Source organism: Mustela putorius, unplaced genomic scaffold (assembly GCF_011764305.1).
Source record: "Mustela putorius furo isolate JIRA1106 unplaced genomic scaffold, ASM1176430v1.1 tig00001033_pilon_pilon_pilon, whole genome shotgun sequence".
NCBI lineage: Eukaryota > Metazoa > Chordata > Mammalia > Carnivora > Mustelidae > Mustela > Mustela putorius.
This window is the reverse complement of record NW_025421540.1, coordinates 1,767,273-1,911,451: the sequence shown is the minus strand read 5'-3', so window position 1 is coordinate 1,911,451 and position 144,179 is coordinate 1,767,273. Positions and strand designations below refer to the sequence as shown.

The following is a 144,179-nucleotide window of genomic DNA, read 5'->3' as shown; positions in this document are numbered from 1 at the left end:
AGGAGCCGGTTCTTTGAAAGAATTAATAAAATTGATAAACCCCTGGCCCGACTTATCAAAAAGAAAAGAGAAAGGACCCAAATAAATAAAATCATGAATGAAAGAGGAGAGATCACAACTAACACCAAAGAAATACAAACTATTATAAGAACATACTATGAGCAACTCTACGGCAATAAATTTGACAATCTGGAAGAAATGGATGCATTCCTAGAAACATATAAACTACCACAACTGAACCAGGAAGAAATAGAAAGCCTGAACAGACCCATAACCAGTAAGGAGATTGAAACAGTCATTAAAAATCTCCAAACAAACAAAAGCCCAGGGCCAGATGGCTTCCCGGGGGAATTTTACCAAACATTTAAAGAAGAACTAATTCCTATTCTCCTGAAACTGTTCCAAAAAATAGAAATGGAAGGAAAACTTCCTAACTCATTTTATGAGGCCAGCATCACCTTGATCCCAAAACCAGACAAGGATCCCACCAAAAAAGAGAGCTATAGACCAATATCCTTGATGAACACAGATGCGAAAATACTCAACAAAATACTAGCCAATAGGATTCAACAGCACATTAAAAACATTATTCACCATGACCAAGTGGGATTTATTCCAGGGCTGCAAGGTTGGTTCAACATCCGCAAATCAGTCAATGTGATACAACACATCAATAAAAGAAAGAACAAGAACCATATGATACTCTCAATAGATGCTGAAAAAGCATTTGACAAAGTACAGCATCCCTTCCTGATCAAAGCTCTTCAAAGTGTAGGGATAGAGGGCACATACCTCAATATCATCAAAGCCATCTATGAAAAACCCACCGCAAATATCATTCTCAATGGAGAAAAACTGAAAGCTTTTCCGCTAAGGTCAGGAACACGGCAGGGATGTCCATTATCACCACTGCTATTCAACATAGTACTAGAGGTCCTAGCCTCAGCAATCAGACAACAAGAGGAAATTAAAGGCATCCAAATCGGCAAAGAAGAAGTCAAATTATCACTCTTTGCAGATGATATGATACTATATGTGGAAAACCAAAAGACTCCACTCCAAAACTGCTAGAACTTATACAGGAATTCAGTAAAGTGTCAGGATATAAAATCCATGCACAGAAATCAGTTGCATTTCTCTACACCAACAGCAAGACAGAAGAAAGAGAAATTAAGGAGTCAATCCCATTTACAATTGCACCCAAAACCATAAGATACCTAGGAATAAACCTAACCAAAGAGACACAGAATCTATACTCAGAAAACTATAAAGTACTCATGAAAGAAATTGAGGAAGACACAAAGAAATGGAAAAATGTTCCATGCTCCTGGATTGGAAGAATAAATATTGTGAAAATGTCTGTGCTACCTAAAGCAATCTACACATTTAATGCAATTCCTATCAAAGTACCATCCATCTTTTTCAAAGAAATGGAACAAATAATGCTAAAATTTATATGGAACCAGAAAAGACCTCGAATAGCCAAAGGGATATTGAAAAAGAAAGCCAACGTTGGTGGCATCACAATTCCGGACTTCAAGCTCTATTACAAAGCTGTCATCATCAAGACAGCATGGTACTGGCACAAAAACAGACACATAGATCAATGGAACAGAATAGAGAGCCCAGAAATAGACCCTCAACTCTATGGCCAACTAATCTTCGACAAAGCAGGAAAGAATATCCAATGGAAAAAAAGACAGCCTCTTCAATAAATGGTGCTGGGAAAATTGGACAGCCACATGCAGAAAAATGAAATTGAACCATTTCCTTACACCACACACGAAAATAGACTCAAAATGGATGAAGGACCTCAATGTGAGAAAGGAATCCATAAAAATCCTTGAGGAGAACACAAGCAGCAACCTCTTCGACCTCAGCTGCAGCAACATCTTCCTAGGAACATCGCCAAAGGCAAGGGAAGCAAGGGCAAAAATGAACTATTGGGATTTCATCAAGATCAAAAGCTTTTGCACAACAAAGGAAACAGTTAACAAAATCAAAAGACAACTGACAGAATGCGAGAAGATATTTGCAAACGACATATCAGATAAAGGACTAGTGTCCAAAATCTATAAAGAACTTAGCAAACTCAACACCCAAAGAACAAATAATCCAATCAAGAAATGGGCAGAGGACATGAACAGACATTTCTGCAAAGAAGACATCCAGATGGCCAACAGACACATGAAAAAGTGCTCCATATCACTTGGCATCAGGGAAATACAAATCAAAACCACAATGAGATATCACCTCACACCAGTCAGAATGGCTAAAATCAACAAGTCAGGAAATGACAGATGCTGGCAAGGATGCGGAGAAAGGGGAACCCTCCTACACTGTTGGTGGGAATGCAAGCTGGTGCAGCCACTCTGGAAAACAGCATGGAGGTTCCTCAAAATGTTGAAAATAGAACTGCCCTATGACCCAGCAATTGCACTACTGGGTATTTACCCTAAAGATACAAACGTAATGATCCAAAGGGGCACGTGCACCCGAATGTTTATAGCAGCAATGTCCACAATAGACAAACTATGGAAAGAACCTAGATGTCCATCAACAGATGAATAGATCAAGAAGATGTGGTATATATACACAATGGAATACTATGCAGCCATCAAAAGACATGAAATCTTGCCATTTGCGACAACATGGATGGAACTAGAGCATATCATGCTTAGCGAAATAAGTCAAGCGGAGAAAGACAACTATCATATGATCTCCCTGATATGAGGAAGTGGTGATGCAACATGGGGGCTTAAGTGGGTAGGAGAAGAATCAATGAAACAAGATGGAATTGGGAGGGAAACAAACCATAAGTGACTCTTAATCTCACAAAACAAACTGAGGGTTGCTGGGGGGAGGGGGGTTGGGAGAAGGGGGTGGGATTATGGACACTGGGGAGGGTATGTGCTTTGGTGAGTGCTGTGAAGTGTGTAAACCTGGTGATTCACAGACCTGTACCCCAGGGATAAAAATATATGTTTATAAAAAATTTAAAAATCTAAAAAATAAATAAATAAATAAATACTCTAATCTCATAAAAAAATATATTTATTGAAGAAACAGGGCCTCGAATGTCTTATAAAGTTTTCCAGTTTAGGTTTTGTTGATCTTATCTCTGTGGTAACACTGAGCATGTTCCTCCATCCACTGTATCTGCTATAAATCAGTAATACGGTCTACAGTCTTAATCAGATTTCAGTTCATTTTTTCCTTTCTTGCCAGAATTACTTCTTCAGGAGACACATGATTCTTATGGTTTCCTCCTCTGCGATGTGACCAGCTACTGACAGTCATTGCCTGATGATATCTGAAGTTTGCTATTTCTTCTTCATTTATCAGTTAAACTCCTTTAAATAGAAATTTTCCTTTGTCTACTATTTGGTTATTCTGAAATGAAGATCATACAAGAACCCTGAACTAGATCTCTGATGCTTTCCTTTTATTGACTTGTTTTCAAGATAATAAAATGGTTCCCTGAAACCTTCCAAAGATATCCAGTGAGGGTTTCTTCCTTATTGATGTCATTATGAACCTATAGATATAAACACTGCAGCTACTACCCTTATTGATGCTGAAATTGTCCCATCTTTGATCAATGAAACTTGTTCAAGTTAGGTCTTCAGTTTTTGGACATTATTCTAGTATTATTTCATGGCATCTTTTCCTTCTGGTGTGACAAAATTTCTAGGCTTATTTGCACCCCAGACCTGGAGGCAATAAAATGATTGCTCTTCTCCAAAGAGTCCTGCTTCCTTCTAGTGGTTAGTGACCTTTAGAGAACATCATCTAGATTGTAAGGGACTTATTGCTACTGGGTTGGTCTTTGTGTCTAGGGTTTTGGATGGATAAAGCTAAAAAATACATTTTCCTTTGTTGAGGATAAAATACATTATGAGTTCATACTGATATTTCTGACTCAAATTTAGGGCTACAGGGCTTTTATATAACCTCATCAATTTTATATTTGTTTTTCTTTTCAACTATGCCAAAAAAATTTCAATTCTCACCACCACTGGCATAATTACTTTTCCTATAATAAAACACACAAAAGTCTCCAAATAATAATATCAACCTTACCATCAACAATATGATTACTGAAAACACCTTAATATCATAGGGGTTTTCTTATTTGGTTGAGTGCATTGGTTTGGTCTATATCCTTATGGCATATCCCCAGAAGGGATACACAGTTAAATCATTCTGTTTTAAAGTTAATTTGAATAGTTTATTTTCAGAAGTATGTCCACCTAGGAACAGGTTAATTTGTTTTGTTTTACTTTCAGTTTTCAGTGATTCTTTTTTTTTTTTTCATTTATTTAGCTTTGTTTTAGAATTCTTTATATTATTTACAGGATTCCCAAGTTAAATATACAAAATTAGTTATATTCAAAAGAGTTTAATTTCTATGATCTTTCACTATTGCCTCCCTCCCTTACAGATAACCATTTTGAATGCTTTATCCTTCTACCTTTTTCTTTAAAATATTTTATTTATTTATTGGAGAGAGAGAGAGCGCACATGCCCACAGGAGTGGAGGGAGGAGCAGAGGGAAAGGGACCAGCAGATTCCTTGCTGAGCATGGAACCTGATGTGGGGCTTGATCTCACAACCCTGAGACCATGACCTGAGAAGAAATCAAGAGTCTGTTACTTAATGGACTGAGCCACCGAGATGCTCCTTCTTCCATTTTTTATAAATATAAGCAAACATGTATATTTTTTGTATTTCTTCTTTTCTTGTTTGAATTGCCTTCTGCATACATCTACAAGGAGGATATAGTAGGGAGTGTTCCCCCAAAATCTGATCATGAAACTTTTTCCAAAACGAGCATCCCAAAGGGTAAATATTGGACAAAACCCATTTGGGAAATGCTGCAACAATTCATAGAGCAAAGAAAAATAACCTACAGATGCTCAACAAGTATACATCACCGGAAAGAGTTTTTCTTCTCCACAAAGTAAAGGGGTCTCTTTGTTTTGCACTTAATAAAGTCTCCTCCTCAATTCACAATCCTCTTCAAGAATAAGATTTCCATGACTATTCTTCTAAGAATACCCTGTCGTGGAACTGTGATTGATAGTTTGTAACTGTGATTATAAAGTCCTACAACATTGCAATTTCTTGACTCCTTGTACAGCAGGTTGGGTCTCCAACGACATTTTTTTCCTTCAGTGCCAGTCCCCTCTGAACAGGATTACTTTCTGGCATTGAGAGCTGTCCTCAATCACAGACAATCACAAAATAACCCAGGAAGACATTTTCCCGGTGTTTTACCTCTATTCTCATCTTCTATAGTGTCATTAAGTAACATGAACGTCCAATGTTCTCTCCTTGCTCACAGGTCCAAGTGCACTTCCTGCTCTGAAGAAACCCTACGGTAGGCCTGTTTGTCAGAGTACCTATTCTTTGTCCCCAAGGACTCCTCTTTTGAAGTTCCTTTATCTGTAGTTAAAAGAATTCTGTCCTTGCTCCATGCACCAGTGGTGGTTAGTGTTTGGACAGAAAATAGGAAGATTTGACTCTTCACTGGTGATACATCAAGAGGAAATTAATAAAGGATTCTGAACAGCACTCGGTCGACCTGAATTCTTGAATTCTTGCTGAGACAGGGCTTTTAGGAACCCTGATGAAGAGATCAACCCTGCTCTATGTTTCTACTGAGCTCTTCAATACAGCACTAAGGCCAGTTGGCTAATATAACAACCCAGTGTGAATGACTACAAAGCTAAAATCGTGTCCCTAGAGAGCTCACTGAGATGGAGACGAGTATTTCATGAAAAAAGCCAGTTCACTGCAGAGGCAAAAGGTTCATCTAAATCAGTGTTTGTAGTTGCTGGTATGTCAGCCAGGAAAGTGAGGTTTTCATTTGGCTTTGACTCTAGCTATTTTCCTTCAGGGCTGCTCTTGTTCCTATGTCTGAATGTCTCCCTGCTGGAGGCCTTCAGCACCTAATCCTGAGGTATACTTTCTACACACAGTCTAGGCAGCTTGCCAAGAGAAAGTAATTCTCGTACCCACTACCCTATTACCTCCTCCTGACACTCTCATTCTTTTACCTCCGTCAGGTCCTGAAGGACAATGGCTTTCTCCTTGGCCCTGCCCATGTGCTTGAGATGGAATTATAGAGGTTCACATCAGGATACACCAGCTAGGATCCTTGGCGGGTATTTTTCCAAGAATAGTCCATGCAACCCCTATATTAGAATCACCTTAGGGTGTCTATGAAAATACAAATTATGAGACATTCTGAGTCAAGATCTCTTATAGCAGACCAAGAATAGGCCCTTTTAACAAACACTGAAACACTTCTCTTCACATTAGAAGTTAAGAACCACTGATCCAGCCCTTCCTATTTGTAGATCTGGCTGCTGGGAATCACCTCAGCTAATCTCTGTTTCTCTAGAAATCCTTTTCTATATGCACAGTTTAAGTAGCCCCAACTGCCCCACACCTACAGGCTCGTACTATTAAATACATAGCTGTAAATTTCCTTTACCCCAAACACTCCCAAACCGTCCCATCAACTTAACATATCATATCTCTATAGTCTTTTTTAGTTCTCATCAAAAGAGACGTCCACTTATAAAAATAAGAAAACAGTCCAAAATTGCCTTCTCCCATTTAAAAAAGAAAAGAAAACTGAAAAAACTGATTTAAAACCTTGGAAATGGCACTAAATTAACTCTAGGATAAAAACTCTAGACCACTCTAAAAGAGCTTAAAAGCAAGCTTTGAAAGGGCCAAACTGATGGCAAGTATTTGACTGCCTATCAAATCAATCTCCAGCACACTTTGAAGCAATAAAATAATATAATAATAAATAATAATAATAAATAATAATAAATAAATAATAAAATAATATTCAGCATTCAACAATGAAAAAAATTGCAATGTCCTACATCTAATAAAAAATTACTAGATTTCTAAGAAACAGAAAAAATGTGATAATCAGTAGAAAAATCAGTCAATACAAAAAGATCCAGAAATAATAGGGAAAATGGAATAATCAAACAAAAACATTAAAGCAGACACTATAAACGTGCGACAGTTCAAAGACCTAAAGGAAAAATGATCATAATGAAGTAAGAAGTGAGACGTATAAAAGAGAAGCAAATGAGAACTATTACATCCAAAATGAAAATTTTACTAAGTAGAATTTACAAATTAGACATCCTAGGGGGAAAAAAAAACAGCAAGGAGCTTGAATTCAAAATGAAGCACAAGAAGAAAAAAAAGATTTAAAAAATGAAAAGAATCTCAGTGATCTGTAGAACATTATCAAGTAGTATAGCATAAATATAATTAGAATATAAATATAATTAGAATCCAAAACAGAAGAAGGAGGATTGAAAAAAAAAATTTTTGAAGAAATAATTCTTGAGGGAGATTTCTGGGAACATGTCAAAGTAGGAGAATCCTAAATTCATCTTGCCCCACAAACAAACCTAGATAACAGCTACATCAGTGAAACTAACCCAGAAAATGACCAGAAGACTGGCAGAACACTTTCCACGGTTAATTGGAGAGAGGAAGCCACATCAAAAAAGGTAGGAGGGGCAGAGACATGGTCAGGCACTAAACTCCTGGTGAGACTAACCACAAATGGGCAGGACACCACAAGCACACAGAAGAGAAGTAGACCCCACACCAGGCACCCCAGACACAGGGGATTTGCACTGGGAACACGAATCTCCATAACACTTGGCTTTGAGAGCTTAACTTTGCAAGTTTTTCAATCAGCAGGGCTTAACTCTGGGTACTTTAAGAATCAGCAGGCCGGAGGGCAACAGGAAACTGAGTTCTTGCCCTTACAGACAGCACAACAAATAACTCCAAGGAGATACAACATAGGAACAGTGGTGTGAAAAGTACCTGGGGTATACATGAAGAAGATTTATTTATTAACCTCAGAATGTGTGCTAAAGAGACAAAGAGCTTTAGGAGACTTCTTCAAGAACAGAAGAGCTGGCAGGTGCCGTCTCTTTTCCCTCTCCCAGCCTAGCCAGCCAGACACTTGCAGGAATAAGCACAAGCACCTTACACCTACCTTGCTAACACCACACACCCTGCCCCATGTTCTCCTATGTATCTGCCCATCCAGTCTACCTCACTCAGCAGACACCCTTCCAAAGTGGCTCCTGCCATGTCATATCCAGAAAGCAGCCCTAGCTGGGACCTGAGTCATTCCAAAGTGACTTCATAAGTAGTGACCTTATGAAGAAGAAGTTCTGTGCTGGTGCCCTGTAGTGCAATGTCCCCTGCTTACCAGAACCAGGAACTTTAGGAGTATTTCCTGTATAGCTTGTGTGCACCCTAGTATTGTGGCTGAGCTGCATTTGCCTTCAGTTCAGTTGGTTGTAATGGCCCACTTTGTTTGTCGTGGGTAGGGTTTGGTCCCTGTTCTCTTAAGGGACCAGTCTGAAGTTGCCGTGGGTTTATAGTTGGGCAGCATCAGTACCCAGACCAGATGCCTGCTCTCCACCCATTTGCAGGGGCTGTAGTCACACGAAATTGCAGGGGTCTCTCTCTCTGTGTTGCCCCCTGAGAGCTTTTTGTTGGTGGGCAGGGCCAGCAGTCAGATTAGTTGTCTACCGGGGTTGCAGTTGAACTGGTACATGTGTGTGGTTATATTTCCCCTCTTCCTCCACATCCTTGCCAACATATGTTGTTTCCTGCCTTGTTAATTTTTGCCATTCTGACTGGTGGAAAGTGATATCTCATGGGGTAAGTGGGTGGTGGGTATTAAGGAAGAAATGTTGTGATGAGCACTGGGTGTTATATGCAACTAATGAATTGTTGATACTACATCAAAAACTAATGGTGTACTATATGTTGGCTAACTAAACATAATAAAAACAAAAAATAAAAATGCAAAAAAAAAGAACCAGTCAGAAATAAAGAACTCAATAACTGAAATTAAAAATACATTAGAGGAAATCAATGGCAGATTAGAGGAGGAAGAAGATGGGCCAGTTACCTGGAAGACCAGAGTAATGGAAAGCAATTAGCAGAAAATCAAAAACTAAAATAAACAAAACAAAACAAAAACAAAATAAGAAAAATCTGCAACCAAGAATACTCTACCCAGCAAGGTTGTCTTTCACAATAGAAGAATAAAGAGTTTCCCAAACAAAGTTAAAGAGTTCATCACCACTACACCAGCCTTACAAGAAATGTTAAAGGGAATTCTTTGAGTGAAAAAAAAAAAAAAAGCCATAATCAGGAGTAAGAAAATTATGAATGGAAAAAATTTCACAGGTAAATACAAACATGATAAAAGCAATAGATTAATCACTTATAAAAACCAATGCAGGGTTAAAGCATAAAGCAATAAGATCAATTATATCTATAAAAATCAGTCCGTGGGGGCACCTGGGTGGCTCAGTCAGTCCGTGGGGGCACCTGGGCGGCTCAGTCAGTTGAACCTCCGACCCTTCATTTTGGCTCAGGTCATGATCTTGGACTCATTAGATTGAGCTCTGCATTGGGCTGTGCACTCAGTGTGGAATCTACTCTCTCCCCCTCTCTCTGCCCCTCCCCCCCCGCCTTTTGTCTGTCTGTCTCTCTCTCTCTCAAATAAATAAATGAATCTTTAAAAAACTCGGTTAAGGGATCCACAAAATAAAAGATGTGTAGTATGTTATCATGTATATAAAACATGTCAGTGAACTAAAAAAAAAAAAAAATGAGTACTTTTCAAATGGGTTCAATGTAGACTGCTATATGCACAAGGTGTTATATGAACCTAATGGTAACCACAAATTTAAAAAACTTGTAATAAATAGATATGCAAAAAATAGAATGGAATACAAGCATATCACTAAAGAAGAAGGAAAGAGAACAAGAGGAGAAAGGAACAGAGCAGAACTACAAAAACAACTACAAAACAAGTAACAAAATGGCAATATCTACATGTCTATCAATAATTACTTTGAATGGGAATGGACTTAAATGCTCCAATTAAAAGACATAGGGTGACTGAATGGACAAAAAAGCAAGACTCATCTATATGTGGCCTACAAGAGGCTCACTTCAGACCAAAGACACAAGCAGACTGAAAGTGAAGGGACTAAAAAACATTTACCATCCAAATGGAAACCAAAAGAAAGCTTGAGTAGCAATACTTATATTGAACAAAATAGATTTTTAAAACAGACTGTAACAAGAGACAAAAAGGGACACGACATAGTGATAATGGGACAATCCAACAAGGATACAAAACACTTGTAAATATTTATGCACCCAGCATAGGAGCACCTAATACATAGAATAACTATTACAGACATAAAGGAAGAAATTGACAATAATACAGTAATAGTAGGAATGTTAACACCTCACTTACATCAGTGGACAGTTAGAACAGAAAATCAACAAGGAAACAGTGGCTTTGAGCGACACACTGGACCAGATGGATCTAACAATATATTCAGAACACTCCAACCAAAAACAACCAAATACACATTTTTTTTAAAGCGCTCATGCAACATCATCTAAAATAGATCACATTAGGCCACAAGACAAATCTCAATACATTCAAAAAGACTGAAATCATATTATGCATCTTTTCTGACCACGTGTTATGAAACGAGAACTCAAACACAAGAAAAAGTCTGGAAATAACACAAATACATGGAGGCGAAATAACATGTTACTAAACAATGAACGGGCCAACCAAGAAATCAAAGAGGAAATGAAAAATACATGAAAACAAATGTAAATTAAAACACAATGATCCAAAATCTTTGGGATGCAGCAAAAGCTGTTCTAAGAGGAAAGATTATAGGTATAGACCTACCTCATGAAATAAGAAAAAACTCAAATATCCTACCCTACCCCTCAAGGAGCTGGATAAAGAGAACAAACAAAGCCTGAGGCCAGTAGAAGGAAGGAAATAATAAAGAAGGAAATAATAAAGGAAGGAAATAAATGAAATTAAAAAATAATAGAATAGACCAATGAACCTAAGAGCTGTTTCTTTCAAAAGATCAACAAAATTGATAGAAAAGAAAAGAAAACTCAAATAAAGACATAAATGAAGGAGGAGAAATAATAATACAGAAATAAAAGGAATTATTGAGAACATTATGAAAAATTATATGCCAACCAATTAGACAACCTAGAAGACATGGATAAATTCCTAGAAACATATAATGTTCCAAAACTGGAACAGGAAGAAATAGAAAATTTGAACAGACCAATTACTAGAAATGAAAATAAACCAGTTATCCAAAAATTCCTAACAAGCCAAAGTTGAGGAGGAAATGGCTTCACAGGTGAATTCTACCGAACATTTAAAGAAGAGTTAATACTTATTCTTCTCAATTCCAAAACATAGGAGAGAAAGGAGAGCTTCCAAATTCATTCTATGAGGCTGTTATATCATCCTGATGCCAAAACCAGATAAAGACACTACACAAAAGGAAAAGTACAGGCTAATATCTCTGATGAACATAGATACAAAATACTAGCAAACTGAATCCAACAAATCAGTCATTCGCCCCAATGAAATGGGATTTATTCCAGGGATTCAAGGATGGTTTAACATTCACCCATCAATCAACATGATATATTACATTGATAAGAGAAAGGATAAAAACCATAGGATCATCTCAATAGACACAGAAAAAGCATTTCACAAAGTACAACATCCATTCATGATAAAACTCCCAACAAAGTAGATTTAGAAGGAACATCAGCATAATAAAGGCCATATAAAAAAACCCACAGCTAACATCACACTCCATGGTGAGAAACCAAGAGCTTTCCCTCTAAGATTAAGAACAAGACAGGGATGTCCACTCTCACTACTTTTATTCAACATAGGACTGGAAGTCCTAGCCGGAGCAATCAGACAAAAGAAGAATGGAAGGAAGGAAGCAAGGAAGGAAGGAAGGAAAGAAGGCGAAAAAGAGGGAAGAAAGGATGGAAGGGAGGAAGGGCAAATTGCTAGTTGCAGAGGGGAGGTGATGGAGGACGGCTGAAATAGATAAAAAGGATTAAGTGTGCACTTGTCATGATAAGCACTGAGAAATGTATAGAATCACTGAATCATTTATTGTACATTTGGAACTAATGTAACACTATACGTTCATTATACTTGGATTAAAAGAAAAGAATGCCTGAAATTTTGCAAAAACTCATGAAAACTTTAAACCCACAGATCCAAGAAGCCTAACAAACCCCAATCAGCACAATAATCAACTATATATAGGAACACTATAATCAAATTGAGAAACTGTGATAGAAACTGTGATAAAGATAAAAATCATAAAAGTAACCAGAGAAAAAAGGCATGTTACAAACGAAGGAATAAAGATATTCATTACTACAAGCTTCTTGCCAGAAATTACGGAAGCCTGGAGAGAATCGAGTAATATATTTTAAGTGCTGAAAGGAATCAAGGAAAACTATTAAGTAGAATTTTATGCTCGATGCAAAAAGAAAGGTGAAATGAAGACTTTCACATGAGCAAAAGCTGACAGAATTTTTCACAGGCAGAGACACTACAAGAAAGCTAATTCTTCATGAAATTCTTCAGGCAGAAGGAAACCAGTGGAACTTGGATATACATAAAACAATGAAAAATACCAGAAATTGTAATATATAGGCACACATAAGGCATTTTTCTTACTTTTAATGTTCTTAAAAAAGAATTGACCATTTAAATTAAAATAGCAATAATAAATTATGAAATCAACCTATGTAACAGTAAAATCCATTAAACCAGTAGCATAAAGGATAGAAGAGGGAAATGGGAGTATACTATTGTTAGTTTCTTACACTGTACTTAAAGTAGTTTAACATCATTTGTAAATAAACTTTGATATGTTAAAAATGTTTATTTTATACTTGAGCCACAATTAAAAATAAAACAGAGAAATATCTAACAAGCAATAGTGGAGTGACATGAAATCCTAGAAATATAACCAATTAATCCAAAGAAAGCAGGGAAAGTGGTAAAAAAAAATATATGGGATAAAAAAAATAAATAGGGGGCGCCTGGGTGGCTCAGTGGGTTAAGCCGCTGCCTTCGGCTCGGGTCGTGATCTCAGGGTCCTGGGATCGAGTCCTGCATCGGGCTCTCTGCTCAGCAGGGAGCCTGCTTCCTCCTCTCTCTCTGCCTACTTGTGATCTCTCTAAAAAAAAATAAATAAATAAAAATTAAAAAAAAAATAAATAGGAACATAGTATACTTAATTCCAACAATATCAATAATTATGTTACATAATCTAAGCAGTACTATCAAAAGGCAGTTACTGCCAGACTAGATTTTTTTAAAAACTCATAATTTAAGTACATGCAGTCTATAAGATATTTATATTAAAATATAAAGACACAAGTAGGTCAGAAGTAAAAGAATGGGAAAATATAAACCATACAAACAACCCCCTCGCCTCCCACAAAAAAGCTGGTGAGCTAAAGTGACTATATTAACATCAGAAAAATAGATCTCAGAACAATAAAGACACCAGGAAGTGGCTCCTGGGGTGCACACTTAGTTGGTTTCTGCTCAGGTCGTGACCTCAGGGTTGTGGGATCGAGCCTCACGTCAGGCTTTATGCTCAGCAAGGAGTTTGCTTGTCCCTCTCCCTCTGTTCCTCTCTCTCTCTCTTTTTCTCTCTCTCAAATATATAAATAGAATATTTTAAAAATACATACATACATACATTCATATGTATGTATTATTAATAATTATATTATTATAGAATATATTATATTAATTATTATGGTTGTATTATTATTAATTATAATAATGCATACCTATGTGTGCATTATTAGAATTATTAACAAAATATTATACATGCATACATATGTACATACACCAGGAATTAAGATATTGATGGAAGTGATCAATTCATCAGGAATGGATAACAAGCACCTAAAAACAAAGCTGCAAAAAACAAAAAAGGACAACTGATAGAATTTAAATGAGAAATAGACAAACCCACAATTATAACTGGAAATTGCTTCACTCCTCTCTCAGTAAATGACAGAACAAGTAAACAGAGAATTAGTAGAGATATATGACACTTGAGTAATACATAAAATAAGATACTCACTAGGACTGTTGCTCTGGAACTGCCACTAGGATCTATACCTGAAAACTATGGGCTCTGAGTATCTCGTATTCTAAAGAAGTCTGCAAAAAATTGGAGCCAATACTGCCTTATTAAAAAACAAAACAAACAAACAAACAGAAAACAAGTTAGCCTTCCTCCTTCCTACCATTATGCTAACTACCATCCACAGCCCATATGGGAGAACAGTTGTCAAGGGGGAAAATGAAAGTTGTCTGTCTCCAGTAGGAGTAGTAGTAGGAGTCTGAGGTTCAAACTTAAGAAGCTTCCCCTAGAACAAAGCCCAGTTTTTGGAGGGGGCCCTAAGAAAATCCCTTGGAGAGTCTGAGAAAGAAAGACTACCATCTCTCCCCTACCTGGAAATTTGCTGGGCCATAAACCAGCAGGCCTACCTGATGCAGCCACCAGAATGGAGAATAATGAGAGAATTATTGAGAGCGCTGATCTTGCTCTGTGGGAGTTGTGTGGCACTCATGAGTTTGATAGAGGCACTTTGTTCTCTAGAAATTTCTGGAGGCACAAAGATTTGGGAGTATCTTAAGGCAGAGGGAGAAGAAAAATCTGTGACAGGGGTCAAGACGGGGAGTCTCAGCATCTTGAGGCAACTGAGAGTAAGAAGAGAGAAACCCAGTCCCCATGGCCCCAAAGGTAAAGAGCCCAGAGGAGAGAAGAGACAAGGATATGGATGCCAAGGTGATGTCCATGTGCCAAGGAAGGCCTCTCTCAAGTCAGGATCATGAGGTCTCTGCCTCTTTTTCTCTTCCAGTCCCAATACCGCAGGAACGGGGAACTGAGAATGGGTAGGACTCCAGAGACTGATGATTCTAAAAACAGACCTCCAAATGAACCTTCCATCTCAGATGTTGCAGTGCGGGCACGGCAGGGTCAGCCCACATCCTCACCCTCGTAAGTGGGGCTTCTGGGCTCTGATGGGGCTGGGGGAAAGAGAGTTCAATTTCAGATTGAAATCAGATCTAAGCCTGGAGTTTCAATAACTGAAAGTCACTGGAAACCTGTGGGGTTGGCCAAAAATGTTGCTAATGTAAAAAAAAGGGGGGAGGGACTTGACAGAGCACAGTGACTGGAAAAACATTAAACTATTTCACATTAATATCCCACTGAGTTCCTACTGCTGAACAAAACCAGATTGAGAATTATTGTGTATCTAAATAGTGCACATATTTGTCAATTTTAATGGTTTTTCATCATATTGGTATGTATTACATTATATTTATAGGCAATGATGTGCTTAATAATGTACCTATTATTGAACACTTGGGTTATTTCTATTTTTTTTTTCCTTTTAGGAAAAAGGTTGCTATAAACATCTTGGTATAAATTGCTCTATTTTACTTCTTAGCTATTTCCTTAGGTATATGTCCCAGGACTCCCTTCCTATGCAATTCCCAGGCTCACTTCTTTCCCTGTTACTCTATTGTGACAACCCACTAGTACATCAAATTGTAAGAATTGACTTTCCTTCTGTTGTAGGTGACAGCTTGCAATTCAGACTGGCTGTACACAAAACAGAACTTACTGGCTTATGCAACTCAAAGTCCAAGGATAGAGCTGGCAACAGGCCCCTTGATCCAAAGGCTCAGAGGATGGCCATCCAGGCGCTTCTCTAACTGCTTTGCTCTGTCTTCCTCTAGGAGTCCATTTCATGCTCCAGCCAACATGCCCCAGGGAACCATGATGGGGGCAGCCGCTCTCAGCCTCATACCTTCACAATCCTGCGGAAGGAATCCTATCTTTCTCAGAAGCCCCAGCAAACATCTTAATTCATCTCATTGGCTCCACATGAGTTATGCGCCATCTCTGAACCAATCCCAGTGGGCAGGCAGGTAAAATACAACAACAGACTTAAAGCAGGTATGGCTGGGCGAGAGGTCAATTCACTCACATGGTAGAAATGAGGAAAAGATGTTTCCTAAGGAAGATCGGGACTATTGTTACCAGAAAATGGAAGTATGGATTCTGGGTACCAAGCAATGTATGTCCACTATAGCCATGAATGTGTTTCTCTCTCCCCCTAGAACTGTAAACGCTGAGGGTAGGGATTGCATGAACATCACCGTGGCATTCACCACACCCAGAACGGGGCCATTCATCAGAGAAGGTAAATGTTTAGTGAGCATTCATTGCGTAAACAAATTCCCCAAAGTATAATACCCAGGTTAGAGGAAACAAACTTTTTTAAAAAATATTTTATTCATTTATTTGACAGAGAGAGAGAGCAAGGGGAGGAGGCAGCAGCTGGTAGAGGGAGAAGCAGCTCCCTGCTGAGCAGAAAGCCCAAAGCGGGGCTCCATCCCAGGACCCTGGGATCATGACCTGAGCTGATGGCAGATGCTTAATCGACTGAGCCACCCAGGGACCTCGGAAACAAACTTTTTAAAAGAGCTTATTACATGTTGCCAGATTTTCTCCAGAAGAAAAAAAGTATCAATGTGTAATAAAATCACAATAAAAGAATAGTATAATGGTAATGTGTATTAGGATAGCGATTTCCCCAAAATATTGCCAACATCGAGTTCTGTCATTTTGATTCATTCCTGGTAATACAATAAGTCTCCGGCAGATTTTTAAGCTGCTTTATTTTAGATGAATTCAGTCGTTAACAAAGAAGATCATTTGCCCAGCACTAAAATATATCAATTTGGTCCATACATTTTTAAAACACACGCAGTAAGATTTTTTTTTTAAGATTTCTTTCTTTATTTGAGAAAGAGAGAGTGTGCACGCATGCTTGTGGGGGGGAGGGGCAGAGGGCAAGGAAAGAACCCTGGAGCAGACCCCCTGCAGAGCGTGGAGCCCAGCATGTTGCTTGACATCCTAGGACACCGAGATCATGACTTGAGCAAGGATCAAGAGTCAGACACTTAACTGACTGAGCCATCCAGGCACCCCACAGTAAGGGTTTTTTGTTGTTGTTGTTTTTCTAAGATTGTATTTATTTATTTGACAGGAAGAGATCACAAGTAGGCAGAGAGGCAGGCAGAGAGAGAGGAGGAAGCAGGCTCCCCGCCGAGCAGAGAGCCCGATGTGGGGCTCGATCCCAGGACCCTGGGATCATGACCTGAGCCAAAGGCAGAGGCTTTTAACCCACTGAGCCACCCAGGCACCACCCTCGGTAAGTTTTTATAAATCCTTTTTCCCATGTTATATCTTCTGGTATATTTTCACAGTAATTGGTCTATGAGGATTTTTTTTAATTGTAGTAAAATACACACAATATACAATTTACCATCTGAACTATTTTCAAGCGTTATTCACTTATTCAGTAGTGTTAAGTACATTCACATTGTTCTGAAGACAGTCTCCAGAATGCTTTTCAACTTGCAAAACTGAAATTTTACACCCATGAAACTACTCTCTAGTCCTCCTTCCACCCGGCATCCAGCAACCACTACTCAGCTTTCTATCCCTAGGAACCTGACTACCTGAGGTACCTCAGATCAGTGGGGCCATACTGCGTTTGTCTTTTGTGACCGGCTTATTTCACTCTGCATAATGTCCTCGAGGTTCATCCGTGTTGTAGCCTGGGTCAGCATTTCCTTCCCTTTGTAGGCTGAATAATTTCCACTGTATGTGTACATCACATTTTGTTTATTTATCCATCAAGGGACACTTGGATCCCTTTTACCTTTTGGCTATTGTAAATAATGCTGCTGAGTACAAGCATCTATACCTTGTTTGCCACAGCGGCTACACCGTTTCACATTCCCACCAACATTGCCTAAGGGTCCCAATTTCTCCATATCCTCTCCTACAGTTGTTGTTTTCTGGGTTTATTTGTACTGTAGCCATCCTGCTGGGGATGACCTGAGTATTTGATATCCCATAAGGAAGATGTGGAACACGAGGTGGGTAGCCATGTATTAAAGGTGTCAAGAGGAATTTCAGTCTCTCCTTGGCATCCAGTTTGGTCCCTCTCCTACGTCTACATGGGAATTTTCAAAAAAGAAACATTTCAGTTCTTCTCAAGAACTAAAAAATTCTGAAGGATGGGTTGTTTCCTATTGGAATTATATTCCTGGTGTCGTTGCTAGGAAGCCAGACATCTTCGGAAGATAAGAAAGAATACTACCACTTAACATACGTGAGATTGGAAAGAGAGAATAATGGGGAAAAGAAAATAAGCTAGAGGACAAATGATAGCATATATCCTGCATTTTAAGGGATTCATTGATTAGGAGAAAGGAGGAGGGAAAGTAAAGAAACCCAGCTTTCTATAAACAGCTGGCTGCAAGTTCTTTGCAGGCCACCAGCAATAAGGACAGCAGAAATATCTTGAGAAGAGAAAACAGAGAACTATGGATTTATGCATTTATTTATTGAGCTTGCCCTAGATGTCAGGCATTGTTCAAGACACTGAAGACTACCAATGAATAAAACAGACAAATTAGTCCTTCACGGAGCTTTCATTGTGATGGCAGGAGACTGATAATTAGGTAAATATACAGCATTACAGATGGTGAGCTCTATGGAGAATGATACAGGGCAAGGATAAAAGGGGATGGCATATGTTCCTATTTTATACAGAAAGATGAGGAAAGTACCCTCTATTACAGTGACATTTGAACATAGATCTGAAGGAAGAGAGAGAATGAGAGGGAGTGAGACATGCAGATATCTGCGGGGAAGAAATCCAGGCAGAAGAAAGAGAATGTGCAAAAGCCCTGGGGCAGAAATGAGCTGAAGCATGTTTGAGGGACACAAAGGAGACCAGTGTGGCTTAGAGGGATGGATGAAGGGAAAGTGTTAGGAAGTGGCGTCAGTGAGTAGGAGGGTGCCAAATCAGGTTAGGGACTTGGGCTCTTGTTCTGACTGAGCTGGCAAGACGTTAGGGAGTTGGAATGGAGAAGAGGTGCAACCTGATTTATGTTTTTAAAATATCACTTAGAGTATTGGGGCAAGAAGGGAAGACTGTCTGAGGCGGAATTAGAAGCAGGAAAACCAGTTAGGAGGTGACTGCCATAATCCAGGACAGATGGTAATAGCTGGGACAAGGGTGCATGTGATGGCGGCAGAAGGAAGCTGTCTGAGCTCAGGTACCTTTTGAAGGTTGAACTGTCAACACTGGGTGCTGGTTTGGATGTGCACTGTGAGAGAAAGGGAGGGATCAAGGGTGAGTCTGGACTTCTGCCTGAGCAACTGTAGGGTTGGATTACCATTTACTGAGAAGATGTGGGGAGGAACAGATATGGTGAGAGAAACCAGGAACTGGCTAGAGGTACAAGGTCAGGGCTAGAAAGGCAGCCCAAGATACAGCCACAGCCACCTCTGACCTCTGACTGAACTGTTGCCAGCCACCTACATGAGAATATTGGAAACTACAGCATAAATCACATCCCTCGTAGTTATAGGCTAGAAGGTATCTATAACATAGGCTTGCATAGGTTCAAAACTTAGAACTTGGTAAAAATTATATGTATGTTTACATATAATGTAACAACATATTTTCAAGTAATAGCTTTCTGTAAAGATTAGATCTTCTGTGTGATCTACATTTTGCCTACATCTCCATCCTTTTCTCCTTATTCTCCGTTCATACTGTCTTCCTGTTGGCCCCTCAAGTCTTCCATGCTTCCTCTCACCACAGGGACTTTGCACAGGCTTTACCCTCCATCCAGAGCCTTGTACCCTTATTTACTCCCCAGGAAACTCCTCCAGCTCATCTTTCAGATCTCAGTTCCTATATCTCTTCCTTGGGAAACCTTACCCACAGCTTCAGCCTAAGCCAGGTCCCTATACTCTAGGCCATCCCAGAAGCACCAATCCCTCTTTCCAGTGGTAGTTTTATATTTATTTTAATAATTACTTGATTAATATCCCTCTCACTCATTAGAATATAAGCATAATATAGGATTTTATTCAGAAAACTTTCTCCAGGAAATTGTCTGTATCGGGCACAGAGATACCCAATTATTGTTGAATCACTGAATAAATAGGAAGAAATTCAGATGTAAGATTTCCCCTTAATTGATTGAGAAATACAAAGGATGAACGTGGTTGCTAAGGTCTAAGTCCTTTACTTTAATACTAATAATACCTGAAAAACTATGCTAAAGTAAAATATATGAAAACTTTTTAATGCCTTTATGTGTTCTAAGAGGATTATATTTCCAAAGAGATTAAAAAAATTGTAAAATTGCTCCTTATGCCAGCCTTTTTGACTTGATATTTGATGACATTTTCAGCATTCCATACATAGTTTTAAATTCTGTCCTTTTTCGTTCACAGTTGAATACATTCTCAACCAGCCTGACTCCAAGGAAGATCCCACTGAGACTGGAGTTTCCCTGTGAGCATACCTAATGATCTGCATCATTGTTGCAATCAAGCAAAGTTTGTTAGATCTGTACTCCTCTTTGTATTTAAGCATCTGTTTGAACAAAGTGGCGGTTGCTGAAGGGGAGGGGGATGAGGGAATGGGCGATACAGACAAAGGGGACTAAGAGGTACAAACTGCCATTTATGAAATAAGTAAGTCACAGAGATGAAAATACAGCCTATGGAGTAGAGTCAGTAATACTGTGATCACGTTGTGTGGTGACAGAGAATGACTACATGTAAGGTGAGCACTACGTTAAATCACCTGAAGCTAATATAACATTGTACATCAGCTATACGTCAATAATACGTTTTTTTTACATAGGCCTATTCTCTTTATCACTATTATTGACTTTCAGTTTCCTTTCATTTTTTATAAAATAATGAGGGCAAATGCAATAAATTATTTAAATACATACACTATTATGTAGACCTTAATGATGACACTGTCCAAGCACTGGACTTCCAGGCCAGTTCCCACTGAGCTGCAGATCAAAATGCTCACCTATCAGGGAGCCTCAACGCAAGAGGAAAAGATAGAAGTGTTTCTTAAAGATTGTATCCTTTAAAGGTTGCAAATATTTTCATTACATAGCAATTCCTTAATTTATGTGACTATTTCCTTAAAAAACTTTTTTTACTATAGTTGACACACAATATTACATTAATTTCAGGGGTACAGTATAGTAATTCAACATCTGTATATATTATGCAATGCTTATTGCACGTACAGCTACCGTCTGTGACCATACAACACCATTACAATACCATTTAATATATTCCCATGATTTATTCATTCCATAACTGGAAGTCTGTACATCCCACTCCCCTTCACCCATTTTTCCCAGTAACCCTCTCCCTCTGGCAACCATCAGTTTGTTCCCTGTATTTATAGGTCTGACTCTGACTAAGAAACAAACAAACAAACAAACACTACTTGTTAAGAACAAGAGGATTAAATACATGTAAGTTGGATAAAAGTTAATAAGTAATAAAAAAGGTACTTATTAATAATCTGGCAGTGGAGAAAGAAGTATAAATTTGAAACAATAAGACCACAATAAAGTGCTATGGTGTGAGATCCCCAACAGTGATTTGGGGAAAGCGATTCTAAGCTGATTGATCATCAAAAAGCCGGATTATGTGGAATTCTTTTTTAAAGATTTTATTTATTTATCTGCCAGAAACAGAAAGAGAGAGTGCAAGCAGGGAGAGTGGAAAAGGAGAAGCAGGCTTCTTGCTGAGCAGGGAGCCCAATGCGGGACTCAAACCCAGGACCCCAGGATTATGACCAGAGCCGAAGGCAGATGCTTAACCAAATTAGCTACCCAGGCATTCCAATTATGTGGAATTTAAACAAGATCATGGAAGAAAGTTCACAAGGCAATAGCAGAAAGAGACGAACCCAGGAGGGACATCTTGGAAGAAAGGAGAATAGGGAACTCTAGAAACCCATCCTTCCACCTCTACAGCTATTAAACTGACTGGGACTGTCTGAAGTAGCTACTCAGAAACTCTGTATCCAGTCAAACACTTGCAGCACTCAGGGAAGATCTTGATGGAGAGGCCAGAGAATTTCAGTGAATTTCAGCCTCTGTGCACAGTAGAGATTACAAACTACTATGGCAAGCCTTTGTGCCGATGGCTGGCCTGCATTTCTTGGGTGGCTTTTTGGAACTAGGGTGAGCAATAGCACCTTGTCCTCCAGATATCAGGGCTGTGTGTTCTGATCATTGATTGCTGCTTTTGAGAACTCTGGGTCTGGTGGCCACTGTTTCAATCCTCATTGGCTGGACTGGTTTCCAAGGAACTTAAAGACATTCCTCAGTTGGTACAGAAAAAGCATCTGGCAAACTTCAACACACTTTCATGATAAAATAACACTCAACAAACCAGTAAAAGAAGGAAACTTCTCCAGCATAGTAAAAGCTACATATGAAAAACTCTCACCTAACATAATATTCAATCAATTTCTGTCTAAGACTGAAAGCTTCTCCCCTAAGATCAGGAACAAGACAAGGATGCCCACTTCACAACTAACATTCAGCATATTACAGAAAGTTCTAGCCAGAGAAAATAGGCAAGAAAAATAAATTAAAAGCATCTAAATTGGAAAGGAAGAAGTAAAATTATCTCTATTCACAGATGACATGATCTCACATGTAGAAAGCCCTAAAGACTCCACCAAAAAAAAAAAAAAAAAATTGTTAGAGCCAATAAATGAATGCAGCAAATTTTCAGTATGCAAAATCAACACTCAAAAATTAATTGCATTTCTATAAGTAGAAATGAACAACTCAAAAAAAAGAAATGAAGAAACAACCCCATTTATAATATCATCAAAAAGAATTAAATACTTGGGAATAAATTTAAGCAAGAAGGCAAAAGACTTGCACATTGAAAACTTCAAAACATTGCCAAGAGGAATTTTTAAAGACTTAAATAGATGGAAAGGTGTCCCGTGGTCATAGAGCAGAAGACTTAATTGTTAATACAACAATACTAGTGATCTACATCCTCAGTACAATCTCTATCAAAATTCCAATAATGTTTTTTGCAGAAATAGAAAAATCCATCCCCAAATTATTATGTAATCTCAAACAACACTGAATAGCCAAATCAATCTTTAAAAAGAAGAACAAGTCAGAGAACTTTCACTTCTTGATTTCAAAATGCAGTACAAAACAACACTAATCAAAACAGAATAGTATTGGTATAAGGGTAGACATACAGACCAACTGACTAGAATAAAGAGCCCAGAAGTAAACTCTCACATATATATATAGTCAACCAATTACTGACAAGATTGCCAAGACCACTACTGGATATTTAACCCAAAGAAAATAAAAACACAACTTGAAAAGATAATATGTCCCCTATATTTATTGCAGCATTACTTATAAAAGCTAAAGGAAGCAACCTAAGTGTATGTATATACACACACAAAGGAGTATCAATCAGCCATAAAAGGAACGAGATCCTGCCATCTGAAACAACATGGATGGACCTGTGGTATATGCTGAGTCAAATAAGTCTGAGAAAGACAAATACTACGTCACTTCACTTACATGTGGAATCTAAAAGCCGAAAGAAATGAACAAACAAACAGAGCAGAAACAGACCCTCTAAATACAGAGAACAAACTGGTGGTTGCCAGAGGGAAGGGGGATAGAGGGATGGACAGAATGAGTGAAGAGGAGTGGGAGGTACTGTGGGAGCTACAAGAGATGAAAGACACAGCACCGAGAATACAGTCAATGGTATTATAATAGTGTTGTCCGGTGACAGATGGTAGTTGTATTTGTGGGGAACACAGCATACATAGTTGTCAAACCACCGTGTTGTACACCCGAGAGTAATGTAACAATGTATCTAACTATACTTCAATTTAAAAAAAATAGTAAAATTTTTCATAAAACTTTTTTTGAAAATATTGCCAAGACTATTCAATAGGGAAAAGATAGTCTTTTCAAAAAATGGAGCTGGGAAAATAGGATATCCACGTGCAAAACAATGTTGTTGGACTCATACCCCATAGTATACAAAAACTAACTCAAAATGAATCGAAGACCTAAATTTATAAAAGCTAAATCTATCAAACTCTTAGAGGAACACATGGAAGAAAAGCTTCATGACATTGGATTTGGTAATGATTTCTTGGATATGACACCACAAGTTCTGGCAACAAAAGAAAAAAATGGATAAATTAGACTTCCTCAAAATTTTAAAACTTTGTGAATCAAAGAATGCTCTCCACGGAGTGACAGGACAATGCACAGAATAGAAGAAAATATTTCAAATCACGTATCTGATAAGTGGTTAGTATGTAGAATATATAAAGATCTTCTAAAACTCAACTACTACAACAACAAACCGAACTCAAAATGACCAAAGGGATTTGGAAAAACATTTCTCCAAAAAAGACACATATGGCCAATAAGCACATAAAAAGATGTCAACATCTGGGCGCCTGGGGGGCTCAGTTAAGCATCTGCCTTTCTGGCTCAGGCATGATCTCAGGGTCCTGAGATTGAGCCCCACAATGGGCTCTCTGCTTAGTGGGGAGTTTGCTTCTCACTCTCCCTCTCCCTTTGTGCTCTCCTCTCTCTCTCTCTTTCTCTCTCTCTCTCTCAAATAAATAAAATCTTAAAAAAAGGAAAGATGTCAGCATCCTTAATCATGAGAGAAATGCAAATCCAAACCACAGTAAGATACCATTTCACATCCATTAGGATGGCTATTAAGGAATAACAGAAAAGAACAATGGTAATATCTAACCATAAAAAGAAATAAAATTCTGATTCATGCTACAACATGGATAAACCCTGAAAATGTTATGCTAGACAAAATCAGCAAGACATAAAACAACAAATATAGTAGGGTTCCACTGGTACAAGGTACCTAGAATAGGCAAGTAAAGTAGGATGGAAGTAACCCAGGGTGGCCAGGAATGGGAATGGAGAGTTACTGTTTAACAGATACAGTGTTTCGACTTGGGATGATGAAAATTTCTGGAAATGACTCATCGTGGTGGTTACAAAAACATTGTGAATGTACTTAGTGCCATTGCACTGTTCCATCAAAATAGTTACAATGTAAACATTACATTTTGTATTGTACCGCCATATGTAAACAAACAATATAAAATAAGGGGGATCTACCCAGGCAGGAGGCTGAAGGGTGATGCTTCTTGCCAGCACTGTGAAGATCACCTAAGTTTGGATGTCTCCTGAGTGCCAGGAGCAGTGCCCTGCTTAGCAGAGAGAGAGGAGCTGAAAGGGGCCTGTGGAGGCAGCCTGCTGGCTGGACCTCCAACCAGGAGCCTGCCTAGAGCCTGCCTAGAGCACCAGGACCACACAGGGCATCAGGCACGTCTCATCTAGAATGACAGACACCCTCTCTGAGTTCATTGTTTTATCACTAGCTTCTGACACAAAATGGACACTCAATAGGTATTTATTGAATGAATGAATCAGTCAATCAGTTGTGAAACCATTCGCAAACAATATAATAATGTCTGGTATCAGAATGCATCTGCATGTATCAGAAGCCCTGGAGGGCTTGTCAAAACACAGGTTGCGGGGCCCAGAGCTCCCGATTCAACAGACTGGGGATGTAGCCTGAGAATTTGCATTTCTTACAAGTTCCCAGGTTATTGCTGATGCTGCTGGTCTGGGACCACACACTGAGAGCCACTGATTTAGAAGAAACAGTTTCCATAATTGGAAGACCAGCTCCTTGCTCAAATTTCTGTGTAAATACAATAACCCTCAGGTTATTACAAAACAACAACAACAACAAACCAGGCTGAGGAGTCCAAAACAGAATTAAGACTGAATTTCTTGCTACTCTCAGTGGGGATGTTGAAAGCCAAATTTAATTAGACTTAGGAGAAAGAAATTTTTTTTTCTTGTGTGCAATTGTGCTCAGTAAAACGGGTAAAAAAACCAATTCATGAAGAAAGCAAATCTTCAATGAGACCCCAGATAGTCAAAAAGAAAAGGAGATTGAAATTCTGAGTGTTCTGCACACTAGCTGTGTGACTTTGGTGAAATATCTAACCTTTCTGGATTTCAGATACTGTATCTATAAAACAGAGGTGATTGCAGCAAACTCATGGGCTTATCATAAAGGTTAGGTGAGATGGAGTAAGTAAAATAAAGGAGAAACTGTCTTACTCAATTTCTACTTCAACAACCTGCCAGATTAACCATCTCTCTTCCCGACCTAAGCCTACTGGCCAAGGCCAGCAACAGGCTCACAGCCCACATGTCCTTCCCTGTCCTGCACAGTCCTTCTACCTCTACCAATGGAACGACAGACATATCATTGTCAGGTGCATCGGCTATCAAACCTGTTTGCTAGTTGCATTTCATAATGTAACTATGTAATTTAACTAAATATTACTTAAATCCATGAAATATGAGTGTAAAATGTAATTTAACTAAATATTACTTAAATCCATGAAATATGAATGTAAAAAGAAAGACCACTTTTGTTTCTGTGAAAAATAACTTGTCTGCTTTGGGAAGTCTCCATAAAGGCAAGTTGTTAAAATAAACTACTGTCAGATCACATGCACACGAGCCATCTTGTAGAAGAGTTGGTGGGAAGAGTCAAAATCTAGAAAGATTCTGCCCTATTCCTACAACTTACCTTTCAGCGTTTGCTCCACTTTACAGAACCCTAAGCTAGAAATCTTAGATAATGGATCACAGATGCGATTTGTGCAAGAACAAGGATCTGGAATGCAGTCAGGCATCGTCCTCAAAGAAAGGATCTCAGCCACAAATCAATAGTTTGGCAAAGAAATGTACAGATTTATGCTTTTAGTTAAAGTAGAAGGTCTGAGTACATCACTTTGTATGACTCCCTGCTTCCAGTGACCTTTTTTAACAGACCAAAATACCAGTCCTAGTCACATCCAAGAAGACGTGCTCACAGCGCCTGGCACTCGCTAAATGTTCCTTCTCCCACTACCACCCGCTGCCACCTTGAAAGGTCGGTCTGGTTTCACACCCAGCTGCCATTCCTGTTCTTTAACATTTCATCTGTAAATGTACCCTACTTAAGTGTCTTCACGTTGCACCAAACCAGTACTATTTGCAGAGGACATTTTTAAGGCCCAAGACATTTCAATTTGACACATTCCCAAAGCCTTACCCCCTATCACTCGGCAGAATCCGAGAAGGCCTGGGGACGGCGCTGGTGAGGAGAACAGTCGTGAACGGCCATGCAACTTTTAATAAAAATAACACCACCTAGCCTTTACGCAGCACCCTGATGAGGATGAGCCCTTCGAAGGTGTAGGTTAATCTTCTGGCACCCCTCTGAGCTGGGTCGGTATTATTCTTTTCCACTTAGAAGGTTAGGAAGTAGAACACAGGAAGGTTCGTGGACTTGCTTAAGTCGGCGCTGCAAGGCAATAGCAGAGATGCAGTGAGACCTCAGGCCGCCCAGGTTGTCTGCTGTCCTCCCTGGTCTTGGGTTTTTTGGTTTGGTTCCTTTCCCAAAAGCTTCTGCATTGGGACCTCAGTAACACATCTGTATGAAATATGTGTGTGCGCGTGCATATGCGTCTATGTTGTGCGTGTCTTTCCTGCCTCGTGAGATAAAGCCTGGAGAGGAAACGGTCTGGGTGATGTTTCCTCAAGCTTCATTTTCTTCAGTCCCTCCGTGGTCTGCAAAGAGCTCGACCTGCCCCGGCCATTCTGCGTTCACTGACAGTTTGTGTCTCAGAGAAAGAAGCAGAGGCCAGGGCCACCGCAGACACCTTCCCGTGCCACCCGCAGCAATGAGAAAAGCCTGGAGGAATGGCCCAGTCCGGCGGGAAGGACGGCGGCCTACAGACAAACTCCCCAGGCCAGCCTGGCTTCCCTCCGGCAGTTCCTGGAACTTGGAACAGTCAGGCCTACCTATATTTAAAGCATCCTGTTGTGTGAAAAGAGGACTCCTTGGTGCCTGTGAACATCCCTACCGGCTCTGGCCCTGCCACCGTCCTGATGCTCAGAGAGGCCGCTGGTCAGCTGTGGCGTTGCCCTGTCAGTCACCTGCATGGTCTGAGGGCCTTCTTTGGAGGAAGTCATGCAAACTTCAACTCAGCTCGAGGAACAACAGGTTGGCCACAGACAGTACAATCAGGGAAGACTGATAATCCTATTGTTTCTTCCAGGGCCAACCCCATGAGCCTCTGGGAACTACATTCATTCACCCACAAGTGTCTATCAAGCAACTAGCACTGATGTGGCCTTTGGCACTCAGGAAAACCCCTGTTAACCAGGAGAAGTCGCAATAGGAATAGACTAGCAACAGCATGGAGAGGAGATGGACGGTGACCCACGGACTGGGTACAGTTAGTTTCTGGGCTGCCCGGCACTGACTGGCAGTCACTCAGGCAGGTAAGGCCCTGAGCGCCATCACAGGAATCTACCCAAGGCCCAGCACCACTTCCTCTAGCTCCCGTGTTTCCTGCTCCCAACCTTTAGATGGCCCTGCCCCACAAGGATGTGAGGGCCCTGTGTCATATGGAACCAGCAGGAACTTAACAAAATTCCTCCTTTGGTCTTGGGAGAATAGGAAATTGGGAAGGAACTTCAACTATTCATTTTCTCAATTAACTCGGATTTTCTAGGCCGCATGTGGGATCACCCACACATCAGGTGATCTCCACTAGCTGCCTGAGATGGATTTCAATACGCCGTATCACTACAGCAAAACGAAAAGAGAAAACGGACCCCTTGCGCACTGTCTGTGGGAATACAAATGGGTGCAAACTGGTGGACGTTCCTCAAAAAAATAAAAATACAACTACCCTATGATACGGCAATTGGTATTGATCCAAAGGAAACGACATCTTGAAGGCGCAGCTGCACCCACATACACTGCTGAATTTTTCATAACAGGCAAGACATGGAAACAACCTAAATGGATAAAGAAAACATGATTTTAAAGATTTTCTTTCTTTCTTTCTTTGAAAGAGCATGTGTGTGAGCGGGGTTGGGGGGGCAGAGGGAGATGGAAAGGGATGAACAGACTCTGTGCTGAGCGTGGAGCCCCACCTGGGGCTTAATCCCAGGACCCTGAGACCATGATCTGAGTCAAAATCAAGAGTCAGATGCTTACCCAACTGAGCCACCCCGGCACCCCCAAAATATGATTTTATATATATATATATATATATATGATTTTTTATAAATCTATATACATACACATAAAGTATGGTTTTTATATATGTGTGTATATGTATACATACACATAACACACAAATACATGTATGGACACACGCAACCATAATAAAGAATGCAAATCTGCCATTCGCAACGACATGCATGGACCTTGAGGGCATTGGGTTAAGTGAAATAAATCAGGCCAAGAAAGACAAATACTGTCTGATCTCACTTCCATGTGGAATCTAAAAAAGCTGAACTGAGAAACAGAGAGTAGATCGGTGGTTGCCAGGGGCTATGGGCTGAGGGAAATAGGGAGGTGGTGCCAAAGGGTACAGGCTTCCAGTTCTGAGATGGACACGTTCCGGAGATCCAGTGTATGGCACGGGGACTGTAGTGAACAGTATTGTATACATGAAAGTTGTTAAGAGAGTAGATCTTAAATGTTCTCAACACACACACACACACACACACACACACACACACACGAGGTAGACATGTGAGCCACCCCATTTCACATTTCCATAATGTGAAATGACTAACATTATGGAAATAACTTCACAATATATACATGTGTCAAATCATCACATTTTACATCTTAAAATTACACAATGTTATATGTCAATTACATCTCAATAAAGCTAGAAAAAACGAGTTTGCCATGTCACAGGAATGCTAACATTTACAAATATGTCCTCCCTTAGCTCTTTAAAAATACCATATTTTGAAGGCAGCATTGAGAAGCAGAGGAAATGCTGGCAGCTCTTAGATTTAAGGGGACCTGGATGCCCAGCTCTGTGTATGAACCAGTTCGGGGCGAGTCGCTTCATGACGCACAGGGGCCTCGGTTTATTCATTTTACCCCCCTGCTTCAGATGTGCATTTCCCAAGGTATGTTGAGCCCATCGATTTCTGGGTCCCTGCTTGTCAGGAAAACTAAGGGTAGTTCCTTCATTCCCTACCTCTATAAAAACAATAACCATTAGAATCTCTCCATACATTTCAGTATGTTGCCAGACCCGTTTTCTACACTCTGCTCCGGACAGAAAGCTGGCAGTCGGTGAGGCTGCAGGTAAACACTTCCAGTCATCCTGTCTCGTTCATTTAAGGGAGGCCACAGCCCTGTGATGGAGTCCATGGTGCCCCCCAGGCCCGCGTGCAGCACCCAGGCTTCAGGAGGCTGGCTGCGGGCCCCAGCTGAGCTCCTCTTTGAGAACTGCCCTTGCCTGAAGGAAGTGCTAAGGTGCCCAGGTTACATGTCTCCCCTTGAGGACAGCCCCGTTAGGTGGTTGGACAATGGCCCAGTCCCCTGGCCTCATTTTAGGACAATTCAGAGGACCATCCGAGTTGCAGAGTCCCTGTGAGATGTACCAAGGCCTTTGGCTGAACCACATCAAAGTCCAGCTCCCCTTCCTGGTCCCCTTATCCCCTCATAGGTGCTGTTCCCCTAAAGGACTCCCCCAGCTGGCCGCTGCACTCGGCCTCCATCTCAGAGTCTGCCTCTCTCAGCAAAGAACCCAAGACAGCTACCCACCCATGCCTGACATAGGCCTGCCTTAAGCAAGGCTTGGTTCAAACATTTCGGAGTGACAGGCAACAGGCACACTTCCCCACCCACACCTTTCAATGAAAGGATGACTGACTACTTTCTATGCTCAGGTTGGGGTGTGTGTGTGTGTGTGTGTGTGTGTGTGTGTGAATCCATTCCGGAAGAACGGAAAACAAACCAGGTGATGTCCTATATGTAATTGACTATGAGATTAGGTCAGGTTGGCTAATTAAGACTCACTCACTGCCATCTCCTGAGATGAAAGCTACTCTGGGGCTGGCATAGGAAACAATTAGCCCTAGTTGAGTTCAAACAGATTATGTGAGCTGAGAGAGCCCATTTCCCCTTCTGGAGCCATTAATTAATGAGTCCACTGCTCTCCCCCATCCCTCATTCCTGTCATAACTTCTTTCACTAGTGGCATCAATTTGTCATTCCGTGCAATTCCCTGACTGACAGCACAAATGCAAATTTGGAGAGACTATCACAGGAAGAGGGCACACTGTGCCTGGGGATGTTAACATCTGTTTCTGTGGAGATGCTCCTTTTGCTTGGAAGCATATCACAGCCTAGCTAATGTGAGGAGCCATGGTCTTGAAGGGTGCCAGCAAGAAACCCAGAGGCACTGAGAATCCTCACTACTATAAATGAGCGTGGCTTACATTTGGCAGGGGTAGGGAAACTGTGTTTTTAAATGAGAAGACCTGAAGCATTGAAGGTGAAAAGAGAGGCCTCCCTTCACAGGTATGTATGTGTACTACTCAGACCCTGGTGATGAGTGCTAGAGGCTTGTAATTACCCACATCAACAGCGTTTTTGAATTGACCTGGTTATTTGCAAACAAGGTTACTGACTGTCACTTTCATTTGCACTATTGCCAAAAGAGATGCACTGCTTTCTACTAGTGCCTTTTTTTCTTTATGCCTATGGTTGGGATGTTAGGTTTCTCCTAAGCTGTAATACAGAATGAAGAGAGAAGTTGGAAAGCAGTTCAGCTGGAGATTTCTAGAGATTCTGCAGATATCAGACCAGTTGGGGGGAAGAAATCACACCAGCCAAAGCCATGGGAACACTGAGTTGTAAAGGAGCCCATGGATGTACAGCTAGGGAGTGAGAGAGTGAGGTGGGAGGAGGGAGATAAACATTTGTACACACAGAAGCATTCAGAAGAAGCATGACACTTCCTCTCTAAGCGAGTTATATGAAATAGTAATTGGAAGATTAAGCAGAGAATCAGAGCAAAGGGAGTTTTGTAGGTTATTTTCGTCAGCCTAGGGAAGACCATGAATAAGGATCTCAATGCTCCCCTAGAGTTTACTCTGTTGTAACTATAATTTTAATCTCTTCTAGCTTTAGAGTCCCTTTCTGTCCCCATTAGATAGTGTTAAACACAAACACTTTGTTTCTGAACTTTCTTTTTCCTATGCGCCATATAAACTACCACCCTAGAGTTGACATTTACCATAAAAGTGTTGCAATTACTAAGATTAATCTTTATCATATAGAGTTGATCTTTGAATAACATGGATTTGAACTGCGTGGGTCCACTTACTCATGGATTTTTTTCAGTAAATACTGTACATTACTGTAGATGTATTTTCTCTTTCTTATGATTTTCTTAATAAAATTTTCCTTTCTCTATTTTACTTTATAATAAGAATATAGTATATAAAATATGAAACACAGAAAATATGTGTTAGTCAACTGTTTATGTTATCATTTAGTCCTCCAGCCAACAGTAGGCTATTGGTAGTTGAGTTTTTGGGGAGTCAAAAGTTGCACATGGATTTGCAACTGCACAGAGCGTTGATGCCCCAACCCTGCATTGTTCAAGGATCAGTTAATACACTGACTTTGAATGATGACAATATCTGTCCTTTTTCTTCAGTTATAAGGGTTCACCTGTGTGATATTGGTACTCACGTACCAATACACCCGGATTCTCTTTCTAAACTGTAACATTGGAACACTTTTGGTAGTCTTTAGAATTACAAAGTACATTAGAACTACGAGAACATAGAAAGGGACAGCATAGTTAACAATAAAAAAGAATGGTGGAGGAAGGAAGAATGGACAGATCAGTGGATATATTGTTAAGAAAAAGAGCCAGGATTTACCTTCATGTGAAAGGAATTCAGAAGATAGAATGAAGAGTGAAGAAATCCTTGGTGTAGGGCAAAGGTGACCAAACTGGTACTTGCAATTATTAAGTGCAAGTCCTCCTAGCCCAGAATGCCACCAATCATCACAGTAGATTCCCAAAAGTTTTTTAGAATACAGTTAGACCCATGCACATTTTAGCCCCTAATCTCCATCTTATTTCCTATACTAGAAAACTGGACTGTGAAAAACTCCTGTAGCCTCTCCAGATTAAGAGCCAATTACTGGCTCCACATTTCCTTTCTCCAGGAAAGAGTCCTTGTTTCCACATGGCGTTCTAAGATGATGAGAATAGTGGAAGTACTTCTGGAATGACAGAATAAAGACTCCAAAATTCTGCCCCTTTATAAAACAACTAGAACACTGGCAAAATAAAACACAGCACAACAACAACAACAAAACAGATCGATGCTTTAGAACTGAAAAATGAAGACTTGAAATAGTCCAGTGAGTGTTTATTCAAGAAAAACAGCTAAATATCAGTAAGAAGAACAAGATTTGTAGCACTTTAACGTATCCTAATTCCACTACCATCTTTCCAGCTCCACAATAGCCTTGAACACCAACAGCCTAACAATACCATAGCTGTAGAAAATCAGCAGCTGAACAGCCATTTGAGAGGGAGAATGGGTTTGGTGCACTCTCAAAGGCTTATCCCCAGAGAATTATCACTATGTGAACACTCAGACAGCTCAAAAGCCCCATTCTCAGGACTTAATTTTATTTAGACCAACTCAGAGCTCATTCAGTACAGGCAGTCCTATTGCCAAGGTATTTGTCAAAAACAATCAGCAACAATTGCTTAACATCTCAGGTGCCTGAGTCGGCATTACCAGTGGAAAAGATAAGAGGCAGGCCAAAACACTTCAAAGGAAAAACTGGAGCATAAAATATTTGTAGGGGGCATTGAAAATTTCTAATACAATGCTGGGAATCTAGAAGGCCACACACATGTGCCGGGCTGTATGCATGCCCAGGAAGTACTGAGAAAGCCCTAATTTCTTCCCTCTGGTTAATTTCAGACTTAGCACAAGCAAGAAATAAACACAAAGAAAGAGTTGTAAACTACCTCCTAGTACCATTGATGGCATACCTCAACATACACACACACACACATACACACACACACACACACAATCATTGGCAAAGGCTGGGAGTCATACTAGTTCAAAGCATTTAAAGAAATCTGTCCAATAATTAGCTGACCACTAAGTGTTTGGTTACACAAAATTCAACAGCTTCACATAACAAAGAATACAAATTTTATAGATTTAGTCCAGGAAATTTTCCAAATAAATAGCAATAACTACAAACAGAAACAACAAACCTAGGGGAATAGGAGGAATCTTATTTCCAGAGTTACTACATTATACTGTTTAATGTCCAGTTTCAAAGAAAAAAATTACAAGTCATGTAAAGAAACAGGACAGTATGGCCCATATATGGTTAAAATGAGCAATCTCTACAAACAGTCATTGAAAAACCCCAAATATTGGACTTACTAGGAAAAGATCTTAGATACTATAAATATGTTCAAAGAACAAAAGGAAACCACATCTAAAAAATTTTTTTTAATCCTGAGAATGATGTTTCACCAAATACAGCTTCTGTATAAATGGATAGAAATTATTTCTTAAATTAAAAATAGAGCTTCCCTATGACCCTGCAATTGCACCACGGGGTGCAGTGAAAAGAAGGACCATCTGTACCCCAATGTTTATAGCAACAATGGCCATGGTCACCAAACTGTGGAAAGAACCAGGATGCCCTTCAACGGATGAATGGATAAGGAAGATGTGGTCCCTATACACTATGGAGTATTATGCCTCCATCAGAAAGGATGAATACCCAACTTTTGTAGCTACATGGACAGGACTGGAAGAGATTATGCTGAGTGAAATAAGTCAAGCAGAGAAAGTCAATTATCATTCAATTATCATATGGTTTCACTTATTTGTGGAGCATAACAAATAGCATGGAGGACAAGGGGAGATGGAGAGGAGAAGGGAGTTGAGGGAAATTGGAAGGGGAGGTGAACCATGAGAGACTATGGACTCTGAAAAACAATCTGAGGGTTTTGAAGGGGTGGGGGGTGGGAGGTTGGGGGATCCAGGTGGTGGGTACTGGAGAGGGCAAGGATTGCATGGAGCACTGGGTGTGGTGCAAAAATAATGAATACCGTTATGCTGAAAAAATAAAAAATTTAAAAATAAATAAATAAATACAAAAACTTTCAGTTTGTAAAAAAAAGAAAAAAGGGAAAAAAAGAAATTATTTCTTAAAGGACCAAATTCTTGAGTTGAAAAGCACGAAATTTGAAATAAAAATTCACTAGAGAGGTTTAACAGAAGGGTCAAACTGGCAGAATAAAGAATCAGTGAACTTGAAGTCGGGCCAGTTGAGATCATCTAGTGTGGAAGAGAAAGAATGAAGAAAAATGAATAGAGCCTGTGAAGTATACTAGCATACAAATGAAAGAGAAGAGAGAAAAGAATAGAAAAGGCATTTGAAGAAATGGCCAAATACTCAGAATTGATTAAAACTATTAATTTGTGTATCTGAAAAACTCAATAAACTCTATGTAGGATACATCAAAGAGATTGACACTGAGACACACTATAGTCAAACTGTCAAAAGACAAGATGAAGACAGAATCTTAAAACAGCAAGAGAAACATCTCATCACATACAGGGAATCTCCAATAAGATTAACATCTGAATTCTCATCAAGAAACATGGTGGCCAGAAGCTAATAGGATGACATAGTCAAAGTGCTGAAATAAAAGGACAACTTTTGAAAAACAAAGAAGGAATTAAGATATTTCTAAGGAAACAAAAGCAGAGCATTCATCACTAGTAGACTGGCCCTATAAGAAATACTAAAGGGAATACTTTAGGATGAAATGAAAGGACACTGGAAAATAACCCGAATTCACATGAAAAAATAAAGGGTACCAATAACAATAACTACACAGGTAAATATTACAATATGAATGTATTTTGTTAGTCTTCTCCTATCTGATTTAAGAGGCAGCTGCATAAAGCCATAATTATAAAACCATATTGGCAGGCTAATAATGTAAAAGGATATAATTTGTTTTATAGTAACAGTACAGAGGAGTGGGGGACATGGACCTATAGTGGAACATTTTTTGTATATTATGAAATCGAGCTAGTTTTAATTTGAACCATATTGGTTTTTTAATTTAATTTAATTTTTTTTCAGTGTTCCAAAATTCATTGTTTATGCACCACATCCACAGTGTTTTAAATTAAGATGTTAATTGTAATCCTCAGAGGCACCACTAAAAGATAGCTTTAAAAAATTAGCACAAGAACAAGGAAATAGGAGTAATATATTAGAAAATCTCTAACTAGGGCACCTGGGTGGCTCAGTGGGTTAACCTGCTGCCTTCGGCTCAGGTCATGATCTCAGAGTCCTGGGATCGAGTACCACATCAGGCTCTCTGCTCAGCAGGGAGCCTGCTTCCCTCTCTCTCTCTCTCTCTCGATGCCTGCCTCTCTGTCTACTTGTGATCTCTCTCTGTCAAATAAAGAAATAAAATCTTAAAAAAAAAAAAAAAGAAAAGAAAATCTCTAACTAAAAAGAAGACAGTAATGAAGAGATAGAAGAATGAAAAATACATAAGACATACCAAAAACAAATAACAAAATGGCAGATGTCAACCTACCTCATCAATAATTTCATTAAATGTAAATGGACTAAAGAATCAAAAACAGGGATGACTGGCAGCATGGTTTAATTAAAAAACAAAACTATATATGCTGTGTACAAGAGACACACTTTAGATTCAAGACACAATAAGATGAAACTAAATGAATGGAAAAAGATATACCATACAAAGAGTACCCAAAAGACAACTGGAATGCCTACATAGACAAAATGGTCTAAGACAAAAGTTGTTACTAGAACTACATTACTACATTTTATAACCACAAAAGGAATAATCCAGCAGGAAAACATAACGATTATAAACCTATATGCTCCTAACAAGGAAGCCCTAAATACATAAAGGAAAACTGATAGAATTGAAAGGAAAATAAAAAAATTCAACAATAATAGTTGAAGACTTTAACACATTACATTCAGTAATGGATAGAACAACTTCTAGCAAAATGTCAACAAATAGAGGATTAGCTACTTCTTCTCTAGCTGGAAGACATTCTTATTATACCTTATCATCCATGTCCCATGAAAGGGAAGATAAAGAGTGGTGCAAAGCAAAAAAGGTATATATAGCACAGAAGGGAAATGTTCCCAAAAGAGTGCCTCTCTTTGAAATAAAGAAAGCTTTTAATCTTTTAGTTTCTCTTGGAAAATTCTTCCTCCCCCCAGCAAGTTCCCAGATGCTGGTCCTTGATCCATATCAACACTTCTCATTAGAGGGAGGAGAAATCTGGGTTAGAAGTGGGACCTTGACTTTTTGTTAAAAATCAGAGGTAGCCTGTCCTATCTTTCTATGCAAGACTGACTACCTGTTATTTAGAGAGATCAAGGCACTAGAGAATGGCATCAGCCTCCCAGAATTCCTGAAAATGTTACGGCAACATCATTTACCTAGACAGGCAGGAAATACCTGGAAGTGATCATAAGGCTACTGCCTTCAATTTAGAGTCCTAGTATGATTGAGATAGATGATAGATAGGTAGATAGATAGATAGATAGATAGATATGGAAAATATGTGAAAAAAGGAAAGTATGCAAAATTTAACCAGACACAAATAGAATAATTTAAAAATTAATTATAACAAATATTTTCTTTTATTAATTAATTCAAATTAAAGAATCTTTCCCTCATTTGAAGGGGCCTATTTTTTTCTACCCATAAATGCCTGAAAAAGAGCTGCTGCTTTTTCTCCCCTCATAGATTACAAACATTTTGCTATGTCACTGGGCAAGCAATGATGGATTGATATAAGTTCAACACTCCACTAGGGAAAGCATTGCTGCGTAAATTAAAGCTAAGCTTCTCTTACCTTGTAATTTATTGACCATTTCCTTCAGTCAGGTCCATTTAAGGGCTTTAGATGGTTTCCAATGTAGTTTAAGGACTTTCTGTGCTACCTCCTAGAATAGTACTTTTTAGCATTCTTTAAACACCTTTATAATCTTCAATTAGTTCATCTTCACAACACCCAATGAGGTTATATGAGGATTATTCCATTTTTACAGAAGATCCAATGGAGTGCTTCTTGTAAAAGAGTACACATCATAATCATCAAGGTTACTTACTAAAAGAGAAGATTCATGGGCTCCATCCCCCAAAAAACTTTGATTCAATAGGTCTGAGACTTTCTACCCTATATTTTAAATAACCAGTCCTGAAGAGGATAGCAGAGAACCACATTTTGAAAAACACTATCTTTATCCACAAATGTCTAGAGAGAGAAATCTTTTGTTTTTAAAAATACAGCAGACTAACTACCTTGGCTCCCACCCTACAAGATTACTTTCATGTTACACTGTAAAGTATCTTCAGTGCTGGATAATACATAAGACAACTTTTAGACACAATCAGTCTGGGGAGAAATTAAGGAATGCCTAATGGATGACAGCTCAAGGAAGTAAGAACTGAAGAGGTAGGTGAGGAATTGAAGCCAACTTTCACCTTGAAGGCATTTGCTAGATCAGTGAATTTTATTGTCAGTTTTTATGCCCTCAAAGAACAAGACACAAGAGAAAAAGACCAGGGCCTGCCCAAGGTGGTAAATTTATTAGGAGACACCCCCATTATGCTAGGATCCTAAAGAGCTATACTCTCAATACAAGGGTGAATCAGAAGTAAGTATGTCCTCATCCATAGCAGACTATAATAGCAAAACTGCTGACTCACATTGACCCTTGATGGACAAGAGGGGGAAAGCTACTTCCTACATAGATGCAGCCCAAATTTCATACCACCTGCAAAGTTTGAAAAACCTCAAGATAAATCTTTTTAAAAACCAGGTCCTGGAGGAACCTGGGTGGCTCAGAGGGTTAAAGCTTCTGCCTTCAGCTTAGGTCATGATCCTAGGGTCCTGGGATTAAGCCCCACATTGGGTTCTCTGCTCAGCGAGGAGCCTGCTTCCTCCTCTCTCTCCCTCTGCCTACCTCTCTGCCTACTTGTGATCTCTGTCTGTCAAATAAATAAATAAAATCTTAAAAAAAAAAAAAAGGTCCTGGGGTCAACCCAACAAGAGGATATAACACTTTTAAGTATGTATGCAACCAATATACAAAGCAAATATTAACAGACCTAAGGAAAGAAATAGACAGAGGTGCCTGAGTGGCTCAGTGGGTTAAATCCTCTGCCTTCAGCTCAGGTCATGATCTCAGGGTCCTGGGATGGAGCCCCACATTGGGCTCTCTGCTCGACAGGGAACCTGCTTCTCCCTCTCTCTCTGCCTGCCTCTCTGCCTACTTGTGATCTCTGTCTGTCAAGCAAATAAATAAAATCTTTTTTAAAAAAAGAAATAGGTAGTATACAATAATAATAGGGGACTTTAATATTTCACTTTCAACAATGGATCAATCTGAAAACAAATCAACAAGAAAACATAGGCCTTAACACATTTGACTTAACATATGACTTAATAGACATATATAGAATATTCAATCCAAAATCAACATAATATGCATTTTTCTCAAGTACACTGGAACATTCTCTAGGACAGATCATATGTTAGGTCACAAAATACGTCTTAATAAATTTAAGAAGATTTAAATCATATCAAGTCTCTTTTCAAATTACATTGGTATGAAACTAGAAATCAACTACAAGAAAAAAACTGGAAAATTTGCAAATATGTGGAGATGTGGCAACATTCTATTAAACAAACAAAGGATCAAAGAAAAGATCAAAAGAGAGATCAAAAAATACCCTGAGACAAATGAAAATGGAAACATAACAACTAAAACTTACTGAATGCAAGTCCGGGACCAGAGAGATTCACAGGTGAAACTACCAAACATTTAAAGAGTTATTGTCTATTCTTCTTAAACTATTCCAAAAAATAAAAGAGAGAGTAAAGCTTACAAATACCTTCCATGAACATTACCCCGATACCAAAACCAAAGACACCACAGAAGAGGAAAACTATAGGCCCAAATCCCCGATGAACACAGACACAAATATCCTCAACAAAATATTAGCAAACCACATTCAACAATACATTAAAGGGCGCATTCGCCTGATCAAGAGGGATTTATTCTGGATGTTTCAAAATTCAATCAATCAAGGAATCAATTTCAATCAATCAAGGAATAACACCACATTAACAAAACAAAGGATAAAAATCATATGATTATCTCAGTAGATGCAGAAAAAGCATTTGACAAAATTTAACAACCATTCATGACAAAAACTTTCAGCGAAGTGGGTTTAGAGGGAATATACCTCAACACAATAAAGGCCACATATAAAGACCCACAGCTAATACCAATTCCGTTCACAATTATACCAAAAATAATCAGATACCTAGACATAAACTTAACCAGGGAGATGAAAGCTCTGTACTCTAAAAACTATACACATTGATAAAAGAAACTGAAGACAACACAAATGAAAACCATTTCATGCTCATGGACTGGAAAAACCAATACTGTTAAAAATCCCGAAACTACTCAAAGCAGTCTACAAACCCATTGCAACCATATCAAAATGTTAGTAGAATTTTCACACAACTAGAACAAATAATCCTAAAATTTGTATGGAACCACCCAAGACCCCAAACAGCTAAAGCAATTTTAAGAAAGAAGAACTAAACTGGATGTATCATAATTCCAGATTTCAAGGTATACTACAAAGCTATAATAATCAAAACACTATAGGACTACCACTATAGGACACACAGATCAATGGGACAGAATAGAGAGCCCAGAAACAAACCTACACTTCTATGGTCAATTAATCTATGACACAGCAGGCAAGAATATACAATGGAGAAAAGGTCGCCTTTTCAATAAATAGCGCCCCATTCTTCCATGGATGGACATCTGGGCTCTTTCCAGTTTGGCTATTGTGGACTTTGCTGCTATAAACGTCAGAGTGTATGTGCCCCCTTGGATCACTAGGTTTAAATGGAATCTTACCGAAAAGGCGATAAATAACAAGTGTTGTTCGGGATGTAGAGGAAAGGGAACCATCATGCACTGTTGGTAGGAATGACTGGTGCAGGCATTACGGAAAATAGTTATGGAGGTTCCTCAAAAAAATAAAAATTAAAAATAAAACTACCATAAGAGTCAGTCGTCCTTTTCTGGGTATTTATCTGAAGGAAATGAAAACTCTAGCTTGAAAAGATATATGCATTCCTATGTTCACTGCAGCATGATTTATAACAGCCCAAATATGCAACCTAAATGTCCATCAAAGGATGAATGAATAAAAAAGATGTGGTATATGCCACACCACACAACGGAATATTATTACACACAATAGGGTGTTATTCATCCATTGAAAAGAAGGAAAGCTTGCCATTTGCAAAATATAGATGACCTTGAAGGCATTATGATAAATGAAGGAAGTCAGACGGAGAAGGACAAACACCATATGATTTCTCTTACATATGGAATCTAAAAAAACAAACCAAAAAAAACCCCACAAAAACCAAAGGTGAAACACAACACCATCAAATTCACAGATTCAGAGAACAGATTGGTCGCTGCCAGAGGTGTGGGGTGGCGGGATGGATGAAGTGGTGAAGGGTGTCAAAAGCTACAAACTTCAACTTCCAGTTATAAAATATATAAATCTTGGACATGTAACGTACAGCGTGGTGACTATAGTTAATAATACTGTATTGTATATTTGAAAGTTGTTAAAAGACTGTGTAACTGTGTGTGGTGATGTATGTTAACTAAACTAGAATTACTAAAACAAAATAAAATTGGGGCACCTGGGTGGCTCAGTCGTTAAGTGTCTGCCTTAGGCTCAGGTCATGATCTCAGGGTCCTGGGATCGAGCCCTGCGTCAGGCTCCCTGCTCAGCGGGGAGCCTGCTTCTCCCTCTCCCACTCCCCCTGCTTGTGTTCCCTCTCTGGCTGTCTCTCTCTTTGTAAATAAATAAAATCTATAAATAAATTAATTAATTAATTAATAAGTAAAACAAAACAAGACTGACTGTTGTAATGATTTTGCAATATATACAAATATGAAATTATTATGTTGTATACCCAATTCAAATAATATAATGTTAATGTCAAGAAGTAATAATGTCAATTATATGTCAATATATCGATTCTGTCTCAAACAAAAAAAAAAAAAACAGGTTCTGAATTAATAGTGCCCCAGGCAACTGACACATACAAACCTTTCCTCAAGAAAACCACTTTCAGTGGAGAACTCAAAGAATTTCCACACATAAAATCCCAACAATCATGAGCTCACAAATAAAAATATCATTTAATACCAAGGAAACAAAAGTGTCCATGAGTTAGAGCCAGAACAAAAAACAAACAACAGAATCAGATCCATAAAGAATTCTAACACTGAAGGGGCATCTTGGCTCTTCCCACAGTTTGGCGATTTTAGCCATTGCTGCTATGAAAATTGGGGTATATATGGCCCTTCTTTTCGCTGCATCTGAACCAAGATGTCCTTCAACAGATGAATGGATAAAGGAGATATGGCTCATATATACAATGGAGTATTACACGGCCATCAGAAAGGATGAATACCTAACTTTTGCATCAACATGGACAGGACTGGAGGAGATGATGCTTCGTGAAATAAGTCAAGCAGAGAAAGTCAATTATCATACGGTTTCACTTACTTGTGGAGCATAAGGAATAACATGCAGAACATTAGGAGAAGGAAAGGAAATGTGAAGGAGGGAAAATTGGAGGGGGAGAGGAACCATGAGAGACTATGGACTCTGAGAAACAAACCGAGGGTTTTGGAGGGGAGGGGGATGGGGGAAAGGTTGAGCCTGGTGATGGGTGTCAAGGAGGGTGTGTATTGCATGGAGCACTGGGTGTGGTGCATGAACAATGAATCTTAGAACACTGAAAAAATTTAATTTAATTTAAAAAAAAAGAATTCTATGGACACTTGGGTGGCTCAGTGGGTTAAGCCTCTCCCTTTGGCTCAGGTCGTGATTTCAGGGTCCTGGGATCGAGCATTGGGCTCTCTGCTCAGCAAGGCTCCTACTTCCCCCTCTTTCTCTGCCTGCTGCTCTGCCTGCTTGTGATCTCTCTCTCTCTCTCTCTGTCAAAACAATAAATAAAAATATTTTAAATAATAAAAACAAATTAAAAAGAATTCTAAAATTGGAATTATTAGACTTATATAAAAGCATATATGTAAAATATTTAAAGAACAAAACTTTTAGATGAACAAGGTTTGAAAACTTCAAAATATAATAATTGAAATTTAAAGATTTATGTTGGGTTTAACAGCAGATGAAATACATTAAAAAATTAGAGAATGAAAAATAAATGTGAAAAAATTATGCAGAATGAGGTGTAAAGAACAAGAAAAAATTTGAAAGATAACAAAAAATAAGGTTTAGCAAATGTCTAATTGGGATTTCAAAAGAAGAAAAAGAGGGGTGCCAGGGTGGCTCAGTGGGTTAAGCCTCTGCCTTTGGCTCGGGTCATAATCTTGGGGTCCCAGGATCAAGCCCCACATTGGGCTCTCTGCTCAGCAGGGAGCCTGTTTCCCCCATCCCCCGCCTGCCTCTCTGCCTACTTGCGATCTCTGTCTGTCAAATAAATAAATAAAATCTTTTAAAAAAAGAAGAAGAAGAAGAAAAAGAAAGAGTCAGATGCAGGATTTAAAATGATAGTAGATAAAATTTTTCTAAAAATCATAAGATAAAAATCCTCAGATTTAAGGATGCCAAAGATTCCCAAGCAGAATAAAAACTTTTTGTTTACATCATGGTAAAATTGCAAAATACCATAGACCAAGGGTACACAAACTATTTCTGAATAGAGTTAGTTGGTACAAATTTTAGTTTTTGCAGGCCATCCCCTTGGCGTTACCACTACTCAACTCTGCTGTTGCAGGGTGACAAGAGTTGCAATGTGTGAATAAACAATCAAGGCTGTATTCTAATAAAATTGTATTTACTAAAACCATAGGTGGGTCAAATTTGGTATGTGGACTAGTTTGTTGACTCCTGACATAGGCAAAATAAATTAAAAGCAACTACAGAGGAAAGACAGATTACTTATAAATAAATAACACTTAAATTGGTATTTGACTTCTCAATAGCAACAATTAAGACAGCAGAATTGTCCTCAATGTGCTCACAGAGAAAAATCACCAACCTAAAGTTCTATCAGTCAAAATAACTTCAACAGACGGGAAGAAGAAAAAAAGTAACTTCCTAAAAACAAAAATTGAAGTTAGCCACAAACACGTCCTTTCTTCAGAAACGAATTCTGAAGAATATATTTTAAGTACCAGGAAAGTGATCCCAGATGAAAGGTCTTTAAAAAGGGAAAAAGAAACAGTGAGAATTAAATATAAGTAAATGATTAGAAATAGGACAAGATTTGTCTTATGGCCCAGAATATAAGTTATCTTAATGAAATTTCTTTGGGCAATGGAAAAGGTTATGTACTGTGCTCTCGTTCGGTGGAGTATTCCGTAAGTGCCAGTTAGGTCAAATCTTTGGTCTTTGTAAGACCTATTGCTGCATGACAAATTACCCCCAAACAATAAACATTTATTATTTCACAAAGTTTCTGGAGGAATCTGAAAGTGGTTTAGCTAGGTGGTTCTGGCTCAGTGTCTCTTTCGGGGTTGTCTCTCAAGTTGTTGCCCAGAGCTTACAGTCTCTGAAGACTTGACTGGAGCTGAACGGTCCATTTCCAAGCTCTGTCACATGACTATTGGCAGGAAGCCTTAGTTCCTTAGTTCCTGGCCTCTGCTACACAGGGCTATTCACATGATGGCTTCCCCCACAGTGAGTAATCCAAGAGAGAGAACATGAACGTGTAGGATGGAAACCACAGTCTTTAATAACCTAAACTTAAACGTGACATACCATCACCTCTGCTATATGATATAGGGCTCTCAGATCAACACTGGTATGATATGACTACACATAAGTGGGGATACCAGAAGGTGGGAAAAAGCCCCACAACTGTGTTGTTCTAGTTTCTATATCCTTACTGATTTTGTTGGGTCTGTTTGTTCTACCAATCACTGAAAGAGGAATGTTGACATTTCCAATTATAACTGTGATTATGTCTGTTTCTCCTCTCAGTTCTATATTTTTTGCTTTATGTATTTTGGAACTGTGTTTTTAGATGCATACACATTTAGGACTGTTACCTCTTCTTCAGCTACTCTACCCTTTATGATTACAGGAAGTCCTTCCTTATCCCTGGCTTGGAAATTGACTTTGATACTAATATAACCACCCCTGACTTCTTTTTTGGTTGTTTTTACCCAATTTCTTTGATCTTATATATGTCTTGATATTTATAGGAGGTGGGGGGGGGTCTCACATTCTTGGGCTTTTGATCCCCTCCTCCATTTTCAAAGCCAGCAATGGTGGGCAGAGTCTCTCATGCTGGCATTTTTCTAGTTCTCTGCAGCCAGAAAAGGTTCTCCACAGTTATGGACTCACGTGTTTACATTAGGCCTGTCTGGGTGATCCAGAAAAAATCTCCCCATCTCAAGGATCTTACCCTGGAGGACCTTCCTCTCTTCAAAGAGCTTTTTGTGTGACCGCTACTCCCACCTTTTGACCACTCTGGGGTATTAACAAGAGGTTGTACAGACACACCCTCAGTCTACCTGCAGCTGGAAAGCAACAAAGAATTTTATGAAGCCTTTAAAAAGTTACATTGTTGCAGGTTATCTGGACTCTTCTCATCAAGAGCAACATACTCTTGCAGCTTTCTACATCCTAACCAATGGTGGAGGCTCTAGTTAATATTTAATAATAACATTTTTTAAAAGAAACAGGGGAGAAATGACACTGTTGATTGTGAGGTGAGCCAGGGAGGCACTAATCACATAACTGAGAAGTTGGTTACAAGACATTCAAATACATTTAATTTAAAAAAAAAAAAAAAAGCCTGTGGTAGACAGTTTACTTTTGATAAATTTTTTTTAAAAAGCTAAATACAAAGATATGATTCCTGGTTCAACCATCCCCAAGCCCTCAGAGATCGGCATATCTGACCCCATCTGGTAAGCAAGATAAATGGTCTCTGGAGTCCCCTTAGCTCCACTGACCTTCATTACCAGAATTAGCACAATATGTTCATGGATTAACACACAACACATCCTTCTACCTCCCCCCGTTATGAACACCATCCCCATCCCAAGGCTGGGGACAAGGTGACTCCAGCATTTACAATATAGGACAATATATATGACAGCTAGCAAAATCTATCCTAAAATCTGGGGACCAAAGATGGTATCTTCTCTGAAGCCTAATTTTGTCCCTCAAAGGAGACAAAACACAACATTCTAATCTAGTACTCTAAAGGGCAGGTATTTGTTTCTGTCACAGAAATAAAGTTAGAAGGAACCCCAAATGTACTTCCTTGCCCCAAGCAAAGCCAATATAAATTGGTTTGCAGAGTATCTATCAAGACTGGAAACAGGGCTTTCCATACATATATAAATAGCAAATTTGTTCCTCCTATGGGCTGAGTCTATGTGTAAGAAGAACCATTCATTTTTATGGCATCTTTTTCTGTTATTTTTCCCAAGTATTTAATGGAAATAACTAAAATTTATGTAAACTCTAATCAGTTATTACATGACCTCAAGTCATTGCTACATGGTGGGGACTTTCTTCCTCTTAAAATTTCTGAGACACTGTTGGGGTCAAGGCAAGGAAGAAGGAAACAACATAAAAAATTAAAGAAGGAGTTTAATCTCTGCCAAACACACTCCTACAAGCCACAATCAGGGGCCCCAGCTGGCCTGAAATCAATGACTGGTTCTCTCTCATTGGTATGGAAATTTCTTGTTTTCTCAGCATTTATGCTCCTGGGGAAGCTATCTAGCACAGTCCTCTGAGAAGTCCCAGGGGACACATGGTCTTGTGCAGAGTGTGTTCATGAAATTGAGGCCAGCCAAGGATGAGGGTGTTTGAGGTCACTTGTTTGAGGTCACAGCAATCATTTGAAAGATGTGTCTTCGGTTCCATAGCTGTGCCTCTGTAAGTCTGGCCTTGTGTGGAGTCCCAGAGGAGAAAAATGTTTAAAAGGGGGAGAAAGAAGATACAAAAAAGAACATCTCATCCCTGTGCTACCATGACAGGTTTGCCAGCTATTGTCCTGAGTATGCTGGTTTGGTTTCTCGACTCTCTATCATAAACGTGTGGTCCCCTTCTGGGAAAAGGATATATCCCATGTAGATGAGTAAACATTGGGTGCCAGCCCTGGCTGCTCTGTGTCAGGTACTGTGTCAATGTCTAGATGTATATGAACTCACTATCTGACACTATCAGACCATCAGACTCACATTGTAGCCCAATGCAGAAACCAGCTCATATAGGCTAAGTCACTTGTACAGGTAAGACAGCTAGTAAGTGGCAAAATAGGGATTTAACCCTTGCCCTCTTTGAGGGCACCAACTACCTCTGTCCTAAAGAAGTACATTTCCACTCTCACCCCCAGGAAGCAGCTCTACCTGACAGGGAGAAAAGCAGCATATAATTCTGCATCAGCCTCACTGGGCAGGTCTGATTTGCCGGGGTTATTTTGGGGATCTCCAATGATGTGGTCTTCACCTGTCCTGTTTGAGACACTCTGTCAAAGTTGATGTTTCTTCAGAAAATGTAAAATGCTGAGTTTTTTCCAAACCCTCAGTTAAGAAATGAAGCTTTAAAACTTTGGCCAAGGTCACCCTGCTTTTAGCGAGAGACACCCTCCTGAGACCCAAGGCTCCCAAGCTCTCCAGGGTAGCTCTTTCAGTATGTACACAGCCTGGTCTGGGGAAGCTTCACTCAGTCAGAAGCCTCAAGCTTTGGACTGACTTCTGCAGGATGTCAGATGTCAGTACCAGACTGAAGAGGGAAAACATGTCCCTTCCAACGAGAGATGTTGCATGAAGTTCTAGTTCAAAAGTTCCTTGCTATAGCATACCATCTAGGAGCCTTGAAGAGAGCAAACGCCTGCTAAAACAGAATCCTGAATTCTTCTTTCAGTAAAGACAATGGCACCCACCTTCACAGCATGGACCAAAACTCCAGTGGTAATTTGAGGAATGCCCCTTCCAGCTTCTCCTACCTGAATCCTACCCTTCCCTCAAGACCTAAGTCAAGCCTTGCCCCTTCCTGATGTCTTTCCTGACTAGCTAGACTTTCCTAGTGATTCCTCCCTCCTCTGAAATGGACACACCTTTATTGTAGCTGCCATCCCTTTGGCAATGCATCGGGCCGCTGCACTATTACGATGGCTCTCATTTTGTTGCCCAAAGCTCTTATTTGCTTATGCACAGTATTCTCCGAGTGCAGGTCATGACTTACACACATTGGGTGTCTATAGTTCCTAACACACAGCTCCCACCCACAGAGGCTTGTTCGTTCGGTCCTCACTGTTTTGTTGGGGCACCTAATCCAATTCGGTAACTCACAAGGGTCGAGTGTAAGAGGGCCAGACAGGATAGTGAGGCTTTGGTGTGGCCATCCATGGAGAATGTTATGTCCTTAGAGCTGGTGGCGGGGGAAGGATCCGGCAGCTCTGCAGCATGGGGAGGGGTACAGGTGAAGACACTCCCCGCTGTCTGGGGGCTCGTTGCTCTCCCTGCTCTACCTCTTTCCAATTACACAGCTTTGGGCAATGCCTCACTTTTTGCTTCCTCATGTCTAGACTGTCAATACCAACAGGACCCCCCTAATTGGCCCTTTGGGAGGGCTTAGGGACATAATGCATGGAAGTGATCTATGTAGAGCAGAGCTCAAGAAATGTTAGCTATTTTGATTCTCCTCTCTCGTGCTTAATATCCTTTGCTGTTGCATATTCATTTGTGTGGCTATTTGACTAACAACTGTCTTTTCCACTAAAAGACACGCTTGGTGAAGCCAGAAGCTGTTTTGCTCATCTCTGTACTTCAGTAACTCCCAGCATACTACCCAGCACACGGCAGATAACTGGTAAATATTTGGTGAATATATGAATGTATGAGTGAGCTGAAGACACTTAATAACTGTTTGCTAGATGATTCCAGGAGTGTTGCTAATGTTGTTTCCCAACCTAGGTGCTGGTTACATCCAGAAGGCAATACCCATATGTTTTAAAATGTACATATTATTATTATTATTATTCAAGAGTGGCAAGTCCAGCAGATCAAAAAGGTAGTCTACTATAGTCCCCAAAAAGAGGGGACTTGCCCTGGGGCAGGGGAGCACATGGCTGACCTTTGAGCACAGCAAGCACAGGACTTTCTTTGATGGAAATCAACCCAGTGAACTGTACCAAATGGTAGAGGAAAGACCTACAAAGTTTCTAGGAAATATGATTCCTAACCCGAGTTTCGAAGAAAGTACAAGAGCTGTCTGGGCAAGGGGCTAGTGATTTGGGCAAAGAAAAAAAAAAGTACCCAGAATGGACGTGCATGGCAGGTCGGTGCCTGAAAGGCCCCCACCATGTCTATGAGATGTCAGCGGTGGTGCCGGAGAGGTGGAAAGGACCAGGCCATTCTCCAACGGACTCTAGAAGAGTCCAGAAGGCATTCTCCGTGGTCATATTCTGTTATTTGGTACACCCTGGCCATTTGAAAGAGCCAAATTCCAACCACAAACACATGAGATAACTTGCCAGCTCCTGTATTTTGGGGTGCCAGGGGTTAAATCTTGAAATTAAAAGCTTGCCTTTGGCTTTGATGGAAAAACCTGAAGTGCTCTCTGTCTCTGTAGGACCAGATGTTCATCAAATCCAACTGTCTCTCGCAGCTACACTGCTCACCCAGAGACAGGGTTCTGCTGTGGACAAAAGAAGGCAGAGGGTAAAGCCTGCCCTGACCCCTTCCCACTACGAATGAACCCTGGCAAACACACACCAACACACCAGCTGGCAATGGCCGCTCCAACAGCTATGGACCGTTAGTCCTGATGGCATCGTCTCTCCTCCTGGTTCCCATCAGTGTGACCTGCAAAGGGGAGGGTGAGCGTGTTTCTGTGCGTAGGCCAGTACTGTGGCTTTGCTGCCTCTTCATTCAGCTCTGACTTCCCTGTCTACCTGGAGCTCATAGAGGCCTGCCTCCCAGAGTTCTGCCCCCAACCAAGACAGGATAGAGAACCCCAGGCTCCCACCATGGCCCGGGGAGCTTCTGATTCCGACAGACTGGAGAAGCAGAGGCCCTCTGGGTCCTCAAAGCACTGCGGTGAGTTGAAGCCGTGCCAGGACTAAGATCTGCAGCTTCATCCGTCTCTGTCCTCTCCTCCAGCTGTCCTGCCAGTGGGCCTTTGACAGGACAAATGGGAAAGCAGCTGGCCCGTTCCCGTTCCCACTAGCCAAATACCATTCTCCACATGGCTCAGGATAGCACACTCTACACTTTTTCAAAGCACTTTCATATACTTGTCCCATTTCATCCTGTGCGTCAAAGCCCCATGCTGTGCTTAAAGCCCCTGGTGCCTCAAATCAGTAAGCAATTAAAGGTAGACTTGGAACCCGGCATCTTGTCTCCCTGGTTCCTGGTCTGGTACATTTCCTACCCTGTCACAGAGCCATGCGTCGATCTTATTAGCGTGGCTGTGCTTTCAAATAATGACGGTCTCTGTGGAGAAAGCAAGCCGATGGCTGGTCCACAGGTCACGTGGAACTGTCCCCAAGTGGCCCTCATCAATCACAGAGGCTTCTCCACCTCCAGGGTAAAATCGGGGTCACCGCCTCCAAGCCCGGGTCAATGCCAGACGCCTTCACGACAGCCGGGAAAAGGAAGTCACCCGACAGACAGAACGTCCTGCACTCTGAGGGAAGACAGCAGCAGAGGGGCCTGAAGAAAAACCACTGTGAGACAGACGAAATCAGGAGCAGCTTTGGTTCAGGCATCAGAAGCCAGCTGATGAGGATGTTTATGGTACAGAGCAATGTCTCAGAGCCCAGCCAGACCCAAGGGGTGCAGCAGGGTCCCAAGAAAAACTGCAGAATAAATGGCATACCTCCTCTCTCTCTCTCTCTCTCGCTCTCGCTCTCTCCCCACCACCCCCACATGTCATCTCTCATCTCAGGCTCTCTGCAGGCCTGGTCCCTTGTCTTCCCTGTGTCATGGTTTCTCTGCTCGGCGCTTCTACTTCCTTATCCTTTCACTGTGTTTTTTGCTTTGTCTCATGTGCCTCAGCATGAACTTTGGCTCCGTCTGCACCTGGACCCTACAGCTACCAAATGAGTCCCTGGAATTGGACATGCCCCAACTCCAGGGGCTGAGAAAGCAGATTTCGTGGTTCAGCTAGGCTGGCAGGGCCCGTCCCCGATCCACCCAGGGACTCCAGGGGACTGGGACACAGGAAACACCACCAGACCCACCCTTCTGTGGACACCAGTTCCTTCGAACAGAGCCTAGACAAGCACTCCTGTGCAACATCTCAGAAAGAAAGGCCTTACTTCTAGAGGCCACTAAATAAACAGTCTGTCAAGCAGTGTTGGAATATGGGTTAGAACGATGGATAATGGGGCACCTGGGTGACTCAGTTGGTGAAGCAGCCAACCCTTGATTTTGGCTCATGATCTCATAATCTCATGATCTCAGGGGCATGAGGTCGAGCCCCCCATACAGCTCCACGCTCAGCAGGGAATCCGCATGAGATTCTCTCTCCCTTTCCCTCTGCCTCTGCCCCTCCCCTTCACATGCTCTCTCTCCCTCTCTCTAAAATAAATAAATAAAGCTTTAAAAAAAAAAAGAACAATGGATAGTAACACGAACACTAGGACACAGAATCTGTTAGATTACATCCTCTCTGAGGAAGTGGTTATCTAGACCAGTGATTATAAATCGCTTTTAATAAATGAAATTATTCAAACAGAGCAAAATGCCTCATTTCTCAACATACCTTACTAGGAAAAAAAAAAAAAAAAGCCCCACCAGATTCAATAAGAAGATGGGCCTACTTTAGATGAGACTCTAAAACTTGGGTAAGCGTGAAAAATCCTGCACTGGGACTCAGGACACCTGGGTATTAATTCAGGTTATGTGATGAAATTTCCATCTGGGAGTCCCTCCCTCTTCGTCTTGTGAACTCCCAACCAATTTTATTTCCAAGACTCCAGGAAGCTTCAGCTTTGTACTCCTATGGGACCCCCTACATAACCCCATAATGGCAACTTCACATTGTCCTGAAATGTTTGCTCACCACCTATCTCTCTCACTAGAAGTTCCTTTAGCATGGAACCTCTATCTTTATCCACAGTTACATCCCAGTGCCTTCCAAGGGGTACTTGACAAACAGCAGGCACTCAATAAATGTTTTTCAACTGAACTGATTTTACTTGCTTATCTGCGCCACAAATAAAGGCACACATGCTGCTGTCTGGATGAAAACATTGAGACTTCTTGTGATAAAAGGAGGATCACCATTGCATGGACATTGCAGAGGCCACGAGACAGCCAGTACTCTAGAGCACAGTCAGCCCTTCCTGGGACACTGATTTCTCCACCTGCAATATTAGGAAGAAATTGCATATTCCTAAACTGAAAATCAATATGTCCATACCACCACAGGTTCTTTCCAAGGCACATTTTATTACAAAAGGAAAATCTGCATGTAAAAACAAATAGCAGAGTGATATCAAAAAAATGACAGACTAGGAAGCCCTAAGCTCTCATCTCTCCCACAGAAACATTAAAAAACAAGCAGAAACTGTCAGAAAAAAATTTGTAAGAACTCTGGAAAACAGTCAAAAGTTTACAACAACCAAGTGAAAGCTAGATTGAGAAAAAGTCACTTCAAAATTCTACAAGGCTTTTCTACCTATTTTATATGCACCCCCCCCCCACCATGTGATAGCAGTCTTAAAGTGGCAACAGTCTTAAAGCAGCAATGGTCTTAGTGACAAAAAGCTTAAAGAGGCAACAGGCTGCGTTCCCAGTATGGGACAATTTCTCTGGTTCTTGAGGGAGCAGAGCACACTTTATTTGCAAATTCTTGTGTATATCACATATATCTGAGCCACATGTCCCTTCTAACCTGTTGAGACTACCTGAAGGACTGATACAAAGTGCTTCTCTCTGTTTCGCCTACCTCAGAACACAGACTGAAAAAGCTCAAAAACACTGGAAGCTGAATTAACATTTAGATGCCTGGAAAAACTATTACAGTTCAACATACAATACACAGCCTAACGCAAAGCTGTAGAGCGTTCCTCTAGAAATCAGGACATTCAAAACCAATCAGGGAATCTAGACAGACATGAAGATTCCTAAGGCAAGACCTGAGAAGAACCTAAGCTTTCACCTTGAACTGAGATCCTTAGGCACAGTGCAGGCCTGCCTGAAAGTCAAAGGAGAAACCAGACACAGAACCAATTTGCAAAGAGTCAGAGAGCTCCTGGCTTTTAAAGAATTCCCAGTCAAACCATCAGCTGAATAAAGGCTAAGGAACGGAGATGTTGGTGGCCACATCAAAAGGAACACAGTCTTTGAAATAATACTTTGGGAATGTCACGAAACAAATAGACTACTACAACCTCCAACAACTAAAAAAGCCAGCAAATCCTTGGGAAAGGGAAGGATTTGGCTTCCAGAGTTACCACTTAATAATAGTCAAGTGTACAATTTTCAGTGAAAAATCTTAAGGCAGGAGCTCCTGGGTGGCTCAGTGGGTTAAGCCTCTGCCCTCAGCTCAGGTCATGATCTCAGGGTCCTGGAATCGAGCCCCGCATTGGGCTCTCTGCTCAGCAGGGAGCCTGCTTCCTCCTCTCTCTCTGCCTGCCTCTCTGCCTACCTGTGACCTTTGTCTGTCAAATAAATAAATAAAATCTTAAGGCACACAAAGAAACATGAAATTGTGGCTCAGCCAGGGTAATAAAATTAACTGAAACTGTCCCTGAGGAAGGCCAGAAACTCAGAGTTACTAGACAAAGATTTTTTAAATTGTACAGAATATGATCAAACCACCAGAAGAAAACATGAACAAAGAATAAAAGAAAATCAGGAAAATGATGTATGAACAGATTGACAATATCAATAAAGAGGTATAAATTATTTTTAAAAAACTGAAATTCTAGAGTAGAAAGTACAATAACTGAAAGGAAAGATTCACCAGAGGGCTCAAAAGCAGATTTAAGCAAGCAGAAGAAAGAGTCAACAAACTTGAAAATAGGACGATTGAAATGGTTGAGGCTGAGAAGAACAAAAGAATGAAGATAATGAATAAAGAAGAAAGAATTAAGACAAGTGAATAAAACCTAAAGGATCTTTGGGACACTATCCAGTAGAGCAACATACACATTATGGGTGTCCCAGGAGGAGAAGTGGGAGAAGGAAGAAACAACATTTGAAGAAATAATTTTGAAGACATTCCAAATTTCATCAAAGACATGAATGTACAGGTCCAAGAAACTCAACCACTAGTAGAATAAACACCAAGAGACCCATGCATAGACACATTCTAAGCAAACTGGCAAAACATAAAGCAAATGTTAAAAGCAAAAGGAAGAAGTGGCACTCTCTCCATTTAGCCCACCATCACACTAGAGAATAACTCAAAGCCATAAGAAAAAATAAAGAACATTGGCAAAGGTAACTACAGAGGTGAATATAAAAGACCAGTAAATATAAAAGCCAGTGTTATTGTAATTTTGGTAGCTTTACAAATTCTCTCTATTTCCTACATGATTTAATAAGCAAATACATTGAGCAATAGTTATAATTCTACGTTAATGGACATAAAAATGCAAAAAAAGATATAATTTGTGACTATAGCTGTATAAAAGGGAAAGATGTATAACATAGGAGCAAGATATTCTACATTACTGAAAATAAGTTGGCATTATTAAAATTACATTGTTATAAATTTAAGGTTTCAGTAATAATCCCCATTAATCCAGCAATATCCTTACAATAAAACAAGACAAAACATCACAAGAGGAAATTATAGACCAATAGCCTTTATGAACAGTATGCAAAATCCTCAACAAAATACTAGAAAACCAAATTCAGCAGCATATTAAAAGGAAATACACCATGGCCAAGTAGGATTTGTTCCTGGAATGTAAGGATGGTTCAGCACACAAAAATCAACCAATACATCACATTACTAGAATGAAAGGAGGAAACCCCATGATGATCTCAATGCAGAAAAACATCTGACTAAATTCAACACCCTTTTATGATAAAAACATTCATTAAAGTAGAAGGAAACTTCTTCAATATGACAAGAGCCATAGGTGAAAAATGCACAGCTAACATGATACTCAGTGGTGAAAGACTGAAAGGTAAAATCTCTCTCAGATGAGAATAAGATGCCTACTTTCACTACTTCTATTCAACATAAGACTAGACATTCTAGCCAAAGAAATTAACCAAGAAAAATAAATTAAGGGCATCAAATTGAAAAGAAGAAGAAAATTATCTCTGTTCACAGATGACATGTTCCTATAGGTAGAAAACCTTTAAGATTCCACTCAAAAAACCCTGTTAAAGCTAACAAATGAATTCAGCAAAGGTGTAGGATACAAAATCAACACTTGAAAATCAGTTGTGTTTCTGCACATGGGCAATGAACAACCCAAAGAGGAAATTAGGAAAACAATTACACTTATAATAGCATGAAAAAAAAATAAAATAATCAGGAATAAGTTTAGCAAAGGAGATGAAAGACTTCACACTGAAAATTGCAATGCATTCTGAAGAAAATAAAACATAAATAAGAGAGAGGTCTCATGTTCATAGATGAAAAGACATTACATTGTTTAGATTACAATAATATTCAAAGAAATCTACAGATTCACTACAATCCCTATAAGATCCCAACAGCATTTTAAAATAGAAAAAATATTAGAAAATAGAAAAAAATAGAATCTCAATGGACCCTGAATATCAAAAACAATCTTAAGAAAGAAAAACAAAGCTAGAAGTCTCACATTTCCTGAATCAAAACACTTACAAAGCTATAGTAATAAAGCGGTATGGTACTTGCATAAAGACAGACATACAGAGTAATGAATAGACAGCTCAGAAATAAACCCTCCCATATACGGTCAAATGACCTTTGACAACAGTGCCAAGGATATGTGATGGGGAAAAGATAGTCTCTTTAAGAAATGGTGTTGGAAAAACTGAATATCCACATGAAAAAGAATAAATTGGACATATTATATTAAAAAATTAACCCGAAATGTATCAAAGACCTAAATTCAAGAGCTCAAACTATAAAACAGATGAAAATGTATAGGAAAAGCTTCATGACATTGAATTTGGCATTGATTTCTTGGATATGACACCAAAAGCACAAGCAACAAAGAAAAAAAATAGATAAATTGGACTTCATCAGAATAAAAAACTTTTATGCATCAGAGAATACCATCAAGAGAGCAAAAAGAAATGCACAAAATGGTAGAAAATATTTGCAAATCATATATCTAATAAAAGCTTAATAAGAATATATGTAAAGAGCTTTTACAACTCAACAACAATAAAGACAATTAAGAAATGAGCAAACCTGTGAGTAGGCATTCCTCCAAAGAAGATATACAAATGGATGATTAGTACATAAAAGATGTTCAACATCATATTCATTAGAAACATGCAATTGAAAACCACAATGAAACACCACTTCAAACTCATTACAATGTCTATTACTAAAATAAAAAAGGATACAGTTACTGTTGACAAAGTTGTAGAGAAAGCAGAACCCTCTTCCATTTCTGATGGGAACGTAAAATGATGCAGCTGCTGTGGAAAACAGGTTGGCAGTTCCTCAGATACTTAGACATAGACTCACCATTGGTCTGGCAATTCAGCTCACAGGTATATACTCAAAGAATTGAAAACAGGTATTTAAACAGATGTTTCTCCAACATTCACAGTGGCATTATTCACAACAGCCAAAAGGTGGAAACATAAATAAATGGATAGGCAAATTGTGATATGCACATACAATGGAATATTATTCAGCCTTAAAAAAGAAGAAAGTTCTCACCCATGCTACAACATGAATATATCTTGAAGATATGCTGAACGAAATAACTCAGACACAAATGGACAAATATGATATGGTTCTACTTATAGCAGATAACTAGAGAGGTGAAATTCCTAGATAGAAAGTATAATAGTGGTTCCTAGGGGCTGGGAGGAGTTCTTATCTGATGGGTATCGAATTTTGAATTGGGATGCTGAAAAGGTTTTGGAAGTAGGTAGTGTTGATAGTTATACAACATAGTGAAGGTACTCAATGCCACTCAATTATGCAACTAAAAATGGTTAAAATGGTAAATTTTACATATGATATGCATTTTACCACAGTATTTTTTTTAAGATTTTATTTATTTATTTGACAGAGATCACAAGTAGGCAGAGAGGCAGAGAGAGAGAGGAGGAAGCAGGCTCCCTGCTGAGCTGAGAGCCCGATGCGGGGCTCAATCCCAGGACCCTGGGATCATGACCTGAGCTGAAGGCAGAGGCTTTAACCCACTGAGCCACCCAGGCGCCCCTTACCACAATATTTAAAAATTGAAATAAAATTAAGAGATCACCCCAGGTAGAGGGCGCAGGCAGGTTCTTCTTCTCAGGACAGTATAAGGCACAAAAGTGTGGATGTTCCTGGGGTGCCTGGGTGGCTCAGTCCATTGAGTGACCAACTCTCGATTTCAGCTCAGGTCATGACCTCAGGGTTGTGAGATCAAGCCCCATGTCCAGCTTCACACTTGGATCGGAGTCTGCTTCAGAGTCTCTCCCTCCTTCTCCCCCTGCCCCTCCCCCTACTTACTCTCCCTCTAAAATAAATAAATTAATTAAATATTTCAAAAATTTGGATGCTCCCATGACTGGCAGGAGCCGTGCCCTGCTTAGCAGAAGGGGGTGAACTGCAGGCATCTGGGAAAGCAGGCTGCGCACTCAGTCGGCCATCAAGGAGCTCTGAACTTACAACGCACACCACCTTTTGGCTATTGTGAATAATGTTGCTATGAACACTGGTATGCAAATATTTGAGTCCCTGTTTTCAGTTCTCTTGAGGATATACTTAGAAGTGGAATTTCTGGCTCGTTTAGTAATTCTATATTTAGCTTTCCGAGGAACCATCAAACCATATCCCACAGTGGCTATCCCAGTTTACATGCATCCTCCCAGAAATGTAAAGGGCTCACATTTCTCCACATCTCCACCAACACGTGTTATTTTCCTCTGTTTTGGTTATATCCATGCTAATGAGTGTAACATGGTATCTTATTGTGGTTTTGATTTGCATTTCCCTAGATACTGATAGTGATACTCAGCATCCCTTGTTACTGAGTATCTTTTCATGTGCATATTGGCCATTCATACATCTTCTCTGGAAAAATGTCTATTCAAGTCTTTTGAGCATTTTTAAATTGGGTTATTTGTTTTGTTGTTATTAAGTCTTACATATTCTTTATATATTCTGAACATTAAGCCCTTATCAGAAATAGGCTTTGCAAGTATTTCCTCCCACTCTAGGCTGCCTTTTGCACATCTTGTGTGATTAACATCTTGTTCTTTTACACACAGAAGTCTTTAATTTTGAGGAAATCCAATTTCTCTATTGTTTACCTTTGTTGTTCATACTTTTGGTATCATATCTAATAACCTATTACCTAATCTGAGGTCACTCTGTCTTTCTCTGTCAAATAAATAAATAAAAGAATCTTTTAATAAATAAATAAATATTGTTTTGGTCATTTGGAGTCCCTTGTGATTTCATAGGAATCTTGGGAAGATTTTTCTGCTTCTGCAAAATCAAAAACAAAAACATCACAGTGGCATTTCACAGGAATTGCACTGAATGTAAATTGCATGAGTAGTATTGTCATCTTAAGGATGTTATGTCTTCTACGACATAAACATGTGATTGACCCAATCATCAAAGCAGGAAGGGAACATTATTGGAACCTGTTTCCAGGGGACCAGTAATAAACCCTGCCAACCACGCTGTGTCAGGAATCAGAGAGCAATAGAAGCAGGACCAAAGATTAACAAGAATCCTTTATCCATTCTTATATTCCACAGCATTTACTAGGTACCCACAATTTGCCACATTTTGTGCTAGGCACTTAGGTTCAAAGACAAGACATACCTCATGCTCTTGTGAACCTCAAAGTCAAGTACAGCATGTGTTAGGATCTTTTGGTTACAGCAGACATTCACTAAAACTAATTTGAGAAACAAGGAGGGGTTAATTGTAAGAATGACAGCCAGGCCTCAGAGAAAGCAAGGAACCACAAACTAGAAAGTTGTTCGGTACTCAGAATGCTCTCCACCACGATCTCTCATACCTGTGTCTTTCCTGACATCTGCTTCCTTCTTCTCTTCCTCACATATTGGCTTCCACTGCTCTTCCCATCTATATGGTAGCAAATGTGGCCAAAGATATTAACCATATTTGCTCATTAGTGGTCTAAACATGTCTCTCTGTCCCAAATTTAAATTCCTAGGAAGAGACATTGAGGACAAGTCTCCATCCATAAATTCCTCAACTATAGCCTAAGTAGGATAATAATTGGCCTGTATTAGCTGCCTTCTCCTGGTCCGATTAACTGTAACCAGGGGGCTAGGATCATCAGCACAGATAGCTACTAAGAGACCACCATGGCTACTATGTGGATTTGAGGGGCAAAACAGACAAGCCAAAAGGCATCCACAATGGTGGGTGGGGAGCACCAGAATATAATTAATAGCTCAGTGTGCTAAATGTTGGTGGTGAGCACAGAGTGCTCTAAAACCATATCAGAGGAGCCCTAGAATCTATAGTAGGGGCAGAGAGGGAGATGCCATATTGAATACAGCAGCTACACACAAGGTTGAGCTATGTTTTTTTCTTTTCTTTTCTGTATTTTTTAAAAATTTTAAAAAGATCTTTTATTTATTGGACAGAGAGAGAGGGAGAGCACAAGCAGGGAAGGGCAGAAAGGGAGAAGCAGGATCCCCAATGAGCAAGGAGTCCAGTGCGGGACTCAATCCCAGGACTCTGGGATCATGACCTGAGCCCAAAGCAGACGCTTAACCTACTGAGCCACCCAGGTGTCCCTGTTTTTTATTTTCTAAAGCCAAAACCAAGCAAAGCGAAGATGGGAAACACAGGATCTGAGGTGGGTCAGAGGGAGCCAGAAGGACCCACAGTTCCAGTTCACAGAGCTAGTAACATGGAGATTGAGCACTGAGATCAAGTCTATCCAGTCCAAAAGCCCATGCCCTTTCCTCTGCTCATCACTGCAACTCTTTGGGCAGAAAAATATTTCGCTAGTCTGAGCAAGTATGAAAAAAAAAGCTCCATAAAATTATGAATTTGTTTGTTTACTAATATAATACCATGTTTTTATAAAGTTTCTGAGAGGCATATAAAACTACATTATTTTCAGAAATTACTCATCAAACATTTACAATATGCCAGGTATGTGTTAAAGCTTTCACCAACATTATTATATTTTATCTGCAATAACCCTTTACAGTAGGTGGTATTATTACCTCCATTGTTTTTTAAGATTTTATTTATTTATTTGAGAGAGACAGCACATGAGAGAGAGAGAGAGAGCACAAGCAGGGGGAGTGGCAGAGGGAGAGAGAGAAGGCTTCCCCACTGAGCAAGGAGCATGATGTGGGACTTGATCCCAGGACCCTGAGATGATGATCTGAGCTGAAGGCAGATGCTTAACCAACTGAGCCACCCAAGCACCCCCTACCTCCATTTTTTTGAGTGAAAACACTGGGATTTGTACAGTCTTTTAAGTAATTGCATGATGTGATACAGCTAGTAAGTGGCAAGCTAGAATTCAAGTCTAGTTTGAGTCCTCAAGCTCTTAACTGTTAGGCTAACTAGTTGAAAAGTCAAAGTAAAGGAAAAACATGATTAATAAATTAAATCCTGATTATCCCCTAGAATTGTATTCCATATTGTCTTGATTGGAAGCCAAGAATAAGCCAAAAATACTAAAGATTCCTAGTAGACAAATCAAAAAAGGAAGAACCCTAGTTTAAGAGTCACAATACTCTTAAGATAAGTACAAACTTAGCATAGCCCCAATTTTTCTGAAACTGAGAGAATTTTACCCTTGAGTCTTCATAGAGAGAATAATGCTGTGTGATGTCATGGATGATGTCCTGACAACATCTTCATAGTTAATACTACGATGAGTTTTATAACTCATACTCTTGGAATTCATACACTTCATTGCAGTTAGCATAAAGCCAAAGAACATGTGAGTTTAGGAAGCTCTGTGTGAGGCCAAACTAATGCAGTCCAATTCACAGCTCTCTAAAGAACTGGTTAGAGCCAAGATGAGTGTGAGTGTGTGTCCATGGATTGCACTTCCTTCTGGGACTCCTCCACACATATTTGAACAAGAACTGTACAGGGAGTCCTAGCTGGGATTTCTGACATAAACCTGCAGTGTGGTTAGTCTATGTTGCTGATTAAAAGCAGAGCCCCAGAGAGAGAGATGTGGGTTAAAATTATCATTTACCTACATCAAAAACTAATGATGTACTGTATGGAGACTAACATAACATAATAAAAACTATATATTAAAAAAAAATCATTAACCTCCATGGATGATCATCCTACCTATATGGAATAATCTGGTTTTAATCAATATTATCTCATAAAAATGTTAAAAAGCAATATTCTATGAAAATTATTTTAAGAACAATAGGTGAAACACAAATATATATGCCAAAGCTACTTTGTGTTCCCTCAATTGTTTAAAAATTAAGCTGGTGATACTTACTATTTAATTACAAACAGGAAAAAACATTTTAATAATCTAATAAACACTGAGTGTCTGCAATCAGAATACAGATTGAAGCTAATAAGCTGCTCCCTGTTGGCATAACTCTGATCATTCAATAGAAAACTGTTCTTTGATTTTCCTCTCTTCTTTATAATGGAAATAAAGTGCCTTATAAATGAAGTTTTTATTAGGTATTGAAAGAAAGTGATGAAATTTAAAAAAAAAACTCAGAATGAGGTGAAATTGTTGAGGAAGAAGTATTAATAGAACATACATCAAAATATATGAAGATGTCAAATAAAATATTACTTGGAATGTCAGCCAGGTAGTAGTCTGCTTACAGCTTAAAATAGAGAACAAAATATTCAGATGCTTCTATTTAAGTTAGGAATAATATGAAAAATTAGTATGCCTACTGCTATAAGGCGAAGAATTCATGATTTGGCTCATCAAAAAGAATTCCCAAATTTCAACATAAAAGCAAAACTATTAAGTCCACTTGAGAATTATCTATGATAGTTTTTGCTCATTAAATGATTTTCATAATACAGACTGAAATTGATGGTGGCTAAATCCGAGGACTCTGCAAAAAATGGAATGTATTGAGTGTAAATCCTAACAAGAAAAAAGAATGGGATAAGTAGTGAAAATGGGGCTGCTGTCTTTTTATAGAACAAATTACAGAAAGTAGGAAAAGTTTCCCAAGGAAAACTGGGGACCTACACCAGATTTTTTAAAAAGCACTTTTACTGCTGTGATATAAGGTACAGAAATTACAGTATTGATGTTTAAGTTATGAGGCTGATATTAGGAAAACTCTTGAATTTCAGGATTAACTAGAATTTTACAAATTGAGTCAAAATACTCTTTCTTCCAGCCTTGCCACATACTCCTCTGCAATCACAGCTGAGTGTAAGTTAATCCCCACCACGTGACTGCATTGTGAGCTCCGAGAGGGCGGACGTGTCCGTTTACTTCACTGTTGTCCTCCCAGCAACGACAACAGTATGGCACATAGTTTCTGCTCGAGAAGTATCTGTGAAAAGAATGAACGCTTTTGAGTGAGTGAATGAATGTCACTTAGATACAGAAGTAAATGCCTGCCAAAACTTGGAAGTAAGGTCAAGGGCTGGGAATGAAACTAATAAGATATAAGAAAGGCCACAGTTCTCTGTAAAAAATAATCCAAAAGCTTGCCTATATATGTGGAGGGGGGGCAGACTGGGGACTCCTGAGTATAATTAAGATATGGGAGATAGTATCAGGGAGTCGTGATGTAAACATTATTGCGACCAAAAAAAAAAAAAAAAAAAAAGAGGACTGTTTTTTATATACTGCTAGGGAAAAAAATTATGTAACCAAACAGGATCTGGGAAATAAGAGATCAGAGATGAATATTTTAATTTTTCAGGGTTGCCTGGGTGGCTGAGTTGGTTGGGTGTATGAGTCTTTATTTTGGCTCAGGTTATAGTCTTACAGGAGTGAGATCGAGCCCTGCATCAGGCTCTGCGTAGGGCTTGGAGCCTTGCCTAAGATTCTCTCTCTCCCTCTGCCCCTTCCACCCTCCATGTGCATACATGCTCTCTCTCTTTCTAAAAAAAAGAAAAACTTTTTTTTAATCTTTCTGCTGAATTACTAGATATTACACTTATATACATTTATACTTGTATATATGTATAGTATAGTAGAGCAGAGTAACATGTTTGTTAACTATACTGGAATTAAAATAAAATAAGGAAAAATAAATATAAAATTACCAGGTTTTTGAAGTATATACTTGATGAAAAAATATTCACCATCAAATGGTAAATAAAAATTGAGATTATAGATGATATTTTCTTTAAATTAAAACTATACATATCTGGAAGGGAAAATCTCAAATTATAAAAGAAATAATCTCTAAATACTAAAAAAAAAAATTTTTCTTTGTTTTTCTGATTCCCTGACTAATAAAGTAAGCTCCATGAGGGAAGAAATTGTTTTTGTCTATTTGGATGGATGCATGTATGGATGGATGAAGGAATAGATAATTCTTTCAATCTCTTATCCATGCATGGAAGACTCTGTCCTTGTTAATCCAGCATGATCCGGGAGAAGCAATCATTGAATCCGTCAAACAGAAGGCTTTGGGTCACCTGAATGACATCTGTTATTTTGAGAAAGAGATGGTTTACCCAGCTTCACTATGCTCAGCTCTGTTAATAAACATTTATTGACTGTCTACCATGGAATCGTTCTCAAATGCGATGTTAAAAGACTCATGGGTGTTCATCGAGCTATAGATCAGTTGGCTGTGATTAAACCTGAAAGTAAGTGTCCTCAGCAGCAGGGGACTGTGTTTCTCTCTCACGCACACATCCAGACCACACGGCGGCTCTGCTCCACAGTGATTCCAGGAACAGGCCGTGTGCTCGTCGGGTTAAACTAAGTTATGCTGCAGGAACACCGCCCTGAAGTCTCAATGCCTTAGTAAGTAAACATTTTTCTGGATCCTTCCCCCGCTCATGGAGCAGCTGCTACGGGCCTGACTGGCATCTGAGAAAGCTACTTCAGGTGGTGGTGCTGGGATCTTGATTGAATCAATGTTTCTGTCAAGCACAAGGCCAAGACAAGGCCCAAGTCCTGGAGGGTCAGCTGATAAAGTAACAAAGAGCTCTTTTTCTGACTTAGACAGTTTACTACTTACATGGATAGTGAAGAAACGCTGCCAAAAGCGCCCCCTTCCTGAGGTCCTCGCCACACAAACTGGAAGGATAAACCCTCAAACTAGAGGCCAGGGGACCACAACACAACACTGTGGGACACCCAGTGGTGGAACAGCTCTCTGCCAAGGTCGGTCACATGGTTTTACAGTCCTGCAGCTTTATTCCAACAGGCTGGGGCAGGAAGCACCACCGCTCAGGACCCCGGAAGCAAGGAAGGGAGAGAGGGAGGCTTGGGCATGGTCTGGGAGGGCTCCACACAAGCCCCCCATCCTCTTGTATTGCACAAGCATCCAAGACCTACTAGCAAGACAGATTCACCGCATGTCAAGCCTCCAATGGAGCTGTTCCCCATGCCTGCAAGCCCACCGTCTCCACCTGCACCGGGAAAGAACACAGACTAGAAGGTTGTGTGTGCTTCTGCCCAGAAGACAGCCTACGTCACAACTGAACGTGGCTCTGTTGAACTGCCAGGGAACGTGGGGGCATGAGGCTATCCGGTGAGCTACGGCTCTCAAGGTGCAGGACCCAGGCTCTTCCCTTGGTCTTCAGCCATCCCCAGGGCATCTGCCTTATCTGCGTGGCCCAGCTGGCTGCACAGTATGCAGCAGGAAAGAGAAAGGACTCCCCTTCTTTTTAAGGGAATGATGACCCTGAAGGTGCACGCACTACTTCACCCACAGCCACGTGGCCACACAAGGTAGGCTAGGAAGTGTGGCCTTTCTCTTCAGGGGTCACATACCTGGTAAAACTCTGTCACTGCGGAAGGGAGGACAGATACTGGGGACAGAGCAGAATCATTCGTAAGGTGTTTTCTGGGTACTCTGGCTCCAGTAAAAGTTAAAACATTGATGTATGTTAAGGATTTTTTGCTTTTTGCTTTTTGCAATTTGCAAGTTGTATGTCCCTCTTGTTGTCTTTTGTTTTGACAGGATTCTGAGTAAATAACAAGGCATAGAGCTGCTGCTACCACACCGGGGTAAATGAGCATGGCTTTGGTGGGCCCATGAACTTCACCAGGCAAGTATGCCACAGCAGGTGGAGGAGGTTAGAGGCACTCACAGAAACAGCCTATAATTCGGTAGGAAGGGAGTGCACAGCCTGGGCACAGGCTCCGAGTCATGGCTTAAAAAGCCGTGTGTGAGACTTGCAAAGCAGACTGGCACTGTCAGCATTTAAAGCACAGAGGAATGGCATGGAAAGACCTATGTGAAATAATCCTTTAAGGTCATGCAGCTCCTTTTATACCTCTTTACCCAACAAACCCCAGATGAGGAACCAGCTTTCCCAAAGACTCTGAAACTGGATAAGAGCTCAGTATCCCCCTCAATAGATCAAATCTGGTTGTCACTGTCAGTGGATCTTTTCCATTGTAAATATCTTTCAGGTTTGATGATTGTGACATTATGAGCTGGATCTGAGAACCTAGTTAATGCTGGGTTTATGGATACAGTGAAGTTTCTAAAACTGCTAAGTGAATGCACGACACCATAACACAGGAATCCTGTTATGGGCATGCCCAGTACGGGTCCACCAGCACGCCCAGCCAGCACCACCTTCAGCATTTCTATCAAGTGCATGTATGTTTCACGACAACAGAAGGTTAGCCTGACTGTGGTCTCGTGGCTTGAATGTGGGTGTTTATACCAGAATGACTGCCTGCCGGTGTAACACGATAGCTGGCACGTCCACAGAGCTGCATTTGAGACAGGAGGCGCTACTGAAGTCACCAAGAATCACAGAAACTCGTAGGGCAAATAAACAGAGAAATCCCCAAATGCCTTTTCCCTAGCACTCAAAAATAAGACCACCAGTATTTCTGATTTTCCATCTCCGGTTGGAGATTCGTATGTGAGGGTAGAAAGGAGGAGCGGATCTCCTGCCAACAGCTACCATGGAAATAAAATAATAAATCTTTACCAAAAAAACCCAAATCAGAAATACATTTTAAATATAATCAAAGGTACATAGTGCCCTGACTATCAATTTTCTTAAGTGATCTTTTCGTGTTCCGTGGAAATTACAGACATAGCTATTCTCGATAAATGTGTAATTTGGATGGAGAAAAGCCCAGAGCTGGCATAAAATTCATCTCTATCAGTTGGTGTTTAGATGTTTCTAAAAAGAAATAGAGCAGAAACAATTTTGAAGCTCCCAGAAAGTGAGCCGTTTTGAAGAGGTAGCAAATAAAAATGAGACACCTGCAGAACCCACAGAAAAACATCTGTAGCATGAAAAGCTCCCGGCCACCTGGGGGGACAGTTTGATCCCAGTAGGGTTGTGTCCATTTTAGGGAACCAAAGAGTCTTTCTTTTTCTGTGTTAAAATATCCTTCCTTGTTTAGAGCTAGGGATATAAAATCAAGTCTAATGACCCAAGTGCCAAGGACAACAAAGAGAACAAGGGAGGTCAAGACTTCTTCAGTTTCATTATGTGTGTTATCATTGCTGGTGCTCCTATGAACCCCAACCTCTGTTCTTCAAGAGTGGCTTCAGTGTCTGTAATGAAAACCAGCAAACCCCTTCCCCATGCCATGTGACCTTTTCCTTTTGTTACTCTTCCCAAGAGAATAGGATGATCTTGTCTAGTCACCTAGAGTTTCTCAAACCTTGACATCTTAAAACATCAGCATCCCCATTTCCCATGGAAATCTCCATAAGAACCATATCTAACAATACACTCCTCTTAAATATTTGCATTGTCATCATTAAATACAGAACATGTCCCAACACCATCTAGTTCCTGCCTGTCTTTACTAATAACAGCTTCGAAGAATGCCTCTTATGATTTGTTCTTTCATGACACTGACTTTTTGAAGAGTTTTACAGGGCACCCCAAAGATAGACATCTCCCCTCCTTGACTTTCTGAAAATTCAGTCTAGAGCAATGCTATCCAAGAGAAATATGACGTGTGACATGTGTCACACATGTAATTTAAAAATTTTAATAGCCACATTTTTAAAATTTTAAAACAGGTGAAGTTAATTTTGATAACATACTTTAACTCACTATATTTAAAATCTTATCATTTCCACACTTCAATCAGTATTTTAAAAGTTATTAGTGAAACATTTTACATTCTCTCTCCAGCGTAAGTCTTCTAAATGTGGAACACATCGTATACATAGAATACATCCCAATGGGGACTAGTCACATTTCAAGTGCTCAGTAGTCACACACGGCTAGCTAATGGCTACCATGTTGAACCGCACAGGTCTAGACACTTGATTAGATTACAGGTAAAAATTTTGGTGGCGATTATCTAAGTGATGGTATGTGAGCAGACCACTACTTGATGATATTATGTTTATGGGTTGTTTTTTTTTTAAGATTTTATTTGTTTATTTGACAGACAGAGATCACAAGTAGACAGAGAGGCAGGCAGAGGGGGAGGGGAAAGCAGGCTCCCTGCCGAGCAGATAGCCTGAGGCAGGGCTTGATCCCAAGACCTTGAGATCGTGACCTGAACTGAAGTCAGAGGCTTAACCCACTGAGCCACCCAAGCGCCCCTATTGTGTTTATTGTTAACATGGCTAGATCTCTCTGTGATACAGATACCTTCCTCCCTCTTTGTCCTCAGTAAGTAATCCTTGAGCTGATACTTTGGCATCATACAAATATTCTTCTTGGAACAAGTGGAAAATGTGAATGTAGACTGAACATTAGATGACTTTGTGGAGTTATTTTGATTTTTCTCAGTTATGATAAGGACTTTGCAACAATGTAGGATAATGTCCTTATTACTAGGAGCAGGAATGAAACATCATGATGTTTGCAACTTATGTTCACACTGTATTAGCAGAAATGTTACATATGAATATATGCAGATGTACATAAATTGATATGTTCAAAAAGAGATAAAGCAAATATGTAAAATACTGACAATTTTTAAAAATCTAGGTGCACAATATATGGGAGTCTATCATGCTATATTTTCAATCCTTCTATAATTTTGAAATTCTTTACAATAAAAAGCCAAGTCAAAATTTTTGAACAATAAATAATAGCACTTATTTTCTTCCATGGACTGTACAAAAAAATTGTTAAAAGTCTTTCCTGCATCAGCACATTTAATCTCCAAAACAACCCCTCCGAGGTAGGGGCTGTATCATCTGACTCTTCCTGACAAAGAAAACAAGGAACAGAGAGGTTACATGATTTTGCACAAAGTTACACAGAGCTTACCTAATGAGTGACAAGACTGAATTGAGTATGTGTTATTTGGAATCCAAGATTTGAATCACGGAAGTATATTGCCCCCTCAGTATTCAAGAGAAAGAGTTACAGTTCAGGGAAGTCCTTTTTCTAGGTCTTTCCAAACTCTGCCTTTCTTCTATTCTTTTAAAAGATTGTATTCGTTTATTTGAAAGAAAGAGTGAGCGCACCCGTGAGAGCACAAGCATGAACCGGGGAAAGGGAGGGGGCCCCGGGGATGACCTGAGTGGAAGGCAGACGCTTCACGGATGGAGCCCCCCAAGTGCCCCTCCATCTTTATTCTAAAGACCCAGAAGCAGTGGGACGTGTACTCCGAGAAACTATAATCTTGACTCAGGACCCTGCTGGCGAGGTCACCCACCATGATTGCAGTGAGGGTGCCGGCCTCCTCCCAGGACCAGAGCCACTGCGTCCTCTCACTTATTAAACAAGCCTTTGGTCAGTCTAATGTCTCCAGTAACTATGACAATTTTCTCCAACCTCCCACGGGCAAAGGTCCAATGCAAGTCACTTCAAATACTACCAGCAAGGTTGGATTTCCACTCAGTCCTCTCTAATGGCTTACAGAATAGCGACGATGGGAACTGTAAGTTACTATGCATTGAACACTTGCTGTGTAGCAGACACCTTTCCGAGTGCTCTTCATACACGGCCTTACTAAATTCTCCTAACAACACTGTGAGGTATGTTCTAGAAGGAAAATGAGGCACAGCAGTCACAGATACTAAGTACAGGCTGGATAACGTATTTTCAGAGCACATACTTCTCACCACCGCATGGCAAGGTGGAAGGTGGCCTCCCCAGAGTTTGTTACACTGGAACGGGGGTGAGCACAGGCCTGGCCATGAGCGCCGTAGCGGCAGCCATTGTATCACACGGCCCTCTGGGAAGGGGAGGGGAGGATTGGCAGAGAGAGAGAGGAGGAGTTGAACTCCTTCTGCGTGCTATATTGGGTGAAGCCCTTCAAACTCCATTATCTTGTTTAAGGTACATGACCACTCTAGGGGTAATTAATAATTATCTCCATTTCACAGATGAGAAAACAGAACTCGGGAAATTAAGCCACTTCCTCAGAGTCTCATAATTAGGAAGCAGTTCCTGCCACATACTGTAAGTTAACAAAGGTTTGCTAAAGCAAAGCACAAGTTGTTTCATGAGTTAAAAAATAAAAATACAGGGACTGTCATACATGCCCTAAGCTAAATGTAGCTGCTTGTCAAAAGGAAGACTGTGGCTCAGTGCCTGAGGCTCCCATGTCATAACAGAGGCAGCCCTGGCATGGGGCCGTGCTGGAAGGAGGCAGTAAGCGAAGGGAAGCAATAGGAAACAAAGGGAAAGAACCCAGGGCCAAATCTGCACAAGAAACCCAAGGCAATACCAACTGCCTCCAAAAAACAAGAGCCTGGAACGAAACCTGGGGGCAGGTGGGGAGGAAAGGGGCCCCAGGGGCAGTGACCACCCATGCAGAGGTATCTGAGCCGTGCTTTGAGGTGCCCGGGTGGGGCACAGGGTCAAGTGGCATGGGAGACCACTGGTCACTGCAGAAAAGCAGGTGAACAGAACTGCCCCGGAGCGAAGAGGAAAAGGGGCCTGCTCTGGGTGGACACAGGACCCCGGGTACAGGCTCTGCAAACAGAAATCAGGTCAGATTCCAGCCCTGACTCGTTCCTTCAGTCAGGCACTTTGGGTATCGTGCGAACTATACACACCAGCCCGGAAGCTAACCAGGTTAGTCCAAGAATCTGTATCAGACAACTCTTGGTCCCACTGTAGAGTTGTGTGTAGATTTCCAACTCTGGGAATTCTGAATTCTTGCAGACACGACCTTGCCTCCTACGCCGCTGTTTCCCTCGATGGAGGCCTCCCTCTCCTCCCCTACCTGGTGCCCACACAATGCAGAGGCAGGCCAGAGGCCAAGGCAAGAACATGCAGTCCTATTAGCTCTCTCTCCTCTGCTTCATGGCCCGTGTCCTCACTCCTGCTCCCTGGGCTTGGACTCTGTAGGAAAATGAGATCACACACATCCTGTCTCATAGTCTACTTTCTGGGGAGCCCAGGCTAAGACAGAATAAATGAGCCACAGATCCACTCCTCAGAAAACTTCATATATGAACTGAGCCATGAGGGTTCAGTAGCTTTAGGCACCCCTGAAAGTCAGTGTAAAGTCAGTGTAAGAATGTGAACTTAAGGGGTGCCTGGGTGGCTCCGTTGGTTAAGCATCTGCCTTCAGGTCAAGTCATGAGCTCCTTGGTCATGGGATCGAGCCCCACATCAACCCCCACATCGAACCCTGCATCAGGCCCCCTGCTCAGGAGAAAGTCTGCATCTCCCTCTGCCCCTTGCCCCTGCTTGTGCATGCTCTTGCTCTCTAATAAATAAATAAAATCTCTAAAAAAAGAAAAAATGTGACCTAGGGAGAAAAGGTAGAGGTTATGGTTTCTAAATTGAACCACATTTTCTTCTTCTTACCCTTGGACACACGCCAGGACTTCTGACTCTGGGAAAACTCGGGAATTGGTCACAGAAAGGGGAGCTCAACATAGCACTCAGAAGCCTCAAATCTTTCACCAGAAGCTAAAACCAAGGAGTCAAGCAGCTGTCAAAAATTACCAAAAAGGGGGGTGCCTGCGTGGCTCAGTGGGTTAAGCCGCTGCCTTCGGCTCAGGTCATGATCTCAGGGTTCTGGGATCGAGTCCCACATCGGGCTCACTGCTCAGCAGGGGGCCTGCTTCCCTTCCTCTCTCTCTGTGATCTCTTCCCTTCTTCTCTCCTACTGTGATCTCTCTCTGTCAAATAAATAAATAAATAAATAAAAATTTTTTAAAAAATTACCAAAAAGGATGCCTGGGTGGCACAGTTGGTTGGCCAACTGTCTCTGGCTCAGGTCATAACCCTGGAGTCCTGGGATTGAGGGACGCATCCAGCTCCTTGCTCAGCAGAGCCTACTTCTCCCTCTGGCCCTCTCCCCATCTCGTGCTCTCTCTTTCTCATTCTCTCTCTCAAATATATAAATAAAATCTTTTTTAAAATTACCAAAGAACTGGATGAGAGTTTAAAATGGATTTTGAGCTCCAGCTCCTGATGTATCCCAATCTCGGCATACATCTTTTCCCCAAACGCCCTTTGTGTTTTAGCAAGAAGCATCAAAATTGTTCAGTAAGATAAAAGGTTCGCTACAAAACCTTCTGCAGTCCAGAAGCCCACAGGCAGGAAGAGCCATTCACCCAGATCCCAGCATCTGTGGCCCTGCATGCCGCCATCTGAATCACCACACATGCTCCCCAACTCCTACACCAGGAAGGAAAATGCCACTGGGGCTTGGGGGGGGTGGGTTCTGTAAGTCACTTCCAACCCAGGTATCCTGAAAGGAGAAACATTTGCCCTTCTGGAGACTTTGAAAGGAAACTTGACTGTTCTCCCTCCTCTTCTCGAAGGAGGAAACAGGAAAAACCCCTGGCCACAGGCCTACATCTGTGATGAATATGCATTTAAGGGGCCGGGGGAAACCATCAGCAATCGCTGAATGCACAGCTAATGCAACAGTCTTGGACATGCATGCTAATCATTTTGACAACCTGTCAGCTAAAAACCAACAGAGGCATCCAAATGCCACCTAGAGAGTCCTAAGGGACCAGTAGTCCATTAGGTCCATCCTGCGCCCTGCTCCATGCAAAGGCACGGCGGATGGAGGGAATGGCTGCTTTAAATGCACTCCAGCTCCTCTGAATATTTCCTCCTCTCTTGAGGCCTCCTCTTGCAAAGGAGCCACCAGTCCCTGCATTGCCAACACCCCACACCAGAGCCAGCTGCAGGATGTGTGGCCAGGAGCCTCATCAGACCATCAAATCTGGCGGAACTGTCTTCCGCCTGCTCTCAAATCTGAGTGACGACCAAAACGAGGGGCCTTAGCAAGCGGGTTCCAAAAAGCTCAGCCTCTGGGACTGAAAGCAGCCCTCCTGACATGGGTGGATTAGAGATGGTGCATCTGGAAACTGTAACAACCAGGAAACTAAAAAACAAAGCAAAACGAAACTCAACGCTAGTGCCACATTTCCCCAGTTTTATTGCAATGTAAGCCGTGGGTGGTAAGTGGAATGATGACACAATTTGGTGTCAAGCTTCAGTAACATCCCCGGCAGTAAGCGGTGGCTTCTGGAGACTCGGGCGGGTGGCTGCAACAGGGGATGCAAAACCCCTCTGGCGCCTTCACCTGTTCTTTCAAATATTTATTCTACAAAGATGCATTCGTTGACATTTATGGAGGTGGGAGGGTGGAACAGAGGTTTTCAAACTAGTCTGCTGAAAATCCCGAGTTCCCAGGAGGTCTTCATTTAACGACTGTGAACTGAACACCTACTATGTGCCTGCCAGGCACCATGCTGGGTGGGTGCTGAGATGGAGCCATGGACAATAGCACAAACAACCCAAGTTCATGTGGATCTTAACTCCTAACAAGGATACCAGACAAGTTTAATGAGTAAAATACACGGTAAGTTGGAAAGTAATCGTAATGACAATTAGCAGTAGTGGTAATAATAGGAAAACGTAATACAGCAGGGAAAGGGGGTGGGATGGTCAAAGCCCGGAGGGTGGGGCTTCAGATCGGGTTTCTAGGGAAGGCTTCACAGAGAGACTTCCCAGTAAAACTCTGAAAGAAAAGGAGACCCTGGTAGTCTAGCAGAGCCAGGGAGGGAGGGTGGGGGGAAGACAGGGAGAAAATGGAAGGTGGAGCCAGGGAAGTGGGGGTGACGGGGTGGGGGACATGTGGTCAGGGAGGGGAGGGAAGGCAGATCAGAGAGGGAGGACAAAAGAGGGAGGACTGAGCGGGCTATGCCAGGTGACCCAGTTTTCAACTATGGTAGCCCTTTCATCTGTTCGAAATTCTGATGTTCTGCACTGGTTTTTGTTTTGGAATATCGTTCACTGCTAAAAAAGAGTAGGGCTGGGGGAAGGGTTGAAAACCCATGTGCAGTAGTACCAAGGCTTCGGAATAAGACAGTGCTGGGTTCAATTCCCAAGTTGGTCACCTGTAGCCTGAGTTCTCACTTTCACTCTTGTGTGCAGCCAGCATGGGAAGACTTGGAGAAGGAGCCACCGGCCTAGGGTTTGGAACTTACCAGAGCACAGTGGATGGTTTCCCTGTTCCTATCATGGTTTGGGCTGCACTTGAGGGAAGCATGGATATGGAACCTGCCTTTGAGGAACACATCAGCCAGTAAACAAGGTGAGATGATGCATACAAAGGCAGCACCAGGCCATGGCGAGCTAGAGAGTTTATCGCCAGAGGCCATTATTTTCAGCTACAGGGACCAGGAGAAGGCAACCCCAGAATGAGGCCGGCAAGCAAAGGCAGCTTTTTTAAGACAGCATATGAATCAGGGAAGACACTGCAGGTGGAGGGGACAGCACAAACAAGATGCAGGTTTAACAAGCAGGATGTGTTTGAGAGATGAGAGAGAGACCACCTAGGTGAAGGTCCCTTCTTGACTGCTAGGAAGATCATAGATGGTAGTGTAGTCTGGTCACGGAGAGTTTCTAGCGCAGAGATAAAGGGTCAGTTTTTAGAAGACAAAGGGTCCTTGAAGATTTTCAAGCAAGGCAGAGCTACAGTCATTAAGGCGATTTAGAACAATACATGGGATGACCAGAGGCAGCAAGAGAAAGGAGGGAAGATGGGGGCTGGTGTGGCAACACAGACACCAGGAATGCAAGCTCAAGCCAGAAGAGTTAGACAAGAGTCTGGAGGACCCAATGTGAGAAATCCACTCTGTCCTCTCAGGCAGTCAACTCTAGAAACAAGGCAGGGTGGTCCTATATTTGGTTTGCTGTGATTTGGGAGGATAACAGGAATAATATTCAAATTTTTTAGATTAGGGGCATTCTGTGTATGTCTATAAACAGAAAGGAAACTGACAGAGATTCAAGACACAGAAGCAATATAGTGAGAACACTGGAAAAAGATTGTTTGGCTCATTTTGCCTGTGATAAAAGCTCGAAGGGGGCTTGGAAGAAATGCCAGCACATGCTGCACATCCACAGAATACCGGACACTGAAGGCCGTGGGCACCTCCACACTCATGCACAAGACAGCAATCACCTCAGTCTCTAAAAGTGACCACAGTCAGTAAAAGTGAGTGTGACCATGTCCTCCACCGTGATGCTGGCACGTCCCTGTGCGTTTATTCCTGTGGCTTCCCTCAGAACTCTGCCCCTGGGGGCTTAGCACCAATGCGGCATCTGGCCAGGCTTTCACTGTAGACTCTTCCATGGTCCCATTTTTCTGAATGTGTTTCTCATCCACACACCAGGTGAGCTGGTCCCACTGCATGTGTCATGGTTGGTGCTGAGCCACCTCTCTCAGTCCTCCTAGGTAATGAAACGAATCTCCTGCTCCTATCGGTTGTGTCTGTAATAGAGCAGCTTATAGACCTCTTTCTCTTGTCCATAAATTTATGTTCCACAATCAACCAGAACTTCATACTAAAACCACTACAATAAACCAATCATCACTGACTCGTAACATGTTGCCTCATGGATGCTTCTTCGATTTAAAAAAAAATAAAATTTTTTTTTAAAAGGTATTTTCCCCCAAGCACGTGGACTCAGCTGAGATAGCAGGATTTTGTGCAGAATCATCCCCAGGATCCTATTCCCCTCTCTAGGAACAGAGCTTGTCCCTCTGGAGTAGGACAGGGGAGGGGGAATGCAGGAGGGTAACCAGGGGCATCTCCAGAGCGTGACAAAGCAACAACAGCCAAAGGAGGGAGATGCTAGATGTGGCGCTGGGAGCAGGACCACGGTGGACGCAGTGGCAACAGGGAATAAGCTGGGTGGAGGGACAATAGGGCAAACTGAGACGAGGTGGCACAGAGGGGAGGGGACATTGGCTCCTTGGAGAGACTGACTGATGGCTGAGAGAGAGCAGAGGTGCAGACCTGTAAATGTGAGGCCAGAGTGTCAGAAGGGTCTTCCCTGTGGACACTGAGGCTACGCAGGATACCGGGAGGGCACAAGAGGGGAGACTAGGGAAAGAGAGAGCTGAGAGCTGCACTCATAGACGCAGCGGCTGGCTAGAGAGCCTGGAGCAGAAGCTGCCGATGTGAATGGCAGCTCAGTGTCCCCAACAACATGTGGACGAAAGATCCCTCAGGACCCCCCGGCCCAGGCGACACAAGTCACACCCATTAGAGAGACAATGGTTACCTACAGGCTGAGTAGGAAACGAAGAGCTGGAAAAAGGAGAGTGAAACTTGAGCCCCTCAGAAAGGAAAAGGGAATGAAAAAGTGAGAGTGTTGTGATGACACACCAGGGAACGAAGAATCAAACCCAAGTAGGACCACAGCCTCTGTGGTGGGTTTTACTACACTCAACGCATAAAGATGGGAGCTTTTCAGACAAAAGACACAGGGCTGCAGCCTGGCACATGAGCAATCAGAGTAATCTCTGTGAACTATTTGGAAGATCTGACCAGAACACTTTCAGGTGCGTCCTGCCCTCCTTGACATTTTTTCTTCAGAAGACTTTTCCTTCCACAGCATCAGGTAGTTTCAACAAAGCAGCAGAGAGGACGTGGCAAGAAAGGAAGGGAGATTATGAGGAAGGTCTGCATTTCAGAAAGCTGAAGAGGAAGATAAGCTGTGAAGACCTACCCACTGTGGCCCAGGGGTGGTGGTCAAGGTCAAGGCTGGGAAGGGGGCAGTTGGTGGTGTTCCCGCTTGGGCCACTTGATGGGCTACCATCCAGCACCACCCCAGGGGCTCCTGCAGAGCCCACCTCACCGCCCCCGCTCCAAGCCTTCTCCCTCCTAACTTCCCCTATGTCTGCCCCTCCCTTCTGGTGCCTTATCTCTGCCCAAACCAGTCTGAGGAGGGACTGAGGGACCGAGCAGGCCTCCTTAAAAGCCCCTGCCCTTCCATCAGGCGCTCTCAGCTCAAAGGTCACCTCCCCAGGATGGCCACCTTCCCACCAGCCTCTGCACTTGTTTTCTCTGCTGCCCTTCCCTGTGACACGCCCCAGAATGATCCTGACTGTGGGCTCCTTGTCCCTGTCCCCAGCCATAAAGCAAGCTATGAAGACCAAGAGCACAGCCCCAGCACTTGGCAGAACACAGAAGAGACTGATGCCCACTTGTCTAAAGAATGTAGCCAGAACCTCCCAGTGCCGAGGCGTTTGGCTCCACGTGGATCTGATGGGGTCCTGCTCAAGCCATCTTTCACTTTCACCCGAAAGCCTCCCCCTTTGCCTTGCAGACAGCTAGCCTGGGCCAACTCTCCCGGCCTGTGAGATCTACTCTAATCAAATAAAACACACCGTGTAGCTGCCCTTATTGCCACTACAAGAAATGTCTCCTCTCCCCCCGTTAACCAGGAAAATACAGTTGAAAATTCTTCTTTCCTGAGGGAGGTTTAGAGTTCCCTAAGCAATGACAGTGAGGACAGGGGCACAGTGTTTCTCAGGAACAGGCATACTGCAGAGGTAGCAAGTCTGAACTGGGCAGGAAGGCCGCAGGGTCCACAGCCTTCTTTCCCTCATTCCTTCTTCCCAAGCGGGGAGTGCCTTACACACTGGCGTCTCTGCACTTGCTCCAGGGCCGGCAGCGCAGGAAGGCCTTCAGTTGCAGCCCGCAGTGCCATCATGAGGATGCCCGAGGAACTGCTCCATGTGGGTCGGTGCCCCATGAACATTCCCAAGGCAGGAGAAAACGGATCATTGGAATTTCTGGCCACGGTGAACTCTGGGCAGAAAAAATAGTTACAACTTCATGAGGGAATTCTGAGACCAGCAACCCTCCTGTCTGGGCACTTGACCAAAATGATAAAACCAAGAATGTGGTTTTAATTCCAGCTTTGTTTATAGCCTGTGTCCTTGAAAGGTCACCTGCTTGCTCCAACACACCATCGCCAGGTGTGAACAAGAAATAACGTTATCAACCAAACTCTCTTGGAGGATTCTTCAGGGAACTGGGCACAGAAACAAAATTTCATCAGTACAGCACATTAAGTAAAAAGATGCCAGACCACCTGAATCCACTTTGGGTTACTGGAGCTTAGAAGCTTCTGCACACATACTGTCAAGACAGAGGGTAGGAAGCAAATGGATCAAGCATGTAGCATGCAAAGCAGAACATCTCCACAACTCAGTCGATGCAAGAAACAAAATCAAATGTGCGGCATGAAAAATGAGCTATTTCTCTTAGGCAGCCCAAAAAATCCATTTTATATTGTCTATTCCAATCATACATGCTTGAAAAAGTAGGGTAAGAACAAGCCTTTTGCTTAGGTATGATCCTTCAAATAATTTAAGTCTCTATTTCAGGAGAATTCCAACATAAATTCCACAAACAGTGTGTGTAAGAAAAAAAGCAAACATTGCAATTGAGAAACAGGCTAATATTACCTAAGAAACCTAATTACATAAATACAATTTTATATAAGAAATAAGAAATGGTGAATATGAAAAATGTATAATCTCCAGGTAACTAAAGAAATTCAAGACAAAATAACATTTCTCTATCAAGGAAACATAAAACCAGGAAAATCAATTAAAGTTGATTCACTGGTAAGAAAATTAACTAGTACTCTTTCTGGAGGTAATTTGGCAATATTTATACATGTAAAAATGCATAGGATTTTTTGACAAACTATGCAATTAGGGGAGTTCATTTTATGGAAATAAAGATAGAAGGAAAGAGTCAGCTGCAAGCACCATGTGTAAAAGGAAGTTTGGAAAGATTCAATGTCTAACCATGGAAGATGTATTAAATTAAACAGCTGTATCTATGCAATGGACTACTACACAGCTGTTAAAAAGTATGTCAAATATCTTTATGGACCCAAAGATGTTACTGCAGTATTATATAGGAAAAAGCTAGGTAACTGAAACAAACAAATATGCATTTAAGAACTGATCTGGTGGGGCGCCTGGGTGGCTCAGTGGGTTAAAGCCTCTGCCTTCAGCTCAGGTCATGATCTCAGGGTCCTGGAATCGAGTCCCGCATCGGGCTCTCTGCTCAGCAGGGAGCCTGCTTCCTCCTCTCTCTCTGCCTACTTGTGATCTCTGTCAAATAAATAAATAAAATCTTTAAAAAAAAAAAAAAGAACTGATTTGGCAACTAGAGATGGAAACAAGAGACTCAAGATGACAGATACTATCCATGTAGCTGATACGTGGGGTATTTTGTTAAATTTTTTCCCTTTTATTTTCTGAGGTTAGTACAATAAAATATATTGGTTAATCAGAGCGCCTGCGTGGCTCAGTGGACTAAGCCGCTGCCTTCAGCTCAGGTCATGACCTCAGGGTTCTGGGATCAAGCCCCACATCAGGCTCTCCGCTCGGCAGGGAGCCTGCTTCCCCCTTTCTCTCTGCCTGCTTGTGATCTCTCTCTCTGTGTCAAATAAATAAATAAAATCTTAAAAAAAAAAAAAAGATTCTCTTTAAAAAAATATATATATATATATAGGTTAATTTTTTTAAAAAAGAGTATTTCTCAAACTGAAAAGAAAAAAAAAATTCCAAAATAAACTTGAGAGACCTGAAGCAGGAAGAGCAGAGCAGGCAGGAGAGCGGAGCACTGGTGAGGCGGACCCACCTCACACAGGCTGCGCACCCCCACCCTGTAGCAGACCCCTCAGCTAACACTGAGTCACAAAGCTCTAACGGTCCCCAGCCCCCATCAGAAGATATACTCAGGGAAGGTAGAGCAAGTGATATTTCAAGAACACTGCCCATTTTACTTGGAGAATATAAAAAGCAAAGATATTTTATTTATTATTATACAGCCACGTACCAACACAGTTTCCCATGGGGAGAAGAGATACCAAACCACTAGATGAGAGAGACAAGAATTCCATTTGGAACAGCCACAAGAGACATTCAGCAATCTTTTTATTCACTTCACCTTATTCTGGGGTCAATTATCAGGATTCTATTTGTAATACATACGGCTTAAAAAAATATGTTAAAAAATATTCATCGTGAAAAATATAGCTATCAAAGACAGTATATATGACATAAAGCCCAGAGTGTATTCCGCATATCCCAACATCACAAATTAAAACACCTCTGGTCCCCCTTCCCCAGCTCTTTCAGACCGGAAGGCCAGAGCCACTCCGCAGTAAGGCCAGCAGTGCTTCCAGAAGACAGTCTCAGGCCATGTATCTTCTCTCTCCTTCGTGTTTTGCCTTGTGATATTTCACATAATCATTGTGCAGCTCCTTAAAGATGTCTCTCACCCCCGGCTGCAAGGAGACCCGCAGGAACTGGACATCCGGCTCAATACAGAGGTCCAGGATGAGGTAAATGCCCTCCTGCAGAAGGCCCTTCACTGCAGGATACAAGGTGACCTGTGAAAGGAGGACACACCGTCTGTGAGAGCAAACACAGACCAGGCCCTCAGAAGACCTCACAAGGAGTCTGAAGTTCGCCCCTTGACTTGAGAAGAGACCTCCCTTTTAAACTATCACTTTGCACAGAAATAAATATTCCTATCTTCAAAATTTGTATTTTAGGGAAATAAAAGCCAACTTGAGTGACAAAAGGCTGGAATAAAACCTCACAAAATCACAGGGGTAGCTTTGCTATTCAGTGAATGATGCCTACCTGGGACATTTAAAAACCAATCTTTAAACTTACAAATTGTATGAGAGCCACTTGGACATTGTGCCAAGTCCTTCACCATGACCAGTTGCCCGGGAAGTTGCACTAACGTGGGACAATGACAGCAATGCTCACTGTGACTTACAACCCCCCACCCCCGGCAAGGCAGGTGGCCGGGCGGGCTCCAACACTCCGCAAACTGATCACTGACAGGCTATATTAGTAATTAGGTCACATCATAGCCAAACAAATCATATGTGACTTATGATGACACTTAATACATTTTTTTATTCTTATCATTCCTATCAACAACAGCTCAATGGGACCTGAATTTCTTACTTCCCCCCAATGGCTGATCTGCTTCTTGAGCCTCAAGATGCCTTTCTTTCCTGAACTTCTGGGTTAACAAAAATCTGGGGCACAGCAGGAGTGGGCAGTCTGGCTCCAATGTGGCTGCACTGGCTGCTGCACACACGCTTTCAGATCAGAGGTTCACACTGTCTAGACGAAAAGGCCGGTGGAGCAGGCTCTACTCGCCTCTGCCACGACCACTGAGGCTGCAGCCGAACCTCGCACTGGAGTTCCAGACACTCCAGGAACTGAAACCAAAGAGCAACTGGACAGTCCGAACAGGCAGGCCTGGGATTTGGCAGGTTCTTTATTACCATCTTAATGGCCTAAAAGCGTGAGAGCCCCTCCGAAAGCACACAGCTTCTGGGGAGGATATATGGTATTCACTCAGAGAAGTCGGATTCGCCAAAGCAACCGCTGAGAGGACGGTTTGTTTCTGCCGCTACAATGGTGTTTTTCAAAGTTGCTGTCATTTTCACATGACAGCTCAAAAAACTTGACAATCATCTTAAGTTTTACTGTTTATAGAGGATAATAACACTCGAGAACAGACGGTGGAACTGTCCGTGGTTTCAGTGGAAAGCATTAGAAGGAAGGAAAAATAAAAGAAGTCCTGAATCTTACCAGCCGGGTGAGGACCCTGTAAGTGGACCACCCACCTATTCCTCTCATCAGCACTCACTAAACAGGCAATTCCACCTCCAGAAGCAGAGGTGAACAAACTGTCCCAGCGACAGAACGAGAGCTGAGCCCGCCAGTCGGAGGCCAGGGCTCACGCACTCCACCACCCCCTCACCCGGGGGCTCCTTGGCCAAAGGACAGCGCCGAGCACACAGCCCTGCTGGGTCATTGGAAGGCCAGCCGCGTCTGGTCTACACAACCACTGCGTGTCTTTGTGTTTTAGCCCACTGATAAAACAAGTGGAAAAAACTCAGTTTCTATGACACTAAGATCACTGACCTCTGAATGGAAATATCTCTAGGTGGCTAAAGGGACCTTACGCAGGATAGGCAGTACAAACTATTTACTCTAGGCAGATGTAAGTCTGATCTATGGATAAAAGAGACCAGTGACCGTCATTTCCTCTGGCACATCCCCACTATGACACATTACTGCACAGAGGGTCCAAGGTCTGTAGGAGTCACTGCGTGTCCTTCCTAACATGGTCTCACCAGGTCACCACCAGACCTTCACCAATACCCATTCCACAGGACTACCAGGGGAATGCAAAGGAGATTCATTTAGCTGTGCTCGCTATCTAGCATTTAATTAAACTTATAAATGTCTTTCTGGTCTGGAAACATTCTCAGTAGAAGCCTCTAATACATATGGAATATTTCCTTCATTACTGAGTTAAAAAACAAATGAAAGATAAAACACAGACTCTTGCCAACAAATTCTGGGATGCTACAGCCTTAGATAATTCCCAAGGCCTTTGGCTTTCAAGATTAAAAATTAAAAAAAAAATAACTGAGAGGCATAAATTAGACATGAATAATGAAGCCAGGAAACCAGACTTTTCATAAAATAAATCTCAGAATAATAATTAGTGATTTAAGAGTTCAAATTATCCCCTCCCTTCTTGGCCCTTAGTTAAATGATATTACTATCTCTCATTTTATTTTTTACTGAAACACAAAATAATGCCAGCTTTTCTTTCAGCAAAGGCTTACATATCAATGACTTGAGTGCCTGTGAAATATCAAGATTCTATAAAAATGCTAAGAAATTCCAAGGAAACCAAACACAAAGCCCAACATTCATTCAAAGGCTGACTTGAAGAGGTCTCACATGTTGCCCCCACTCCTCTGCACACCGTGCCTGGTGAGGACCCCGTGCACACCCATGGGGTGGGCTGTGTCCTACAGCGCCCCTCCACCTCCTTAGCGCCCCTCCACCTTCTTACCCCAGCCCCATCTCAAACACAGCCAAGTGCCCCCCCACATGACAGGCATCCCCACTGGCTGAGATGAGTGGGGCCAGTGTGTTTGAAAATTATTTAATAGTTATAGATTTATCCTGAAACAGGGTCAGAATGAAAACAGAGGCAACACCAGATTTTCTGAGAAAGCTCATTCAGCCCAAACTCCTTTGAGAAATCTCTTAGTGTAACAAGTTTACCAGGGTTCTAACATTATTCTTACAAGATTTACAAAGGGGGGCTATTCTATGGAGAGCAATATAAACAAGGCAGATGTATGTATCTACGCCTGCAAAAGTCGATACACACAGAAACACACTGTACTTTAAGCCTCTGACATTCAATTTAAACCAAGGAAGATAGGAAGCCTTCACAGGTCACACAGGGTCTGTGATCATAATCATTATACCTTGGACAATTCTGGGTACAATGTACTCAGAAATATTGATTGAGCGCTTGGGTGGCTCAGTGGGTTAAAGCCTCTGCCTTCGGCTCAGGTCATAATCCCAAGGTCCTGGGATAGAGCCCCGCATCTGGCTCTCTGCTCAGTAGGGAGCCTGCTTCACCGCCCCCCCCCTCTGCCTACTTGTGATCTTTGTCAAATAAATATATAAAATTTTTAAAACAAACAAACAAAAAAGTCAGATTAAATAGGACAAAGGTTCTTTCACTTAATGGAACTGAAGGAATCTGCCGGTATCTCTACCACATCATCTCCTTTGAGTGTCTGAGAGCAGCGGACTCACACACATGATGCACTGCGAGAGGATAAACCCAGGAACTCCTGCTGTTGGAGGTCCCAAGACCCTTCTTCCTCATCACCATTAAGCCTGGTCCTAGCAGAACTCCTGTTCTTCAATGTGGGAAGCATTTCAGCTTGCTCATTACTCAAGAAACTGACCAAAACAGGCCCCGCTTGTGCTGCAGCAGGAATGGGGACAGCTAGCAGTCACAGAGCGCCTTCTAGGCACCACCAGCCCTTTGAATATTGCCTCACTCAGTGGTTCCGGTAACCCTTCAGGGCTGTTGCAGAATCCTGCAGATAAGCAGGACAGCCTGCTACGACGCAGGCTTGGGACTATCAAGACGAAGACAATGCTTGCCACTATGGCTGAGAAGCCCTGCTACAAAGAACTACAAATGAAAGCACTTGGTGAAAGGGAGGGGGCTCCATTTACCTTCTGCACCTCTGTGACATACTGGGCCACCATAAAGGGAGAAAACACCGTGAACTCTTCAGCCCGAGCTGCAATGTGGCTATACATCCTTTCCACCAGGCGGGCACACTCGAGGACCACTGACAGATCATCTGTGCTTCCTAAAGGAGCAAAGGTTTGCCAAACTGATTAGTCCAAAACCCATCAGCTTTATGCGTTTACTATAGCTGAAAATTATTCAAGTCTTCCCTTTTTTCTAGGCTCCTTAATCGGCTTATTTCACAGAGAGAATGAGGGAGAGATACTAAGTCCAAATATTTATCTATATTACAAAAGAGAAAACACTTAAAATACTCAAGTACATGTGTTTTTTTAGGAGTCTAGAAGAATCGAAAATTTTAAGATGAAATCTGATTGCTATTGTATTTTTTTTAAAGGTGGAGGTCTGTAAGAAAGGCTTAAATTGGAAAACTATCTTTAAAAAACATGGTTTTTGGTGACGTATAACTTTAAAGATAAGAAGACCTAATTATGCCTTTCCCTCCTTATGTTTCAGAGATCATGTAGACAGAGAGATAGAAGGCTCAGCTACCAATACCAAATAATCTTCCTGTTTTCCCAGCTTTACTTCCTATTTCCTAGTTCTGTCCACCTTAAAGTGCTCGGACCACTCAAGGCCTTCTTTAAAAACTCCTCTAAAGGATTCCAATGGCCTAGAATGGCCCTGCAGCCCTGGTCACACCCCCATTCCCCTAGGCCGGCACAGCAGAGTCAGTGGGGAACCCCAGTACAGGCCAGAGCACCTTCCCCAGCTTTCATTCAGCATAGAAATACACCCATTTTTGTAAAATTCCAGAAACTGCAAACAAATCTACAGTGACAAAAAGCAGATCAGTGGTTGGCTGGGGCTGTGGCCAGAATGGGAAGAGGCTACAAGAGGACTCTTTTGGGGATGATGTGAATGTTTTGTTTTTTGATTGCGGAGATGGCTTCCTGCATGAATTTACCTATCAAAACTCATTCACACTGTATTAACAGATGTGGTTTGTTACACATACTTTATGATTCAATAAGCTTCAGTTTTAAAATACACAATGTCTTTTCTTTTTTTTTTTTTTAAAGATTTATTTATTTATTTGACAGAGAGAGATTACAAGTAGGCAGAGAGGCAGGCAGAGAGAGAGAGGAGGAAGCAGGCTCCCTGCTGAGCAGAGAGCCCGATGCGGGATTCGATCCCAGGACCCTGAGATCATGACCTGAGCCGAAGGCAGCGGCTTAACCCACTGGGCCACCCAGGCACCCCCACAATGTCTTTTCTTAAAACCCTGAATGTACAAACACGTTACATATATGCATTTTTCCAGATACAGTAACATTTTATGAAATGCTGAAAATCTTGAACATTCATGGGGCATTTCAACAGCCAAGTACTTTAGCAAAGCACTGAAATATCTACCACGTTCCATTTCTTCCCTCCTGTCAGAGTGCTCAGCGCACACGTGCAGTTCAGGGACTGCCTAGCAGTTATGACAGTTCATGGGTGCATATGAAGAGTACACTGGATACCAACAAGAAAAGAGTAAATAGTTAAAACTCTGCTCAGTTAAGTTCTGAACACGTCAGAGAAGCGGGTCTTGGCTGACCAGAGATAAGTGAGCTGCACCAACATGAACACAGCAGAGTCACACTCATGAAACATGCCCCAACACTCCCTCAGAACACACAACAAAGGACACACTGTGTCACGGGACACACCTGTGTCAGTGTGTGACAAGGGCTCTGCTCCCCTACTGCTCAGCAAGGGCTGGATCGGGGCCTTCCCTACCCTGCCACTTCCCATCTCCTGTCCAGGCAGACATCACTAGTAAAACAGGGATTCTTCTTGCTGAGTTCAGACATGGCAACGACCTTAGGGGCCTCAGCACAACGCTACAGCCAGCCACCACCAACTGACCAAGGCTAGCTTAGGAGACGGAACCTGTGTTCCTACCCTGCTCCTAAACATAGTCACAACTGTACACTGACACCAACATTATATCACTCTGCAGCAGGCCTGGGAGAAAGCGAAAGACCTTAATGTGCCACTGACTGATCTCAAAACCAGGCACAATAATATGGAAATTACAGTCCAATGTTAACGATACCTTTTCTCTTTTCTCAATAGTTACTTGGTTTCAGTAGCATCAATCACAAGTCTGAACCCATCAAAGTGGTTCCCCTGGGGTGGGGCGGGGGGGGGGGCTGAGCACCACTCCTATATTTCTAGTTAGTCCAGAACTGCTGCCACACGGTCTGCCCAGAAGCCGAGCTGTCATAAAGCCCTCCTTGTTGGTCCCAGAGCATTCTGTCAGGTACCACACCATGCAAATTTGAAGTAGCGCAAATATAGACCACCTCAATCTATATGCAAATTTTTAAATAATGAGACTCTCCCCCAAATTAGAAATTCAGCAAGGATCAACAACCTTCAAAGCTGAAAACAAGCTGTACACATAATTTATGCTATCACCATATGGCAGTTCATTTCACTGGTAAACAAACACAACCTTGCCAAGATACGGCTGAAATGATGACTTGCCAGACGTCACTCCTTCTATAAAATGAAATAGCTCTGTAGCTGCCCGTTCTTATTTAACTTCCCCCTCAAACTAGGAACTCCTTTAGGGCAAGAACGGAATTGTAGCCACTTTCTGTCCCCTCTACATGAGAATAAACATTTCCTAAATGTAAGTACTTTTGTTCCCACCAGGAAAAGAACTATTTCAATTAGGAGATCATAAGCGTGGTCATTGTTTTGGACATAGCGGAAAAAAAAAAAAAGGAAACACAGCTTGAAATTTTTAGAAAATTATTTTAGGTATTTATTTATTGATCTGAACATTTCTTACTTAGACTCAAATGGGTGATTTTATTTTCTGTAACATATGAGGCTGGAGACATCACAAGACAAACACATTTGAAATCACATATCTGATACTGTTACTTTGAATTACCTTTGTCTTTCTGCCTCCCTTCGTGCATGACCGAATACACCAATCTATTAAAAGAGTTCAAGAAAGAAGGAATGGCTTTCAGCATTACCTGTAATAATAATAGGCAAAAGAATATAAAAACATATAATTGTTTATTTCAAGTTCTACTTTGTTTTTTTAAACATTTTCTATTTAAACTTAATGAACATATGTCTTACTTGTTTCTGAGGTAATGCCTGTGATTCATCAGTCATATAATCCCCAGCGCTCATTACATCACATGGGCTCCTTAATGTCCATCCCCCAGTTATCCCACCCCTTCACCCTCTGCCCTTCAGCAACCCTCAGTTTGTTTCCCATGATCAAGAGTCTCTTACACTTTGTCTCTACTTCAAAGGAGCGCATGTTTATTTCCTTCCTAACCGTATCTAGCAGGACGTTCAAAACAGCATGGCAACTTCTTTTTGCCTGAACTTTCTAGGGAAATAACTCACTCATCTTATTGGACTCTTTAATATTTGTTTTAAGCTCTTTCTTTGGGAAAGAGCTTCTAAGTTTAGGCATCTAATGGAGTGATCTCAGCTTAGAATTCGCTTAATCTGTTACTCTAAATTGTTAGTGCATTCTAGAAATGGGTAGAAATAAGTTAACAGAAGCAACAGTAACAACATATTTAAGGGCATTAGAAAGAGGTTACATAAAACAAACCCATTTAAAAGAAGGACCCAAACTTCTCATTTTTTAGTGATGAAAAGTTCTGGCTAGGACTTTATTTTAAAGAATGACATGAAAATTTTAAAATATGCTTCTTTTATATGCAACCACCTTTTAGATCGTGGTCAAAACAACATACTACCCAATAAAGCAGCCATGAGCTACATGAGGTTACTTAAACTTAAATCAACTAAAATTCAGTTCCTAGTCCTACAGCTCCTGACCACATTTCAAGACATGAGTGGCCTGTGATTACTGTGCGGACAACACAGACATAAAACACATCAGCAGTGCTTTAAAGTTCTACTGGCCAGTCCTGCTCTTTTCTCAGAATTCTTAGAATGAATAAAGATTAAATCAACAGTTGAGATTTTTTCATTTGGTAGAATTTATCCAACAGAATTCTGGATAGCATAACATCCTGTTCTTTACATCAAATTACCAACATCCACAGCATGCTCTGAAAAAACTCATTTTTTCGAAAGTATTCCAGAGTTTCATCAAATTTCCCAAGGACCCCTCGTAAGCCTCTGCTATCGTATTGATTAAAGGCACACAGATCCAGAGCCAGACTACTTGAGTTCACACCCTGGCTTAATATGGCACCAGCTGATCGTTCTGCTGGGTACGTCGGCTGAGCTGACCTCATGCTACCCCCTTTAGGTTTACTGAAGCAGATTGTAGCCTGGTGATTCTATCAACTCAACTATGCACAGGGCCAATAGTGTGATCATGCACTACATAGGGCCCCCATCCCCCCCACTCTAACCCACAGGCAGTGAGTAGCAGGTGGTTATTAGTCACATCATTCTCCATTGCAATACCATGTCATTATTCCTGTCAATTTTCTCCTTTCAACAAACGGTCTAATTCTGCTAAATGGTCATTTGCCAATGGTTCTGCAGGAGACTCCCACAGTTTTCTAACATTACTTTCATCAGCTATTTGCATTTATATGGTATGGCCACATAAAAATTTAACAATCAGCAGAGACTGAAAACAAAGATGCTCACAAGATTAGGCAGGGTCAAAGGCCCTGCAGTAAGGCCCAATGTCATAAGTGCTTAGTTTACCAGACAATAAAATTTTTTAAAAATGGCACTGCGGTCAGGTTACTAACCTGAGAACATTAAAACACTTAAAAATATATGAATGTGCCTATGTATACGTGTATGTATCTTATTTATGACTTCCTATGCGTCACATGCACAGCAGTGGTGCAATGGAAAGAACCCAGACCAAAGAATCAACAGCCCTGAAGCCAAGATTTTGAGCCAGCTGGGTGACAATGGTGTAATCACATAACAGCTCCGAGCCACAGGTTCTTTATCAATAAGATGGACGACCATCTACTTTACAGACTTACTGTAGGGGTAAAACAAGACACGTAGCAAACGTTCAACAGATGGTGGCTGAACTAGAATCTTTTCTGTAGGACAGAAAAGTTTAATTTCAAAGTTAATTCAGTTTAATTTCAAAGGCAGCATACTATAAAACTGGAACTCAGGAAGCCTCACTCCCTACACACATCTGAGTTATAAACCCACGAAGACATCTAAGCAAGTCAGTGAGATCTGAATGTGTGGTCTGCAAAAACAGAACTACTTGCAATAAGCATCCTTAAATAGCTAGTATACAAACACCGTCTAAGTGTCAGACCCGACAAAGATGAAACTCACTCAAACATGCTGATGTAAGAATCAAACATTTTTGTGCTAGAGAAACCACTGTGACCCTGGAAATCACTGGAACCAAAACGTTTGCTTAGCAAATCACTGCTTTTCTTATCCTCTAATAGTAAAGCTCTGCTGCCACTGTCCTACAGGCTGAAACTACCCTACTCCTCCCTCTCACCTTTGGATGACACTGAAGGATGGAGAAGAGCACGTTGTGCACCCGCAGGAAGATGCTCCCATACTCAGAGGGCTTCAGGTGGTCCAAAGGGACCGTCAGCAGGATGCTGAAGGCCAGGCTGACGTGGTGTGGGTTGCGGATGGTCTCCTCCCCCTGTCGCAGCAGTGCCGCCAGGACATCCAAAACAGGTCCCACCACCGCCAGGGGCACAGGCTGCTCCTGACAAGCCTCTCGGTTTAGCAGCTACAGGAAAAGAAGGAGTAAAGGAAAGAAAATGAAGGTGATTCTCTAAAGAAAGAATATAAAAACTGAAGTAGACAAAGTAAGAACTGAAGTGACGGAGGTAAGAATGTCCAAAAGGTCTGGATGCGGTCAGAAGACACTTTGAAGAGACAAGGAGGCCGGCCAGCGTTCAATCTCTGAAGGCAACCTACTGTGGGCTTGGCCATTCTGGTCCATGCTTTTTGTTGGACTCATCAACCACGAAGAGAAATAACTTCTTACAAGAGATGACCCATCCAACTTCTCAGAACAGGAAGACTTCATCAGATCTCAGATACACAAAACAGTATTTTCCCAAAAATACCATTAGTTGTAAATAACATTGAAGTTCATTTGTTACATTTCTTAAAAATCAGCTCTACAGGTGCTGGGGTGGCTCAGTCGTTAAGCTGTGCCTTCTGCTCAGGTCATGATCCCAGGATCCTGGGATAGAGCCCTGCACTGGGCTGCTTGCTCAGCAGGGAGCCTGCTCCCCCCTCTCTGCCTGCTGCTCCCACTACTTGGGCTCGCTACCTCTCTGTCAAATAAATAAACAAAACCTTTAAAAAAAAAAATCAGCTCTAATTAAGATGTTCAATTACTATTCTAGAGAATGAAGAGAACAAGCTCAAAATGAGGGCTAGCTCAAAGTTCTACCCACCTAACCTGGGTCACCTGTGACCCACATCCTCAGGCTGCAGCTGTAAACAGCAGCTCTGGTGTGGCCTGCTGGGGCCTTGCACACCACTCCCGAGGTTTGGGGTCTCCAACTGTGCGGACTTCATGCTGTTAGATCTACTTTTAGATTTATCTGTGTGGTTTCTACCTAGTGTTTCTATTAACACAGCCCAACTGTGCATACCACCAACACTGACTGCGCATCCCATGAGTTCCCGCTCTCTCCCTCCCCCATTCCCTGCACTCTTCCTCCTGACACCTGCTACACACACCTGGGAAGGATGAGATTCATCCACTAATGAAGGATTCCCAGGTAAACAACAAAGCAACAAAACAGAATAGGAGGGAACATTATGTCTACTCTTCAGATCCTTCTGCCCTGGGAAGATGCTAATCCAGGGCAATTCTCTCAGGTAGCACAAGAGAATTACGGCTGATAATAATCTTAAAATAGATAGTGATCTTTTGAACCCAAGTGCAAGAACACTGACTGGAGACTCTCCAGATGGCAGAAACACTTGAGACAGTCCCCATCAAAACGAAGTTTTAGTGCGAGTGAAACAAAGTCATGTGGCTGCCATGTATATCCACCAAGTGCCAAAACCTAACAACCGAGCGGGATTATAACAATAATCTACCTGCAACATTACTGTCCCGCTCTATAAAGCCATTCCTTTCTCACTGTATCATAGATTTTGAATGTGCACAAACCCCCTACAAATGAACAAATGCACTAAACTAACTACAGCATTTTGTGGGGACCAAATAAAGTGCCAGAATTCCTTCTCATCTACTTTCAACAGGCTTCCAAGGGAGCCCATCTTATCACCGCACGCCTGTTACGGCCGGCCTCGTGCTTCCCGGGGCCTGACACCCCTTCACACCACCACTCTGCCACATCTGGAGCTGACACCAGTGTCTGCAGACAAGAAAGCACTCACACAGTACACACACTGATAGGACATCATCTTGCCAGCCACCGTCTTCAGGCCGCAGTGCCCAGAAACCTACTCTGCATAAAACCAGAGATGGCAGAAGCCAAAATGCGGCCTCTTGTCTGTAGAGGGATGGGGTGATAAGATGAACTGAGATGCAGGGCACAGCCCAGGGGTACTCACAGTGAGAGCCGTGATTATCTGGGGGCACGCACACCAGAACAGACTCGCCTTCTCTCCACCGAATGTGCATTTCAGAAGCAACTTGGTCAGTGTAACAGCTGACAGAACGTCCTAGGAGAAAAGGGACAAAAACTTAGCAGAAATAGCCAGCTCTCTCTTAAGAAGTCCATCTTGGGAAAAAAACCCAGTCACTGGTGCTGAAAAGAGGAGTAGAACCCATTAGAACCGTGGTGTCAGGTCACAGACAAGCCCTGGTTTGGGCTCAAGACTGAGGGAGAGGTCCCCTCCATCACCAGGCAGCCAGGAAATAAATGCGTAAGATGAGCAGAACTGTGGCCAAGGGGAGGCCTTTTCAGTAGCATCTCACTAAACCAAGCATGCAAATGTGCCAGGATAGTGGAAGAAAAGAAGGCCACAAACGGACACAGCAACCTAATTACAGAGATCCCATCTTGTCAAGGCGGTGCGGAAAGAGGCAGCAAGCTATAACTTACCTACAAAAGAAAACCATATGCTTGTGGGTACAGGAGAAGCCAGGGGAAAACACGGACAAGTAAAACAACTAGATGAGGTGCTATGATTGCAGGTGAGGGTTTTAAACCATGAGAAGAAACTATGTGGGATGGGAACTCACTTTATTGAGTACCTGTGTCATTAAACATCTAACCCTATGCTGGCACCTGACACCATCAATTTCAGTCCAATGCCAGCCCTTCCGCTCCTAACCCTGCAGCCCCACAACCCATGCAATTCTGGCCTCAGCCCTCTGCTCTCAGCTTCTTTCCCATCTCTCCCTCCCTGACTAGCCATTACCCTACCTACACTCCCTCCCCCAACCCCAGGCAGCTCGGCCCTCTCTGCTGAGGTGGGGGCTCACTTTCCTGCCTACCTGTAGGACCTGTGTACCCACATAGGGCCTGCATAGTGGTGCCTTCCTTGCTGTCTACCTCTCACACCCACACAACCTCTGCCCTGCTGTTCATAAACACCCTCCTCATCTCCATAGCAACATTCCCCATCCAAATCCTCTCAGCTCTGAACACTCAGGATCCAGCCTCGCCTCCTCCATACCTTCTGACTGACTGGTTTAAATAGAAATCCACAGTGAGGACTTCTCAAAGCTGGGTCCCAACCATGCTACAAATGCATACAATGAAATACAATGAAAACTTCCAGAGAGAAGGGCAAGTACCGTGCGCAATGAGTAGGGGGCTGGTGCAGAGCAGTAGCTCTGGTCCAGCCCGGGCTTCTTGCTCACATACAGGAGATGTGAGTTCTCCCTGCTGCCCCTCTGTGGCCTCAATTACCCTCTCTAGCTCTCCTCCCACCCCAATCAAAACCCAAGCCTGAATGCTGATTATACCCTCAAGTCAAGAAGCCATTCATGGGGCAGAGAAAACTCAGAACCAAAAGACATGGCCTGCATTGCTGGTTCCAAGATAATTAGCTCTGTAACGTTCTTCCTCCTGTGCAAGCAGGGACGTCTGACCAGTCCAGCACACAGGGCTGCTTAGCAGACCAAACTCGAGCATGTAAGCTCCGTAGAGAGGCTCTCCAAAATACGCAATGACAGATGCAAATACAGGGCTTTATTACCAACTACCAAGCATACTAAGGTGCAAAGGACCGCAGGGCAGCTTGCTAATCGGACTGATTCTCAAACAGGATCAGGGCGATGTGACCAAGTCAAGTAAAATTTTTAAAAAGTATGATGAGAGGTATCTTACACATAGGATAAACAGAGTCCATCTCTTTTCATATATTGATAATTATAAGTATGCAACACTTAGTACTTCATATAATAAACACTCATAGTTTAGGTGTGAAAAAGTTCCTCTTTAAAGAATAAGGGGCCCTTACACTAAAGCCCCAAGCCTCTTCACATGCCAGGACTACCTTCATAAACCCCCCTTGGGGTTTGATCTTGTGTGTTTAATTTTAGGGGTGACATCACATCTCAAATAAATTTTCCCATTTGAGCTATCATTTATGTGCCTGCCGTACCAGGGAGGAGTACACACCTGCAGATCGGCTTTCCACATGTTACTGATGTCCAATCCTTGCAGAATACACCGCATCATCATCCTAAAATCCTCTGTGGTCCCAACTTCTAACATCTGGGTGAGTAAGGCTCCCAAGTCAGGTTCAATATCCTGAATTACCTCAGCCGGAACTGCAGGATCTGTGTGGAAAAGAAACCAAAATTGCTAAGATAAAATAAAATGGGGGCAGGTCAAATATACTAGAACAACCACATGATAAATGGGGCCCCAGCCCTTAAAAGTCATGGTCTGAGAGGCATGGAAATACTTGAGGAGCAAGCAAAGAAGGCGGGGCCCATGCCACAGAGCGATAGTGTTCTCTTGCACACAGCTGACCTGTGCAGAGTGCACACACACAGCACAGGGAAGGGGCAAGCCTGAGAGGATGACGACAATGGTCCACAGTGCTCAACGCTGGGCTATGGGACACAGATGACTGCTACTTTCTCTATACTTTCTTCTACTTTCCTTGTACAGATGTACCTTGCCAACAGGACAGGGTCAGTTCCAGACCACCACAATGACGCAAATGTTGCAATCAAATGAATCAAATGAATTTTTGGGTTACCCAGCACAGATAAGTTTTATTTACACTATACTGTGGTCTACTGAGTGTATGACAGCATCACATCCAAAAAAACAATGCACGTACCTTAATTTAAAAATACTTTCTTGCTAAAAAAATGCTAACCACCATCTAGCTGTGAGTCTTAATCACTGATCACAAATCGTCATAACAAATATAATAATGAAAAAGTTTGATACCACAATATTTACCAAAATGTTCCTGGAAAAATGGTGCAACAGACTTGCTTGAGCAAGTCTGTCCCAAGCCTTCAAACTAAAAAATGGAGTATCTGTGAAGCTCAAAAAAGAAAAGCACAATAAAATGAGGTATGCCCATATTCTTTGGTAAAATCAGTAGGGACACAGGTGTGGCATGGTACGTTGAAAGAGACGGGAGCATGAAGACCTTAAAAAAGCTCCAAACTTCCAGGGTCTGTCTGCCGCAGGCATCCAGATGTTCCCCACTTGATGCGGGAAAGCCTGCTAATGGCTCCTCCTGGGCCATTCTACCATCTGCTACCAGTTTACATTCCCTGCACATTTCAGCCCACAGACTGTTCCACAATGCCAGAGTACCTTCCCATGTCCCAGTCTTTGCTCACTACGTCAGCACTGAGGGGTGGAAGGAACAACAGGATTTGAGAGAGAAAGACCTCAGCCTGGAAGTGTCCTATAAGCTTTAAGATCCTGGACTCATGAGCTCTCTATCAGTGAAATGGGCGTAACAGCACTAACTCCCACAGTTGGCAAACAAAGGAAGGAGCACCGCACTGTCTGCCGCTTGGAGGCTCAACATTAGCGCTCCCCACTGTCCCCTGCCTGTCCCTTGAAGGCCACTGCCAACTACTGCTTTGCCTACACAAACTCTCACCCCACAGTCCCCTACTTCTGGTGTACTCGACAGCATTTCACTGTTCTGCAATTTCTGATTTGTGTGAATGTCTGTTTACTTGATTAGATAGATCAAAATCAACACTGCACTCAACTCCAGAGTAGGACGTGGTTCCACATATATATACGAAACATTTGTAAAAATAACCATTTTTTTGTGATCGAATTGAAGTTGTCTATTCTATTCTACCATCAGAAAGCATTCCTTACAAATGTTTACTTTTATGCGCTGCAACCTACCTGAAACACCCCTGAGGATACCAGAGGGCCACACTCAGGTTATTCATAGCCACCATAACTCTCCCTCTCCCCACTCAAAGCTTTAGGCCCTCCCCAGTAGGCATTTCTTCTGGACCTCTCACTCTGGTCTTTTCTAGACAAAGTCCAGCAGCTCAAGGGCATGAGGCCTGGACCCAATAGCAACACCTGAGCCTGTGGTCTGAGGGGCAGCCAGGCAGCACCCCCTCACCGCCACAACTGAGGCCCTGGGGCCAGAAGCATCCGAAGTCCACGGACACAGAGTTAGGACCTAGAGGCCACCTCAAGTCACGAGGACTGGAGGGAAAGAAAGATACAGTATTCTAACAAAAGGGAAGAGAGAGCTTCAGACCATCATCAGCTGCCATTTCTTAGATTACTCATTTAGGACACTGTGAAAGTGTTACTAAAAGACTAAACTCTAGCCTCCACTACAGTGAACACCATTCCCTAAAAGAGTGGCTGACAGAATAAGATAGAACATGTGACACCAAAGCCTTTTCAGTCAATCCACAATCAAGGCAGGGATAGAAAGGCTATTGAGAGGGAGACAACAGGAGTGTTATTCTGGCCTTAACACTCCAGCTCTGGCGCTGGCCCGGGCAGCCCGGGCAGCTTTGCTTTCTACAAGGCCCTATTTTCCACTCTTGTATCTGAGCATGCCTGCAGCCCCATCTGTGTCTCCCTCCCGCCTGTCATTCATTCTGAGAACTAGGGACTCCCCAGCCTCACCTCTAAGGACTGTCCTAACAAAGCTCAACCCCTCAGGAACAACCAAAACAAAAAGAAAACAAACCTACACCAACTTGAAACAGTGCTGTCTTAAAACAGAGGCAAGTCTGGCCCACTGGCGTTTGAGATAAGGGACCACAGATACTGAACGCTTCTGCACAGACATGGGCTAGGTTTGTAGTCCTGATTGGCTGGCCCAGAAGGATGACATCAGACTAAAAGATCAAGAAGACAGCTGAGTTTCTGCCCTATTAGAATCCATAGCCTGATGACCGCCAGGCACCACCCTAAGACCTAGGAGTAGGAGTCTGGCCTTCAAGGAATTTTAGGACATTCCCTGTAAATAAAGTCAGCTGCATTTTTCAAGTTCACCAATTTTAGATCTTTAAGTCATCAAAGATGGCACTGAAGATCAAATACAAAAAACCCTACTAAGAAGGATGAAATCATAGATGTTGACTATCCAGAGCCAAGACAGATAAAAGCTAAAAAAGATAAGAGTAATAGATTTCAAAACTATAATCTAGAACAATCTCCAAAATAAATGAAAAACCACAGTGACAAACAGTACATCTAGAAGGTTACTATCTGTGTACAAAGCAGGACTGTGAGGGTCACTGCTGATCCATGCAGAGAATGCAGATACTAGAAATGAGCTCCTCAGAGTGGACTGGGGGATTGGGTGGGGGTTGGGGGGTCTCCTGCTCACTGGCCTGCACCTTCTAAAATGAACACCTGTTCCAAAAGGGTGTGAGGGATGGGGGGCACTCACTTTATTGGTGACTTACTAGCTTTTACCAAAAGCTCTACAGCACAGAATTAGCTCAAGAGAAAATACCTTACCTGTAAGAACTTTTCTCACAGAATGAAACATGGAGGTAAAAACAGAATCTTTCTTGGGATGTAGTTCTGGGGCCAAAAAGAACAGAGTTAAAAACTGCATGGCCGCCTGGAAACACGGTCTATCTCCTGCAAGAGCCGGCAACTCTGAGAGCAGCTGAGAGCAAACACTCTGGTAGAAGGCAGTAAGGGACAGCGGCACCTCGTCTGTCATTGTGGAAACCTCTGTCCTATGCCTGGAGAGCTGGCCCACATCTGCCTCCAAAAGTGTGCTGACCGACGCGATGAAGACAGAGGGAAGGCGCTGGCCCCGGGCCCCCTGTGCCCAGCACTGCTGCAGCACGGCTCCCGTGTGGAGAATGGCCTTCTGCAGCAGCTCGCACAGCGCTTCAGGGGCCTCACGCTGCTGTTTCCGCTCTCTGACAAAAGGCCCCAGGACTTGGCACAACTTGGTTAAAGACACCAGAAGGAGGTGCTGGCCCCAAGGATTCTGATTTTTCACCCGTTTGCCTGCAATTGCTTCAGGGCACAGTTCGTGGAGGAATGCAACGATTTTCCTGAAATTGAGCACCAAGCTGAGCTTCGTCTGGGTGAGCATCTGCATTAGCTGTTCTAAGAATGCCCCTACCACTTGGAGGAATTCCAACCAAGAGGGGTCATCCACGTTAACAAGAAATCTACCACTGGCTTTGAACAATGAGGTCAATGTGATCTCAAATATATCACTAACATACATAATCTTGAGCACTGAGCGAGCACTTTTCCCTCTCTGCAGGGAACCGAGAAGCCGATAGCAAGTCATCAAAAATTTGAGGGTCACTGAAGAGGAGCAAGAGCTCCCCAGCTTGGTGATGGCCAAGTACAGTAACAGAAGAAAATAATGCACATGATAGGGAGTCAAGAGGCTATCCAGTTGCAGAGCAGAAATAACTTCCAAAAGTCCCAGGATGCTCTCTAACTGTTCTCCCTCCAGCTGAATGGGGAAGTCACTCTTCACCAAGGACAGTAAGTTTTGGGCAATTTCTCCTTTTGGTTCTACACCTTCAGGTCCAACTTTTGCAAATTTGTTTTCCCAAAGAGCCACCACCAGGTGGTCCTTTTCAAAAAGCCAGGGCAGCTGTTCACTGAGAAGACTTGGGTCACTCTGGGCACCAGAACGCAAGACGCTAGTACATCCTTCAGTTAGGCACATTAAGAAAGCAGAATAAAGGGACTGCATTTCTGGAAAGAGAGGGCTATGGAGGACAGCGCTGGATATTTTTTCAAGCGTGAGGCTTGGCTCTTCCTCTGCTGAGCCTTCCTGGGCTTTGCTCACTGGTAAAGTTCTCAGCAGCACACTGGCCAGAGATCTCACATCATCTGGACTAAGATAGGATATCAAAATTGTGAGATTCGATACAACCAAGTGCCAGTGAGCTACAGGGTACGTGAGTGCACTCACTGTCCCAACCTGGCCATCCCAGGAAGCTGCTGTCCCTCGATTCAAGCTTTCTCTGCCAGAACCAAGAATGTAGGCAGCATCACACTTCAAACTGTGGAGGGCTTCTTCAGACTGGAAACTGGTTTGCATTAAAGTCCTTTTCATTTTCTGCAGGTAGAGCTGTGCTAAGCAGTACCTGCCAAGAGAGTCAAACTGAGCTGTAAACTTTTCTATCTTCTTCCAATGGCACGTTTCAACACCGGGGAGCAACAAGGGCAGGTGTGAGATCTCTACAGCAACATCTGTAAGAGCCCCAGACACAGAGTGATACTGGCTGCAGTTTATACTGAGCATGGCATCAACCTGGGCCCAAGTGTAAGAGAGCAGGAGTGCAGAGTCACTGACCTTCTGTAGCCAGAGCTCAAGCTCTGGGCCTTGGGGATCCAGAAGGTCCAACAGGGGCCTCACAAGCTCTTGGAGCATCCTCTCCATTGTGCACTGCATCCGTCTGATGACGGGCAGAGGGGTGCTGCTGTCCAGACTCCGCATGTTGAACATGACGCAGTGCAGCAGAGAGCTCAGGGACAACAACTTCAAGGCCATGTCAGCATCACCCCGCAAATACGGTAAGACCGAAGACTGGAACTTCTCCAACATGAGGGACCAAGTGTCCAAGATCTGACTTGGAGGCAAGTCCTGGAGGCACTCGCAGAGCACCCTGGAGGGGCCTGAGGTCAGCACAGGCTGCCTCAGTGCCTCAGCAGCTGGACGACTGATCACTCCCAAAATCTCTTCAAACAACCGCGGCACTTGTCGGAGTTTGACATATGTCTGGAAGACAGTGTGAAGAAGTGCCTCCTGTGCTTTTTTGGTTCGAACGTCTGTCACTTCTGCATCGATCCAAGCTGAAGCCAAAAGGTCATCCAGGTCTGGCTCCAAAATCAAATGATTCAGAGACATCAAAGCCTTAAGGCAGCGGAACCAGGCTGGCACAGATGCTTGGGAATGGTTTATCAGCAGCTCAGCCACACGGCAGTAGAAGTGGAACTGAGCCTCTCCATGCCGGATCCTATCAGCAGCAATGTTGTAAATATTGTTGTTGGCCACTGAGCTGAGCAGCTGTTCTAGAACCAGGAGTTCTGTGGTCCAATCTGATGCAGCCAGGCCTTTTAGCTGCTCCTCCTGCAGGTGTGAAATCCTCAAGCAGCCAAACAGCCTGGAGAGTACCTGGAAGCACAGAAGCTGGTTCCCCTCCTTGAAGTAAGACTCGAAAAAGAGCTTATACAGCAAGGCCACTGAGTTGGCTATAACAGCAGCATGAAGGGACGGTTCACAGTAGCCAGCATCTACCAGCCTGGCGATCACAGTGTCCAGAGGAGCTAGAAGATTCTTCATGGCGCCTATCTTCATGTCACCTTGCTGCTGGTCTAAAAGCTCCTCTTTGTAGGACGAGAGCAACTCGGGCTGAAAAGCTCCACCTCGAAGCATGGCCTCAATCTGATTCCTTACATCCCGGCTCAGCGCCTGCTGCAACTGGCCCGGGACAGTCTGTGTCCACGTGCCCCCTGAGAGTAAGTGCCTAAGGACCAGGCAGGGCTGAAGCAAGTGCCCAGTAACCTCCCCAAAGGCACGTCTTGGGTTGACTTGCTGTTGCTGGATCAAGAGGTAGTGGCCAAGCGCCAAGTGAATGACCTCGAATAACTGGGCTACCACGGCTCCTTCCGGCTGCCTACAGGCCAGCCAGCACAGCTGGCTCAGCAACGCCACTATCAGCTCCTGTCTAGCCGTGTAGATGACAGCAAGGGTGGGCGTTGAGAGGATGCCCTGGCAGCAGCTCAGCACAGCACACATACTTCTTCGGGATTCCGAAAGAGAGAATTCAGTTATTCTCTCATTTATGATCTGAGCGTTAAGAAAAAAAAAAAAAAACAAAAAACTCATTACTGGCTCCACACATATACAAGAAAAATACAAGAGAATCAATGAACTCACTCTTTGCACTTATCTTGATGAGAAAGAAATCCCCAGGTTATCACATCTAAATGAACTTGACATTTGCTTAATGCACCCAGCAAAAGCAGAGTACCTGTTTTAAGTCCTTCATACATCCATCTCCTACCAACATGAATTCTGAAAAGGGATTAGTGCCTTTGTAATTCCGCTGTCCCTATTTAAACAGCTCCTGGTTTTTATAAGACTTAAACTCCAAAGATTACTTTTGCTTAGATCCTAAACCTGCAATTCAGCTTAGATGCTACAGATGGATGGACAGTAGGCCTGGGCTATAATCCTGTGGCCCAAAATACACTGTTTTTCTATTTTAAAAAACCAAAGCAAAAGGTACTCTTGACAGAGGAAAGCCAATGTTGGCAGTCACTACATACTATACAGCAAACCTACAGTCTTCTGCTTCTAAAATTCTGAAATTCAAAAGTGCCAGAAATTGTGAGGCCTAGGCAGATTCCAAAATTCACTCATAGGCTAAGAGGCTTGCTCCCCGCCTTACAGTATCTGAAAACCAAATGTATCCTGGGGGCTAAATTATCAGTAGCCCAAAGACACAGGTGCACTGATCTCTATTCAAGTAACCGCTGGCTCTGGAAAAACTGAAATGAAAATACCAAATACTTAAATGCCAATGTACTACTACAGTGACCATCAATATTTCTGATTATATAAACTCATCTACCAAATTTTTTCATGTTTGTACCCAATAAGAATAATTTATTCATAAATCATACGCATACACTACAGTACAAATATCTCATGGAAGTAAAAAATGTATCTAAATTAAAACATGACATTTAGAAACGTTAAGATTTTCTTTCCATACTCCCAAAGGATAAATCAGAATAACCCACTTTGGTGGCCAGTCTATTATTTTAAAAAGTAACATATAATTTAGAACACGATTTTAAAAATCACTAATGTCTGTGAACCATCAGGCAGCTCAACTATTTAATTTTCTTATTATCAATCTTTACAAATTTTTTCGTTCGGCCTACACACTCCTGTGGGCAAGGCAGAATGAGGGTTAAGAGCACAAGCTTTGCAACCAGGCAGATCTATGTTCAAATGCCTGCTCTGCCACTTACCAGCTGTGTGACTCTAAACAAGTTACTGAACCCCTTTGTGCCTGGCACAAACTAAGCGCTCATTATTAGTACTTTCTACTGTCACCAACTACTCTCACAGTATTTCAAAATACTCAGTTTTGACAATGAAGTTCATAATTCTAATCTGAGACTTCAAAATTGCTTTGACTCAAAAACCGTTGAGGAAATTCCTAGTCAGATTTTGGCCTTTGATATTCCTTCAGGCCAATGACAAAGTAGGGCAGGGAGAGGTAGGGAGCACAAAGTAGTATTATTTACTGGCAACATTTTCCAATTAAAAGGTAATCAACAACCACTCTATGAAATAGTTCTAGGCTTTCCTTGAATATTAAACAATAGAAAATGCTTCACACAGCATAAAGCATACCATATGCTTTCAATAAATGTCAGTCATTATAATCGCAGTATTATTTCTTTCTCTTCTTCTACCTTGATACTTCCTGCAACTTCAATAAATAACAGAAAATCAACAGAGATACACTTCACACATACAGGACAACAGGGCAAACAGATAATTACCTTGACTAGGGAAATCTGAAGGTTAATTGTCTTCCCATTCTTGAGGAGATCCTGCAGTTTTGTGCTGTGTAGAATGTTATCTATATAGATCCAAAGCCTTTCAACAATGTCTTCCTTCAGTTCAAGTTTTTTCTTATAAAATGCAATCAATGACTGTCTTGCCCAATCAAGTAGTACCTGAATTTGGAAGAAATAATACTCTAAAAATAAATGAATTTCTTTGCCAATAAAGATGCTGGACATTCCATGTGTGGCCATATCTAATTGCCAGGGGAAAAGCTGTCCTTTAAAACTTACCTTTGGTAACATTATATAAACATCTCAGTATCTTAAAATGTTTATTATTATAGAATCAATATGAAGCAAGAAAAAGCAATTTTGTCTTCCTGCAGGGCCATTTAAATGTTTCAAATGAAACTCTTGTTTCTTCTAACTTTTCTGAAGTTATACTCATTTTCAAAAGTAGGTAGCACAACAATTGCTCAGAACGGCCACAAAATGAAAAACGCACAAAAGTAAAAATGTAGAGCCAAAAGACAGAGCTTGTGTCCTGGTTTCCCATGTTACATGTACCCTCTAGGTACATTTACTTCCTCAGGAGACAGAGAAAGTCTTCTGCAAAATAATGCACAAGTGCTTTATGAAAAGGAGGGTTGGTCATATATAGTTTCTATTGCTGTGATACATTCCCTTATTCATAAACACAAGAAAAGGTGGTGAGGCCTCAGCTCAAGCCACCAGCACTGTCAATAACAGTATGAAAGTGTCAGGTGCTAAAAGGGGAAAAAAGTTCTGAGCATGAGACTGGGTGAGACCTTAATCAAACTGCCACCACCACTTCCCCTTCCATCTCACCTTGGTTAGCCCTTCCCTAGTGACTACCAAGCTGCCAAGACGATTCTCAGGTGCAGCCAGGTTTAGAGACCACTGGATGTAAGAGTGCTCTGCTCTACATACTGCGCCTCATCATCATCTTAAAAGATGTCATCCACCTGGGGCACACTTTGCGTGGTCTTCTTGAATACCAGCATATGGGTGTGTGTTAATACAATATGATAAGCTCAACACCCTGGGGTTTCTAGTGTTTTACAGTTAAGTTTTTTGGGGTTTTTGTTTTTGTTTTTTTGCCAAATAAGCTTGAAAAATGTTAACAAAGAGAAAAGCCTTTCTTGGTTCCTAATCTATTTCTAGAATGGCTTTCTACAAATACTGAAGTTTCTCTACTTCCCCTCCTGTCAATTTACCAAATTCAAAGACGTTTAACTAAGCACCAACAAGCACTTGCTTATGGAGCAGCAGCTTGGATTTATCAACAAATGGAGCTACCCAGACTCAGATTCTAATTTCTGTAACTCAATTCCCAACTTGTTCACTGATGCATACACTTGATTCAAAATATAAGAAATGTTTCCAAATATAAAAGAAATGCTGAGACTTCGTAATAGAAAACTGTCAATGAAATATTTAACTCGTGCATTTTTTTCCCTGACGTTACTTTTAACCTGCAACCATGTTTCCTTCTCCAACCTTTTCTTGAATCATTTTAAATTTTAACTAAATGTTGATATACAATGCATATAAGTGTTCTTTTCGGTTGTAAAAATGTAAGTTTCACGTTACACTTACTTGCTCTTTATTTGGGAGAATGCACTGGTGGGAAATCCAGGCAAAGTGAGCTAGTTTTAGTTTATCTTCCCAAGAAGTTGTCTTGCTTTTAAGCTTAAAGGAAATGCCAGAGTAAACAGCAGCCATCGCTACACTTTATCTACAATTTAAAGTGGAAAAAATGTATTAAGGTCAAACTCAACAGGCACCAAAAATGAACATCACATACACTATTATGCATGTAACATATATTCCTTAGGAAAAAAAAAAAATTGGTGAATTAAAATACCTCAACAAAACATTTGGGTATAAATCTATATATATAAGATGCCGTAGCCATGCTCGCTTCAGCAGCACATATACTAAAATGCTGTAGCCCATGATCACAAAAATACAAATCAAAACCACAATGAGATAACACTTTGCACTGGTCAGAATGGCTAAAATTAACAACTCAGGAAACAACAGATGTTGTCAAGGATGCACAGGAAGGAACCCCTTTACACTGTTGGTGGGAATGCAAACTTCTAGAGGAGAGTATGGACGTTCCTCAAAAAGTTAAAAATAGAGCTACCCAGCAATTGTAGTACCAGGTATTTATCCAAAGGTACAAACATAGTGATTCAAAAGGGCACTTGCACCCCAATGTTTGTAGCAGCAAAGTCCACAATAGCCAAACTATGGAAAGAGCCCAGATATCCATAGACAGATGAATGGATAAAGAAGATGTGGTATATAAATAAAAATGGAATATTATTCAGTCATCAAAAAGAACTAGAGCTTGCCATCTGCAAAGACCTGGATGGAAATAGAGAATATTATGCTAAGTGAAATAAGACAGAGAAAGATAAATACCATATGATTTCACTCACATATGGAATTTAAGAAAGAAAACAGATGAACACAAGGGAAGGGAAGGAAAAATAAAGACAGAAACAGAGAGGGAAGCAAACCATGAAAGACTCAACTATAGGAAACAAACAGAGTCGCTGAAGGGGAGGAGGATGGAAAGAATGGAGTAACTGAGTGATGGGTGTTAAGGAGGGCACTTGAAATAATGAGCACTGGGTGTTGAATCAAACTGATGAATCACTAAATTCTACCTCTGAAACATATAATACAATATATGTTGATTAAATGGAATTTAAATCAAAAAAAAATCTTAAATGCTTTAGCCCATTAATTTTTCTGGGGGAAATTTAAACAAAAGTGGGCAGAAGTATTATATAGACATACGTAGGAGTATTCCTGCTATGAGGTGACTGTGTAGGAATACAACTGGGCAAAAGTCCTCAAGAGGTGATTGTGAAGAAATACAACTGGGCAAAACCCAAAGCGTTCAAATTATTTGTGAAAGGAGAGTCACATATGGTTTTAGACTGAAAGGTTCTGCACAAATCATCTGAAATATACTATGCATTAAGAAAAGATCCATTAACTAGTTGAAAGAGAGGGACACCTGGGTGTCTCAGTCGGTTAAGCAGCTGCCTTGGGCTTAGGTCATGATCTGAGAGTCCTGGGATGGAGCCTGGCATGTGGCTCCCTGTTCTGCCGGGAGCCTGCTTCTTCCTCTTCACCCCCACCCCGCTGCTTCTGCTCTCTCTCTCTCTTTAGTGCATGCTCTCTCTCAAATAAATAACCAGTGTTATAAAAAATTAGTTGAGAGAGAAAAATAAGCAGTATTTGGAAACAGTAATATTTCACCAAGTAAAAAAGAAATAAAGTATAAAACCAGTCCCAAAAGAAATACTGTTGTTTCAGCTGCAACAGTAACTTCCCACTACAACATTATTCATTTACATATGAGCTTAAGGACACGCACTGCTTCCAAAAAGACTCTACAAAATACTGTTACATAATTGAAACTGTAAAAATAGAGCACAATAAAATCGTGAACAAAGAAAAGCAAGCATACCAACCAACTGAAATTCTACAAATCTGAGATAAACATAGCTTTGAGTTTCCTAAGTCATAATAAAAAGGGGAAATGTATCACATTAAGTCATTTTCATTATATAAAAGGAGTCAGCTCCTCAAAAGTGAAAACTTTTCAAAATACTGAAATATAAATATTATATATAAAAACAAAATAGGACAACAAACAAAACAAACAGACAAAAAACCGGAGTCCCATGATTCTAACATACTATGAAACCAAAAGGATATGCCAAAGGCTGGATCCCTTTCATTTCTTCAATCTATGGGGCCTGAAATCCTACAGACCGGCCTTCGTAACTTACTTACCCTCAACAGGTAATCCTGCAGGGAACGAGCAAGCACCGCGTGCAGGGCGCGAACATTCAGCAGGGCCTCCTTCACTCTACTACAGAGCAGAGGAACACGCGAGTGCTGTCAGTTTTCCCATTCAGTCAAAACGTCCAAGACGAGCGCGTCCAACAACTTACTTCTCCATCAGTGTGTCAGGAAACCCCCGTACCGGCTACAAAGTTACTTAAAACGTGTTCGCAGAATTGGTTACAAAGACGCCGCAGACACCGTCACGGAGGTTGCCCACGTTCCGCGCTCGGGGCCGCGCAGAGGTCTCAGTGCCTGGACGTCGTAAGCCCAGCGCCCAACGCAAAACCGCGCTAGCACTCACGCAAAGAGCGCTCACGCGCGGCCACACGGGGCATCCCGCGGAGCAGAAGGAAACCAAGTAACAAGAATCCGCGGAGAGCGGGGAGGAGCGACGGGAGAGGCCGGACCAGCGGCGGGCCCAGGAGGCTCTCCCCAGCGCCTGCCGTCCGCTCGAGGGCCCGCGGCCGCACCGGGGGGTGGGTCTTCCTCGGTGAAGGGGCTCCCTCCCAGACCGACCCCGGGGAGGGACCGCGGGCGGGGCGCAGCGCCGGCCCGGGCAGCGCGGCGCTGGGGGGGTGCTCGCCTCAGGGCCGGCCCCGGCAAGGGGCTCACCTGGACGCCGTCCTCAGGTAAGGGGTTCCCCTCAGACCCGCCCCGGACAGGGCCGGCGGGCGCGACGGAAGGCGGTGTCCGGCTGAAGGAGCTCAGCTGGCGGCCACCCGCTTGGGGACCGCGGGCGGGGCCGGAGGACCGCGGCGGCGGCGGCGTTGCGAACTCCCGGGCGCCCCAGCACGTGGGCGCGGCCCCCGCGCTCCTTCCGTCTGACGCCGGCGGCGCGGCAGGGCGGGGCGGCGCGCACGCCAGGCATCGCCAGCCGAGCGCCGAGGCGCCTCGCCCATTGGTGGAGACGGTTGCGCGTTGGAGGCCCGAGCGGCCCACCCCGCGGCCCGCTCCGTGTCAGTCAGTCATGGAGCGGCCGCCCAGAGCCGCCGCCGCGGGGGCGGCAGGGCGCGGGGCGCGGGGGCCCGGCTGAGCCGGCCGTCGGAGCGAGACCCTGCGGCAGAGACGACGGAGGCGGAAGCGACCCGATCGCGGAGGCGGCGGCGGCGGGAGGAGCCGGAGCCGCCTGGGATGTTCAGTGAGTGCGGGGCGCGCGGGCGGGGAGGGCCGGGGGAGGGGGTCGCGAGCCGGGAGCGCGCGGGCGGGCGGGGGCCGGGAGGGAGGGAGCGCGGGCGGCGGCGCGGCGGCGCGCGGCGAGGCCTAGGCGGGGCGCGCGTCCGCAGCTCCCGCCGGCGGGGCGGTGGGGGCGGGGCGGGCGGGCGGGGCCGGCTGTGCGCGGGCGCGGCGGCCGCGCCTCCGCCCTCGGCCTCCGAGTCCCAGGCGGCCGCGGGCGGCGTGGCCTGCAGTCGCCAGCTACACCTGGAGGGCTCCGCGTTCCTGCTCGGGGTGGGTCCTGCCGGGGCGGCTGCCGGGCGCCCGCCGGGAAGGGGTCCTGAGCGCCGGGCAGCAGGGCAGGAGCTCAGGTCCGAATCGCCTTTTCATTTAAGGAAAAAGGAAATGCCTTTGGCCGAACTCGGGATTAAACTTCGCACATGGTGGTTGCGGGTGGCTGGGTGTGAAATCGACCTCTCCATGTGACAGGAGAGATCTCAAGTTAGACGGGTCGGAACTAGGGGATCCCGACCTGCAAGGTTGCCTTCGGGGTGGTTTAACTCCTGACAGCGAGAGGTCGGTGCGCCTAGGCGGTACTCGCGAGGCTCCAGGGCTTTTGAAAATGTAGGAGGTAAGGCGTCGGTCCGAAGTCAGTGGATGGGGGAAACAGTGGTGTCATTTTAGACTTAGCGGAAGTGGAGCGCTTGAAAGCTTCATGCAGTTCTCCCATCAGTTGTGAAAGTGTCGTTATACTGCGGATCTCGCAGCTGGTGTGGCTCTGGGATCAGAAGGTAAGTCTGCCAGTCCCATGCGGCGTCCGTCTTAAATTACCTAAACTCTGACCTTGCAGATTGAAATCTTGGAATGGGGAGTCCCGCGAACAAGCAGTTAGTTGGGTGCTGTGTCGGGAGGAACCGTGAGGGCGGAGTTTGTCTTTTCTTGTGATACCAGTGTGTGACATACCTGAGTTGTGGCGTGGAAGGAGGACAAGGCAGCCGTTCCCCAGCCGTGCTCACAGCCCCGCTTGAAAGAGCAGGAAGGGGAGTTTGTGCCACATCTTTAAACTCCGAGAAACTTAATGTAGTGCGTGGGGCTTGCGGACTGTCTAGAGCTAAGGTTGAAACCATGTAACTATCCGTGTAACTATCCGTGAGCCTTAGTTTCCTCAGGTGATGCCTGCTGACTTCAAAGTGGATCTTTCAAAGGCTGCCACAGAAAGAAATAATGAATGGAATAATGCCTGGTATATGGAAAACACTCTAAATATTAGCTGTTGTAATTTCCTTTTTGGGAAACTACCTTTTAGATTCCTTGTAGGCCTAAATATTTTGTGTTAAGTGGGAAGCCTGTACTAACATTGATTTGCTTTACGAATTACAAATTTTTCTTGCCTTGAAAAATCAGTGTTAAACTAGGATACCAAAGAGTGGGCTTGCCTTGAGGGGTTTTTTTGTTGTTGTTGTTTTGTTTTGTTTTTCCTTTGTCATCAAGCAATAAATGAGGTTATTGTGTCTTGGAATAGTTTTGTTGCTTCTGTCTATAAACATGAAGTTTATGTGTGCTTCTGTCACTGTGAAGAGGTAAAGGCCTCACTTAGTTTCTCAGCAACTAGTTGGAGTGGGGGATAGTTTTTGCAAACGTATGTCCTTCATAACACCTGTGAAGGACATCTTTGGAGAAAGAAAAAGGGTTTTGATTTTGACGATTGATTTTCACTGGAAGGGAGCCCTAGGGATCCTCTGTTAAACCAACATTACTCAGTGGATGGTACTAGAAGTCCTTGCCAGCCTCCCTTCATCGTCTCAGGTGGTAATTGTTCTTCCTGTAATTATTCAGATCATTCTTCAATGAGCAACTGGTAAGCCTTCACTATTGTCAAGAAGCCTCTGATTTTGTAGAACCCTTTGGGCAGTAGGACATTGCAAAGGTTAAGTGTTCAGACCCTGAAGCCAGTTGACCTTTCCATCCTAGCACTATGGAACCTTGGGACAGTGTCTGACCTCTGTGGGCCTCAGCTTTCCTGTCCTGAGAGTATTACCTAGCTTAAAAAGCTGTTGATGTATACAGGAGGTAATTTATGTGCAGCCGTTAAAATAGCGTCTTACCAGTGGCATACACTGAGTAAGTATTAGTTATTGGATGATAGGGTAGGAAGCAAATATTATGATAAGCAATGAGACAAAGTTGTTCCTGGATTCAGTGGTGGAGGAAGCTGAACTGAGCTGGGAAAAGACTAGGATTTACCCAAGTTGGGGTGCCAGTGTAGGGAGCACCTCCAGTTACTGGAGAGGTCTTGGCCAAAGCCCCTGAGACTCATGAGAAAGTGGGGTGGTACCTATCAGTTAACAAAGGTGGATCAGAGTAACCTCAGAATGACACAAGGGAGAGTGAATTTTTTATCCTCCACACAGGTGGAGGCAGTAGAGTTTTGAAGCTGAGCAGATGCCATCAGATTAGTTTTTTTTGAAAGATTGTGTCGATTGTGCCTGCAGTAGTGTGGGACTGGATTAAAAGTAGGGAAGGCCCATCCATCCGCTTGTCCTGGCGTCTTTGTATCTGCCTGTGACTCGGAGAGGAAAATGACTGCTTAGCAGAGAGAGGCACTTCATTCCAAATCTGGAAGCTTAGCATTTACAGAAGACATGAAGAAATCCTTAGCTCATCCCAGGCAGCCTTCCCTCTTAAAAGTTGACTTCAGGGATACACTGTATATACCTGTTTATAAGGCAAAGGGCCCCCCAGGTGTATACCTCTGTAAGGAGAGTGTCACCACATGTTCAAGTCTCTGCTATTATAGGGCACTCTGAGTCGCGCTTTCTTTTTCTTTTTTCTTTTTTTTAGATTTTATTTATTTATTTGTCAGAGAGAGAGACACGGAGGTAGGCAGAAGGAGAAGCAGGCTCCCTGTTGAGCAAGGAGCCTGGTGGTGGACTCTATCCCAGGACCCTGGGATCATGACCTTGCTGAAGGCAGATGCTTAATGGACTGAGCCACCCAGACATCCCTCAGTCTCTCTATTTTAAACAACTTGTTGCTGTTTGGGAAATACATATGGAATGAAAATAACTTCAGTTGATGCTACTTTGACATATTTATCCAATCAATCAATATGATGAACTGAAAAATGTTCTGCCCTCCTGAGGAGGTGTTGCTGGCTTTTGTTGGTTGAGATTTCCAATGAGAGCATCATGTATGGACTCAAGAGGTTCTCTTTAATAGCTGATTTGGTAATTGTGGCTCTAGAAAATGGAATTTGATAATTCCAAGTGGCTTAAGTGAGCACAGAGAGACCAGTAAGTAGAAGATGAAAGTGAATAGAGTAAAATTGTTTTGTGAATTAATATATTGCATTATATAATGTATTTTTAAATATATGTAAGTTAATAAAGGTTATAAGCAGACGTTTGACTGTTTCCTCTATAGTCCTCAAAGGTTTTTTTATTTAAATTAACCCCCAAAATTTCTTCTTAATTTTCTCATTGCAAGCAGATCATTGTCTTGGGTTTGAACTTAACCTTTTATTTCGATGTTTCACAGAAATTGACTGCAGATCTTTCTCTCTCCTGGAACACATTCCCTTTTCTCATTTTTTAACTTTTAGAAGGTTTAAAAAACATTGCATACTGGCAAGGTTTAGAAAACACTGTGGAGAATTTCCATTCATAATTCTTTGTTCAGCAGTCAAATAAGATACTCGTCTGGTAAAATGTATTGAAATGTATCATAGTCACAGTGATTGGTTGTCATAGAGGGTAGTTCTGTTTTACTAGCAAAATACAGCTGACCCGTGAACAACACAGGTATAACTGTGTGGATCCACGTATACACAGACTTTTTTTTTCCCATAAAGACAGAACAGTACTGTAAATATTTTCCTTGCGATTTTTGTAACATTTTCTTTTCTCTAGCTTTCTTTATTGTGAGAATACAGTACATAACTCTTACATGAAACATGTTAATTCTTTGTTTATGTTATCAGTAAGTCTTTCAGTCAACAGGCTATTAATAATGAAGCTTTGGGGGAGTCAAAAGTTATATGCAGATTTTTGCTGGGGGGAGCAAGGAGGGTCACTTATGTTGTTCAGGGGTCAATGGTACTCAGTTTTGGTTATTTGGTAATTTAGTAATGAGACATGTTTACAAAACTTTGTCAATCAGCATTTTTAGGCTAAGACGCTAGTACATTAGTTTCACAAAGTAATGCCATGCTTTAGAACTGTTGTCTAGTACAGTAACTGTTGGCACATGTGTTTACTTAAATTTAATTAAAATAAAAATTCAGCACTAGTCACAGTTTAATTGCTCAATAGCTCTGTGTGGCTGTTGGCTAGCATACTGAACACTGCGGACTTAAAACATTTTTATTGAGGAAAGTCCTATAGGACAGAACTACTCTAAAATGAAAAATTAATATCATTCTACTTTGAGACGCATGCATAAATCACATAAATGTTTTAATGTCAAACTGTTTCCGAAACCTGGCTACATTTGATTCAGTTTCATGGAGAAAGATTAACATAGGAAAACATATTCCTCCTAATTCTCTGAGAACAAAATGTCTGGTTTTTCCATCTACAACGGTGTTCACAAATAGAACACATATGAAAGTTTCCTTTCTGAAGTCATAGTAAATAATGTAGATATCCGTTCTTGTGCCATACTCTTCTGTGTTACTGAGATTTTGTGTAGGAGTTTTTTTTTTTTTTCCTGTGCTGTTAAACAGTATTAAAGCAGGAATCAAATATTTGTGGCTCATAAAAATTCAGAAAGATCATGAATCTAAACTGTCAAGAATTCCAAACAGAAGCTAGACAACCCTCACTTTATTTTTTTTTTTAAAGATTTTATTAATTTATTTCACACAGAGCAGGCACAGGCAGGGGGAGTAGGAGAGGGAGAAACAGCAGGGAGCCTGTGGTGGGGCTCCATCCCAGGACCCTGAGATCACGGCCTGAGCCAGAGGTAGACACTTATCCGGCTGAACCACCTAGGCGCCCAACCCTCACTTTATTTTTAACATGAGTAAAGATAAGAAAAACTCTGTTCTCCAGGAATTCTCCATCTATCTGGGCAAACTAAGGAACAGTGATGGCAAGATTGGACAGCCTGCGTTGGGACAGGGCTGGGAGCAATTTTAAGCTTGGTAGTAGCATAATCAGATTTGTCTTCTACCCTGGCTGCATTCTAGAGCGTGCTTTGAGGTAGGGCTAGAGGTGGGAGGATACTGGAATATTCCAGTCGGGAAGTGATTTGTGCTGTCACATCACAGCAGTGAAGATGGGGTAGAATTCTGTGTGGAATAGAAGGAGTTGGTGGCCTCTTAGAAATGAGAGAGATGAAAAGTCTTAAGATGATGACTGGGGTTTTTGCTTTAGTGATAGACCACGGTCCTGTCAAGCTGGCTATGAACAGTAGGAGAATGAAGTGGTTTTGAAGGAAGATAATAAATTTGAGCATGTCGAATTTCAGATGTTTGCAACATCTACGTAGAGATGTCCCTCAGACTTGAGCTCAGGAAGGTGATCTAACTAGAGACGGCATAAGTCTTGTGTAAGTAGTATGATGATGTGGGGAATGTGAAGAATGAGAAACAGACCAAGAATGGGAGAGGGGGAGCAGCCAGGGGAGGGGAGTTTCAAAGGAGGAGGCACATGCAGCAGCCAAGAGAACTTGTGGAATAGAGTGGGAAAGTGACTGTTTGATTTGGCAAGAGTTGAGGAATCTCAGGTCTTAGTAAATAGCCCGCCAAGGGAGGGGGCAGGGTCAGTTGACTGGATAAGGATACTGGGATAGCGGGGTGGGAAGTCGTCGGGAAGGAAACAAGTTAGTGAGAAAAGACTTCTGGAACATGATAGAGGCCCCAGGTGATGTTAGAGAAGATCAATTTTAGTGGCATCCGCCTAGTTGGGTGAGTTCTGCTTCTCTCCTACCCCCTCCCTGCCACAAAACCAAACCAAAACAAACAAAAAACTCCAGGTGCTATATTACATCCTGAGCCCCTAGTTCCAGGCATTGTTCTCATTCAGGCCATTTACTTCTTGGGACACCATTAGAAAGAACACAGCTTCTAGTTCAAGTATAGTCTTGTCAGTCTGTGAGCAAAGATCAAATGTGAAAGGCCATCATAGTGTTAAAATTATGTTAGGTGTTACTAAAACTGAGAGTACTGTGGCTCATTTGTCACCTGTGATTTATGTTGTCACAAAGATAATTGAATACACTTCACCATGATGATTAATGCAAAAGCTGGATTTTTAGGTTCTCCTTAGAATGGCTTTTTGATAGATACTACATTTAAACTTCTGCAAGTAAAGAGAAGGGAGCTGATGTATTTGGGCACCTAGTATGCACTTTACATGACATCTTATTTAACAGAAAATACAATCATTTTTATCTGTTTCTAACCATAAATTTATAATGGGAATACATTTGCTTCAAAGCACACATACCACATTTGCTTTAAAGCACAGTCACTGTCAGTAGACTCATTCAGGGAGCTGATTTGAGAATCAGGGTGGTGAATTTGACTGGATGCATTCCGAATTCATACATGCTCAAAGCTGCCACCTTACCCAAGAGGTATTGTCCGTGCAGTATTCTATTAGCACGTAATGGAATTGTGTAGTATTTGTCCTGTTTAGCCCTTCCCATGGTGCCCTGGGAGTCTTCTAATACCCTCCACCAACACACACATTTGAACATGAATGGGCGGAGTTAGGATGCGGTCTGTAACCAGTCAGAAATTTACTTGGTTGCAGTCGCGTATTATCATCTTTAGACTGTGCCTGGGTTCCATGCATCTTTACCCCCGGTATTTCTGTAGTTAAATATCAAGACTGTGACTGGGGTTTTTCCTGCACAGTTGTTACTTTTAAGACAGGAAGATGATCCTCCCTTGATTTTATGTAGCAACTTTGTTAAAGTATTAAACAGTAGGCAGCTGTTGATATGTGAGAAATTGATACATATTGTGTCAGAATTCCTTTTAATTTCCAGAAATACTACTAATATGACATGAAGAGAAAAGTATGTGATCATCTATTTTTACTTTTTAAAGTTAAGATGTTATGTAAATTGAAAATCATGGGAAATCCTGAAATTTTAACAAGGATATAATTATATCCAACCCTCATTTAAATTTTAAAGATTTCATAATTGTGGGGAAAGCTAAGCAAGTAACTGGAAATTGCTGTGTTAGTGTCCTGTCTGAGTCCCGAAAGACAGGTCTATTTTAAGGAGGTATTTTTCCCCCCTCATGTGTCCATTTATGGATATTAGTATTACAGAAATCAGAAGGGGGAGGGGAGCTGGTTTCTCCACAGAACTCTTCATTATTTATTTATTTCATTTGAAATATGTGTGCGTTGGAATCAAATCCACTTAAATCCATTGGGTCATGTCTGGTATTTCAGTTGAGTGTGGTTATAAAAGAGAGTTAATGGCAGCATTCCTGCTCTGAAGGTCCTTGGTCCTACTGTTGGCTCACCACCCACCCTCAGGGAAGGTCCCTTGTCATAAATGGTTTGGATTCTGAGAAACTGCCATTTGGGGCAGCTAATTTGGACAAAGTCATCAGAATCAGTATTTATAAGTTAATTTCTAGCAATCCCAAATATGGCCAGTTTTTGCTATTGTTCATTTATTCTCACTCCTGTTTACTCTTCCTTACCTTTCATATCTTTTTGCCCCCTCCTCTGATGCGCATAAACATTGCCCTGCTGTGAGGTCAGTGTGTCATTGCAGGGTCTGTTCTGTCAGTTGTTCTTTGTCTTTCCCATGTGTGGTTTCTTCCTGTTAGAGAGGCGATCTCTTATGCCCATCTTATTTGGAGCACTGAGAGACACACATTGATACAAGCATGTATTCCCATAGCAACAAGAGATTGGCAGGAAGAAATCTGAAAAAGTGTTAGTCTCAGCTAAAATACAAGGAATTGGGCTGCTTTGGAAGAGTTTGGAGACTAGGAGCTCTTGAAGTTAGATTAAAAGCAGCTTTAGCAAGCATCATGGTGGGGCGGGGGGGAAGGCACAGGATGGGGCGGTGGGAGCTGGTTGGATTTGACTAGCCCTGACTTGGGGCCAAACTGAGAAGGGGCAGTATTGTCACCGTCTGCACATTCATTGTTTTTCTCAAAATATAACATTGAATCAGACTTTCCAGGGCTGAAATTATTTATACACACAGTTATAGGAGGTTCTTAGGTGTAGCCAAGTTAGAGAACCATAGAGAATCACGGATACAGTGAAAATGATACACCGCCAAAAATACTTAATAGTAACCACTAGAAAACAATTATCTGCTTTCATTGATGGACAGATGAATGCTTGGAGCAGGGATTGCCAATCTCAAAGTATCAAAATCCTTGTGTTGGCAATAAAATAAATCTTAATTTAAAAAATAATCTAAGTTGGCAATATAGTGAAAGGCTAATACACCAAAACTGAGTGAGGCAAATGCTACATTAAAAAGGTGGTTCAGTCTTGGGAAATTTATTAGTAATTTTCATTGTATCACTGTCAACCGTATCACACCCAGTGCCCCTCATTTTTATTTTTTAGCAAATGTTTTGTACTTTCTTTGGTAATCCAAAAGTGAAATGCATAAATAATGTAATTTTTCTAAATACAGAGTTTAAAATAACATTTATAATATCCCAACATTTTTATTTTTATATAGATATTTATGTTTTGGTGTGGGTATGTTCTGCCTTCAATATTTCCTCTGTTGTAGAACTTTTAGGAAATTGAAAAGTAGATATTCAGAGTATACTTTAAAAGGGCTACCACTCAGTTTGGAAAGAAAGAATTATTTGCAAATAATTGTAGAATAATTTGTTGCCCAGTATTTGTGTAAAACATGTGGCCATTCGTCACACGTATACACTAAAAGAAATAGCAGATGGATAAAAATTAGATACAAATAAAATTTTTGAAACGTTTAAAGAAAAAAAAATAGATTGCTGAAATGGGGGAATTTCAAATCTTAAAAAGGAATGGAGAAAGGAGAAGGCTAGTGCATGTCATTGAAACAGAAAACTCAGACACACCAGATAAATTACCAAAAGCAGATCTCCCACTCATAAAATGTTGGGAACCATTGATTGAGGAAAGTTACTTCGATGGGGACAATCACATGTGTATGAATAATGTTGCAAGCATTCCATTTTTACATGACAGAGCAAACGTAGAAAATTTATGCAGCTGTCATGGGTCACCCAGATGTCAGTATCCTTTACTTGTGGCAGAGCAATGTTTGAGACCTGTGGCACCTTCAGGAGATCCTCTTCTTCTTGATCATTCATTGAGTCGTCAAGGAAAATAGTCCTTTTTGAGGGGAACCCTCAAATTAGCTTAAATGATCAATAAAGTAATTGAGCCCTGTTTGGCGCACTGCCTACCATTTTCTTTTCCTTTCTTGTATGAATTGTGAGAGCTATTCTAAGGCACATACATACTCTCTTACCATTTTGATGCTTTCCTGCGCCTGAGGCTATAAATAAAGAGTGAGGGTGGTCAGTAGTGGAATTACAGCAAAGACACATTGCTCAAATCATTGACGTAGTGCTGCCAGCCTTTTCCTATTAGGAAAAACACAGCATTCTTTCCTTATTGTTAACTGCTCACTTTCTCAACATCCTTGTATCCAGATTCTGAGTTTCTCGGATCTTTGATTTTCATATTGCCTCCTGCCTGCTTTTTTTTGGCTAGCTCACTGCCGATCAACACCTCTCTCCTGGAGTCAGGAGGAGAAGTGAAAGGCTCCAGAACCAACTTGGTCCTGTTGGCTTGTTGTTACCAGCTCTAATGAAAAGTTCCACAAGAACGATGGAAATCGTGGTGTAATGAAGTTTGGAGGGTGGTCTGTGCAGCTTTAGTCTCCATAATATTCCTGTGTTCCACAATTGAGCTTGACCATATCACTATTGAGAAACTAGATACGTGAGAGAGTGCACCAGGTTAGGAACTAAGACACTTGCTTTGCATCCTGACTAGGTCACTGAACTAGCCACATCTTTCTCTACTCCTTACTTGACCCGTGCGTCCTGGCTGCATTGGGTCATCTCCCACGTGGCTTAGTGTTCTGTGGTTCTCCCCGAAGGTCATGAAACGAGTGCGCACCGAGCAGATTCAGATGGCAGTGTCCTGCTACCTCAAACGCCGGCAGTACGTGGACTCCGACGGTCCCCTGAAGCAAGGACTGCGGCTGTCACAGACTGCTGAGGAGATGGCAGCCAACCTCACAGGTAACACGGGGGGTCCTCCGGGGAGGCAGGCTGGAGAACTCAGGCAGAGGTCCGTGGGAAGTTACTTGCCCTCCTCTTCTGGAGAGACCTGCACCACATGGTGGTGCCGGCCCTCAGAGATGCTATCTTTCCTTCAAAGCCACTTCTGGAAGCCTTCTGTCGTAACCTATCCTGCCTTGGAATTCTCTGCTTTTCTCTGTATCTGATGTTATGCGCAGCTTTTCCCCCTCTGTGAGCTAGTATGCTACAAGAGCCGGAGGGCCAGGGTTTCCATCATGTCCCTCCCTGTAGCCTGGAGCCTTGCCCACAGAAGTCAGGTTTCTTGGGTGAACAGTACTTTGGGATCAGTGGTTGGAAAGATTGGCATCCTAGATATGTTCCTGAGGTTTTTAAGATTTGTTTTTGGCCTTTGTCTTGAAATCAGATTCTTTTTTAGAAAAATGCGTCTTAAATCTATTTAGAACAGCAAATAGTTTTTACTTAGCTATGTTGTAAGTTCAGTTTTTATATGATATAATTTTCTTCTGTTGGATCTGGGTACTGGAGACTCTGCCAAAAAACAGATGGCCGCAGTGCTTTTCAGGTGACTGGGAGCTGCTTTAATGGCTGTATGTGGAGTTCAACATCACAGCGCTTTCTCCAGCTCGGCCCTGGTTCCTCTTACCTGCTCTGACTGGACTCTTCTCTCTCTCTCTCATTCCATACTTCCTTCTGCTCTTCTAAGTATCTATCACCACCTGCTTCATCCCCCTTCTGCTCTTCTAAGTATCCATCACCACCTGCTTCATCCCGTGATGGTTCCTGCCCCCCATACTGGTAGCAGCAGCTCCCTCTGCTCCCCCTTATTGTCTTCAGGGTCATGAACCCAGACCCTTCACACTCTAAGGGTGTATTGCCATTGCCATTGTCATAGGAAAAGAATGATGGGACAGTAAAAACTGAGGATGTCCTCAAAGGTGCTTTCTGACTCCCCCTGCAACAATAGAAGTAGCCCAGTCAGGCATCTGCCTTCTTATTCCTTTTTTTTGGGGGGGGGGGGATTTTTATTGATTTATTTGAAAGAGAGACACAGAGAGAGGGAACACAAGCAGGGGGAGTAGGAGAGGGAGAAACAGGCCTTCTGCCCAGCCAGGAGCCCGATGTGGGCCTCGATCCCAGGACCTTGGGATCATGACCTGAGCTGAAGGCAGACGCACATCTTACTGCTTCAGGGTGTTGCTTTGAGTTCTCACAGGGCACATTGACTTCTCAGCCGCATCCCGCATTTCTGTACATGTTATGTTGTGGCTACCTCAGTCCTGCAGCATTAATTTCATTCCTACATCCATATTCTGTCTTCTGAAATGTGTTAATGTTTCATCCAGATTATTAAAGATGGCTTCCTCGGTCCCCAGCCACTTTTCCCCAATGCCCCCTTACCCCCGCAGAAAGGTAAGGGAATGTTGTTGTTGTTGTTTTTTTAGAAAGCATAAACTCACAGAATGGACATGAAACACATGTTTACATGCATATATCAGAATATTGAGACCCTGCCTTCTTCCCCATGTCCCGCTCCCTAGAACACTAGTAGCTAGTCACAAATCCATCAGGAAGGTAATTATAGGTTCTTCCCTGGTGATTCTGACCTGCCCAAGAGAGAAGACCTCTAAAGACATTGACATTGGGAAATGACCCATGCAGGTCATGCTGGGTGATAAACACACAGAGTTTCCATCAGCTCTGTAGTACCTCACGTTCAGCCACTTAAGAACCCAACGTACTCACTGTGAGGAGGAGATGTGGCAGAATCAGCGAGAAGCAACTTGAGTGAAGCAAGGAGCCAAGAGAAGAAAACTTCAAAAATACCATCATTGATAGCCTTGAGCCAAGAAGAAAATGCTATCTTTAAAGAAACAAAGAACATTGGGAGAAGAGCAAGAAATGTGGTAAATTTAAGTAAATGGTAGTAAAGATGAGAAATCAGTAGAAAGGTTGAAAGTTGAGGAAGCAGATCAGTTCAGGGATCTAATCTTGCCATAGTAGGGGTCCCAGGACATGTGGCTGATTCAGTCGGTAGAGCGTGTGACTCTTGATCTCTGGTTGTGAGTTTGAGCCCCACATTGGGCCTAGAGCTTGCTTGCTTTCTTTCTTTCTTTTTTTTTTTTTTTAATTTTATTTATTTATTTGACAGGCAGAAATCACAAGTAGGCAGAGGAGTAGGCAGAGAGAGAGGGGGAAGCAGGCTCCCTGCTGAATAGAGAGCCCGATGCGGGGCTCAATCCTAGGACCCTGGGATCATGACCTGAGCCAAAAGCAGAGGCTTTAATCCACTGAGCCACTCGGGTGTCCCAGGCCTAGAGCTTTCTTGAAGAAGGAGGAGGAGGAAGAGGAGGAGAAATAGTAAGGGTCCCTGAGAGAAAAAACAGCGAACCAACAAATGTCTCAGAACCAAGAGACATGAATTTTTGTTGAAAGGGCCTGCCTGAGTGTCCATGGTTTGAAAACAGACCCACAACGATTCACATTATTGTAGGATGTCAAAACATGGGGTCAGATGCTTTCTAGTATGTCCCTCGGGAACTTACGTACATGTCCTCTCTCATTCAACTTAATCCTGTACTTTATGCCTTTTCATTCCTCCACTGTCATTTCATCTTGGGTATCAGGAAGGAGAGGGGATACGTGTCATCACTTGGCCGTATTTAACTAGAAGCCCCACCATATTTTGAAAGTCTACTGAAATGTCCATTGCTACTGACACATATACTTAACACCATCTTCCATCCATCTTGCCACATCCTGGGTTAATAATTGTGTTTCCCATCGCCACCTTATGTATCTTTTCCTCCTCAGTCCAATCAGAATCCGGTTGTGCCAACATAGTGTCTGCAGCCCCTTGCCAGGCAGAGCCCCAGCAGTATGAAGTACAGTTTGGACGACTACGGAATTTTCTCACTGGTAAGTGCTCAGCACTAAGAACTTCCTCTTATCGAGAAGGAATCATGCAAGTTTTCCTCAGAACCTACTATATTCCAGGTCGGGTGTGCTGAGTGCAGATTCAAAGGTAGTTGAGCACAGTCCTTGCTTTCAATCTCACGATCCATTGGAACTCCTAGGAGAGTTAAGTCATGAGTTAAAGTTGGCGAAGGCTAGGGCTCCCGGTGTTTTGTCCACAGAATGCCCACAGCTTGCACTGAAGTAGTGAAAGTTAAATCAGCCATGTAGAGAAACATCCTTAAATGCAGAGAATTTGAAATGTACATTGAAATCACTATTAATAATATAGTACATCTCAAAATGACTTTTCCTCTTATTTCCCAAAGTGTGAGACCTAGTCCTCATGAATCAGCAAGACAAAAAAAATTAGAAGTAGTTTAGTCCAGTTTGTGGCTGGTGTAATGACCACTAAAACACAACATCAGTAGATAGGGGTTCTAGTCAGTTCCTCTATCTCACTGTATGACTTTTTAAATGAATCGCTTAAAAAAACTTAGTTGTTTAGCATCTCTGGGGCCCTGGTTTCTTCCCTGGTGAAATAAGGCGATTCAAAAGTACAAGCAAGTAATTTCATCCAAGCCTGGGATACAGATAATTTTAATTACAGATAATTTTAATGTTGGAAAGATTATTGCAGTGAGGGAGATCATGTTGATTCAGATTATTAATCAAAGTCCTTTGTTGAGTGCTTTCTTCATACAAAACACCTTGAAGTGTAAGAAATACAAACTTTCTGTGCCCTCAAAGGGTTGAGGGTAATTAGCAGGTATTGGTTAGTGGTAACTTGTAGTTAAAACACTTTGAGGTTATTTCATTTTTCTTTTTTTATTTGAAAAAATTCTCAGGGTAATAATAAGTTTTAGTGGTAAAGATGTATGTGAGACACACACACACAAATGCATATAAGGCAATCAGTGTATAAACCACAATAATATACTCAATCTTACATCACTTAAGGTTGTCCTGATTTTACGTGACCCTCATAATGATCTGAATTTTTAAAAGGAAAAATTCCACATTTTTTGTATTCTAGGGAAAATGGCCAAAATGTTAAGAAGTAAGAAATAATGGTTACAAAATAAAACCATAGAGAGGGTTATCTTACCTGCCTCAGAGTTACTGAAGTGATGGAATTCATATGAATCATCTGTTAAATTGTTATAAAAATGAAAAAAATCATGAAGCTTAAAGGTTTAGCAAAAAAGAGTCTATTATATTTAAACTGAAAAGAAGGAAGTTCTATTAAGATCCTCATATCATATGAGTGTTAAATATCTCAGAATAGTGATCAACTGCTTTCCATCTCCAGTAGTGATAAAAAAAGAAAAATTAAATTTATGGAAAATCTTTCATTTAGAGGTAAGCAAGAAGTTGAAGATAACGCTTTATGTAATCACTGGCATTGGTGTTTGAGGCTTTAGGCAGTTTTCTTTTTAATTTTTAACTTTAGATCTTTAGAAATCTTTAGGAAGGCATTTTACTCTGTTTTTAAAATATAACTATGTTCATTTCCCCATGATCAATTCTTCTCTGCATGCTAGAGTTGAGGAAGCCAGTTTAAGAAGGAATGCCTAGCTTCTCTCACCCTTTCTCATTCGTTCATTCCGCCGGTGTTTATGTCAGGCACTGACTGTTTGCTGGGCTAGATGTTGCAGTAGAGCATATTGGTGCGTTGCCTGCTGCCTAATGAGGGAAACGGACAGAAGCGTAAAGCTCCAGTGTATCATAGTAGGGATGCCCTCCATGTACTCATGCATGAGTTGGCTCTTGTCATAATCATGACTGACTTTCATTATGAATGACATCCGTGACTGTAGTGACATACCAGTTTTTGTTTATATTTTTTTTAAAGATTTTATTTATTTATTTGACAGAGAGAGATCACAAGGAGGCAGAGAGGCAGGCAGAGAAAGGGGTGGAAGCAGGCTCCCTGCTGAGCAGAGAGCCCTATGCAGGGCTCAATCCCAGGACCCTAAGATCATGACCTGAGTCGAAGGCAGAGGCTTATTAACCCACTGAGCCACCCAGGTGCCCCTTATATTTTTTAATCAGTGAAGCATAGTTGTTATAAAATAGACTCGTTGGAATAATGTATTACAGAACTGTGATTACTTTTCACAATGAAGAACTAATACATTTAATTGATCACTAATGTGATTTATCCTGGTGCAGAGTTTTCTGCTTAAATTTATTTCTTAAGGGGCGCCTGGGTGGCTCAGTGGGTTAAGCCGCTGCCTTCGGCTCGGGTCATGATCTCAGGGTCCTGGGATCAAGTCCCACATCGGGCTCTCTGCTCAGCAGGGAGCCTGCTTCCTCCTCTCTCTCTCTCTGCCTGCCTCTCTGCCTACTTGTGATCTCTCTCTGTCAAATAAATAAATAAAATCTTTAAAAAAAAAAATTTATTTCTTAAGGGGGCACCTGGATGGCTCAGTGGGTTAAGCATATGCCTTCAGCCCAGGTCATGATCTCAGGTCCTGGAATCCAGCCCTGTGTTGGGCTTCCTGCTCCACAGGGAGTCTGCTTCTCCCTTTCTCTCTGCCCTGTCCCTGCTCATGCTCTCTCTTTCACTCACGCTATCTCTAAAATAAATTTTTAAAAAATCTTCTAAAAAATTTTTATTTCTTTGGGTTCTTGCCATTTTTCTTGAATATTTAGTAAAACTCTTATTGTAGAATAGCTGTTGACTCCTTTTGTCTGATGATGCCGTTTTTTTCCTAATATGTGGTACTTTTTTTAGTCTTCGCTCATAATTTCCTCCCCTCAGAACTTCAAATTTTAATGAATGGTAATCTGTTAACCTTCTTCTTTGTCTTGTTTCAAAACTGAGGAAGTTGTCTGCTATAATTCTTTAATCCACTGGACCCAGATTATTTAGAGGGGTAAATAAATATTTTGTGGGGTTTTTTATTTGGGTTATTTATTTATTTATTTATTTTTTTATCAAGGTTTATTGAGTGATAGCAAAGTGATAGCCCAAAGCTCCCGAGGAGGGAGGGGACCCGAAAAGGTTGCCCTGTTTTTGTGTTTTTACAGACTGCTTTTCCTGGATTATTTTTCCCTATCCTCAGGCCTCTGAAGAGCAGTCAGCCAAGTCAAATGAACAAGAGTTTTCTGAGCACCAAGATAAAGTGTAAGATACAGTCATTAATCTAAATAGGGAGCAATCTAAGAAGGCTAGAAGTAAAAGTTTTTAAATAAAGTTCAGATATGGTGGAAGAGTTTTCACGGGCCAGGATGAGATCAGTGCTGAAGTTTGTACGAGAGGAACTGTGGAATGAAAGGAGAACATGGTTTGGATGGAGTATCAGAGAAGGCCCTACTGAGTTTCAGGAGGAGGTGGAATTTAAGTCAGTGTTTGGGTTGGATTTCAGTAAACTGGGGAAGAGAACTAGGAAGATTTGGGGTGTGTGGAAAGACATGAGCAAAAAGGAAGAGATTCTTTGTGCAGGAGCAGCGAAGGAAACACCTTGTTGAGAATGGGGTTTTCAGATTGGAGATAGAGCAGCCGCACCGGAGCCAGGTTGAGGAGCGACCTGACCATCAGGCCTAGGAGACAAGTCTGAAAGCAGTGGGATGACCAGGAGGTTGGCCCAAAGTCCACTGCATTATTGGAAAAGCAAGCTGAAAAGGACCACAGCTCAGCAGTGCTGTGCCCGTGGAAAGCCAGGTCTTGAATGCGTACTTAAAATTCCCAAGGTAGACTCTCCACGGCTCAGGATTACAGGGGGAAGAGTTGAGGATAACTCGGGCTCTGTGACAAATGGGGACTTAAGCTACATTGAGCAGAAATAAATCAGGTTGTTTTTTACATCATGATGGCAGTCTCCTACTGTATCACTTGTAGTAGAAAATTGGAGGCTAGTATTTAAGAGAAAGTTACAGACTTGTGATGAAGAACTCAGTATCAGCTTCATGGAGGCACAAATGCCAATTTTAGGAGATAATTATCTCAAAGGAAGATACGAGGAAAATAACAGCATCTCGGGCTGTAGTACCTTAAGTTTGTCTTTCCTCTGTAAGTTATCTGAGGGTGAGAGATTCTGTGAGCTCACCTGTTGCTCTGGGCCCTTTTCTTCAGGAGGCATAGTAGGAAGAGCATAGACTTTGGAATCGAGCTGGGTGTGAGTCTGTGATCCTTAGACACTACAATAGTTGTCAGGTGTCTGGATCACAGGAAGCACATGCTCAGTGTTCGTCCTTGAAACGAAGTGAGTATTTGAGGGATGAGAGGAGGAAGAGGGGCCTGAAAGGGAAGGGAGCTAAATAGTCGAGCTGGGTAGTGTGAGGTTTCAGAACAAAAGACAGGAGTGTGGGGTTAGTGGGGTCCACCCTACAGAGACAGGCAGGAGAACAAGGACTGGCAAGCTTGGTTTACATTTAATGTAGTGTCCTTTTCACTACTAATTTCTGCAAACTCTGTGAAAAACTTCCTCTTACACCACCAGCAGAGTGTGGCACTAAGTAGGAGTTTGTTACATTGCCGGTGGCTAGATGGATAGAAGGAAGGAAAAGCGCACTTTTCAGAGGACATTTTCTTTTGAAATTAGAAAAAAATGTATTTCAAGCAAATACACTTTCAGTAAAATGTAAAACATATGTTACAATTTCAAGGAAACGAGATTAAAAATGGGAATTAAGTCTTATGTGAGTCTTTGTTCCACATAATGAATATGTTGATCAAAATTTTATTTTATACCTGATATGCTGTTCTCTTCAGACGAGAGAGAACAATTAAACAATTTTGAAACTGAGCTGAAACAACAGTGAATTACAGTAAGTTTAAAGTAATGTAGCCCTATCTTTTGGTGGCTGGGTTGCATTTTTTTGTTTTGGGGATTTTTTCCCTAGACTTATTAAACTAAAATGCCTCTTATTTTGAAAAAGAAGCCTAAAACTAAGATTTTAAGGAATTGCAAACAATCCTTCATTGTGTAATTGGTAAGGGTTGAGTTTTGGGGTTTTTGGTTTTTTTTCATTAGTTTGGGGAAAAATTTTTTCCAAAGGTCTTCCAAAGAATTATAGTATTTAAGGAAACACCAAAATCTGAATTAGTCAGGATCCGCCATAGAAACAGAACCAATACGATGTATAAACAGAAAGATTTATTTTAAGGAATTGGCTCATGTACTTATGGAAACTAGCAAGTCCAAAATCTGCAAGACAGGAAGGCAGGCTGGAGACCCAGGGAAGAGCTGCAACTCTAACCCAAAGTCAATCCGCTGGCAGAATTCCCTCTTCCGAGGACATCGGCCTTTGTTCTCAGAAGGCCTTCAGCTGATTGGACAGGCTCACCCACATTATGGAGAGTAATCTGCTTTCCTCAAAGTCTGCTGATTTATCTTAACCACACCTAAAAATTACCTTCACAGAAGCATTTAGATGTTGTTTTAACCAAGTATCTGAGCACTGTGGCCCAGCCAAGATGACACAGAATTAACCATCCCCAGATCTACCCCCAGTTCAATTTGGTACCCATCTCTATCCCCTTAAACCATACTTAATCTCCAGATAACAATTAACAAGGTCTTTAATCCACCTAACATGGTATAGCTCTCCTGGATACAACCAAAAATGCGTGAATCCCTTCCCCAGAAGAGAAAGCAAAGTCCTTAGATGATTTACTCTTCTCCTTGATATCCTGTAACTCAAATACTATGGTGTAGTATTAACAGAACTTAAGTACTCTGAAACAAAGTAAGGGTCACTTATGTACCTGATAAGGGAACAAAGAAGGAAGGAAACAAAGATATGTGTAAATATATACACACACATATTCATAATAAAATAGGGAGGGTAACTTAAATAATTAATCTTAGTTTCTGTAACTGGTCACATACTTCATAGCTGGTATTTAACTACTTTCTTCCACTACCCATTCTGCATTTTCTTTGCCTTCAGCAAACACCTTAGCTGGTCCTGGTTCTTTACTGGATAGGATGATCCAAACCTCATTTCCTTCTTTCTTTCTTTTCTAAATCTCATTTCTGAAGAGTCTTGGGCCATTACTGGTCCTACCTGGATTCGATTTTTATAGCTTTCCATTAACCTTAACCACAGGGCAGAATGATACAAAGAGATGCCCTGGGGGATCTCCTTTAGTGCAGACATACTCTGCCTTACCTCAGCTGTGGACTGGCAGTCCAGTGTCTCCTTGGTAGTTAGGATCAGTCACCCCAGCCAGCATCGTAACTCCCTTCTTGGCCTATTAAAGACATGAGGAGCCTAAAGTGGCCAGGTAACAGTCTTAAGTTTATTGGAAGCATCATTGTAATTTAAGTTCATTTGCTAAATATGTCTTTAAGTAGGGACAAATTTATTCTAAAATACACATTTTATGCACTTAATTCACCTGCGGTAAAGTGAAGTAGGGTATTAGGCAGAGGGAGCATGCTGGGGTCATTCATCATCAAATTGGGGAGGCAAGGTTCCCTGATGTAATGTTCCTGATTTTGAGCCATAGATGGATTCTTTTTCATGAAGGGGAAAAAAAAATGCTAGCAGAAGTACTAAGTGCTGATTAAAGCATTTTGATATTAATTTACTTAAATATGCACAAACGTTACACAAGATATAAAATGTTTATGGTTACTGTATTTCTGTATGAAACCAAAACTCACTTACAAGTAAAGTACAAGCAAAAGCACAAAAGCAATAAAGTTCAAATTAACAGCAAGTGAATATAACGGATAGATTTTGCCAGAACTCACCTGCTGCTCCCCAGGGGCATGGGGGCAGTCCCCATGGCTGTGACACAACCTAGTCTCGCTTCAGCTTCCCAAGGTGCTTGCACCCTGCGTCAGTCCTGCTGCCCCTGCTGGCCTCAGGTGGAGTGGCTGTGGGACCTCTGCGCCATCACAGCTCTCCCCGCCCTCACATACTTGGGCATCACATACACCTCTGTGCTTTTCTCACTCGCCTGTGGCAGCTAAAGCTGGACACTTGGGAACATCCTCAGTCACGTAGTCACATGGTGTTCAAGTCTCAAATCAGTAAATGGCTTAGCATTAATGACATGAAGATGTCTCATTTGTAATTATCACTGCAGAAGAGTAGTTTTACTTTTTTAGCCAACCTAATCAAAATGACTGCACTGGCAGAGATGGGACAGTTTTGGGTGAGTGTTGTCATCTTAGTGTTAGGACGTGCAGGCCCGGGTAGCCAGGCATGCCCATGAACTCACTAAAATAAGTATTCTGATAATCCTGTCGGATGATGGAGGCCAAAAGTAGTCAAAAAACAAAGTAGAGCACTAAAATCGTATGTCAGTCCTTGCTTCATGGCCAGCCGGATAATTATGAATATGCCTTTGTTCATTGTTTTTAGAAATTATCCAACCAGGGACGCCTGGGTGGCTCAGTTGGTTAAGCAGCTGCCTTCGGCTCAGGTCATGATCCCAGCGTCCTGGGATCGAGTCCCACATCGGGCTCCTTGCTCGGCGGGGAGCCTGCTTCTCCCTCTGCCTCTGCCTGCCATTCTGTCTGCCTGTGCTCGCTCTCTCCCCTCTCTCTCTCTGATAAATAAATAAAATATTTAAAAAAAAAAAAAAGAAAGAAAGAAATTATCCAACCAAAAAGTTTCTGTGAAGAACTCACAGTCTCCCAAGAATATAACTACGGACCCTCAGAGGTCTGTGCCTCCCAATCTGAGAAACACTAATGTGTTGGGGAGAAACTGTGAACCTTGAAGACCTGGGGACAAGCCGTGAAGTGTCGGGAGAACTTAGGCGAGTCACTTGCCCTCTCTGGGCATCAAATTCCTGATTTGTGGCCGACTTCTGGGCCAGGTTTGCTGGACTTCAGAGTCCCTGCTCTTCCTTCTTCGGTCAAAAGGCGTGGACTTTGAGTTCCCATAATTTTATGTTGGGCTTCTCTTTCAATCAGCAGTACTGACCAGAATGTGTTGTGTGATGGTGGGCTCCCCAGGAGGGCCACATTATTCCTTGAAATTATACCGATGATAAAGCCCTCACTTTTTTCCATTATAGATTCTGATTCCCAGCATAGCCACGAAGTGATGCCTCTCCTCTATCCTCTCTTTGTCTACCTCCATCTCAACCTGGTCCAGAATAGTCCGAAGAGCACAGTGGAAAGTTTTTACAGCCGCTTCCATGGAATGTTTCTGCAGAACGCTAGCCAGAAGGATGTCATTGAGCAGCTACAGACCACTCAAACCATCCAGGACATCCTGTCTAACTTCAAGCTTCGAGCATTCCTAGATAACAAGTACGTGGTCCGTCTCCAGGAAGACAGCTACGACTACCTTATCCGCTACCTCCAAAGTGACAACAACACCGCCCTGTGCAAAGTCCTCACCTTACATATCCATCTTGACGTGCAGCCCGCCAAGAGAACAGATTACCAGCTCTACGCCAGCGGCAGCTCCTCTCGGAGTGAGAGCAGTGGCCTCGAGCCCACTGACATGCCTGCCCCTATTCTGCAGAATGAGGCTGCCCTGGAGGTCTTGCAGGAGAGCATTAAGCGCGTCAAAGATGGCCCTCCCTCCCTCACCACCATCTGTTTCTATGCCTTCTATAACACAGAGCAGCTGTTGAACACTGCAGAAATCTCCCCAGATAGCAAGCTGCTTGCTGCGGGGTTTGACAACTCCTGTATAAAACTGTGGAGTTTACGATCCAAGAAGTTAAAATCAGAACCCCATCCAGTAGACGTGTCCCGCATCCACTTGGCTTGTGACATTCTGGAGGAGGAGGTATGAATATCATTTTTCTTCCCTACACCTGCCTTATTAATTTGCTTAGAATTCTTACCAAACATGACAGCTCTTGTGGAGAATGGACTTCATTATTTCCTCCATTGTATAGCTAAGGCCAGACTAATTCCCATGTAACCTGTAACCGCTGAATTCCTCCTCATGCCTAACCTTGGAAGAGATGAAAACTATGTTTAACAACATTAACAGAACATTATTAATGATTGGTCAATATTTAGTACTGTCTGAATATGGATAACACTGCTAAGCCTAATTAAAGACCTTTAGCTAATATTAAGATTTACCCTAAGTGTGTGTGTGTGTGCGTGTGTGCATGTGCGTGTGTGTGTGTGTACATTTATGCGAATATAAATAATTAGAAGTAGCATTACTGGGTCAGAGGATCTGCATTTTAAATTGTGATGAATATTGTCACTTGCCAGTCTCATCAGCAGTAATGAACGAGAACACCGGTTGCTCTTCCCCTCATCAGCATGGGGTGTTACCGGCCTGAGGCCAGGGCACGTCCTCTGGCTTCATGTGCTCCAGGATGTTCCCCAGCCCCATTTTGAAAAGTGCACAGGAAGTGTAGTTGCTATTTTATCCATCAGTCAGTGTAATGATTTGGGGTGGTTACTGAAAAGGGCAGGCCGAGTGGCCTGCATTTCAGGTCACAAAGTTGCACAAAGAGAGAGAAAATTAAACTTCACAGAGTTAACTTCCCCTGCAAATGGCCCTACGAAAGCTAAAAGTGAGAATATTTTTGTCATCTCACCACTGAAATTCAGGTAGCTCTGCCTCAGGTTACTTTCAATGGAAAATTATTTGCATGGGGTAGAGAAATTAAGGAGTCAAAACAAAACAAACAAACAAAAAACCAACATTCAAGTTAATTTCCACAGGTGACAAGGATACCAAGAATATTAGATGCACAAAATAAGCCCTTTTTTCTGATTCTTGTTTTCTTAGTCACCTTCCAGTTAGCATGGTCCTTGAATTTTTGTTTCTTGTGACTCCGACAATATAATTAGAGGAGTTTGTTGTGATGAGTAAAAGGCCTACATTCCAATGTACATACTTTGATTTCTAGGATTTTTTAGTACCCTCCAAAATTTTTTTATTGCACATGTATTTGAGTTTTAAAATTTGTTTTCCTAGGAGACAATTCTAGCCCGTTGAGTGTTCTTTACATACGACTGAAGGATACTGCCATCATTCATTTACAACTTTCTGTAAATACAAGGAAAAATATTTTTCCACTGACTTTATTCCACTGACATTGTGTTTGGAGATTATTCTCAGCATTACAAATTAATATAAAGGAAAACAGCAAAGACAGAAAGGTAGATACAAATAGGGAAAGAACATTAGACTAAAAAAAAAAAAATTTTTTTAAGACTCTATCTACCCTGGCTACCACTGAAAATTAGCTCTGTGACTTATTCTGTGAAGATTTCCAGACTTTGGAAGGTATGCATTTGAAGACCCAGAAGTAAAGAATAACATGATGGATGCCAGGAAGTGAGAGAAATTCAAGCAGGCTAGAGTTGGGAGGGCTTACATAGGGAGCAGCTCGGCACAGGCTGTACTCGGGCTTATGGTGGCCTGAGCGAGGGGAGTGGCAGCAGGAAGAGAGCGCCCAGACCAAGGAGAGAAGAGCTCTGGTAGGAGGTGCTGTTCCACTCCAAAAGAAGATACTTTGTTTAAGTATCTTCCTGATGTAGTCCCAGTTGTCCATATTGAAAGTGCTGTAGATTCTGCTACAGTATAAAGGAACTGCTTTCCTTGTGAAGAAACTTTTGTTTCATTTTATAACTACAGTTGCAATCTTCTTCTCATGTTGTCTAGGAGTTTCCTGTTTGGGATTTCTAAATCCCCCACCCATTTTGTCATAGCAGTTGACAAAAGTTTTTGTTGTTGATGGAGTTCGGGGGGATGGTTTTTGGTTTGGGGGGGTGTTCTTTGGGTTTTTTGATTTGGGGTTTTTTGGGTGGGGGGAATGGGAGTGTGGTGGTTGTTCCTGATAAGGAACATTTTGGGGAAAAGCAAGGTACAAATCAGTTCTGGTACTTAGTTTTTAATATTTCTTCAATGAGAACATGGACTTTTTGTTTTCCTGATAGGATTCACAATTAAAATAGAAACTCTTAGTGCAAAGGTCACAAATTCACATACCTGTAGAATTCAAGCAGGTAACTATAAACATTTAAAGCTCCCTGGATCAAAGAGATGGTAGGAAGTATGAAACCACATGAAAACCCAACTAAAAAGCCAGTTTGCAACTTCTACCTTAATCTTCCTGAAGGAATAGTGGCCACATAAATTAGTGGAGAAAATGTTTTACTAGTGAGTATTTAAAATACTGACCAGACCCACGGATTCCATTTCCAGGTATATACCCAAAGGAATTGAAAACATAAGTCCCCACAAAAACTTGTACATGAATGTTCATAACATCATTATTCATAATTGCCAAAAAGTGGGAGCAACCCAAGTGTCAGCCAGCTGATTAAGAGATAAACAAAATAGGATATATCCGTGCAATAGAATATTGTTCTGCCGTAGAAAGGAGTGCATCTACATGAGACATGCTGTGTTGTGGATGAGCCTTGTAAACATTGTGCTAACTAAGTAAAAGAAGCCAGCCACAAAGGCCCTCATGCTATATGGCTCCATTTCTAGGAAATATCCAGAATAGGCATATCCATAGAAACAGAAAGCAGATTGATGGTGGCCAGGGGCTGGGGACAGGGAAAGAGGCAGTGACTAATGGGTAAAAGGTTCTTTTTTGAGTTGATGAAAATGTTCTGTAGTAGGGAATGGTGAAAGTTGCATAATTCTGTATACTTCCTAAAAGAGTGAATTTTATAGTACATGAATTATATCTCCGTTTTAGAAAGTAAAAAACAGTAATCAAAAGCTTCTATGAGGGCATGAAATTTTCTCTCTTTATTAAGCCAAATAAAACTGGATCTACAGCACTGCCCTATACCTTCTGATATCTGCAACTTAAAAATATTTCTAGATTAACCTTTGAAATGCTATTAATTGGCATAGCAGTGACCCACCTCCTGCTAGGACCAGTAGCCCCCATCCTGTCTGAGACCCTCCATCCTCTGTTCCACACTAAATGGAGTTGGAAATGAAGTCCAACTTTTACCCTCATTGATTGGTAACTATGTATTTTTAATATGTGAGCAACATGGCAAAACCACAGATACCAAATCAAGGATTTGCTCTTCGTTTCAGGTTTGTGTTCATGATCACCCTCATCACTGCCTTCCTCCCGCCCTCCTAGGCCAGCACTACAGCACCAGTATTGGGTCCATGCGCTGGCTAGTGAGCCTTCCCCCAATCCAGCAGTCTTTAAGTTTCAAAAGTAAAGAAGTCAGTGTTGTATAATACTCAGTTCTGTGATTTGTATATAAAATGGTCCTGTAGGTCTGTGCTGGCCTAGAGGAATATAATGTGAGCTATGTTTGTAACTTTGATTTTTCTAGTAGCCACGTGGAAAAAGTAAAAAGAAAGAGTCATTTAATTTTAACAATGTATTTTATTCAATCCAGTATGGCCAAAATATCATTTCAACGTGTAAGCAATATTAAAAGATTATTAATGAAATCTGTTACATTCTCCTTTTTTGTCCTCAGTCTTGGAAATCTGGTGTGTTTTACACTTACAACACATGTTCAGCTTAGCTAGCCAATAGCCGCCTTTTCTAGTTCAGGCCACCGTCATCTCTCCTGGAGAGAGCAACCCCCCACTTGCTTCCAAGTCTTAACTCAGCCCCAAACCCAGCCAGATATAATTTTTTTCAGTTCCATTGGAAGCTAATGTTGGGACAACAGCCCAAGGCTACATTTCAGACCCCAAAAAGTACCCTGGAGCTGAGCTGAGGCACTCTGAACCCCCTAGTCCAGGAGCAGACATCTGTAACAAGTCTGAGATTTTTAGGGCCTCCATAGTCTCAAGCAGGGCTTAGCAAACTATGGCACAGGGGTACAGAAGATAAGCTTTGAAAGTCTTTTTATACTTACTTTTCTTACTATTTTTAAATTTCTTTATGCATGCTGTATAATGTACATAGTATGATTTATCATGACACAAATATACTTGACAAATTAAAAATTCATATTTGGGACGCATGCCCATTACTCTTGGGTATTCAGTCAGTTGTAGGGAATTTGGGGTTTTGCCCTGTGAGCATGGAAGGAAGAGAGAATCTGGGGCTGGGCATGTGTGAATCAGCTACTTGTTCAGAGTTTTAGCTCTGTGCTGAGGCCCTTGTGGGACTGGGTTGAGCCACAGAAGAAAATGTGGCTGGGTTATTTTAAGCTGTGGTCCTGGCAAAGAGCTGATAGCGATAGCCAGCATGAATGCTCTGGTTTCCCCATCTCCTGGTCCATAGAGTCCACCAGGCGCTTGTCCATGTGCTCGAGACAGTCATCAAGACCCCTGGGAAGTGCCAGCTTGACTCCTGGCACACCCCCCTCGTCCCGTCTCTGAGCGCACTGTTTAGGTCCCCACTAAGGAGCTGAAGACCCGCTTCCCTAACTGCCTGTTCCAAACGAAGACCACTTAAGCCCCAGAGATGGTAACGTGCCCTTTAATCCACCACTCACTTCCAAAGGGCCTTGGTGTAATTCATCTGGGGTCGTTTTTTGCTCCCACAGTTTTTATATAATCTTTCTGGTGTACAGCAGTGAGTCATCCTTGAAATTTTGAAGTGTTGTCGTAACCTCTTTTGAAAGGAAAATTACTAATATTCTTGGTAACGCGGTAGAACGTTAAGCTCCCAAATGCTTATGTATTTTTAATGTTGAGTGTCTGGAATAGGCATTTTGAATATTCATGGACATCAATGTTTATTTTCTCTTAACTTTTTCTGAAATCTGTACACATTGAAGGCGTTTGTTTTATTTTGAATTTAATAGTTTTCAAATGGGAGTTAAAAAGATGCGATTTTCCTGTACAGGAACTTAAGGCCCACAGACATATTTATATCTCAGCTAACAAAGCCGATTGGTTCAGGACTCTTCTTACTCCTCCTTACGGCATTTAATGAAAACCCATTTTCATTTGTGAATTCTTGGGTAGAGACAGCTGTAGTGTTAAGGAGCTTGTCTGTGAGGGAATGAAGGGAAAACAGATTTTGAACAGAGATACTGTCCTTGTGGGGAAGAGGGTGAGGTAGGAGGACTCCCTCCCTCGGTACCATGAGTGGTTGTCTTCTTTTCTGTCCCCACTTTTAGTTCCAAGAATCCCATGAGTCACTCGGCTTGTTTAAAGCCATTCTGAACCCATGCCTCACTTGGGAAAATGTTTGAGACCCTCCAGAAAGTCACAGTTTTAAAACTTCATCTTTATTTCTTTTTGGACACTGGCAGTTTATGCCTGGTCACACGGTATGAGTGTTGCTTACTGATAACTGCACCTTTCTGGTCTACTGTTTGTTCTGATACGTCCAGGCGTTATTTTGGCTAACCTTTTACAACAGTTTCATGTAAATTTTAAAGTGAGACCATGTCTACCTTCATCACTGACCCCACTCATGGGAGTAATGAACATGCCAGAAATTTTCTTAGTGGAACCAAAACAGCAATGTGGCTTAGAAAGCAGCTAAAACCAGCAGATGAAGACAAGCCCACAGAATAAAAGAATCTGAGAACTTAATGTAAACTCGGCAGTAAATCTTTCCAAATGATGTCTGTCAGGATTAACAGTGGAAGTGACCATGGGCGATCTTTGAAGCACCCTTGGAAACCTGTCCCCCCCCAGCCTGACAGTAAGGTCCACAGTCGTTACCGTGTAATGATAGCTTGGCATTTGTGTACTTTTGATTTGATTGAGTCTTAGCTACAAGATGGACTTGAGGAAGACAATTTGTAAGTTGCACGAGACTTTGTGTTTCATTGTGCAATTGTGAGTTGTTTTCCTGGGGTCGCCCTTAAGGACAAGACCACTGTCATCTACTGGTCAGAGGCTATTTCTCAAGTAGTGGCTTTTTTTTTTTCTTTCTTTCTTTATTTTTCTTTTTGCTGGACTGTTTGGTTTTCATGGCAGACCACTAAACATGTTTCCCTTGTGTGTCTCTCTGCCACCCGCCCCTCCCCCCACTGTCCCCAGGATGATGAGGATGACAATGCGGGCACAGAGATGAAGATCCTCCGGGGACACTGTGGACCAGTATACAGCACAAGGTTCCTTGCAGACAGCTCAGGGTTGCTCTCTTGTTCTGAAGACATGTCCATTAGGTACTGGGACCTCAGCAGTTTCACCAACACTGTGTTGTACCAAGGACATGCCTACCCTGTGTGGGACCTGGACATTAGCCCATATAGCCTGTACTTTGCCAGCGGGTCCCATGACCGCACCGCAAGGCTGTGGTCATTTGATCGGACGTACCCGCTGAGAATATATGCCGGACACCTGGCAGATGTGGACTGTGTCAAATTCCACCCTAATTCAAACTACTTAGCCACGGGCTCGACCGACAAGACTGTCCGGCTGTGGAGCGCTCAACAGGGCAACTCAGTGAGGCTCTTCACGGGCCACCGCGGCCCTGTGCTCTCTCTTGCCTTCTCTCCTAACGGTAAGTACTTGGCATCAGCCGGCGAGGACCAGCGGCTGAAGCTATGGGACTTGGCCTCTGGGACCCTTTATAAAGAACTGAGGGGCCACACGGACAATATCACCAGCCTCACCTTCAGCCCGGACAGCAGCCTGATCGCGTCCGCATCCATGGACAACTCCGTGCGCGTCTGGGACATCAGGAACACGCACTGCAGTGCACCTGCCGACGGCTCCTCGGGCGAACTCGTGGGCGTGTACACCGGGCAGATGAGCAACGTGCTGAGCGTGCAGTTCATGGCCTGCAACCTCCTTCTAGTGACTGGAATCACACAAGAAAATCAGGAACATTAAATTTTTTTTTTTTTTTAATCTTTGTCGTAAGGGACTGGGGCAGTCATGGAAAGCCTCCAGGCTGCCAGTCTTAGGACACATCGAGATCGAATCACTGACTGACTGTGAAAGACTCCCTGCTTCTTCCCCTGACCCCTGCTCCCCCCACCCCCCACCTCCATCCCATGCAGACATCCTGAGCTCGTCACCCCTTCACTCGCTGCCCTCCCCCATAATGTCGAAGGACCGGAGGGGGAAGGTGCTGTGATTGGACGTGAGACGGAGAAGGAAGAGGCTCCAGAGGTCAGATTGCGAGTTCCCACAAAGATCCCGCCCGTGTCCTTGTGTGAGCACCTTCGTGTCTCTGTCTCATTTTCCCGCGCGTAAGAGATGCTGCTTACCTCGCCGCCGGGTGCTGCATTTGGGTCCCAGGATGGTCATGGGGCACCCTTAGGAGGAGCGGTGCCACCTGCTCATGGCTGCTCCGTCGGCGGGTGCAGGGTGGATCTTTACCGGTGCAGGAAGGCGGGGCTGGGAACTAGGACCGGGGGCAGGGATCATCCTGGCAAAAAGTCTCTCCTTTTCCATAATTACAGAGAACCAGGATTTTTTATTATTATAATTATAATTATTATTATTATTGAGAAGAGGAAACCTAGCACTGGCAGAGGGGCCTTCTCTGCTCTCATCTTTCAGGTTTTACTCCTGGCACTGGCTGTGATACTTGGAATCTTGAGGTTCAGGGAATTCAGAGAATTGGGTAGCACAGTGTTTGGGGAGAAAGGGAAACTTTCTGGGTGACGGATGGATCACTCCGGCTGACATGTCTAGAAGTGAGGCGGGCAGGGGGAGGGTTGGTTTGAGAAAGTCCTGGGCTCCCGCAGTGATGGTGGGAGAGGAAGAGGTTCCTCACGGCTGCACTTGTATGAACAGTTCTCTCCCCCCAAAAGGACAGATGGTGGTAAAGAAATGAAAAGGATTGGAAGTGATAAGTCAAAAGATAGAATTAGAAGATGTGAAATTTCCAAATGCCCATTTATTTGGAGGTGTGAGGCTCTCAACGTCTTTTCCTCCTGCCATCATTGGCTCCCACCTCCTGCATTGCAATAGCGGTTTAACGAACACTTTGTGAAACAAATCGTAAGTACATACGCACGCATCCAAAACTGTGCTTTGAGGATAAAGCGAGTTCAAATTCGTGGAAAAAAGGATTAAATATTTCTGTTTTCTGAAAAGAGTTATTTTGTATTTTGTTTTCTATTAAAATGTATTTAGTTTCCAAAAAAAGAAAAAAAAAGTGTTGTCATCTCATTTAAACCATGAGGACAGGCGAGTGTGTGGCCTCTCCTGGGTGATGTGCCCCCCACCTCTCTTGGGGATAATAGCCAATCATGTCGGCCAAACTGGCCCCAACTCAGGGGCACTCCCACCTGTTCCTGTGTTCTGTTCGGCTTACTTTGATTCCTCTTGGCATTCACAGGAATTATTGGTAACATTTACTACTGTTTATATATCCAAGATTGGCAGTTGCCAACAGGAGACAACATATATTTTACCATCTAGACTAATTTGGCAAGATCCCACTTCTGGTTTTCTTTAATGATCCCCATTATAAAATTTCTAAGGGGCTTAAGAACTCTGCTATATAATTAACTTAAACTTTTTCTCAAACAATTCCAGATAAAAGACTCGTTCAAAAATTTAAATGATGCCAGAATTTTTTTAATGTACTATGAAACAAAATTTCCTGGCAAGAACACCAAGGATTATGAGGAAATTAAAGGAAGACTCTAGAATTCTATGCCAAAAAAAAAAAAAAAAAACTCAGTTGAGCCTTAGATACTGATTAATAGGAAATGTTTCTCATTCATAAAAACTGATGTATTTGAAATATTGTAAGAAGGATCCGTTAGTTCCTCAGCCAGCTTTCCCTTCCACGTAGTGTGCAGGGAAGAAGCCCAGATAGAATTCAAATGTGTTCTTATCTACAATAAGTGAACTCTTAGGTTAAATTGTCTGGTATATTGCTAGAACCAATAAAATCCCTAAATTGGGCCTAATCATTCTCAGAAGTGAAAATACCACTGAATCCTGGATGATTTGGAAAGGCTTTGTGTTTGTTTTTTAATGCAAAAATTTTTTTAATTGAACACAAAAATGTATTAGGTTGCTCAGTCTTCAAATGACTGATCATGTATATACTTTGTCATTTGAATTCAGCCTCTTAATGTTCTGCATCTTTGGCCTCTTTTGTTGAACTAACTTTAGTGTGGGATAATTTAACTTTATAGAATGCCCCTCACAACGCTCCCAGAATCTTAGAACTATCATAAGGGGTAAATATGTATGTTTATGGCCACAAGGATGCATAAGAACATGCTCTTCAGGTTGCTGTCTTGCATTTTATTTCCTCTTCAGAGCAAGTCTGTTAGGCGGATAGGGCTGGTGATACTACCATTTTGTAGATGAAATAGCCAAAGCCCAGAGAAGCTCTATTATCTATACACAACGTGGAACGGTCCCATAGCTTGGATGTGTTACGTAGAAGTTCTGTATTCAGTATCCTCAAGTTCAAGCTGGAGGATACAGCCCTGATGACAGAAAAACCTTTTTTTATTTTTTATTTTTTTAAAGATTTTATTTATTTATTTATTTGACAGAGTTTGAGTGCAAGTAGGGGGAGCGGCAGGCAGAGGGAGAGAGAAGCAGACTCCACGCTGAGCAGGGAGCCTGATGCAGGGCTCGATCCCAGGACTCTGGGATCATGACCTGAGCCAAAGGCAGACACTTAACTATGAAACCACCCAGGTGCTCCAGAAAAACCTTTTTTGCTGGGGGGTGGAGGGGACAACAACCTCCAAAAAGGAAATATGAATATATAACATATATATATATGTATGTTATTTTCATAAAGCTCATGGAATGATTTCTGGTAGATAGTGCTATCTATCTACCAGAGAGCCTCCCCAAAGAATTAGTAATTCTGGTAGATAGTGCTATCTACCAGAAATCATTCCATGAGCTTTATGAAAATTAACTTTTTATCTCCATAACAACCCAGTGAGATAAATGCCATTTTTGTCTGCATCTTGAAGACAAGGATTCTAAGCCCTGTTGGAGTAAGTCACTTTGCCAGAGGGTCACAGAGCTCGTAAACAATGAAGCCAGAATCTACATCTGGGAAGTGTGGCTCCAGAGTTCATGCCCTTTCCCAGGCTCTTGTCTCCCCTCATTCCCACAGTACCAGGTAAAGAGTGGCCTGAGGTTACTAGTAGCTAAATGTTCCTGGCAATAGTTATGACTCACGCTTCCCTTTGCCAGGTAAATCAGCAGCATCTAGCAGGATCAGAAACTGGCAGTGAGAACAAACTTAAACAATATATGATTAAAAGAAACTTGAAAATATTCAATTATTATGAACCACAATGATAAATCTCTGCAATGTATATACGGTGCAGGAAAAAAAAAAGCAAAAACAAAAACAAAACAGAAAAAACAAACCTCTTGAAATTCCGTAGGCTGATAGGCTCAGAAAAACCTGACTGTAATTTCAACGTAGCAGTACGCTGGCCAAAAGAAAGAGAACGTTGAGACAAAGGAAAGTAAGAAATAGAAATGAAATGGGAATCAATTTGAAATTTTTTTATATATTCAAGATCCAGCTTCTAAGGATAGCTGTGATTACTAGCTTTTCATTTGTTTTATTCATATATTAAAAATGTCTTGGTTGTATTAAAAAAATCCATTGAATATGTAGGCTTCTAATTTTGCTATTACCCAGATTGGTATTTAAATATATGGATTAAAAGGTTAGTCTGTACTTCAACTTGTCTTTCAGTTGCATGTTTTAGAAAAGTGTCCGTTATATCTATGCCCAGCCCACAGCAAGGATTCATATTATTGACACCTATATAGCAACCAAATAAGTCTGAAACTCCTTTATGGTAAACAGAAAATCTTCATTATAGAATTTGGGGAATCCAGATGTTCCTTGGCAGTTTGACCCATTGAAGAACAACTTAGATACTTTCCCATGATTCTGAAATTCCTTAAAGAGATATCTTTATATTAACTATGTATCTGTTATGATCAGACATTGTGTCAGGGGGCAGAAATGCAAGAGTAAGCAAAACTGATTTGACTTTATAGTTTATTTTTTTTAATATAATTTTTTATTTTTTATAAACATATATTTTTATCCCCAGTGGTACAGGTCTGTGAATCACCAGGTTTACACACTTCACAGCACTCACCAAAGCACATACCCTCCCCAATGTCCATAATACCACCCCCTTCTCCCAAACCCCCTCCCCCCAGCAACCCTCAGTTTGTTTTGTGAGATTAAGAGTCACTTATGGTTTGTCTCCCTCCCAATCCCATCTTCTTTCATTTATTCTTCTCGTACCCACTTAAGCCCCCATGTTGCAACACCACTTCCTCATATCAGGGTGACTTTATAGTTTAAAGAGGGAGGCAGATATCGATCAAGTAATCCCATAAATAAACATTTAATTTCAAATAGTAGGGAGTGCTACACTGGGTGCAATGAAAGAATATGCCCAGGGATCTAATTTAGATGAAGCAATCAAGGAAGGCCTCCCCAAAGAATTAGTAATGAAGCTGGGACCTGGAAGGCAAGCAGGACTTAGCCAGGCAGAGTTCAGGGAAGAATGGTCCAGACCCCACCTGGGAAAGAACCTGGTACACTCAAGTCCACAGGGGCTGAAGCAATGTGAGTAAGGAACAACAGCATGACACAAGTTTGGATAATTGCAAGGGCTTTGGGCCCCTTCAGAAGATTGGCTTTTATCCCAGGTGGGGTGGAAGCTACTGAAGGGTATACAACAGGGAAGTGACCCAGTCCAAGTTCCACCTTAATATACCTGACTGCAAGAAGACATAGACACATTTGCAGTGGACTTGCACTTCAACAGGATAACAAGGCAACATTTACTGAACCCATATGTGCCAAGCACTGCAGGACACAGCCAACCGATGGAAGCCAGCTACCATGTTGTGGGCTGCCCTATGTGGAGTGGCCCCTCAGGCAATGAACCAAAAGCAGCCTCTAACCAACAACCTGTGCGGACCCACCAACCACCACACGAGGGAGCTTAGATGCAGATCCTGTCCCGGTTCAGCCTTCAGATAAGACTGCAGCCTCCTGATCAACCTTGAGACAGAGATATCCAGCTAAGTCTGCCCACATTCTTAACTGACAAACTGTGAGATGTCACATGTCGTTTTAGATCACTGAGGTTTGGGGTAATTTCTTGTGTAGAGTAGATAACTAGCCCATCAGTCCTACCCCATAATCCATTCTATTAACTGCTGTGCTATAGAAAGTGAAATAATTACAGATTAAAATTGGCAGCTGTAAGGAATAGGATTGGAGGGTATGAGAGTGAGCAGGGAGTCCAATTAAGATCTTTGCAGTTGTCCAGGAGAGAGACAAGGATGGTGTGGACTAGAGTGGCCACAGTGGAAATGGAAAAAAGTTGACACATCCGATGAACATGTTAGAGGTGGGTTGGCAAGACTTAAGTGGGTTGTCTGGGGAACAAACACAGGAATCATGGATGACCCACATGTTTCTGGCATGAGCAGTTTGGTGGATACAGTTACCATTTATTGTGAGGAGGAGGTTTCTGGGCAAAGATCAAGAGTCCAGTTTGAGATCTCTGAAATGTGAGGTGCATATAAGAGAACCAAGTGACAATACCAGATAGGCAGTTAGATAAACACACCTGGAGTTCAGAGCAGAGGTCTACCTTGACATGTTAGTTTCAGACTTAGATTCATTAGAGTGCTTTCTGCCACTAGGGACAAAAATCTGACTCCAAGTGGTTTAAAAATAAGGTATTTTATTGGTTCACATATCAGTGTAGAGGTCCGGTAGGTTTCACAGGCAACTCACTAAGGGCCTCACTTGGGTTCTGTAACTCCGTTGTGCTCTCTTCTGCGGTTGGCTTCCTCACAGCCCGACTTATCCCATTGGGAGAGGGCTACCAACAGCAGTGAAGGCCAGACTCCCCCCTCATTGATATCCAGTAGGAATGTGAGCTTACTGCCCATTCCTCACTCTTAAGAGCAAGGAAAAAATGTCCAGAAGTTCCAGCAAACATCTCCAACTTGCATTAGACCAGTGAATCATTGACTCTGCCCCTGACAAAGGCAAGAGTCCCTAGCATATGGTTGGAATTTGAAGCCTTCCAAATGGACGTGATTACCAAGGTCAAGAGCATAGCGTAAAAAGAGATGAGGCCTCACAACTAAACCGGTTCGGGTCAGAAAGGAGAAGCCACCAACAAAGAGAGCAAAACAGGAGAGGGCGCTGTCCCAGAAGCCGAGAGAAGAAAGTACTTCAAAACAGGAGTGGTAGGGGAGTGGCTTTGGCTGGCTGCCCAGTGAACATGCGACACTCTATCTCCGGACTGTAAGTTGGGGCCCCACGCTGGGTGTAGAGATTGCTTAAAAATGAAATCTTAGGGACACCTGGGTGGCTCGGTGGGTTAAGCTGCCTTCGGCTCAGGTCCTGGGATCTCAGGGTCCTGGGATCGAGTCCCGCGTCGGGCTCTCTGCTCAGCAGGGAGCCTGCTTCCCTCTCTCTCTCTGCCTGCCTCTCCATCTACTTGTGATTTCTCTCTGTCAAATAAATAAATAAAATCTTTAAAAAAAAAATTTAAAAAAAAATGAAATCTTAAAAAAAAAAAAAAAGTTAACTGTCCTGATGCTACCAAGAATTCAAATAAAGACGGGAGAGTATCCATGACAATACAGTAGGTAGGTGGCTGACAATCTGGGTCCAGCAGTTACGGTTGAGTAAGGGAAATGGAAAGGACATTGGAACGGACTGAAAAGTGGAAAGGCCATAGAAACACAAATACACTTCATTTATGACAGGTGATGCATACAGAGAAGGGAGAAGAACAGACTGTCACCACAGGGTAAGACAATTGGCAATCCATAGGGGAAAAATTAAATTGGCCCCTTACCTCTCTATACACTCTATACACAGTTCCAGATGCACAAAAGGACATCCTTGTGACCTTGGGATGGGAAGAAATTCCTAAAGGAAAAAAAAGCCCTGTCCAAAAAGGACAAGATTGGTTAAACTCAAAATATTCATTCATCAAAAGAACCATGGAAGAACTAATGGACAGGCCCTGAATGTGGGGAGATACCTGTAATACAAGCGCAACAGAGACAAGTGTCTAGAGCAACATCGTGCGGTGGGATTTGCTGTACAATGGAATGCTCTCTAGTTCTGTTCTGTCCTAGAGAGCTTTGTGTGAGGTCAGAAATGTTCTGTAGTCTCTCTCCTGTAGAAATTTCCTGTAGAAATTGCTGTAAGGGGGGATATTCTGTAGTTCTCTGCCATCCCATAAAGTAGCTACCAGCCCCATGTAGCCATTGAGCATTTGAAATATGGATAGTGTAACTAAGGAACTGAATTTTCTATTAATTTATATTACCACATGAGACTAGTGGCTAACATCTCAGACTGCAGAATTCTAAACTATATGAAAAACAACAAATCGGTGAGTAAAAATCATAAGCAAAAGTCTTAAAGGGAAGCACCTCTTCAGAGAAGAAATCCAAATGGCTAATAAATTAGAAATTACTGAACCTTGTATTACTCAAGGAAATGCAAATTTAAAACGAGGTACTGTTAAACACCCTTCAGACTAACAACATTGTAAAAGCCTGACAATGTCAAGTGGTGGTGCGTCTGGACCCTCCCACACTGGTGAGAATGTCAGTTTGTAACCTAAGGGTGTGGAGAGTGCAGTATTACATAGCTAAACTGAAGAAAGTCAAGCTCTGTTATGCCCAGCAATCCACATCTACCAGGATACATAGAAGACAATGTCCATGACCACACTGTCTATCATTTTCCAAAGCTGGAAACAAATTAAATGCCCATGAATAGAAAGGATGACAAACTTGACCCTAAAAAAATAAACAGGAGAGCTGCAAGCACCAAATTTACAGTGTTGACTGAAGAGAAAGACAAATGATTCCTACAGAATGATTCCATTTACATAGAGCCCGAACCATCAAAACTGACCGTATAGATTTTAGTATGTGTATGACGACGTCAGAATTGTAGAGAGGGAAGGGTACTGATCAGGAGGGGATGCCGGAGTGCCAGAGATCTTCTGTTTCTTGCCTTGGGCGGTGGTCACCCCAACGTGCACTTGAGAACTTCATTAGGTGGCACAAAGACGTTTTATTTCATTATATTAGAAACATTTCTGAAAGAATAAAAAGTTGGTGAGAAGAGGAGAGTGGGATGAGGGAAGCAAATATCTCTTGAAATCCTTAAAGGGGTGCAGAGACCGAGACATGTGGAAGCGAGGAAGAATCACTTAATTTGCCCGTTGCTTGGTTTGGTTTGATCATTAACCGAAGTTCCTAAAACAGGGGCTTTCAAATGTTTACACCACAACCCGTAAGAAAAATGTATTTTACATTGTGACCTAGTATGCACATACACGGGGCTTTATTAAACTAAGATTTCATTGACTAGAAGAGGTACATTCTTCTTTTTTTTTAATTTTTTATAAACATATAATATATTTTTATCCCCTGGGATACAGGTCTCTGAATCGCCAGATTTAAACACTTCACAGCACTCACCAAAGCACATACCCTCCCCAATGTCCATAATCCCACCCCTCTTCTCCCAACCCCTCTCCCCCCAGCAACCCTCAGTCTGTTTTGTGAGATTAAGAGTCACTTATGGTTTGT

General features: G+C 42.1%; 2 protein-coding genes across 10 annotated transcripts; one reads left to right on the top strand and one right to left on the bottom strand.

The window, feature by feature from the left end:
• Positions 1–79,260: 79,260 nt before the first annotated feature.
• URB2 (URB2 ribosome biogenesis homolog) lies at positions 79,261–106,259 on the bottom strand. 4 transcript variants are annotated; one of them, XM_004778384.3, is made up of 10 exons: positions 105,389–105,523; positions 103,166–103,304; positions 101,540–101,716; positions 96,488–99,806; positions 93,176–93,336; positions 91,155–91,265; positions 89,098–89,340; positions 86,551–86,638; positions 83,579–83,718; positions 79,261–79,875 (listed from the first exon to the last, which is right to left on the bottom strand). In XM_004778384.3, exons 2-10 carry the CDS (start codon positions 103,289–103,291, stop codon positions 79,678–79,680), a joined length of 4,563 nt encoding a protein of 1,520 aa, XP_004778441.1. In that variant the 5' UTR covers positions 103,292–103,304; positions 105,389–105,523; the 3' UTR covers positions 79,261–79,677. The 4 variants fall into 4 exon arrangements, with proteins under 4 accessions (XP_004778441.1, XP_004778443.1, XP_004778444.1 ...); XM_004778386.3 differs by lacking the exon at positions 83,579–83,718 and having other exon boundaries at positions 79,671–79,875; positions 105,389–106,257; XM_004778387.3 differs by lacking the exon at positions 83,579–83,718 and having other exon boundaries at positions 79,707–79,875; positions 86,551–86,594; positions 105,389–106,259.
• Positions 106,260–106,353: 94 nt separating this feature from the next.
• TAF5L (TATA-box binding protein associated factor 5 like) lies at positions 106,354–136,660 on the top strand. 6 transcript variants are annotated; one of them, XM_045087092.1, is made up of 5 exons: positions 106,359–106,580; positions 116,693–116,837; positions 119,670–119,774; positions 127,798–128,522; positions 134,649–136,660. In XM_045087092.1, exons 2-5 carry the CDS (start codon positions 116,696–116,698, stop codon positions 135,444–135,446), a joined length of 1,770 nt encoding a protein of 589 aa, XP_044943027.1. In that variant the 5' UTR covers positions 106,359–106,580; positions 116,693–116,695; the 3' UTR covers positions 135,447–136,660. The 6 variants fall into 6 exon arrangements, with proteins under 6 accessions (XP_044943028.1, XP_044943027.1, XP_004778439.1 ...); XM_004778382.3 differs by lacking the exon at positions 106,359–106,580 and adding an exon at positions 106,777–106,888; XM_004778381.3 differs by lacking the exon at positions 106,359–106,580 and adding an exon at positions 106,811–106,965.
• Positions 136,661–144,179: the final 7,519 nt, after the last annotated feature.

Coding starts and splice junctions, on each gene's coding strand:
- URB2 (XM_004778384.3), bottom strand. CDS start 103,291: ATGGCTGCTGTTTACTCTGGCATTTCCTTTAAGCTTAAAAGCAAGACA. Junction 83,719..86,550: donor AGGGAGGCAGAAAGACAAAG/GTAATTCAAAGT, acceptor TTGCTCCTTTAG/GAAGCACAGATGATCTGTCA. Junction 79,876..83,578: donor ATGTCACAGAGGTGCAGAAG/GTAAATGGAGCC, acceptor CTCCTTTCACAG/GTCACCTTGTATCCTGCAGT.
- TAF5L (XM_045087092.1), top strand. CDS start 116,696: ATGAAACGAGTGCGCACCGAGCAGATTCAGATGGCAGTGTCCTGCTAC. Junction 116,838..119,669: donor GATGGCAGCCAACCTCACAG/GTAACACGGGGG, acceptor TTTCCTCCTCAG/TCCAATCAGAATCCGGTTGT. Junction 128,523..134,648: donor GTGACATTCTGGAGGAGGAG/GTATGAATATCA, acceptor CACTGTCCCCAG/GATGATGAGGATGACAATGC.